Below are 144,179 nucleotides of genomic sequence, written 5' to 3' on the forward strand. Positions count from 1 at the left end.
ATGAGCGTCATGGGGTGTTGTGATGATAAGTGTTATGCAACATTGTTATCACCAGGATTTTGAGCATTGTGATGACAGAGGTCATGGAGCATTTTGATTTGATTTTGATGACAATAGCCTGAAGCATTATGATGATGGGCATTGTTCATTGTGATGACAGGGTTCATGGAGCATTGAGATGAAAAGGGGCATGGGGCATTGTGATTACAGGGGTCTTAGAGCATTGTGATGACAAGAGCAGGGAGCATTGTGATGAGAAGTCCATGGAACATTCTGATGACATGCGTCATGAAGCTTTGGATGGCAAGAGCATGGAGCATTGTGATTCCAGGGGTCTTGGAGCATTGTGATGAAAAGGGCATGCATCATTGTGATGAAGAAGGCATGGAGCCTTGTCATGACAGGTTTCATGGAGCATACTGACGACAAGTGTCAGGGAGCATTGTGATGACAAGTGTATTGAGAATTGTGATGACAAAGGTCATGGAGCATTGTGATGAAAAGTGTATGGATTATTGTGTAGACAGGCATCATGGAGCATTGTGAGGACATGTGTTATGGAACATTGTGATCACAAGGGTTGGAGCATTGTGATGACAGAGGTCATGGATCATTTTGATTTCAAGGAGCATGGAGCATTGTGATGACAAGGGCATGAAGCAATGTGATCCCAAGGTTCATGGAGGATTGTGATGACAATGGTAATCGAGTATTTTGATGACAAGTGCATAGAGCATTGTAATGACAAGGTCATGTAGCATTTTGCTGACAAAGGCATGGAGCATTATGAAGACAGGTGTCATGGAGCACTGTGATGACAAGCGTCATGGAGCACTGTGAATACAGGGGTCATGGAACATTGGGCTGAAAATGTTCCTGGATTATTGTGATGACAGGGGTCATGGAGCATTGTGATGACAAGAAAATGGAGCATGGTGATGACAAGGTCTTGGAGCATTGTGATGAGTTGACCATGGAGACTTGTGATGACAAATATCATGGAGCCTTCTGAAGAAAAGGGGCATGGAGCATTGTGATTACGAGTGTCTTGGAGCATTGTGATGACAAGGGCATGGAACATTGTGAGGAGAAAGCTATGGAACATTCTGATGACTTGCGTCATGGAGCTTTGTGATGACAAGAGCATGGAGCATTGTGATTACATGGGTCTTGGAGCATTGTGATGACAATTGTCATGGTGTCCTGTGATCACAAGGCCGTGGAACATTGTGATGGCAGGGGTCACGGAGCATTGTTGACAGTGGTAATGGAGCATTGTGATGAGAAGTGCATTGAGCATTTGTCTGAAATGTTTCATGGATTATTGTGATGACAGTGGGCATGGCGCATTGTGATGACAAGGGCTCGGTACACTGTGATACATGGGTGATGGAGGATTGTAATGACAAGGACATGGAGCATTGTGATGAGAAGGGCATCGAGCATTGTGATGACAAGTGTCATGGAGCTTTGTGATGACAAGTGAATGGAGCAATTTGATGAGAGGGTTCATGGAGCATTGTGATGTCCATGGCATGGAGCACTGTGATGCCAAGGGTCATGGAGCTTAGTGATGACCATGGTCATGGAGCATTTTGATGACAAGGGTGTGGTGCATTGTGATGAGAAGGGCAGGGAGCATTTTGATGACAGGGTCATGCAGCAATTTGATGAAAAGTGTAATGGAACATTTTGATGACTGGGGTTACAGAACATTGTGATGCCAGGGGTCATGGAGCTTTGGGATGAAAAGGGTCATGGAGCATTTTGATGACAGGGGTTATGGAACACTGTGATGTCAGGGGTCATGGAACATTGTGCTGATAAGTGGATGTAGCATTGTGATGACAGGGGTCATGGAACATTGTGATAACAGGGGTGAGGGTGGATTGTGATGACTAGTGATGGAACATTGTGATATCTCATGTGAGAGAGCATTTGGATGAGAAGTGCATGGAGCATTGTGATTACAAGGTTTATGGAGCATAGCGATGACAAGGTTGTGGATCATTGTGATGAAAAGCACATGGCACATTGTGATGACAAGGGTCATGGAGCATTGTTCTGAAAAAGGCATGGAGCATTGTGATGACAAGGGTCACGGAGCATTGTGATGAAAATTTCATGGAGCATTGTGGTTACAAATGTCACAGAGCCTTGCGATGACACAGCCATGGACCGTTGTGATGAGAAACATTATGAAGCATTGTGATGACTGGAGTCACGTAGCATTGTGATGACAAGGGCCATGGAGCATTGTGATGACAAGGGCATGGAACATTGTGATGACAGGGGCATGGAGCATTGGTCTGACAAGTTTAATAGATTATTGTGATGACATTGGACATGGTGCATTGTGATGACAAGGGCATGGAGCATTGTGATGACAAGGGCATGGAGTATTGTGAAGACAGGTGTAAGGGGGCATTGTGATAACATATGTCATGGTCAATTTCAAAGACAATGGCTTGGAGCATTGTAATGCCAAATGTCATGGTCCATTGCGATGACAGGGGCATGAAGCATTGTGATTACATGGGTCTTGGAGCATTGTGATGACAAAGGTCATGGAGCATTGTGAAGAGAAATCCATGGAGCCTTCTGATGACATGTCTCATGGAGCATTCTGATGAAAAGGGGCATGGAGCATTCTGATTACATGGGTCATGGAACATTGTGATAACAAGGGCAAGGAGCATTGGTCTAATAAGTTTCATGGATTATTGTGATGAGAGTTGTAAAGGCACATTGTGATGACAAGGGCATGGAGCATTGTGATGACCAGGTCATGCAGTATTGTGAAGATAGGTGTCAGGGAGCATTGTGATGACATATGTAATGGCCCATTGTGATGACAATGACATGGAGCATTGTGATGCCAAGTGTCATGGAGGATTCTGATGACAAAGGTAATGGAGCATTGTCATGACAATGGCTTGGAGCATTGTGATGATAAGGGTCAGGGAGCATTGTGCTGACAAGTGCATGGAGAATTGTGATGACAAGCGTCATGGAGCATTCTGATGACAAGCTTGTGGAGTATTTTGATGACAATGGCATGGAGCATTGTGATGAAAATGGCATGGGGCATTGTGATGAAAAAAGCATGGAGCCTTTTCGTGACAGGTTTCAAGGAGCATTCTGATGACAAGTGTCAGGGAGCATTGTGATCACAAGTGTATTGAGAATTTTGATGAAAATGGTCATGGAGCATTGTGATGAAAAGGGCATGGAGTATTGTGATGACAGGCATCATGGAGCGTTGTGAGGACAAGTTTTATGGAACACTGTGATCACAAGTGTTTGGAGCATTGTGATGACAGAGGTCACGGATCATTTTGATTTCAAGGAGCATGGAGCATTTTGATGACAAGGGCCTGAAGCAATGTGATCCCAAGGTTCCTGGAGGATTGTGATGACAATTGTAAGGGAGTATTGTGATGACAAGCGCATAGAGCATTGTAATGACCAGGTCATGTAACATTTTGCTGACAAAGGCATGGAGCATTGTGATGACAGATGTCATGGAGCACTGTGATTACAAGCGTCATGGAACATTGGGATGACAAGGGCATGGATCATTGTGATGACAAGGGTCATGAGCACTGGGCTGAAAATGTTCATGGAGTATTGTGATGACAGGGGTCTTGGAGCATTGTGATGACAAGAGTCCCGGATCATTGTGTTGTCAGGTGTTATGGAGTGTTGTGATGACAGTGGTCATGGAGCATTGTGATGTCAGGGGTCATGGAACATTGTGCTGATAAGGGGATGTAGCATTGTGATGACAGTTGTCATGGAACATTGGGATAACAATGGTGAGGGAGGATTGTGATGACTAGTGATGGAACATTGTGATATCTCATGTGAGAGAGCATTTGGATGAGAAGTGCATGGAACATTCTGATTACAAGGTTGATGGAGCAGAGTGATGACAAGGTTGTGGATCATTGTGATGAAAATCATATGGCACATTGTGATGACAAGGGTCATGGAGCATTGTTCTGACAAAGGCATGGAGCATTGTGATAACAAGGCTCACGGAGCATTGTGATGAAATGTTCATGGAGCATTGTGGTTAAAAAGGTCACAGAGCGTTGTGATGACGCGGGCATGGACCGTTTTATTGACAAACGTTATGAAGCATTGTGATGACTGGACTCACGGAGCATTGTGTTGACAGGGTTCATGGAGCATTGTGATGACAAGGGCATGGAGCATTGTGATGAGTAGGCCATCGAGCATTGTGATGACAAGTGTCCAGGAGCTGTGTGATGACAAGGGCATGGAGCAATGTGATTAGAGGGTTCATGGAGCATTGTGATGACAATGACATGGAGCATTGTGATGTCAACGGTCATGGAGCTTAGTGATGACAATGGTCATGGAGCATTTTGATGACAAGGGTGTGGTGCATTGTGATGAGAAGGGCAGGGAGCATTGTGATGACAAGGGCATGGAATATTGTGAAGACAGGTGTCAGGGGGCATTGTGATGAAATACGTCATGGTCCATTGCGATGACAATAGCATGGAGCATAGTGATGCCAAATGCAAGGGAGGATTGTGATGACAAATATAATGGAGCACTGTGATGACTAGGGCTTGGAGCATTATGAAGACAAGGGCCATTGAGAATTTTCATGACAATGTCATGAACCATTGTGATGACAAGGTCCTGGAGCATTGTGATGAGGAAACCATGGAGCCTTGCGATGACAAGTCTCATGGAGCATACTGATGAAAAGGGGCATGGGGCATTTTGATTACAGGGGTCTTGGAACATTGTGATAACAAGAGCATGGAGCAATGTGATGACAAGGGCATGGAGCATTGGTCTAATAAGTTTCATGGATTATTGTGATGACAGTTGGAATGGCGCATTGTGAAGACAAGAGCATGGAGCATTGTGATGACCCGGTCATGCAGTATTGTGAAGAGAGTTGTCAGGGAGCATTGTGATTACATATGTAATGGCCCATTGTGATGACAATGGCTTGGAGCATTGTGATGCCAAGTGTCATGGAGGATTCTAATGACAAAGGTAATGGAGCATTGTGATGACAATGGCTTGGATCATTGTGATGACAAGGGTCAGGGAGCATTGTTCTGACAAGTGCATGGAGAATAGTGATGACAAGGGTCATGGAGCATTCTGATGACAAGCTTGTGGAGTATTTTGATGACAATTGCATGGAGCATTGGGATGAAAACAGCATGGGGCTTTGTGATGAAAAAGGCATGGAGCCTTTTCATGACAGGGTTCAAGGAGCATTCTGACGACAAGTGTCAGGGAGCATTGTGAAGACAAGTGTATTGAGAATTGTGATGACAAAGTCATGGTGCATTTTGATGAGAAGACCATGGATAATTTTGATGAAGAGCGTCATGGGGTGTTGTGATGATAAGTGTTTTGCAACATTGTGATCACCAGGGTTTGGAGCATTGTGATGACAGAGGTAATGGAGCATTTTGATTTCACTGTGATGACAATAGACTGAAGCATTATGATGATGGACATGGTGCATTGTTATGACAGTGTTCATGGAGCATTGAGATGAAAAGGGGAATGGAGCATTGTGATTACAGGTGTCTTGGAGCATTGTGATGACAAGGGCATGGAGCATTGTGATGAGAAGTGCATGGAACATTCTGATGATATGCATCATGGAGCTTTGTGATGACAAGGGCAAGGAGCATTATGATTACAGGGGTCTTGGAGCACTGTGATGTAAAGCGCATGGATCAATGTGATGAAAATGGCATGGAGCCTTGTCATGAAAGAGTTCATGGAGCATACTGACGACAAGTGTCAGGGAGTATTGTGATGAAAAGAGTATTGAGAATTGTGATGACAAAGTCATGGAGCCTTGTGATGAGAAGACCATGGATAATAGTGATGATTAGCATCATGGGGTTCTGTGATGATAAGTGTTATGCAACACTGTGATCACCAGGGTTTGGAGCATTGTGATGACAGAGGTCATGGAGCACTTTGATTTCATTGTGATGACAATAGCCTGAAGCATTATGATGATGGGCATGGTTCATTGTGATGAGAGGGTTCATGGACCATTGTGATGAAAAGGGGCATGGAGCATTGTGAATACAGGAGTTTGGAGCATTGTGATGAGAAGTGTCATGGAGACTTGTGATGACAGGGGTTATGGAGCACTGTTCTGACAAAGGCATGGAGCATTGTGATAACAAGGCTCACGGAGCATTGTGATGAAATGTTCATGGATCATTGTGATGAAAAAGGCATGGAGCCTTGTCATGACAGGGTTCAAGGAGCATACTGACGACAAGTGTCAGGGAGCATTGTGATGACAAGTGTATTGAGCATTGTGATGACAAAGATCATGGAGCATTGTGATGAGAAGGCCATGGATAATTGTGATGATGTGCGTTATGGGGTGTTGTGATGATACGTGTTATGGAACATTGTGATCACAAGGATTTGGAGAATTATGATGACAGAGGTCATGGAGAATATTGATTTTATTGTGATGACAATAGCCTGAAGCATTATGATGATGGGCATGGTGCATTGTGATGACAGGGTTCATGGAGCATTGAGATGAAAAGGTGCATGGAGCATTGTGTTTACAGGGGTCTTAGAGCATTATGATGACTAAGGTATGGAGCATTGTGATGTGAAGGCCATGGAACATTCTGATCACATGCGTAATGGAGCTTTGTGATGACAAGGGCTTGGAGCATTGTGATGACAGGGTCATGGAGCATTCGTCTGAAAAGTTTCATAGATTATTGTGATGACAGTGGACATGGTGCATTGTGATGACAAGGGCATGGAGCATTGTGATTTCAGGGGTCTTGAGCATTGTGATGAGAAGTATCATGGAACCTTGTGATGACTAGGCCGTGGAACATTGTGGTGGCAGAGGTCATGGTGAATTGTTATGACAGGGGTAATGGAGCATTGTGATGAAAAGGGTATGGAACTTTGGGCTGAAATGTTTCATGGATTATTGTGATGAGAGTGGGCAGGGAAAATTGTGATGACCAAGGCACGGAACACTGTGATACATGGGTCATGCAGGACTGTAATAACAAGGGCATGGAGCATTGTGATGAGAAGGGCATCGAGCATTGTGATGACAAGTGTCATGGAGATTTGTGATGACAAAGGCATGGAGCAATGTGATGAGAGGGATCATGGAGCATTGTGATGACAATGACATGGAGCATTGTGATTCCAAGTGTCTTGGAGCTTTGTGATGACAAATGTCATGGAGCATTTTGATGACAAGGGCATGGTGCATTGTGATGAGAAGGCCAGGGAGCATTTTGATGACCGGGTCATGCAGCAATTTGATAAAAAGTGTAATGTAATATTTTGATGGCAGGGGTTATAGAACATTGTGATGTCAGGGGTCTTGGAGCTTTGGGATGGAATGGGTCATGGAGCATTTTGTTTACAGGGGTTATGGAACATTGTGATGGCAGGGGTCATGGAACATTGTGATTATAAGGGGATGTAGCATTGTGATGACAGCGTCATGGAATATTGTGATTACAAGGGTGAGGGAATATTGTGATGACTAGTGATGGAACATTGTGATATCTCTGGTGAGAGAGCATTTTGATGAGAAGTGCATGGACCATTGTGATTACAAGGTTTATGGAGCATTGCAATGACAAAGTTGTGGACCGTTGTGATGAAATGCACATGGCATATTGTGATGACAGTGGTCATGGAGCATTGTTCTGACAAAGACATGGAGCATTGTGATGACAAGTTTCACAGAGAATTGTGATGTAAAGTTCATGGAGTATTGTGGTTACAAAGGTCACAGATCCTTGTGATGATGCGGGATGGACCATTGTGATGAAAAACGTTATGAAGCATTGTGATGACAGGGGTCATGGAGCATTGTGATGACAAGGGCATGGAACATTGTGATGAGAGTGGCATGGAGCATTGGTCTGACAAGTTTCATAGATTATTGTGATGAGAGTGGAAATGGTGCATTGTAATGACAATGGCATGGAGCATTGTGATAATAAGGTCATGGAGTATTGTGAAGACAGGTGTCAGGGAGCATTCTGATGAAATATGTTATTGTCCATTGCGAAGACAATGGCATGGAGCATTGTGATACCAAATGTAATGGAGGATTGTGATGACAAATATAATGGAGCATGGTGATGATTAGGGCTTGGAGCATTATGATGACAAGGGCCATTGAAAATTTTGATGACAAGGCCGTGAAGCATTGTGATGACAAGGTCCTGGAGCATTGTGATGACAAAACCATGGAGCCTTGTGAGGACAAGTCTCATGGAGCATACTGATGAATAGGGGCATGGAGCATTGTGATTACAGGGGTCTTGGAACATTGTGATGACAAGGGCATGGAGCATTGTGAGGAGAAGACCAAGGAGCATTCTGATGGCATGCGTCATTGAGATTTGTGATGACAAGGGCATGGACCATTGTGATTACAGGGGTCTTGGAGCATTGTGATGAAAAGGGCATGGATCATTGTGATGAAAACGGCATGGAGCCTTGTCATGACAGGGTTCAAGGAGCATACAGACAACAAGTGTCAGGGAGCATTTTTTTTTTTTTTTTTGCGGTACACGGGCCTCTCACTGTTGTGGCCTCTCCCATTGAGGAGCACAGGCTCCGGACGCGCAGGCTCAGCGGCCATGGCTCACAGGCCCAGCCGCTCCAGGCCATGTGGGCTCCTCCCAGACCGGGGCACGAACCCGTATCCCCTGCATCGGCACGCGGACTCTCAACCACTGCGGCACAAAGGAAGCCCCTGTCATGGAGCATTCTGATGACATGTGTCATGGAGCTATGTGAAGACAAGGGCATGGAGCAATGTGATGAGAGCGTTCATGGAGCATTGTGATGACAATGACATGGAGCATTGTGATGCCAAGGGTCATGGATCTTTGTGATGACAAAGGTCATGGAGCATTGTGATGGCAATGGCTTTGTGCATTGTGATGAGAAGGGCAGGGCGCATTCTGATGACAGGGTCATGGAGCAATTTGATGAAAAGTGTCATGGAACATTTTGATGACAGGTGTTATGGAACATTGTGATTTCAGGGGTCATCGAACATTGTGATGATAAGTGCATGTAGCATTGTGATGACAGGAGCCATGGAACATTGTGATGACAGGGGTGAGGGAGTATTGTGACAAATAGTGATGTAGCATTGTGATATCAGTGGTGAGTGAGCATTTTGATGAGAAGTGCATGGAGCATTGTGATGACAAATTTTATGGAGCATTGTGATGAGAATGTTGTGGAGCACTGTGATGACAAGCGCATGGTGCATTGTGATGACATGTGTCATGGAGCATTGGGCTGACAAGCGCATGGAGCATTGTGATGACAAGGGTCATGGAGCATTGTGCTGAGAAAGGCATAGAGCATTGTGATGACAAGGGTCAAAGAGCATTGTGATAAAAAGTTCATGGAGAATTGTGGTTAAAAAGGTCACAGAGACTGTTGATGACAAGGGCATGGACCATTGTGATGACAAAGGTCATGAAGCATTGTGATGACTGGAGTCACGGAGCACTGTGATGACAGGGGTCATGGAGCATTGTGATAACAAGGGCATGGAGCATTGTGATGACAAGGGCATGGATCATTTGTCTAATAAGTTTCATGGATTATTGCAATGACATTTGGAATGGCGCATTGTGATGACAAGTTTCACAGAGAATTGTGCTGAAAAGTTCATGGAGCATTGTGGTTACAAACGTCACAGAGCCTTGTGATGACGTGGGCATGGACCATTGTGATGACAAACGTTATGAAGCATTGTGATGAGTGGATTCATGGAGCATTGTGATGACATGGGTCATGGAGCATTGTGATGACAAGGGCATGGAACATTGGGATGACAGTGGCATGGAGCATTGGTCTGACAATTTTCATAGATTATTGTGATGAGAGTGGGAATGGTGCATTGTAATGACAAGGGCATGGAGCATTTTGATAATAAGGTCATGGAGTATTGTGAAGACAGTTGTCAGGGAGCATTGTGATGAAATATGCCATGGTCCATTGCGAAGACAATGGCATGGAGCATTGTGATACCAAATGTAATGGAGGATTGTGATAACAAATATAATGGAGCATTGTGATGATTAGGGCTTGGAGCATTATGATGACAAGGGCCATTGAAAATTTTCAGGAAAAGGTAGGGAAGCATTGTGATGACAATGTCCTGGAGCATTGTGATGACAAAACAATGGAGCCTTGTGATGACAAGTCTCATGGAGCATACTGATGAACAGGGACATGGAGCATTGTGATTACTGGGGTCTTGGAACATTTTGATGACAAGGGCATGGAGCATTGTGAGGAGAAGACCAAGGAGCACTCTGATGTCATGCGTCATTGAGCTTTGTGATGACAAGGGCATGGAGCATTGTGATTACAGGGGTCTTGGGGCATTGTGATGAAAAGGGTATGGAGCATTGTGATGAAAATGGCATGGAGCCTTGTCATGACAGGGTTCAAGGAGCATACAGACATCAAGTGTCAGGGAGCAGATTGATGACAAGTGTATTGAGCATTGTGATGACGAAGGTCATGGAGCATTGTGATGAGAAGGCCATGGATAATTGTGATGACGAGCGTCATGGGGCATTTTGATGACAAGTGTTATGGAATATTGTGATCACAAGGGTTTGGAGCATTGTTATGACAGACGTCATGGAACATTTTGATTTCATTGTTATGACAATAGCATGAAGCATTATGATGATGGGCATGGTGCATTGTGATGACAGGGTTCATGGTTCATTGAGATGAAAAGGGGCATAGAGCATTATGATTACAGTGTTCTTGGAGCATTGTGATGAGCATGGTCATGGATCCTTGTGATGACAAGGCCATGGAACATCGTGATGGCAGGGGTCATGGAGCATTGTTATGACAGGTGTAATGGAGCATTGTGATGGCAAGGGCATGGAGCATTGTGATGAGAAGACAATGGAGCATTCTGATGACATGTGTCATGGAGCTATGTGAAGACAAGGGCATGGAGCAATGTGATGAGAGGGTTCATAGAGCATTGTGATGACAATGACATGGAGCATTGTGATGCCAAGGGTCATGTATCTTTGTGATGACAAGTCATGAAGCATTGTGATGACAAGGGCATTGAGCATTGTGATATCAGGGGTCTTGAGTATTGTGATGAGAAGTATCATGGAACCTTGTGATGACTAGGCCGTGGAATATTGTGATGGCAGGTGTCATGGTGCATTGTTATGACAGGGGTAATGGAGCATTGTGATGAGAAGGGTATGGAACTTTGGTCTGAAATGTTTCATGGATTATTGTGATGAGAGTGGGCATGGAGCATTGTGATGACAAGGGCACGGAACACTGTGAAACATGTGTCATGCAGGACTGTAATGACAAGGGCATGGAGCATTGTGATGAGAAGGGCATCGAGCATTGTGATGACAGGTGTCATGGAGCTTTGTGATGACAAGGGTATTGAGCAATGTTATGAGATGGTTCATGGAGCATTGTGATTACAATGACATTGAGCATTGTGATTCCAAGGGTCATGGAGCTTTGTGATGACAAGTCATGTAGCATTTTGATGACAAGGGCATGGTGCATTGTGTAGAGAAGGGCAGGGAGAATTTTGATGACGTGGTGATGCAGCAATTTGATAAAAAGTGTAAAGGAATATTTTGATGGCAGTGGTTATAGAACATTGTGATGTCAGGGGTCTTGGAGCTTTGGGATGGAAAGGGTCATGGAGCATTTTGATGACACGGGTTATGGAACACTGTGATGGCAGGGGTCATGGAATATTCTGATGATAAGGGGATGTAGCAGTGTGATGAGAGGGTCATGGAACATTGTGATTCCAGGGGTGAGGGAGTATTGTGATGACTAGTGATGGAACATTGTGCTATCTCTGGTGAGAGAGCATTTTGATGAGAAGTGCATGTACCATAGTGATTACAAGGTTTATGGAGCATAGCAATTAAATGGTTGTGGACAGTTGTGATGAAATACACGTGGCACATTGTGATGACAATGGTCATGGAGCATTGTTCTGACAAAGGCATGGAGCATTGTGATGACAAGGGTCACAGAGAATTGTGATGAAATGTTCATGGAGCATTGTTGTTACAAAGGTCACAGAGCCTTGTGATGACGCGGGCATGGACCATTGTGATGGCAAACGTTATGAAGCATTGTGATGACTGGAGTCACGGAGCATTGTGATTATGAATTTTATGGGGAATTGTGATGACAAGATTGTGGAGCACTGTGATGACAAGCGCATGGTGCACTGTAATGACATGTGTCAAGGATCATTGTGCTGACAAGCGCATGGAGCATTGTGATGACAAGGGTCATGGAGCATTGTGCTGAGAAAGGCATAGAGCATTGTGATGAAAAGGGTCAAAGAGCATTGTGATGAAAAGTTCATGGAGCATTGTGGTAAAAATGGTCACAGAGACTGTTGATGACGAGGGCATGGACCATTGTGATGACAAAGGTCATGAAGCACTGTGATGACTGGAGTCACGGAGCATTGTGATGACAGGGGTCATGGAGCATTGTGATAACAAGGGCATGGAGCATTGTGATGACAAGGGCATGGAACATTGGTCTAATAATTTTCATGGATTATTGCGATGACAGTTGTAATGTCGCATTGTGATGACAAGGGCATGGAGCATTCTGATGACTAGGTCATGCAGTATTGTGAAGTCAGGTGTAACGGATCATTGTGATGACATATGTAATGGCCCATTGTGATGACGACGGCATGGAGCATTGTGATGCCAATTGTCATGGAGGATTCTTATGACAAAGGTAATGGAGCATTGTAATGACAATGGCTTGGAGCATTGTGGTGACAAGTTTCAGGGAGCATTGTGCTCACAAGTGCATGGAGAATTGTGATGACAAGGGTCATGGAGCATTCTGATGACAAGCTTGTGGAGTATTTTGATGACAATGGCATGGAGTATTGTGATGAAAATGGAATGGGCATTGTGATGAAAAAGGCATGAAGCCTTTTTGTGACAGGGTTCAAGGAGCATTCTGATGACAATTGTCAGGGAGCATTGTGATGACAATTGTATTGAGAATTGTGATGACAAAGTTCATGGAGCTTTGTAATGAAAAGGGCATGGAGGATTGTGATGACAGGCATAATGTAGCGTTGTGATGACAAGTGTTATGGAACATTGTGATCACAAGTGTTTGGAGCATTGTGATGACAGAGGTTTGGATCATTTTGACTTCAAGGAGCATGGAGCATTGTGATGACAAGGGCATGAAGCAATGTGATCCCAAGGATCATGGAATATTGTGATGACAATGGAAATGGAGTATTGTGATGACAAGTGCATAGAGGACTGTAATGACAAGGTCTTGTAGCATTTTGCTGACAAATGCATGGAGCATTGTGATGACATGTGTCATGGAGCACTGTGATGACAAGCTTCACGGAGCATTGTAAATACAAGGGTCATGGAGCATTGGGATGACAAGGGCATGGATCATTTTGATGACAAGGGTCATGGAGCACTGGGCTGAAAATGTTCATGGAGTGTTGTGATGACAGGGGTCATGGAGCATTGTGATGAATAGGGAATGGAGCATTGTGATGAGAAGACTCCCGGATCATTGTGTTGTCAGGTGTCATGGAGTGTTGTGATGACAGTGGTCATGGAGCATTTTGATGATATTGGCCATGGGGCATTGTGATGAGAACGTCGTGGAGCATTGGGCTGAAAATGATCATGGATTATTGTGATGACAGGGCTCATGGAGCATTGTGATGACAAGGGAATGGAGCATGGTGATGACAAGGTCCTGGAGCATTGTGATGAGATGACCATGGAGACTTGTCATGACAAGTCTCATGGAGCATTCTGAAGAAAAGGGGCATAGAGCATTGTGATTACAGGAGTCTTGGAGCATTGTGATGACAAGGGCATGGGGCATTGTGATGAGAATGCCATGGAGCATTCTGATGACATGCGTCATGGAGTTTTGTGATGACAAGGGCATGGAGCATTGTGATTACAGGGATCTTGGAGGATTGCGATGAAAAGGTCATGGATCATTGTGATGAAAAAGGCATGGAGCCTTGTCATGACAGGGTTCAAGGAGCATACTGATGACAAGGGTCAGGGAGCATTGTGATGACAAGTGTATTGAGCATTGTGATGACAAAGTTCATGGAGCATTGTGATGAGAAGACCATGGATAATTGAGATGATGAGAGTCATGGGGTGTTGTGATGATAAGTGTTATGCAACATTGTGATCACAAGGGTTTGGAGCATTATGATCACAGAGGTCATGGAGAATATTGATTTAATTGTTGTGACAATAGACTGAAGCTTTATGATGATGGGCATGGTTCATTGTGATGACTAGGTTCATGAAGCATTGAGATGAAAAGGGGCATGGAGCATTGTGATTACAGGGGTCTTGGAGCATTGTGATGACAAGGGCATGGAGCATTGTGATGAGAAGGCCATGGAACATTCTGATGACATGCGTCATGGAGCTTTGTGATGACAAGGGAATGTAGCATTGTGATTTCAGGGGTCTTGAGCATTGTGATGAGAAGTGTCATGGAACCTTGTGATGACTAGGCCGTGGAACATTGTGATGGCAGGGGTCATGGTGCATTGTTATGACAGGGGTAATGGAGCATTGGGCTGAGAAGGGTAGGAACTTTGGTCTGAAATGTTTCTTGGATTATTGTGATGAGAGTGGGCATGGAGCATTGTGATGACAAGGGCTCGGAACACTGTGATACATGGGTCATGCAGGACTGTAATGACAAGGGCATGGAGCATTGTGATTAGAAGGGCATCGAGCATTGTGATGACAAGTGTCATGGAGCTTTGTGATGATAAGTGTTATGCAACATTGTGATCACAAGGGTTTGTAGCATTATGATCACAGAGGTCATGGAGAATATTGATTTAATTGTGATGTCAATAGCCTGAAGCATTATGATGATGGGCATGCTTCATTGTGATGACAGGTTTCATGAAGCATTGAGATGAAAAGGGGCATGGAGCATTGTGATTACAGGGGTCTTGGAGCATTGTGATGACAACGGTATGGAGCATTGTGATGAGAAGGCCATGGAACATTCTGATGACATGCGTCATGGAGCTTTGTGATGACAAGGGAATGTAGCATTGTGATTTCAGGGGTCTTGAGCATTGTGATGAGAAGTGTCATGGAACCTGGTGATGACTAGGCCGTGGAATATTGTGATGGCAGGGGTCATGGTGCATTGTTATGACCGGGGTAATCGAGAATTGTGATGAGAAGGGTATGGAACTTTGGTCTGAAATGTTTCATGGATTATTTTGATGAGAGTGGGTATGGAGCATTGTGATGACAAGGGCACAGAACACTGTGACACATGGGTCATGCAGGATTGTAATGACAAGGGCATGGAACATTGTGATTAGAAGGTCATGGAGCATTGTGATCACAAGTGTCATGGAGCTTTGTGATGACAAGGGCATGGAGCAATGTTATGAGAGGGTACATGGAGCATCGTGATGCCAATGACATGGAGCATTGTGATGCCAAGAGTCATGGAGCTTTGTGATGACAAGTCATGGAGCATTTTGATGAAAAGGGCATGGTGCATTGTGATGAGAAGGGCAGGGAGCATTTTGATGACCGGTTCATGCAGCAATTTGATAAAAATTGTAATGGAACATTTAGATGACAGGGGTTATAGAACATTCTGATGTCAGGGGTCTTGAAGCATTGGGATGGAAAGGGTCATGGAGCATTTTGATGACAGGGCTTATGGAACATTGTGATGGCAGGGGTCATGGAACATTGTGATGATAAGTGGATGTAACATTGTGATGACAGGGTCATGGATCATTGTGATTCCAGGGGTGAGGGAGTATTGTGATGACTAGTGATGGAACACTGTGATATCTCTGGTGAGAGAGCATTTTGATGAGAAGTGCATGGACCATTGTGATTACAAGGTTTATGGAGCATTGCAATTACAAGGTTGTGGACACTTGTGATGAAATGCGCATGGCACATTGTGATGACAATGGTCATGGAGCATTATTCTGACAAAGACATGGAGCATTGTGATGACAAGGGTCACTGAGAATTGTGATGAAAAGTTCATGGAGCATTTTGGTTACAAAGGTCACAGAGCCTTGTGATGATGCAGGCATGGACCATTGTGATGAAAAACGTTATGAAGAATTGTGATGACTGGAGTCAAGGAGCATTGTGATGACACGGGTCATGGAGCACTGTGATGACAAGGTCATGGTGCATTGTGATGACAGGGGCATGGAGCATTGGTCTGACAAGTTTCATAGATTATTGTGCTGAGAGTGGGCATGGTGCATTGTGATGACAATGACATGGAGAACTGTGATGCCAAGCGTCATGGATATTTGTGACGACAAATGTCATGGAGCATTTTGATCGCAAGGGCGTTGTTCATTGTGATGAGAAGGGCATGGAGCATTGTGATGACAGGGTCATGGAGAAAGTTGATGAAAAGTGTCATGGAACATTTTAATGACAGGTGTTATGGAACATTGTGATGTCATGGGTCATCGAACATTTTGATGATAAGTGCATGTAGCATTGTGATGACAGGAGTCATGGAACATTGTGATGACAGGGGTGACGGAGTATTGTGACAAAACTGATGTAGCATTGTGATATCAGTGGTGAGAGAGCATTTTGATGAGAAGTGCATGGAGCATTGTGATGACAAATTTTATGGGGAATTGTGATGACAAGATTGTGGAGCATTGTGATGACAAGCGCATGGTGCATTGTGATGACATGTGTCAAGGAGCATTGTGCTGAAAAGCGCATGGAGCATTGTGCTGACAAGGGTCATGGAGCATTGTGCTGAGAAAGGCATAGAGCATTGTGATGACATGTGTATTGAGAATTGTGATGACAAAGGTCATGGAGCTTTGTAATGAAAAGGGCATGGAGTATTGTGATGACAGGCATCATGGAGCGTTGTGATGACAAGTGTTATGGAACATTGTGATCACAAGTGTTTGGAGCATTGTGATGACAGAGGTTTGGATCATTTTGACTTCAAGGAGCATGGAGCATTGTGATGACAAGGGCATGAAGCAATGTGATCCCAAGGTTCATGGAGGATTGTGATGACAATGGAAATGGAGTATTGTGATGACAAGCGCATAGAGGACTGTAATGACAAGGTCTTGTAGCACTTTCCTGACAAAGGCATGGAGCACTGTGATGACATGTGTCATGGAGAACTGTGAGGACAAGCTTCACGGATTATTGTGAATACAGGGGTCATGGAGCATTGGGATGACAAGGGCATGGATCATTGTGATGACAAGGGTCATGGAGCACTGGGGTGAAAATGTTCATGGAGTGTTGTGATGACAGGGGTCATGGAGCATTTTGATGACTAGGGAATGGAGCATTGTGATGAGAAGAGTCCCGGATCATTGTGTTGTCAGGTGTCATGGAGTGTTGTGATGACAGTGGTCATGGAGCATTGTGATGATATTCGCCATGGAGCATTGTGATGAGAAGGTCGTGGATCATTGGGCTAAAAATGTTCATGGATTATTGTGATGACAGGGGTCATGGAGAATTGTGATGACAAGGGAATGGAGCATGGTGATGACAAGGTCCTGGAGCATTGTGATGAGAAGACCATGGAGACTTGTGAAGACAAGTCTCATGGAGCATTCTGATTAAAAGGGGCATGGAGTATTGTGATTACAGGGGTCTTGGAGCATTGTGATGACAGAGGTCATGGAGCATTTTAATTTTGTTGTGATGACAATAGCATGAAGCATTATGATGATGGGCATGGTGAATTGTGATGACAGGCTTCATGGATCATTGAGATGAAAAGCGGCATAGAGCATTGTGATTACAGGGTTCTTGGAGCATTGTGATGAGAAGGGTCATGGAGCTTTGTGATGACAAGGCCATGGAACATTGTGATGGCAGGGGTCATGGAGCATTGTTATTACTGTTGTAATGGAGCATTGTGATGGCAAGGACATGGAGCATTGTGATGAGAAGGCCATGGAGCATTCTGATGACATGTGTCATGGAGCTTTGTGAACACATAGGCATGGATCAATGTGATGAGAGCATTCTTGGAGCACTGTGATGACAATGACTTGGAGCAGTGTGATGCCAAGTGTCATTGATCTTTGTGATGACAAAGGCCAGGAGCATTTTGATGGCAAGGGCGTTGTGCATTGTGATGAGAAGGGCAGGGAGCATCCTGAGGACAGGGTCATGGAGCAATTTAATGAAAAGTTTTATGGAAAATTTTGATGACAGGTGTTATGAAACATTGTAATGTCAGGGGGCATGGAGCATTGTGATGACCAGGTCATGCCGTATTGTTAAGAGAGGTGTCAGGGAGCATTGTGATGACATTTGTAATGGCCCATTGTGATGAGGATGGCATGGAGCATTGTGAGGCCAAGTGTCATGGAGGATACTGATGACAAAGGTAATGGAGCATTGTGATGACAATGGCTTGGAGCATTGTTTTGACAAGGTTCAGGGAGCATTGTGCTGACAAGTGCATGGAGAATTGTGATGACAAGGGTCATGGAGCATTCTGATGACAAGCTTGTGGAGTATTTTGATGACAATGGCATGCAGCATTGTGATGAAAACGGCATGGGGCATTGTGATGTAAAAGGCATGGAGCCTTTTCGTGACAGGGTTCAAGGAGCATTCTGATGACAAGTGTCAGGGAGCATTGTGATGACAAGTGTATTGAGAATTGTGATCACAAAGGTAATGGACCATTATGATGAAAAGGGTATGGTGTATTGTGATGACAGGCATCATGGAGCGTTGTGATGACCAGTGTTATGGAACATTGTGATCACAAGGGTTTGGAGCATTGTGATGACAGAGGTCATGGATCATTTTGATTTCAAGGAGCATGGAACATTGTGATGACAAGGGCATGAAGCAATGTGAGCGCAATATTCATGGAGGATTGTGATGACAATGGAAATGGAGTATTGTGATGACAAGCGCATAGAGAATTGTAATGACAAGGTCATGTAGCATTTTGCTGACAAAGGCATGGAGCATTGTGATGACATGTGTCATGGAGCACTGTGATGACAAGCGTCACGGAGCATAGTGAATACAGGGGTCATGGAGCATTGGGATGAAAAGGGCATGCATCATTGTGATGAGAAGTGTCATGGCACATTTGGCTGAAAATGTTCATGGAGTATTGTGATGACTGGGGTCATGGAGCATTGTGATGAGAAGGGAATGGAGCACTGTGATGACAAGGTCCTGGAGCACTGTGATGTGAAGACCATGGTACTTTGTGATGACATGTGTCATGGAGCATTCTGATGAAAAGACGCAGGGATCATTGTGATTACAGGGGTCTTGGAGCATTGTGATGATAAGGGCATGGAACATTATGATGAGAATGTCATGGAGCATTCTGATGACATGCGTCATGGAGATTTGTGATGACAAGTACAAGGAACATTGTGATCAGAGCGGTCTTGGAGCATTGTGATGAAAAAGGCATGGAGCCTTGTCATGAAAGATTTCAATGTGCATACTGACGGCAATAGTCAGAGAGCATTGTGATGACAAGTGTATTGAGCATTGTGATGACAAAAGTCATGGTGCATTGTGATGAGAAGACCATGGATAATTGTGCTGACCAGCGTCATGGGGCATTGTGATGACAAGTGTTATGGAACATTCTGATCACAAGGGTTTGGAGCATTGTGTTGACAGAGGTCATGGAGCATTTTGATTTAATTGTGATGACAATAGCATGAAGCATTATGATGATGGGCATGGTGCATTGTGATGACAGCGTTCATGGAGCATTGAGATGAAAAGTGGCATGGAGCATTAGTCTGACAAGTTTCATGGATTATTGTGATAAGAGTGGACATGGCACATTGTGATGACAAGGGCATGGTGCACTGTGATAACAAGGTCGTAGATTATGGTGAAGAAAGTTGTCAGGGAGCATTGTGATGAAATATGTCATGTTCCAGTTTGATGACAATATCATGGAGCACTGTGATGCCAAGTGTCATGGAGGATTGTTGTGACAAAGTAAAGGAGCATTGTGATATCAAGGGCATGGAGAATTGTGATATCAAGGGCCATTGATAATTTTAATGTCCAGGTCATGAAACATTGTGATGACAATCGCTTGGAGCTTCCTATGACAGGGGTCATGGAGCAATGCTGTGACAAGTGCATGGAGTATTGTGATGACAAGAGCATATAACATTGTTATGTGAAGTGCCGTGGAGCATTGTAATGACAAGGACATGGAGAATTTTGAGGACAAGGGACATTGAGCTTTGAGATGACAAGGCATGGAGCATGGTGATGGCAAAACCTTGGAGCATTGTGATGAGAAGACCTTGGGTAATTGTGATGTCGAGCATCATGGAGCACTGTAATGACAAGGGGCATGAAGCATTGTGATGACAGGTTTCACGGAGCATTGTGATCACAGGGTTCATGGAGCATTGTGATGACAAGTGCATGGAGCATTGTGATGACAAGTGCATGGAGCATTGAAATGTCAAGTGCATGGAGAATTGTGATGACAAGAGCATGAAACGTTGTGATGAGAAGTGTCATGTAGCATTGTGATGTCAAGGACGTGGAGAATTGTGATGACAAGGGACATGGAGCATTGTGATAACCAGAGCGTGGAGCATTGTGATGACAGGGGTCATGGAGCATTATTATGACAAGAGCCATAGTGCATTCTGACATAAGATATCACTTATGAAGGGAATGTAAACATGGCTAAATATGAAATGAATTAGGGAAGAGAACAGAGTCTCAGATTTAGAAAACACTCTAACGCTTGCTTAAGGGGAAAGAGAGGTGGGGAGATGCACAAAACAGAAGTTTGATATTAGCTCAGGTAATGTTCCATAATCCAAAAACAGAAGAGACAAGCCCTACTCCTTCCTCAGTGAATGGAACTCAACATCCCTATTCCCCGCAGAGAAATATATCTGACTAGTAAGAATTTTAACACCTATGTATTGATATGTCTCCATAAGGGAACGAAGTGTGTCTAGAACGACATAAACATGGCAGTGAAAATCAACTCAAACCCACTATAAAAATAAATTTCAAAACAAAAGATAAAAACAGTAAAATTCTTACACAATACCTTCAGGGGTTCTGATGAAACCTGGAATGACCCTATCTACAATGACAGCTGGATGTGGCATAAGGCTGGTCACTTGGGACTGAGAGGATTGGTGAGATTGGGTGAAAAAATGCCGACCCTTTAAAGCAATAATGCCTGCCAGCCATTCCATGGTTCCCATCTCTCCAGGTAGAAGGGAATATCACTACAATTATAACATGTATGGGAACGTAGAGAATGGAAACTGACTTATGGTGAAAGGTTTTTAAAACTCTACTACTTTTTTTCTCTCCTTGTGCTCCAGTTTGACATTCCAACTGCTTTACTATCACTCTCACAACTTGGAGAGTCAGCCCCTATAACCTCATGGTTCACACAGTTGGCAAATTCTGCAGAGGATATAAGGGATGAGAGAGAACCAAAGAGAGAGTAGCTGTAGGCATTTGGATGGCCACATGTCACTCTAATTTCCCGTCACGAAGAGGAATTAACCAAAGTCTCAGCCTTCCCCCCCAGAACCAGGATAGTTCCAGAAGCAAAACTGTGGATCTGTGGTCAGCTAACAAAAACGCAAGTTGAAAAATGGAGCTCAGGGCCACAGCAATTCACTAACCTGCAGAGTTATAAAGGAGTACTCTCTTCCAAAAATCTGTTGACGGAAAGCCACGAGGCGGAAGCGAAAATGAGGCAGAATGGCATGTAACAGATTTCAAGAGGTACATTGGAATCGCCTTTAAACACAGGAAAAGCATCACAACTTCGAAAATTATGGAAATGGCCATAAAGGGCATATGGGATTTCACGTGAATATATTCAGGAGAAAACGCTTATGACCTTTTCAGACAAGCAAGCAAGCGGGCAATGCAAATCTGCACTACAATGAAGTATCACTTCCCACCGGTCAAACAGGACATCCACAAAATGTGTAAAAACCAGAAAGGCAAGACAGGCCCTGGAGAACAGGGTGCCCTGTTAGGCTGATGGGCGGGATGTAAATTGCCAACTGCCTCTCTGGAGGAGTGCATTGTGTTCCCTAAAACAAGTAAACAACAAAGCTATGGAGCCAAGAGCACTTCCAATCTAGGGAATATACCTTGGGAAAACTGAAATCAATAAGACAGATCCACACAAAAATTCAGGGCTGCACTGCTTACAAAAACCTCAACTTGGGTACACCTTAAATATCCCAGGAAAGACAAAAATGGTTCAGGAAATTGTGGTACTTACGTATGATGGATTATCCCTGAGCCATAAAATCAATGTCATAAGGCCAGTAGCAGCAAAATGAGTGGATTCAGGTACGATGATTCTAGGTGAAATAAGTCACACAGAAAAAGAAACTTATCATAAAATATCACTTATGAAGATCCTGTAAACATGGCTACACATGAACTGAGTTAGGAAAGAAAAGAGAGTCTCACATTTAGAAAACACCCTTTTGTCTTCTTAAGGGGGAAGGAGAGGTGGGGTGATGCATAAAACCAGAGTTTGATATTAGTACAGGTACCGTTCCAAAAACCAAATATGGAATAGACAAGACCTACTCCTTCCTCAGTGAAAGGGACTCAACACCTCATATTCACAGCAGAGTAATATATCTTACTAGTAAGAATCTTAATACCTATGTATTGATATGTCTCCATAAGGGAAACAAGTGTGTCTAGACTGGCATAAACATGGCAGTGAGAATCAGCTCAAACCCACTATATAAAGCAATTTCAAAAACAAAACAAAAAAACAGGGAAATTTCTTACAATTCCTTCAGGGTATCTGATGAAACTGGGAATGACCCTATCTACAATGACAGCTGGATGTGGCATAAGGCTGGACACTTGGGACTGAGAGGATTGGTGAGATTGGGTGAGCAAATGCAGACCCTTTAAATCAATAATGAGTGGCACCCATTCCATTTGTCCCAACTCTGCTGGTTGAAGGGAATATTACTACAGGTATAACATGTACGGGAAACCTAGGGAATGGACACACTGTGAATACGAAAGGTTTCTAAAACTCAACGAATAGTCCCTCTCCTAGTGCTCGGGTTTGAATTTCCAACTGCATTACTATCAATCTCCCAACTTAGAGAGACTGCCCCTTTAACCTCCTGCTTCTCACAGGTTGCCAAATTGGCAGAGGATGAAAGGGAAGAGGGAGAACCAATGAGAGAGTAGCTGTTAGGCATTTGGACGGGCACATGTCACTCTAATTTCCCGGCCGGAAGCAGAATTAACCAAAGTCTCAGCCACGCACTATGTACCAGCATAGGTCGTGAAGCAATATTTTGGACTTGCGTTCAGCTCACAAAAAACGAGTTGAAAACTGGACCACAGGGGCACAGCAATTCACAAACTGGCAGAGTATAAAGGACAACTATCGTCCACAAATCTGTTGAGGGAAGGCACCGAGGCGGACTTGAATGCAAGGCCGAATAGCAGGAAACAGATTTCAAGAGTTACGTAGGAATCACCTATAAAGCACAGGAAGAGGGGCAAAACTTCGACAATGATGCACATGGCCAAAAAGGGCGTATGCGTTTTCTCCTGAATATATTCAGGAGAAAACGCATACGCCCTTTTTGACAACAAAGCAAGTGGGCAATGCAAATCTGCACTACAAAGTAGTATCACTTCCCACCGGTCAAAAGGGATATCTGCAAAATGTGTAAAATCCAGAAAGGCAAGACAGGCCATGGAGAACAGGGAGTCTTGTTATGCTGATGGGCGGGATGTAAATTGCCAACTGCCTCACTGGAGGAGTGCATTGTGTGCCCTAAAACAAGTAAACAACAGAGCTACAGAGCCAAGGGCACTTCCACTCTAGGGAATATACCTTGGGAAAACTGAAAATCAATGAGACAGAGCCAGCCCCAAATTTAGGGCTGGACTGCTTACAAGAACCTCAACTTGTGTACACCTTAAATATCCCAAGAAATATAAAAATGGTTCAAAAAATTGTGGTACTTATGTACAATGCAATATCCCTCAGCCATGAAATCAATGTCATAAGACCAGTAGCAGCAAAGTGAGTGGTTCAGGTACGATGATTCTAAGTGAAATAAGTCACACATAAAAATAAACTTATCATAAGATATCACTTATGAAGTTCCTGTAAACATGGCTACACATGAACTGAGTTAGGAAAGAGAAGAGAGTCTCACATTGAGAAAACACTCTTATGCCTGCTTAAGGGCGAAAGAGAGGTGGGGTGATGCATAAAACCAGAGTTTGATATAAGCACAGGTACCTTTCCAAAAACCAACTATGAAATAGACAAGAACTACACCTTCCTCAGTGAAAGGGACTCAAAACCCCATATTTCCCACAGAAGAATAGATCTGACTAGTAAGAATCTTAAAACCTATGTATTGATATGTCTCCGTAAGGGAATCAAGTGTGTCTAGACTGGCATAAACATGGGAGCGAGAATCAGCTCAAACCCACTATAAAAAGGAATTTCAAAAACAAAACATAAAAACTGGATAATTCTTTACAAATCTTTCAGGGTCTCTGATGAAACCTGGAGTGACCCAATCTACAATGACAGCTGGGTGTGGCATAAGGCTTGACACTTGGGAATGAGAGGACTGGTGAGATTGGGTGAGAAATTGCAGACAGTATAAAGCCATAATGCATGGCCCCCATTCCATGTTTCCCAACTCTCCAGGTTAAAGGGAATATTACTACAACTATAACATGTACGGGAAACCTAGAGAATGGACACACTGTGAATATGAAAGTTTTTAAATACTCAATGAATAGTCCCTCTACTGGTGCTCCGGTTTGACATTCCAACTGCTTTACGATCAATCTCCTAACTTGGAGAGACAGCCCTTTTAACCTACTGGTTCACACAGGTTGCCTCTTGGCAGAGGATGGAAGGGAAGAGGGAGAACCAATGAGAGAGTAGCTGTTAGGCATTTGGACGGGCACATGTCACTCTAATTTCCCGACAGGAAGAAGAATTAACCAAAGTCTCAGCCACCCACAGCGAACCAGTATACGTCCTGAACCAAAATTTTGGACTTGCGTTCAGCTCACAAAAAACGAGTTGAAAAATGGAGCTCAGGGGCACAGCAATTCACAAACTGGCAGATTAATAAAGGACAACTATCGTCCTAAAATCTGTTGAGGGAAGGCAACGAGGCCGAATTGAAAGCTAGGCAGAATAGCAGGAAACAGATTTCAAGAGGTACCAAGGAATCACCTGTAAAGCACAGGAAGAGGGGCACAACTTCGACAATGATGCACTTGGCCAAAAAGGGCGTATGCTTTTTCTACTGAATATATTCAGGAGAAAACGCATACGCCCTTTTTGGCCAAGCAAGCAAGCAGGCAATGCAGATATGCACTACAATGAAGTATCACTTCCCACCAGTCCAAAGGGACATCCACAAAATGTGTAAAAACCAGAAAGGCAAGACAGGCCCTGGAGAACAGGTAGCCTTGTTATGATGATTGGCGGGATGTAAATTGCCAACTGCCTCACTGGAGGAATGCATTGTGTTCCCTAAAACAAGTAAACAACAGAGCTACAGGGCCAAGGGCACTTCCAGTCAAGGGAATATACCTTGGGAAAACTGAAAATCAATAAGACAGAGCCACCCCCAAATTTAGGGCTACACTGCTTACAAGAGCCTCAACTTGGGCACACCTTAAATATCCCAGGAAATATAAAAATGGTTCAAAACATTGTGGTACTTACGTAAGATGGAATATCCCTCAGCCATGAAATCAATGTCATACGACCAGTAGCAGCAAAGTGAGTGGATTCAGGTACGATGATTCTAAGTGAAATAAGTCACACAGAAAAAGAAACTTATCATAAGATATCACTTATGAAGATCCTGTAAACATGGCTACACATGAACTGAGTTAGGAAAGAGAACAGAGTCTTACATTTAGAAAACACTCTTATGCCTGCTTAAGGGGGAAGGAGAGATGGTGTGATACATAAAACCAGAGTTTGATATAAGCACAGGTACCGTTCCAAAAACCAACTATGGAATAGACAAGACCTACACCTTCCTCAGTGAAAGGGACTCAAAAACACATATTTCCCTCAGAGGAATAGATCTGACTAGTAAGAATCTTAAAACCTATGTATTGATATGTCTCCATAAGGGAATCAAGTGTGTCTAGACTGGCATAAACATGGCAGCAAGAATCAGCTCAAACCCACCATAAAAAGGAATTTCAAAAACAAAACAAAAAAACAGGGAAATTCTTTACAATTCCTTCAGGGTGCCTGTTGAAACCTGGAATGACCCTATCTGCAATGACAGCTGGATGTGGTATAAGGCTGGACACTTGGGACTGAGAAGATACGTGAGATTGGGTGAGCAAATGCAGACCCTTTAAAGCAATAATTCATGGCACCCATTCCATGGGTCACAATGCTCCAGGTTGAAGGGAATATTAATACAGCTATAACATGTACGGGAAACCTACAGAATGGATACGCTGTGAATATGAAACGTTTCTAAAACTCAACGAATAGTCCCTCTCGTGGTGCTCCGTTTTGACTTTACATCAGCTTTCCTATCAATCTCCCAACTTGGAGAGACAGCCCCTTTAACCTCCTGGTTCGCACAGGTTGCCAATTTGGCAGAGGATGGAAGGGAAGAGGGAGAACCAATTAGAGAGTAGCTGTTAGGCATTTGGACGGGCACCTGTCACTCTAATTTCCCGGCAGGAAGAAGAATTAACCAAAGACTCAGCCACCCATCGGGCACCAGTATAGGTCCAAAAACCAAAATTTTGGACTTGCATTCAGGTCACAAAAAATGAGTTGAAAAATGGAGCTCAGGGCCACAGTAATTCACAAACAGGCAGATTAATAAAGGACAACTATCGTCCAAAAATCTGTTGAGGGAAGGCAACGAGGCCTACTTGAAAGTGAGGCAGAAAGCAGGAAACAGATTTCAAGAGGTACGTAGGAATCGCCTGTAAAGCACAGGAAGAGGGGCACAACTTCGACAATGATTCACTTGGCTGAAATGGGCGTATGTGTTTTCTACTGAATATATTCAGGGGAAAACACATACGCCCTTTTTGGCCAAGCAAGCAAGCGGGCAATGCAAATCTGCACTACAAAGAAGTATCACTTCCCACCGGTCAAAAGAAACAACCACAAAATGTGTAAAAACAAGAAAGGTCAGAGAGGCCCTGGAGAACAGGGAGCCTTGTTATGCTGATGGGCGGGATGTAAATTGCCAACTGCCTCACTGGAGGAGTGCATTGTGTTCCCTAAAACAAGTAAACAACAGAGCTACAGAGCCAAGGGCACTTCCAGTCTAGGGAATATTCCTTGGGTAAAATGAAAATCAATAAGATAGAGCCACCCCCAAATTTAGGGATGCACTGCTTACAAGAACCTCAACTTGGGTACACCTTAAATATCCCAGGAAATATAAAAATGGTTTAAAAAATTTTAGTACTTACATACGATGGAATATCGCTCAGCCATGAAATCAATGTCATAAGACCAGTAGCAGCAAAGTGAGTGGTTCAGGTACGATGATTCTAAGTGAAATAAGTCACACAGAAAAAGAAACTTAGCATAAGATATCACTTATGAAGATCCTGTAAACATGGCTATACATGAACTGAGTTAGGAAAGAGAACAGAGTCTCACATTTAGAAAACACTCTTATGCCTGCTTAAGGGGGAAGGAGAGGTGGGGTGATGCATAAAATCAGAGTTTGATAGAAGCACAGGTACCGTTCCAAAAACCAACTATGGAATAGACAAGACCCACACCTTCCTCAGTGAAAGGGACTCAAAACCCCATATTTCCCGCAGAGGAATAGATCTGACTAGTATGAATCTTAAAACCTATGTATTGATATGTCTCCGTAAGGGAATCAAGGTGTCTAGACTGACATAAACATGGCAGCGAGAATCAGCTCAAACCCACTATAAAAAGGAATTTCAAAATCAAAACAAAAAAACAGGGAAATTCTTTAAAATTCCTTCAGGGTCTCTGATGAAACATGGAATGACCCTATCTACAATGACAGCTGGATGTGGCATAAGGCTGGACACTTGGGACTGAGAGGATTGGTGAGATTGGGTGAGCAAATGCAGACCCTTTAAAGCAATAATGCTTGGGCCCCATTCCATGGGTCCCAACTCTCCAGGTTGAAGGGAATATTACTACAGCTATAACATGTACGGGAGACCTAGAGAATGGGCACACTGTGAATATGAAAGGTTTCTAAAACTCAACGAATAGTCCCTCTCCTTTTGTTCCATTTTGACTTTCCAACTGCTTTACTATCAATCTCCCAACTTGGAGAGACAGCCCCTTTAACATCCTGGTTCGCACAGTTTGCCAATTTGGCAGAGGATGTAAGGGAAGAGGGAGAACCAATGAGAGAGTAGCTGTTAGGCATTTGGACGGGGACATGTCACTCTAATTTCCCGGCAGAAAGAAGAATTAACCAAAGTCTCAGACACCCGTCGGGAACGAGTATAGGTCCTGAACCAGAAATTTGGACTTGCGTTCAGCTCACAAAAAACGAGTTGAAAAATGTAGCTCAGGGGCACAGCAATTCACAAAGTGTCAGAGTAATAAAGGACAACTATCATCCAAAAATCTGTTGAGGAAAGGCAACGAGGCCACCTTGAATGCGAGGCAGAATTACAGGAAACAGATTTCAAGAGGTACGTAGGAATCGCCTGTAAAGAACAGGAAGAGGGGCACAACTGCGAAAATGGTGCACTTGGCCAAAAAGGGCGTATGCCTTTTCTCCTGAATATATTCAGGAGAAAACGCATACGCCCTTTTTGGCCAAGCAAGCAAGCGGGCAATGCAAATCTGCACTACAAATAAGTATCATTTCCCACCGGTCAAAAGGGACATCCACAAAATGTGTAAAAACCAGAAAGGCAAGACAGGCCCTGGAGAACTGGGAGCCTTGTTATGCTGATGGGCGGGATGTAAATTGCCAACTGCCTCACTGTAGGAGTGCATTGTGTTCCCTAAAACAAGTAAACAACAGAGCTACAGAGCCAATGGCACTTCCAGTCTAGGGAATATACCTTGGGAAAACTGAAAATCAATAAGAGAGAGCCACCCCCAAATTAAGGGCTACACTGCTTACAAGAACCTCAACTTGGGTACACCTTAAATATCCCAGGAAATATAAAAATGGTTCAAAAAATTGTGGTACTTACATACGATGGAATATCCCTCAGCCATGACATCAATATCATAAGACCAGTAGCAGCAAAGTGAGTGGATTCAGGTAGGATGATTCTAAGTGAAATAAGTCACACAGAAAAAGAAACTTATCATAAGATATCACTTATGAAGATCCTGTAAACATGGCTACACATGAACTGAGTTAGGAAAGAGAACAGAGTCTCACATTTAGAAAACACTCTTATGCCTGCTTAATGGGGAAGGAGAGGTGGGGTGATGCAGAAAACCAGAGTTTGATATAAGCACAGGTACCGTTCCAAAAACCAACTATGGAATAGGCAAGACCTACACCTTCCTCAGTGAAAGGGACTCAAAACGCCATATTTCCCAGAGAGGAATATATCTGACTAGTAAGAATCATAAAACCTATGTATTGATATGTCTCCCTAAGGGAATCAAGTGTGTCTAGACTGGCATAAACATGGCAGCGAGAATCAGCAAAAACCCACTATAAAAATGAATTTCAAAAACAAAACAAAAAACAGGGAAATTCTTTACAATTCCTTCAGGGTCTCTGATGAAACCTGGAATGACCCTATCTACAATGACAGCTGGATGTGGCATAAGGCTGGACACTTGGGACTGAGAGGATTGTTGAGATTGGGTGAGAAATTGCAGACACTATAAAGCAATAACGCATGGCCCCCATTCCATGTTTCCCAACTCTCCAGGTTAAAGGGAATATTACTACAGCTCTAACATGTACGGGAAACCTAGAGAATGGACACACTGTGAATACGAAAGGTTTCTAAAACTCAAAGAATATTCCCTCTCCTTTTTTTCCGGTTTGACTTTCCAACTGCTTTACTATCAATCTCCCAACTTGGAGAGACAGTCCCTTTAACCTCCTGGTTCGCACTGGTTGCCAATTTGGCAGAGGATGAAAGGGAAGAGGGAGAACCAATGAGAGAGTAGCTGTTAGGCATTTGGACGGGGACATGTCACTCTAATATCCCGGCAGAAAGAAGAATTAACCAAAGTCTCAGACACCCGTCGGGAACGAGTATAGGTCCTGAACCAGAAATTTGGACTTGCGTTCAGCTCACAAAAAACGAGTTGAAAAATGGAGCTCAGGGGCACAGCAATTCACAAAGTGTCAGAGTAATAAAGGACAACTATCATCCAAAAATCTGTTGAGGGAAGGCAATGAGGCCACCTTGAATGTGAGGCAGAATAGCAGGAAACAGATTTCAAGAGGTACGTATGAATCGCCTGTAAAGAACAGGAAGAGGGGCACAACTGCGACAATGGTGCACTTGGCCAAAAAGGGCGTATGCGTTTTCTCCTGAATATATTCAGGAGAAAACGCATACGAACTTTTTGGCCAAGCAAGCAAGCGGGCAATGCAAATCTGCACTACAAAGAAGTATCATTTCCCACCGGTCAAAAGGGACATCCACAAAATGTGTAAAAACCAGAAAGGCAAGACAGGCCCTGGAGAACTGGGAGCCTTGTTATGCTGATGGGCGGGATGTAAATTGCCAACTGCCTCACTGTAGGAGTGCATTGTGTTCCCTAAAACAAGTAAACAACAGAGCTACAGAGCCAATGGCACTTCCAGTCTAGGGAATATACCTTGGGAAAACTGAAAATCAATAAGAGAGAGCCACCCCCAAATTAAGGGCTACACTGCTTACAAGAACCTCAACTTGGGTACACCTTAAATATCCCAGGAAATATAAAAATGGTTCAAAAAATTGTGGTACTTACATACGATGGAATATCCCTCAGCCATGAAATCAATATCATAAGACCAGTAGCAGCAAAGTGAGTGGATTCAGGTAGGATTATTCTAAGTGAAATAAGTCACACAGAAAAAGAAACTTATCATAAGATATCACTTATGAAGATCCTGTAAACATGGCTACACATGAACTGAGTTAGGAAAGAGAACAGAGTCTCACATTTAGAAAACACTCTTATGCCTGCTTAAGGGGGAAGGAGAGGTGGGGTGATGCAGAAAACCAGAGTTTGATATAAGCACAGGTACCGTTCCAAAAACCAACTATGGAATAGGCAAGACCTACTCCTTCCTCAGTGAAAGGGACTCAAAACCCCATATTTCCCAGAGAGGAATATATCTGACTAGTAAGAATCATAAAACCTATATATTGATATGTCTCCCTAAGGGAATCAAGTGTGTCTAGACTGGCATAAACATGGCAGCGAGAATCAGCACAAACCCACTATAAAAATGAATTTCAAAAACAAAACAAAAAACAGGGAAATTCTTTACAAGTCCTTCAGGGTCTCTGATGAAACCTGGAATGACCCTATCTACAATGACAGCTGGATGTGGCATAACGCTGGACACTTGGGACTGAGAGCATTGGTGAGATTGGGTGAGCAAATGCAGACCCTTTAAAGCAATAATGCAAGACCCCTATGCCATGGGTCCCAACACTCCAAGTTGAAGGGAATATTACTACAGCTATAACATGTACGGGAAACCTAGAGAATGGACACACTGTGAATACAAAAGGTTTCTAAACTCAACGAATGGTCCCTCTCCTGGTGCTCCAGTTTGACTTTCCTACAGCTTTACTATCAATCTCCCAACTTGGAAATACAGCCCCTTTAACCTCCTGATTCGCACAGGTTGCCAATTTGGCAGAGGATGGAAGGGAAGAGACAGAACCAATGAGAGAGTAGCTGTTAGGCATTTGGACGGGCACATGTCACTCTAATATCCCGGCAGGAAGAAGAATTAACCAAATTCGTAGTCACCCATCGGGAACCAGTATAGGTCCTCAACCAAAATTTTGGAGTTGCGTTCAGCTCACAAATAATGAGTTGAAAAATGGAGCTCAGGGGCACAGCAATTCACAAACTGGCAGAGTAATAAAGGACAACTATCGTCCCAAAATCTGTTGAGGGAAGGCAACGAGGCCGACTTGAAAGCGAGGCAGAATAGCAGGAAACAGATTTCAAGAGGTACGCAGGAATCGCCTGTAAAGCACAGGAAGAGGGGCACAACTTCGACAATGATTCACTTGGCCAAAAATGGTGTATGCCTTTTCCCATGAATATATTCAGGAGAAAACACATACGCCCTTTTTGGCCAAGCAAGCAAGCTGGCAATGCAAATCTGCACTACAAAGAAGTATCACTTCCCACCGGTCCAAAGGGACATCCACAAAATGTGTACAAACCAGAAAGGCCAGAGAGGCCCTGGAGAACAGGGAGCCTTGTTATGCTGATGGGCGGGATATAAATTGCCAACTGCCTCACTGGAGGAGTGCATTGTGTTCCCTAAAACAAGTAAACAACAGAGCTACAGAGCCAAGGGCACTTCCAGTCTAGGGAATATACATTGGGAAAACTGAAAATCAATAAGACAGAGCCACCCCCAAATTTAGGGCTGCACTGCTTACAAGAACCTCAACTTGGGTACACCTTAAATATCCCAGGAAATATAAAAATGGTTCAAAAAATTGTGGTTCTTACGTACGATGGAATATCCCTCAGCCATGAAATCAATGTCATAAGACCAGTAGCAGCAAAGTGAGTGGATTCAGGTACGATGATTCTAAGTGAAATAAGTCACACAGAAAAAGAAACTTATCATAAGATATCACTTATGATGATCCTGTAAACATGGCTACACATGAACTGAGTTAGGAAATAGAACAGAGTCTCACATTTAGAAAACACTCTTATGCCTGCTTAAGGGGGAAGGAGAGGTGGGGTGATGCAGAAAACCAGAGTTTGATATAAGCACAGGAACCATTCCAAAAACCAATTATGGAATAGACAAGACCTACACCTTCCTCAGTGAAAGGGACGCAAAACCCCATATTTCCTGCAGAGGAATATATCTGACCAGTAAGAATCTTAATACCCATGTATTGATATGTCTCCATAAAGGAATGAAGGGTGTCTAGACTGGCATAAACATGGCAGCGTAAATCAGCTCAAACCCACTGTAAAAAGGAATTTCAAAAACAAAACAAAAAAACAGGGAAATTCTTTACAATTCCTTCAGGGTATCTGATGAAACCGGGAATGACCCTATCTACAATGGCAGCTGGATGTGGCATAAGGCTGGACACTTGGGACTGAGAGGATTGGTGAGATTTGGTGAGCAAATGCATACCCTTTAAAGCAATAATGCAAGGCCCCCATGCCATGGTTTCCAACTCTCCATTTTGAAGGGAATATTACTACAGCTATAACATGTACGGGAAACCTAGAGAATGGACACACTGTGAATACAAAAGGTTTCTAAAACTCAACGAATAGTCCCTCTCGTGGTGCTCCGGTTTTACTTTCCAACTGCTTTACTATCAATCTCCCAACTTTGAGATACAGCCCCTTTAACCTACTGGTTCGCACAGGTTGCCAATTTGGCAGAGTATGGAAGGGAAGAGGGAGCACCAATGAGAGAGTAGCTGTTAGGCATTTGGACGGACACATGTCACTCTAATTTCCAGGCAGGAAGAAGAATTAACCAAAGTCTCAGCCACCCACCGGGAACCAGTATACGTCCTGAACCAAAATTTTGGACTTGCATTCAGCTAACAAAAAACTAGTTGAAAAAAGGAGCTCAGCGGCACAGCAATACACAAACTGGCAGAGTAATAAAGGACAACTATCGTCCAAAAATCTGTTGCGGAAAGGCAAAGAGGCCGACTTGAAAGCGAGGCAGAATAGCAGGAAAGAGATTTCAAGAGGTACGTAGGGATGGCCTGTAAACCACAGGAAGAGGGGCACAACTTCGACAATGATGCACTTGGCCAAAAAGGGCGTATGCGTTTTCTCGTGAATATATTCAGGAGAAAACGCATACGCCCTTTTTGGCCAAACAAGCAAGCAGGCAATGCAAATCTGCACTACAAAGAAGTATCACTTCCCACCGGTCCAAAGGGACATCCACAAAATGTGTACAAACCAGAAAGGCCAGAGAGGCCCTGGAGAACAGGGAGCCTTGTTATGCTGATGGGCGGGATGTAAATTGCCAACTGCCTCACTGGAGGAGTGCATTGTGTTCCCTAAAACAAGTAAACAACAGAGCTACAGAGCCAAGGGCACTTCCAGTCTAGGGAATATACCTCGGTAAAACTGAAAATCAATAAGACAGAGCCACCCCAAATTTAGGGCTACACTGCTTACAAGAACCTCAACTTGGGTACACCTTAAATATCCCAGGAAATTAAAAAATGGTTCAAAAAATTGTGGTAATTACGTACGATGGAATATCCCTCAGCCATGAAATCAATGTCATAAGACCAGTAGCAGCAAAGTGAGTGGATTCAGGTACGATGATTCTAAGTGAAATAAGTCACACAGAAAAAGAAACTTAGCATAAGATATCATTTATGAAGTTCCTGTAAACATGGCTACACATGAACTGAGTTAGGAAAGAGAACAGAGTCTCATATTTAGAAAACACACTTATGCCTGCTTAATGGGGAAGGAGAGGTGGCGTGATGCATAAAACCACAGTTTGATATAAGCTCAGGTACCGTTCCAAAAACCAAATGTGGAATAGACAAAACCTACACCTTCCTCAGTGAAAGGGACGCAAAACCCCATATTTCCCGCAGAGGAATAGATCTGACTAGTAAGAATCTTAAAACCTATGTATTGATATGTCTCCGTAAGGGAATCAAGTGTGTCTAGACTGGCATAAACATGGCAACGAGAATCAGCTCAAACCCAGTATAAAAAGGAATTTCAAAAACAAACCAAAAAAAACAGGGAAATTCTTTACAATTCCTTCAGGGTCTCTGATGAAACCTGGAATGACCCTATCTACAATGACAGCTGGATGTGGCATAAGGCTGGAACCTTGGGACTGAGAGGATTGGTGAGATTGGTTGAGCAAATGCAGACCCTTTAAAGCAACAATGCATGGCACCCATTCCATGGGTCCTAACTCTCTAGGTTGAACGGAGTATTACTACAGCTATAACATGTACGGGAAACCTAGAGAATGTACACACTGTGAATACGAAAGGTTTCTAAAACTCAACAAATAGTCCCTCTCTTGGTACTCTGGTTTGACTTTCCAACTGCTTTACTATCCATCTCCCAACTTGGAGAGACAGCCCCTTTTACCTCCTGGTTCGCAAAGGTTGCCAATTTGGCAGAGGATGGAAGGGAATAGGGAGAACCAATGAGATAGTAGCTGTTAGGCATTTGGACGGGCATCTGTCACTCTAATTTCCCGGCAGGAAGAAGAATTAACCAAAGTCTCAGCCACCCATAGGGAACGAGTATAGGTCCTGAACCAAAATTTTGGACTTGTGTTCAGCTCACAGAAAACGAGTTGAAAAATGGAGCTCAGGGGCATAGCAATTCACAAACTGGCAGAGTAATAAAGGACAACTATCGTCCAAAAATCTGTTGATGGAAGGCAATGAGGCCGACGTGAAAGCGATGCAGAATAGCAGGAAACAGATTTCAAGAGGTACGTAGGAATCGCCTGTAAAGCACAGGAAGAGGGGCACAACTTCGACAATGATGCACTTGGCCAAAAAGGGCATATGCGTTTTCTCCTGAATATATTCAGGAGAAAACGCATACGCCCTTTTTGGCCAAGCAAGCAAGCAGGCAATGCAAATCTGCACTACAAAGAAGTATCACTTCCCACCGGTCCAAAGGGACATCCACAAAATGTGTAAAAACCAGAAAGGCAAGACAGGCCCTGGAGAACAAGTTGCGTTGTTATGCTGATGGGCGGGATGTAAATTGCCAACTGCCTCACTGGAGGAGTGCATTGTGTTCCATAAAACAAGTTAACAACAGACCTACAGAGCCAAGGGCACTTTCAGTCTCGGGAATATACCTTGGGAAAACTGAATATCAATAAGATAGAGCCACCCCCAAATTTAGGGCTGCACTGCTTACAAGAACCTCAACTTGGGTACACCTTAAATATCCCAGGAAATATAAAAATGGATCAAAACATTGTGGTAATTACGTACGATGGAATACCCCTCAGCCATGAAGTCAATGTCATAAGACCAGTAGCAGCAAAGAGAGTGGATTCAGGTACGAAGATTCTAAGTGAAATAAGTCACACACAAAAAGAAACTTATCATAAGATATAACTTATGAAGATCCTGTAAACATGGCTACACATGAACTGAGTTGGGAAAGAGAATACAGTCTCACATTTAGAAAACACTCTTATGCCTGCTTAAGGGGGAAGGAGTCGTGGGGTGATGCATAAAACCAGAGTTTGATATAAGCACAGTTACTGTTCCAAAAACCAACTATGGAATATACAAGACCTACACCTTCCTCAGTGAAAGGGACTCAATACCCATATTTCCCGCAGAGGAATAGATCTAACTAGTAAGAATCTTAAAACCTATGTATTGATATGTCTCCCTAAGGGAATAAAGTGTGCCTAGACTGGCATAAACATGGCAGCGAGAATCAGCTCAAACCCACTATAAAAAGGAATTTCAAAAACAAAACAAAAAAACAGGGAAATTCTTTACAATTCCTTCAGCGTATCTGATGAAACCTTGAATGACCCTATCTACAATGACAGCTGGATGTGCAATAAGGCTGGACACTTGGGACTGAGAGGATTGATGAGGTTGGGTGAGCAAATGCAGACCATTTAAAGAAATAATGCATGGCCCCCATTCCATGGGTCCCAACTCTGCAGGTTGAAGGGAATATTACTACAGCTATAACATGTACGGGAAACATAGAGAATGGACACACTGCGAATACGAAAGGTTTCTAAAACTCAACGAATAGTCCCTCTGCTGGTGCTCCGGTTTGACTTTCCAACTGCTTTACTATCAATCTCCCAACGTGGAGAGACAACCCCTTTAACCTCATGGTTCACACAGGTTGCCAATTTTGCAGAGGATGTAAGGGAATAGGGAGACCTAATGAGAGAGTAGCTGTTAGGCATTTGGACGGGCACATGTCACTCTAATTTCCCGGCAGGAAGAAGAATTAACCAAAGTCTCAGCCACCCATCGGGAACCAGTATAGGTCCTGAACCAAAATTTTGGACTTGTGTTCAGCTCACAGAAAACGAGTTGAAAAATGGAGCTCAGGGGCATAGCAATTCACAAACTGTCAGAGTAATAAAGGACAACTATCGTCCAAAAATCTGTTGATGGAAGGCAATGAGGCCGACGTGAAAGCGATGCAGAATAGCAGGAAACAGATTTCAAGAGGTACGTAGGAATCGCCTGTAAAGCACAGGAAGAGGGGCACAACTTCGACAATGATGCACTTGGCCAAAAAGGGCGTATGCGTTTTCTCCTGAATATATTCAGGAGAAAACGCATACGCCGTTTTTGGCCAAGCAAGCAAGCAGGCAATGCAAATCTGCACTACAAAGAAGTATCACTTCCCACCGGTCCAAAGGGACATCCACAAAATGTGTAAAAACCAGAAAGGCAAGACAGGCCCTGGAGAACAAGTTGCCTTGTTATGCTGATGGGCGGGATGTAAATTGCCAACTGCCTCACTGGATGAGTGCACTGTGTTCCATAAAACAAGTTAACAACAGAGCTACAGAGCCAAGGGCACTTCCAGTCTCGGGAATATACCTTGGGAAAACTGAATATCAATAAGACAGAGCCACCCCAAAGTTTAGGGCTGCACTGCTTACAAGAACCTCAACTTGGCTACACCTTTAATATACCAGGAAAGACAAAAATGGTTTTAAAATTTTGGTACTTATGTACGATGGAATACCCGTCAGCCATAAAATCAATGTCATAAGGCCAGTAGCAGCAAAATGAGTGGATTCAGGTATGATGATTCTAAGTGAAATAAGTCACAAAGTAAAAGAAACTTATACTAAGATATCATTATGAAGGTCCTGTAAACAAGGCTACACAGGAACTGAGTTAGGAAAAAGAACAGACTCTCACATTTAGAAAACACTCTTATGCCTTCTTAAGGGGGAAGCAGAGGTGGGTTGATGCGTAAAACCAGAGTTTGATAGTAGTACAGGTACTATTCCAAAAACCAAATATGGAATAGGCAAGACCTACACATTCATCAGTGAAAGGGACTCAACCTCCCATACTTCCCGCAGAGGTATATATCTGACTAGTAATAACCTTAAAACCTATGTATTGATATGTCTCCGTAAGGGAATCAAGTGTGTCTAGACTGGCTTAAACATGTCAGTGAGAATCAGCTACAACCCACTATAAAAAGGAATTTCAAACACAAAACAAAAAAACAAGGAATTTCTTTACAATTCATTCAGGGTCTCTGATGAAACCTGGAATGAACATATTTACAACGACAGCTGGATGTGGCATAAGGCTGGACATTTGGCTCTGAGAAGATTGGTGAGATTGGGTGAGCAAATGCAGACCTTTTAAAGCAAAAATGTGTGGCCACCATTCCATGGGTCCCAAATCTCCAAGTTGAAGTGAATATTACTACAGCTTTAACATATACGGGAAACGTAGAGAATAGAAACACTGTGAATACGAAAGGTTTCTAAAACCTAACTAATAATCCCTCTCCTTGTGCTGCAGTTTCACTTTCCAACTGCTATACTATCAATCTCCCAACTTGCAGAGACAGCCCCTTTAACCTCCTGGTTCCCACAGGTTGGCAATTTGGCAGAGGATTGAAGGGAAGAGGGAGAACCAATGAGAGATTAGCTGTTAGGCATTTGGACTGGCACATGTCACTCTAATTGCACGGGAGGAAGAATTAACCAAGACTCATCCCCCTGCCGGGAACTGGTATAGGTCCTGCAACGAAATTTTGGACTTGCGGTCAGCTTACAAATAACGAGTTGAAAAATGGAGCTCAGGGGCACAGCAATTCACAAACTGGCAGAGTAATAAAGGACAACTCTCGTCCAAAAATCTGTTGATGGAAGGCAACGAGGCCGACCTGAAAGCGAGACAGCATAGCAGGAAACAGATTTCAAGAGGTACTTTGGAATTGCCTGTAAAGCACAGGAAGAGGGACACAACTTTAACAATGATGCACTTGGCCAGAAAGGGCGTATGTGTTTTCTCCTGAATATATTTAGGAGAAAACGCATACACCCTTTTTGGCCAAGCAATGAAGCGGGCAATGCAAATCTGCACTACAACGAAGTATCACTTCCCACCGGTCAAAAGGGACATCCACAAAATGTGTGAAAACCAGAAAGGCAAGACAGGCCCTGGAGAACAGGGAGCATTGTTATGCTGATGGGCGGGATGTAAATTGCCAACTGCCTCTCTGGAATAGTGCATTGTGTTCCCTAAAACAAGTAAACAACAGAGCTACAGAGCCAAGGGCACTTCCAGTCTAGGGAATATACTTTGGGAAAAGTGAAAATCAATAAGCCTGAGCCACCACAATATTTACGGCTGCACTGCTTACAAGAACCTCATCTTGGGTACACCTTAAATATCCTAGGAAAGACAAAAATGGTTCAAGAAATTGTGGTACTTACATACGATGGAATATCCCACAGCCATGAAATCAATGTCATAAGGCCAGTAGCAGCAAAATGAGTGGATTCAGGTACGATGATTCTAATTGAAATAATTCACATAGAAAAAGAAACTTATCATAATATATCACTTATAAAGGTCCTGTAAACATGGCTACATATGAACTGAGTTAGGAAAGATAACAATGTAACTAATCTTATCATAACATATCACTCATATCGGGAATGTACACATGACTACACATGAACTGAATTACAAACACAACAGTGTCACACATTTAGAAAACATCTCCAGCCTCCTTAAGGTGAAACCCGAGGTGGGGTGATGCATAAAACCACAGTTTTAAATTAGCATAGATACCGTTATATAAACCATGTATGTAATACACAACACCTACTCCTGGCACAGTGAACTGGACCCAACACCCCCTATTCATTGCAGAGGAATATGTCTGACTCTAAGTATTTTAAAACATATGTATTCTCATGTCTCCATAAAGGAATCCTGTCTATGTATAACCGCATGAACACAGCACTGAAATTCAGTTAAACCCACTTATAAAAATAAATTTCAAAAGCAAATTGCAAAAACAGTGAAACAGTGAGAAAGTTTTAAAAATTACTTTCAGGGCCTGTGATGCAACCTGGATTGACCATCTTTACACCCACAGCTGGATGAGACGTAAGACTGGACACTTGGGGCTGACAAGATTGCTGAGGTTGTGTGAGCAAAAGAACACCACTTAGAGCAATACTGTGTGCTACCCGTTCTAGTGGTCCCAACTCTCCATTTTTAAGGGAATCTTCCTACAGTTAAAACATGCATGGGAAAACCAGTGGATGGTACACTGTGTAATTGGGAACGTTTTCTAAAAGGTACCTCATTTTTCCTTTTGTCGTGCTCGGCTTCACCATTCCATCTGAATTACTAAAAACATCCCCACTTGGAGTGTCAGCACCTTTACCCTCCTGTTATGCACAGTTTGCAAACTGTGCAGAGGATGAACAGGAAGAGGGGGAATAAATGAGAGATTAGCTGTAGGTGTTTGCATGGGCACATGTCACTCTAGTTTCCCATCAGGAAGAAGAATTAACCAAAGGCTCAGCCTGAAGCCCTGGAACCAGACTAGGGCCTAAAGCCATCCTGCGGTATTGCAGCCAGCTCACAAATAGGCGAGTTGAAAAATGGAAATCAGGGGCACAGCAATTCACAAACTTGCAGAGTTATAAAGGACAACTATCATCCAGATATATATTGAGGTAAGACAGTGAAGATGATTTGAATGCAAGGCAGAATTGAAGGAAACAGATTTCAAGAGGTAGATTGGAGTCGTCTTTAAAGCACATGAAAAGCGAAAGAACTTCGACAATGTTGCCCTTAGCTGAAAAGGGAGTATGTGTATTTTCTTGAATATATTCGGGAAAAATGCATATGCCCTTTTTGGCTAAGCAAGCCATCAGGCATTGCAATTCCACACTACAGAGAAGTATGCCTTACCTCCAATCAAAAGGGCCATCCGCAAATAGTGTAAAAACCACAAATGCAGGACAGGCCATGGAGAAAAGGGAGCCTGGTTACGCTGATGGACAGGATGTAAATTGCCAACAGCCCCTCTGGAGAACTGTATGTTGTTTTCCAAAACAGAGCTACAGAGCATAGCACACTTCCACTCATGGGCGTGTATTTTGGGAAAACTAAAAATCCACAACACACAGCCAGCCCAAAGTTTAGGGCTGCTCTGTTTACAAGAAATTCGACTTCGGTACACTTTAAATACCCCAGGAAAGGAAAAAAAATGGATTTAGATGTTGTGGTACTTATATACAATGGAATGTCACTCAGACATAAAATCAATGTCATAAGGCCAATAGCAGCTTAATGAGTGGCTTTAGGTATGATGATGCTAAGTGAAATGAGCCACAAAGAGAAAGAAACTTATTGTTATATATCACTTATAGAGGGAATGTAAACATGGCTACACATGAACTGAATTTCAAAAGAGAACAGAGTTATACATTTAGAAAACACACTTATGCCTCCTTAAGGGGAAAGGTGACGTGGGGTGATGTGTAAAAGCAGAGTTTGAAATTAGCACAGATCCCATTCCATATACCAAATATATAATAGATAAGACCTACTCCTTTCTCAATGAACTGGACACAAAACACCCTATTCACTGAAGAGGAATACATCTGACTGGTAATAACCTTGAAACCTATGTATTTATATGTCTCCATAATGGAATCAAGTGTATGTAGACTGGCATAAACACAGATCAATGGAACAGGACAGAAAGCCCAGAGATAAACCTACATACCTATGGCTATCTCATCTATGACAAAGGAGCTAAGGATATACAATGGAGAAAAGACAGTCTCTTCAGTAATTGGTGCTGGGAAAACTGGACCCCTACACATATAAGAATGAAATTAGAACACTCCATAACACCATACACAAAAATAAACTCTAAGTTGATTAGAGATCTAAATATAAGACCAGACATTATAAAACACTTAGAGGAAACCATAGGCAGAACACTCTATGACATAAATCACAGCAAGTTCCTTTTTGACCCACCTCCTAGAGAAATGGAAATAAAAACAGAAATCAACAAATGGGACCTAATGAAACTTAAAAGCTTTTACATAGTACAGGAAAACATAAACAAGATGCAAAAACAACCCTCAGAATGGGAGAAAATATTTTCAAATGAAGCAATTGACAAAGGATTAATCTCCAAACTTTACAAGCACCACATGTAGCTCAATATCACAAAAACAAACAACCCAATCCAAAAAAGGGCAGAAGACCTAAATAGACATTTCTCCAAAGAAGATATACAGATTACCAAGAAACACATGAAAGGATGCTGAACATCATTAATCATTAGAGAAATGCAAATCAAAACTACCATGAGGTATCACCTCACAGCAGTCAGAGTGGCAATCATCAAAAAAATCTACAAAACAATAAATGCTGGAGAGGCCTTTATTGGAGAAAAGGGAACAAATTTGCACTGTGGGTGGGAATTTAAATTGATATGGGCACTAGGGAGAACTGTATGGAGGTTCCTTTAAATAACTAACAATAGAAGTACCATACGACACAACAATCCAACTACTGGGCATTTGCCTTGCGAAAACCATAATTCAAAGAGTTATGTACAAAAATGTTCATTGCAGCTCTATTTGCATTAGCCAGGACATGGAAGCAACGTAAGTGTCCATCGACAGATGAATGGATAAAGAAGATCTGGCACATATATACAATGGAATATTACTCAGCCATAAAGAGAAGCAAAACTGAGTTATTTGTACTGAGTTGGATGGACTTAGAATCTGTCCTACACAGTGAAGTAAGTCAGAAAGGGAAAAACAAATACTGTATGTTAACAGAGATATACGGAATCTAATGAAGAAAAAAAAAAAGATTTTAAAGAACCTAGTGGCAGACAGGATTAAGGACACAGACATAGAGAAAGGACTTGAGGACACCGGAAGGGGGATGGGTAAGCTGGGACGAAGTGAGAGAGTGGCATGGACATAAATACATTACCAAATGTAACACCGATAGCTACTGGGAAGCAGCCACATAGAACAGGGAGATCAGCTCGGTGCTTTGTGACCACATAAAGGGGTGGGATATGGAGTGTGGGAGGGAGATGCAAGAGGGAGGGGATCTGGTGATATTTGTATATGTATAGCTGATTCACTTTGTTATAAAGCAGAAACGAACACTCCATTGTAAAGCAATTATACTCCAATAAACGTGTAAAAGGAAAAAAAAAAAAAAGAAAGCCCAAGGATAAACCTACACACCTATGGTCAACTAATCTATGACAAAGGAGGAAAGACTATACAATGGAGATAAGACAGTCTCTTCAATCATTGGTGCTGGGAAATATGGACAGCTACATGTAAAAGAAAGAAGTTAGAACACTCCCCAACACCATACATAAAAATATATTCAAAATGGATTAGAGACCTTAATGTAAGACCGGACAGTATAAAACTCTGAGAGGAAAACTTACGAAGGATACTCTGACATAAATCACAGCAAGATCTTTTTTGATCCACCTCCTATAGTAATGAAATAAAAAAGAAAACTAAACAGATGGGACCTAATGAAACGTAAAAGCTTTTGCAAAGCAAAGGAAACTTCAAACAAGACAAAAAGACAACCCTCAGAATGGCAGAAAATATTTGCAAACGAATCAATGGACAAATGATTAATCTCCAATATATATAAACAGCTCATGCAGCTCAATATTAATAAAACAAACAACCCGATACAAAAATGGAAGATCTAAATAGACATTTCTTCCAAGAAGACATAGAGATGGCCAGTACGCACATGAAAATCTGCTCAACATCACTAATTATTAGAGAAATGGAAATCGAAAGTACAATGAGGTATCACGTCACATCATCAGAAAATCTACAAACAACAAATGCTGGAGAGGGTGTGGAGAAAAGGAACTTTCTTCCACTATTGTTGGGAATGTAAATCGATACAGTCTCTATGGAGAACAGTATGGAGGTTCCTTAAAAAACTAAAAATAGAATTACCATATAATCCAGCAATCCCACTACTGGGCATATACCCAGAGAAAACCATAAATCAAAAAGACACATTCAACACAGTGTTCATTGCAGCACTATTTACAATAGCCAGGTAATGAAAGCAACCTAAGTGCCCACAGACAGACGAATGGATAAAGATGTGGTACTTATATACAATGGAATATTACACAGCCATACATAGGAATGAAATTGGGTCATTTGTAGAGACCTTGATGGATCTAGAGACTGTCATACGGAGTGAAGTAAGTCAGAAAGAGAAAAACAAATATTGTATATTAATGCATATATGTGGAACCTAGAAAAATGATACAGATGAACCGGTTTGCAGGGCAGAGAGAGAGACGCAGATGTAGAGAACAAACATATGGACACCAAGGGGGGAACACCATGTGAGGGTGGTGGTGGGATGAATTGGGAGACTGGGATTCACATGTGCACACTTATATGTATAAAATAGATATCCAATAAGAACCTGCTGTATAAAAGAAATACATAATTTTTTAAAAATTAAAAATATATAAATAACATTTAATAAAATAAAACAGAATAAAAGTTTTCCCGTCACATAGATGTCTTTATATTAATGCATTATTTCCATGTTTATATCTCCAAATTTAAAAAAAGAGGAATAAATAAAATCTACCTTGAACCAAAAAGAAAAAAAAGAAAAAAAAAAAAACAGAACCCACCAGTTATACAGAGGAAAATCGTATCAGGGCACTAGCTCCAGTGGTAAAAAATTCTTAAGTTGGTCAGAGGTGGGAAATCGTCTCCCATGCAGTCAGCAGCGCTCCCCCCCACAAGGAGCATCCTCATTGCAAAGCTGGGGAACTGTGTCGAGGCATCTGTGAGTAAATGTGAGCTGAGCCCGAGTCCTGCTGCAGCTGAACTCTTCCCACCCTTTCCAGGTAAAACACCTGAATATGTACAAGCACTTGCAAGCCTAGAGGAAGGGCTGTGGAGCCACACCAGCGACAGCACGTAGGCCGACTTGGTGCCTGCTGGCCAGTTAGGATGGTCCTGGCCCCAGATGCTCTTCTGGAAGCTTTCCATTTCCCTGCCTGAGATTCCTCTCCTGCCACGGCCCCCACTGTTTTTTACTTCCTCACCTCTGCCTGGGGAGAAAGTCCAGCGGCAGGTATGGGTGACACATCCTCTTCTTTAGCAGGTGGCAGCCTGGCAACTCCTGCTTAAAGTCCAGGAGAGCCCCACTCACACTGGGCCACCCACAAAGCCACGGCCCCTCACTCCCTCCCACCACCCCAGCCCCGACACTGCTGACGGGGCAGAGAATATGGCGTCAGGCACAGCTACAGGGGGTCTTAATGACTGGAGAGGTGTTTATATTGACCTCAACCCAGGCACACCTGGAGAGGGCTGGCAGGCAGTGTCAGGCTGCCAAATCAGCCAATCCTCACCCCTCAGGGGCTCACAGTTGCAGAAACTGAATTTTGCTAAACGGGCCAGGCCCAAGGAACAGGTGTGGGCCCTTGAGAGTCAGGCTAGACAAGGGGCTGCAGCTGCGGCTTGTTTTCTTATCATTTTATCTGGTCCATGAGTGGAAAACAACTTCAAGAAGACCCTATCCTAATGAGAGGAACCCAGGAGTCAGGGAGAGGAGTGATGGTGGGTGGAGACAGAGGCCTGGTGCCCTGGCTGCACTGGAAGTGTCTGGAAGACCAGGCAGAGAGAGGCTGCACAGAGTGATAACCAGGGTCACAGACCTGTCAGAGCTGCTGTTTGTTAGTTCAAGTCCTGCTCTGAGGTGTTCTGTGTCAGCTGTGAGCGACAGGTGAGCTGGGGATTCTCTGCAAGGTGGGCTATGTGCACATTTCCTGTGTGTCCAGCCCTGCTGGGGTACCTGCCCAGGGGAGCTCTGTATCCTGGTAAGGGCCTGACTATGAGAGCCCAATGGGCTGCTGGGTAGCTGCACAGGTGAGCTCCATACCCTGGGAGGGACTTGACCACGAGAGCCCCGTAGGCGGTGGGGTGGGGGGTGCAGCCCAGGTGAGCTCCATATCCTGGGATTGGCCTGACGACGAGAGCCCCATGGGCTGCTGGAGACCTGGTAAAGGATATCAGGACAGTCAGTGAAGCCACCGAGGATATACATCCAGTAGCTCCTATTTCCTACACCCTGCTGCTCATTCTACCATCCAGCAGGCCATGGCATTCTGTATTAGACTTCAATGATGCCTTCTTCTGTATTCCATTCATCTCAGAGTCACAAGAATTTTCGGCTTGTGAGTGGCAGGAAACAACATGCAACACAAGCAATAATGCTGGGCCGTCCTGCCCCAATGGTTCAAAAATCCCCAAACCATCATTGGGGAAATGTCCTCTAAAGACCTAAACGTTCTACCTCTGTAAAAGGGAACCCTCTTTCAATATGCAGATGACATTCTGATCCCCAGGCCTACTAAAGACGCCTCTGAACTACCTAGCCAAGAAAGGATAAAAGGTGTCCAAGAAAAAGGCTCAAATATCCCAGGCTAAGGTGACATGTCTGGGCTTCATTCTCACAGATATTCGGAGAAACGCATCCCAGGATAGGGAAGAAGCCATTTGCAGCCTTACCTCTTCTAAAACTAGAAGACAGCTTAGGGGTTCCTGCGGAGGCCAAGGTTTTCTGCATCTGGATCCCTAACTACAGTCTAATAGCTGGGCCTCTACATGAAACACTGACACAGAAAGATGATGATCCTTTTGTATAGAATCCAGAAGCAGCCTTTCAAGAATGGAAAGAGCAGTCAATTCAGACCCTTGCCAAGGAACTCCCTAATTTAGCTAAACCTTTTGACCTTTACATACCCGGTCAAAGGTTAATCGTCCTTGGAGCCTTAGTGCAAAAACTGGGACCACTTGAAATGGAGCAACACAAGAATGCCCTTCAGGTATGATAAACTATGGTCACCAAGGGCTTTGCCCACCGACTCATCAGGCCAGGATACTGGGGTATCTACAAAGCTGGAAATCAGCAGCCCGCAAGGCCAGCTCCCTCCTAAGGGAAAAGGACCCCACGTGGTGATCCTAACCACCCATCATGCCCTGAAGTTGCAGGGGTCACTCTTTGGGCACACTGACCTCGAGTGAGGAGGCCCTCCAACTCCAACCTCCAGAGAGACAAACGGGAGCAACGGGCCACCAAGATGACTCGTGTGACCATCACTTGACCTGGAGTTTCTCTCAGAAAACAACAAGGCTGTGCCCCGAAAGAGCAGACTACTGCTTGCAGGACTTCCTGCACCCAGAGGGGAGCTAATAAGCTTGGCGGGGGAAACGTATATCACGCTTTCACCATAGAAAACCCTACAGACACCGCGATGATGGTGGCCAATATGACCGGCTGGACTGCTGGCTACTTATAAAGGCCGTTGACTCAGTGGACGTCATGGTCCTGGATCACAACTGACCCTGGACTGTCTGGGAGTTGCGCGGCCAGCGTTCTGACACATGGTGCTGTTTGTACATTAATTCAGGGACCTAATTAAAGAAAGCACAGACTACTGGTCAGAGCATCTAGGCTGGCAAAAACCATCAGCCTAAGGTCGCCAAACAAATGTGGGGTGGGGTGAAACCTGCCACTGCTGCATCTCTGCTCATCTCTTTCCTGGACCATTAAAGGTCATTAGAATCTGTAACACTTCCAGTGCTGGTGCTCAGGCAGACGAGAAGTTGGGCAGGAGGCCTTGGGACAATCAACCTCACCTGGAGGCTGGTGGGGAGATGTTTTGCCCCTCCCCCCAGGTATCAGGGCTCCCACCACAGCATGAAGCACTTACAAAAGAGGGGTCTGCACAGTCAACACCCCAAGAATGAGGAACGGAACAAAAAGCAGAGGAGGTGTTTGTCTCCGGCAACATTCATTAAAAATTCCTGGGAGATAAAAAGAGAATCTGGGCAATAAAATAAAGTCTAACCTGTTTTTTCTTTGTGCTTTGTCTAATTTCACGTGCTCCTAGGGTTCCGCATGCAGAGGTCCCACACCCGGCACTTCAGACCCGATTTCCTAGTGCAGAATGGCTGGGTCGACACCTCAGCTAGCGGGTTCCCATGCAGACTCCATGGCTTAGAGCCTGAGCTGCAGCCAACCCAGCCCTCGAGAGCTCCATCCCCTCCCACCCAAGGATGCTGCCGGGATCCCTACACAGCATCCCATCCCACAGCCCTTGTGGGAGTGCACGCTCTCACCCCTCCATTCTGTTTTAAAAATAATGTTTCCTTTGCTTCTGAACCAAACTCAGTCTTGATCTGTTGGTTCCAATGACACTGGGCATGGGGACTCCTGTTGGGGTCCACTCTGGAGGATCAGTAACAGAAATTGAGAACATTGTAACTTCAATGAACAGATGTGTGAGCCAAACTGTAGTTTACATAGAGCAGTGTATAATGCTCGGGTAAAATAAGATGTTTCTAAGACTTACCTTTGATATTTCCATCACTTTACTATAAGCAAGTTCAGTGAAGACGTCTGTCGTATTTGTCAGGTCAACATTAGAGAAATGAAGTGATTGATTTCCATGGATGTACATCGAATACTCTTGGCTGAAGCTTCAATCTTGTTTTGAATGCTTTTCCATTGAAAAGGATACCTCTCTTTCAGCTCCCCCGTTTCTGAGAAGTATAAAATCTTATAATTTATTATTACCAAAGGGGAAAGGTAGGAGAAGGGATATATTAACAGTTTGGGATTAACACATACACACTGCTATGTATAAAATAGATCATCAACAAGGAACTACTGTATAGCACAGGGAACTACACTGAATATTTTGCAATAACCTATAAGGGGAAATAATCTGAAAAAGAATCGATATTTTTATTGACAGCATCTATCAATGACAGATAAAATGTAACCTAAGCAAGGCCGATGGTGAACACTTCTGACCCTGAAGATTTCAATCATCTAAAGTTTGGGCTCTGCCTATTTCCCAAGGCCCTTAATGGACATACGTGTAGCCGTAGCTTAAAAATTCCCCAATTTGGGGTTCGGGGAGACACTGATTTGGAAAAATCCCTGGTGTTCTCCTTACATGCACGGGACCCTTCCTACAGCTAAAACATGCCTGTCACACCTAGAGGATGGTACACCGTTTGATCGTAAAGAGTTTGGAAAAGGCACCTCATCTCCTCATCGCCTGGTGCTCGGGTTCACCCCTCCAGCATCTTTCCTGACAATCTCCTCACTTGGGGATATCAGCACCGTAAACATCCTGTTGCACACAGTTTGGAATTTGTCCAGAGGATGAAGCGGAAGGATGAGAAAAAATTAGAGGCAAGTCTTAGTTGTTCGGACAGGCACATGCCACTCTAATTTCCAATCCGGAAGACAAATTCATCAAAGGCTAGAATTGCCCACGGAAACAGAATAGGGCTAGAGGAAATCCTGCTGTTTTGTGTCCAGTTTCCAAAAACACAAGTTGAATAATGGAACTCAGGGGCACTAAAATTCATGAAACTGCAGAGTTGAAAATATCTATTGTCGAAAAATATATTGAGGTAAGTCACAGAAAAGGACTTGTAAGCAAGGGAGAGTGGCAGGAAACAGATTTGAAGAGGTAGAAAGGACTCCCCATTAAAGCACAAGAAAAGGGGCTGAACATCGCCAATGATGCAGTTTGCCCAAAAGGGCGTATGCATTTTTTTCTGAATATATTCAAGTAAAGGCCATACACACTTTTTATCCAACCAAACAGGTGGGCACTGGAAATCAATACTACAAAATGTATCACTTCACATCAGTCAGAAGGGCCATCCTCATAAAGTGTAAACACCAGAAATGCAGGACAGGGCGAGGAGAAAAGGGAGCACTGTGAGGTTGATAGTGGAAATGTAATTTGCCAACAGCCACTCTGGAGAAGTGTATTGTGTTTGCTAAAACATCTAAAAAATGAGCTACAGAGCATAGGGCACTTGCACTCATGGGCGTATACCTTGGGAAAAACAAAAATGGACAGAAAACAGGCACGCCAACGTTTACCACCTCTCTGTTAAAAAGGGCCTCCACTTGGATATAACCTAAATGTCCCTGGAAGGATAAAATGGATAAAAGAGATGGGGTACTTATGTAGAGTGGAATATTACTCATCCAGAAATCCATGAAATAAGGCCAGTTGTAACAACTCTGGAGGAGTTACATACGATCATTCTAAGTGACATATGTCAGAAAGAAAAAGACACATATCATAAGATGTCACTTAAAGGTGGAATCAAAAATGGCTACACATGAAATAAACTACAAAACAGAAACATAGTCAAATATGTAGAAAATAGACATAAGGCTGCTAAATGGGAAAGGTGGGGAATGGTGAGGTATTATCCAGGAGGTTGAAATAAGCAAAGATACCATTCCAAGTACCGAATTGAATAACTGACAAGGCCTACACAGTACCTCAAAGAACTGCACTCAGCCCACTCAAGTCAGTGGACAATAATACATATGACTCGTAAGCATCTGAAAAATAATTTATTGTTGTCTCTCAGTACATGAATCAAGTGGATGTACAGCAGCAAAAAACAGAGCTTTGAAAATCAGCTGTAACCAATATAAAAATAAATTTTAAAATATTTATAAAAACAGTGAGACAGACAAAAATTCTTACAACAGTTGTTGAAGGGCTACAATGTAACAGGGATTGAACACATGTAGACCCACAGCAGGATGATATATAAGGCTGGAAGCTATACAGGCTAAGAGATGTTAGAGAGGCTGTGTGAGGAAATGCAGACCTTTTAAATTAATACTGCCTGGTACCCATTCCATGGGTCCCAAATAGGCAGGTTCAAGGGAATCTTCTGACAGCAAAAACATGCCTGGGAAACCGAGATGAATGTACACCGTGTGCTCAGGAAAGGTGTCTAAAATGCACCTCATTTTTGATCTCCTGGTGCTGGGGTTCGCCATTCCAGCCACATTACTAACAATCTCCCCACTTGGAGAATAAGCACCTTTAACCTCCTGTTTCACACAGTTTGCAATTTGTGCAGAGGATAAATGGGAAGGGGGGAACCAATGAGAGATTAGCTGTAGGAGTTTTGACAGGCACATGTCACTCTAATTTCCCATTAGGAAGAAGAATTAACCAAAGGCTCAGCCTGCCTCCTCAGAACCAGAATAGGGCCAGAAGCAATCCAAAGGTTTGGCGGCCAGCTCACAAAAACAACGAGTTGCAAAATGGAGCTCAGGGGCAGACAATTCAAAGACGTGCAAAGATATAAATGATAACCAACGTCGAAAAATATATTCAGGTAAGGCAACGAAGAGGATCTGAATGAGAGGCAGAATTGCAGGAAACAGATTTCAAAAGGTAGATTGTACTCACATTTAAAGCATATGGAAAGCAGCAGAATTTCTCAAATGATGCAGTTGGGCAAAAGGGTGTATGCATTTTTTTCGTGAATATCTTTAGGAAAAAAACGCATACAGAGTTTTTGGCCAACCAAGCAAGCGGTAAATGCAAATCCGCACAACAAAGAAGTCTCAATGTCCACTGATCAGAAAGGCCATCCAAAAAATGTGTACAAACCAGAAATGCTGGAGAGGTCATGGAGAACAGGGAGCCTAGTCACGCTGATGGGTGGGGTATAAATATCCAAGAGCCACTCTGAAGAAGTGTATGCTGTTTCCTAAAACATTTAAATACAAAGCCCCGGAGGAAAGGGGACTTCAACTCATGGGCATATAACTTGGGAAGACTAAATATTGACAAGACACAGGCACCCCAAAATTTAGGGCTGCTCTGCATACAAGAACCTCAACTTCGGTACACCTTAAATATCCCAGGAAAAAGAGAAATGCATAAATAACTTGTGGTAATTTTGTACAATGGAATATCACTCAGACGTGAAATCAATGTCATAAGGCCAGTAGCAGCATAAAGAGTGGATTTAGGTATGATGATTCTAAGTGAAATTAGTCACACAGAAAAAGAATCTTATCATAAGATATCACTTACAGAGGGAATGTCAACATCAAAACACATGAACTGAATTAAGAAAGAGAACAGAGTCTCACATTTAGAAAACACTCTTATGCCTGTTCAATGGGAAAGGAGAGGTGGGGTGATGCATAAAACCAGAGTTTGATATTAGCACAGGTACCATTCCATAAACCAAATACAGAATAGACGAGACCTACCCCTTCCTCAGTGAACGGGACTCAAAACCCCTATTCCCTGCAGAGGAATATATCTGACTAGTAAGAATCTTAAAACCTATGTATTGATATGTCTCCGTAAGGGAATCAAGTGTGTCTAGACCGGCATAAATACGTCAGTGAAAATCAGCTCAACCCCATTATAAAAATGAATTTCAAAAACACACACACAAAAAAAGTGAAATTCTTACACAATTCCTTCAGGGGTTCTGATGAAACCGGGAATGACCCTCTCTGCAAAGACAGCTGGATGAGACATAAGGCTGGACACTTGGGACTGAGAGGACTGGAGATTGGGAGAGAAAATGCAGACCCTTTAAAGTAGTAATGCATGCCACCATTCCATGGATCCCAAATCTCCAGGTAGAAAGGAATATCACTACAGTTATAACGTGTATGGGAAACCTAGAGCATGGACACCCTGTGATGGCGAAAGGTTTCTAAAAGTCTCCTAATTTTTCCACTCCTTGTGCTCAAGTTTGGCATTGCAACTGCTTTACTATCAATCTCCCAACTTAGGAGAGCCAGCCCCTATAACCTCCTCGTTCGCACAGTTTGCTAATTGTGCAAAGGATGAAAGGGAAGAGGGAGAACAAATCAGAGAGTAGACGTAGGCATTTCGACGGGCACATGTCACTCTAATTTCCCGTCAGGAAGAAGAATTAACCAAAGCCTCAGCCACCCACAGGGAACAGTATAGCCAGCCTTGGTACAAGTATAGGTCCTGAAGCAAAATTGTGGATTTGCGGTCAGCTCCCAAAAATGGGATTTGAAAATTGGAGCTCACGGGCACAGCAATTCACAAAACTACAGAGTTATAAAGGACTACTCTCTTCCAAAAATCTGTTTAGGGAAGGCAACGAAGCTGACTTGAAAATGAGGCAGAATTGCACAAAACATATTTCAAGAGGTAAATTGGAATCACCTTTAAAGCACAGGAAAATAATCACAACTTTGACAATGATGCACTTGGCCAAAAAGGGCGTATGCCTTTTCTCCTGAATATATTCAGGAGAAAACGCATATGCCCTTTTTGGTCAATCTAGCAAGAGTGCAATGCAAATCCACACTACAAAGAATTGTCACTTCCCACGGGTCAAAAGGGACATCTGAAAATCTGTAAAAACCAGAACGGCAAGAGGGAGATGACAAGGGCATGAAGCAATGTGATCCCAAGGGTCATGAAGGATTGTGATGACAAGCGCATGGAGCATTTTGAAGAAAAGATTATTTAGCATATTGCTGACAAATGCATGGAGCATTGTGATGACAAGGTTCATGGAGCACTGTGATGACAAGTGTCATGGAGCATTGTGATTACAGGGGTCATGGAGCATTGGGATGACAAGGGCATGGAGGATTTTGATGACAAGAGTCCCGGATCATTTTGTTGTCAGGGTTCATGGATCGTTGTGATGACGGGGGTCATGGAGCATTGAGATCACAGGGGTCATGGAGCATTGTGATGAGAAGGTCAAGGAGCATTGGGCTGAAAATGTTCATGGAGTATTGTGATGACAGGGATCCTGGAGGATTGTGATGACAAGGTACTGAAGCATTGTGATGAGAAGACCATGGAAACTTGTGATGACAAGTCTCATGGAATATTCTGATGAAAAGGAGCATGGAGCATTGTGATTACAGGAGTCGTGGAGCATTCTGATGACAAGGGCATCGAGCATTGGGATGAGATGGCCATGGAGCGTTCTGATGACATGCATCATGGAGCTTTGTGATTACAAGGGCATGAAATATTGTGATGAAAAAGGCATGGAACCTTGTCATGACAGGGTTCATGGAGCATACTGACGACAAGTGTCAAGGAGCATTGTGATGACAAGTGTATTGAGCATTGTGATGACAAAGGTCATGGAGCATTGTGATGAGAAGACCATGGATAATTGTGATGACGAGCGTCATGGGGTGTTGTGATGATAAGTGTTATGGAACATCGTGATCACAATGGTTTGGAGCATTATGATGACAGAGGTCATGGAGAATTCTGATTTCATTGTGATGACAATAGCATGAAGCATTATGATGATGGGCATGGTGCATTGTGATGACAGGGTTCATGGATCATTGAAATGAAAAGGGGCATGGAGCATTGTGATTACAGGGGTCTTGGAGCATTGTGATGAGAATCGTCATGGAGCCTTGTGATGACAAGTCCATGGAACATCGTGATGGCAGGGGTCATGGAGCATTGTTATGATAGGGCTAATGGAGCTTTGTGATGGCAAGGGCATGGAACATTGTGATGAGAAGGCCATGGAGCATTCTGATGACATGCATCATGGAGCTTTGTGATGACAAGGTCATGGAGCAATGTGATGAGAGCGTTCATGGAGAATTGTGATGACAATGACATGGAGCATTGTGATGAAAAGTTCATGGAGCATTGTGGTGACAAATTTCACAGAGCCTTGTGATGATGAGGGCATTGACCATTGTGATGACACAGGTCATGAAGCCTTGTGATGATGGGACACACGGAGCATTTTGATGAATGGTGTCATGTAGCATTGTGATGACAGGGGCATGGAGCATTGGTCTGACAAGTTTCATGGATAATTGTGTTTACAGTGGGCATAGCACTTTGTGATGACAAGGGCATGGAGCATTGTGATGACAAGGTCATGGAGTATTGTGAAGACAGGTGTCAGGGAGCATTGTGATAGCATATTTCATGTTCCATTGTGATGACAATTGCATGGAGCATTGTGATGCCAAGTGTTATGGAGGATTGTGATGACAAAGGTAATGGTGCATTGTGATGATAAGGGCTTGGAGCATTGTGATGACAAGGGTCATGGAGCATTGTGATGACAAGGGCATGGAGCATTGTGATGGCAAGACCGTGGAGCATTGTGATGAGAAGACCATGGATAATTGTGATGACGAGCGTCATGGAGCGCTATAATGACAAGGGGTATGGAGCATTGTGATGAGAGTGGCCATGGAGCATTGAGATGACAAGTGTCATGGAGCATGTAGATGACAAGGGCGTGGAGCATTGTGATGAGAAGACCATGGATAATTGTGAATGACGAGCGTCATGGAGCACTGTAATGACAAGGGGTATGGAGCATTGTGATGACAGTGCATATAGAGCATTGTGATGACAAGTGTCACGGAGCATTCGGATGACAAGCTTATGGATTATTGTGATGACAATGGCATGGAGCATTGTGATGAAAAGGGCATGGAGCATTGTCATGACAGGGGTCATGGAACATTGTGATTTCAGGGGACATGGAACGTTTTGATGAATAGGGTCATGGAGCATTTTGATGACAGGGGTTATGGAACAATGTGATGTCAGGGGTCATCGAACATTGTGATGATAAGTGCATGTAGCATTGTGATGACAGGAGTCATAGAACATTGTGATGACAGGGCTGAGGGAGTATTGTGATGAATAGTGATGAAACATTGTGATATCAGTTGAGAGAGAGCATTTTGTTGAGAAGTGCATGGAGCATTGTGATGACAAGGTTTATGGAGCATTGTGATGACAAGATTGTGGAGCACTTGATGACAAGCGCATGGCAAATTGTGATGATATGTGTCATGGAGCATTGTGCTGACAAGCACATGGAGCATTGTAATAACAACGGTCTTGGAGCATTGTGCTGAGAAAGGCATAGAGTATTGTGATGACAAGGGTCAAAGAGCATTGTGATGAAAAGTTCATGGAGCATTATGGTTAAAAAGGTCACAGAGACTGTTGATGACGAGGGCATGGACCATTGTGATGGCAAAGGTCATGAAGCACTGTGATGACTGGAGTCACGGAGCATTGTGATGACAGAGGTCATGGAGCATTGTGATAACAAGGGCATGGAGCATTGTGATGACAAGGGCATGGATCATTGGTCTAATATGTTTCATGGATTATTGCAATGACAGTTGGAATGGCGCATTGTGATGACAAGGGGATGGAGCATTGTGAAGACCAGGTCATACAGTATTGGAAGACAGGTGTCAGGGAGCATTGTGAGGACATATGTAATGGCCCATTGTGATTACAATGGCATGGAGCATTGTGATGCAAGTGTCATGGAGGATTCTGATGACAAATGTAATGGAACATTGTGATGACAATGGCTTGGAGCATTGTGATGAAAAGAGTCAGGGAGCATAGTGCTGGTAAGTGCATGGAGAATTGTGATGACAAGGGTCATGGAGCATTCTGATGACAAGCTTGTGGAGTATTTGGATGACAATGGCATGGAGCATTGGGATGAAAACTGCATGTGGCATTGTGATGAAAAAGGCATGGAGCCTTTTTGTGACAGGGTTCATGGAGCATTCTGACGACAAGTGTCAGGGAGCATTGTGATGACAAGTGTATTGAGAATTGTTATGACAAAGGTCATGGAGCATTGTGATGAAAAGGGCATGGAGTATTTTGATGACAGGCATCATGGAGCGTTGTGATGACAAGTGTTATGGAACATTGTGATCACAAGTGTTTGGAGCATTGTGATGAAACCGGTCATGAATCATTTTGATTTCAAGGATCATGGAGCACTGTGATGACAAGGGCATGAAACAATGTTATCCCAAGGTTCATGGAGGATTTTGAAGACAATGGTAATGGAGTATTGTGATGACAAGCACATAGAACATTGTAATGACAATGTCATGTAGCATTTTGCTGACAAAGGCATGGAGCATTGTGATGACAGGTGTCATGGACCACTGTGATGACATGCGTCACATAGCATTGTGAATACAGGGGTCATGGAGCATTGGGATGACAAGGGCATGGATCATTGTGATGACAAGTGTCATGGAACATTGGGCTGAAAATGTTCATGGAGTATTGTGATGACAGGTGTCATGGAGCATTGTGATGACAAGAGTCCCCGAATACTGTGTTGTCAGGGGTAATGGAGTGTTGTGATGACAGTGGTCCTGGAGCATTGTGATGATATTGATCATGGAGCATTGTGATGAGAAGGTCATGGTGCATTAGGCTGAAAATGATCATGGAGTACTGTGATGACAGGGGTCATGGAACATTGTGATGACAAGGTAATGGAGCATGGTGATGACAAAGTCTTGGAGCATTGTGATGAGAAGACCATGGAGACTTGTGATGACAAGTCTCATGGAGTATTCTGATGAAAAGGGGCATGGAGCATTGTGATGACAGGCGTCTTTGAGCATTGTTATGACAAGGGCATGGAGCATTTTGAAGAGCAGGACATGGAGCATTCTGATGAATGTGTCATGGAGCACTGTGATGAGAAGTGTATGGAACAATGTGATTACAGGTGTCTTGGAGCATTTTGATGTAAAGGGCATGGATCATTGTGATGAAAAAGGCATGGACCCTTGTCATGACAGTGTTCAAGGAGTATACTGACGACAAGCGTCAGGGAGCATTGTGATGACAAGTGTATTGAGCATTGTGATGACAAATTTTATGGAGCATAGTGATGAGAAGACCATGGATAATTGTGATTATGAGCGTCATGGGGTGTTGTGATGATAAGTGTTATGGAATATTGTGATCACAACGATGTGGAGCATTGTGATGACAGAGGTTATGTAGCATTTTGATTTCATTGTGATGACAATTGCCTTAAGCATTATGATTATGGGCATGATGCATTGTGATGACAGGGTTCATGGAGCATTGAGATGAAAACGGGCATGTAGCATTGTGATTACAGCGGTCATTAAGCAATTTGAAAACAAGGGCATGGAGCATTTTGATGAGAAGGCCATGGAACATTCTGATGACATGTGTCATGGAGGTTTGTGATGACAAGGCCATGGAGCATTGTGATTACAGGGGTCTTCGAGCATTGTGATGACAAGTGTCATGGAGCATTGTGATGACAAGGCCGTGGAACATTGTGATGGCAGGGGTCACGGAGCATTGTTATGACAGGGGTAATGCAGCATTGTGATGAGAAGGACATGGAGCATTGTGATTACAAAGTTTATGGAGCATTGCCATGACAAATTTTTGGACCGTTGTTATGAAAAGCGCGTGGCACATTGAGATGACAAGTGTCATGGAGCATTTTTCTGACAAAGGCATGGAGCACTGTGATGACAGGAGTCACGGAGCATTGTGATGGAAAGTTCATGGAGCATTGTGGTTACAAAGGTCACAGAGCCTTCTGATGACGCAGGCATGGACCATGGTGATGACAAATATAATGAAGCATTGTGATGACTGGAGTTAAGGAGCATTGTGATGACAGGGGTAATGGAGCATTGTGAAGACAAGGGCATGGAGCATTGTGATGTCAGGGGCATGGAACATTGGTCTGACAAGTTTCATAGATTATTGTCATGAGAGTGGACATGGTGCATTGTGATGACAAGGGCATGGATCATGGTGATGAGAAGGTCATGGAGTATTGTGAAGACAGGTGTCAGGGAGCATTGTGATGACATATGTCATGGTCCATTGCGATGACAATGGCATAGAGCATTGTGATGCCAAATGTAATGGAGGATTGTGATGACAAATTTAAAGGAGCATTGTGATGACTAGGGCTTGGAGCATTATGATGAAACGGGCCATTGAGAATTTTCATGACAAGTCGTGAAGCAACGTGATGACAAGGTCCTGGAGCATTGTGATGAGAAACCATGGAGCCTTGTGATGACAAATCTCATCGAGCATACTGATGAAAAGGGGCATGGACCATTGTGATTACAGTGGTCTTTGCACATTGTGATGACAAAGGCATGAAGCAATGTGATCCCAAGGTTCATGGAGGATTGTGATGACAATGGTAATGGAGTATTGTGATGACAAGGCCATGGAGCATTGTGTTGTCAGGGGTATGGTGCATTTGTCTGACAAGCTTCATAGATTATTGTGATGAGAGTGGACATGGTGCATTGTGATGACAAGGGCATGGATCATGGTGATGAGAAGGTCAAGGAGTATTGTGAAGACAGGTGTCAAGGAGCATTGTGATGACATATGTCATGTTCCATTGCGATGACAATGGCAGGGAGCATTGTGATGCCAAATGTAATGGAGGATTGTGATGACAAATTTAAAGGAGCATTGTGATGGCTAGGGATTGGAGCATTATGATGACAAGGGCCATTGAGTATTTTCATGACAAGTCGTGAAACATTGTGATTATAAGGTCCTAGAGCACTGTGATGAGAAACCATGGCGGCTTGTGATGACAAATCTAATGAAGCATACTGATGAAAAGGGGCATGGAGCATTGTGATTACAGGGGTCTTGGAACATTGTGATGTCAAGTGTCATGGAGCCTTGTGATGACACGGCCGTGGAACATTGTGATGGCAGGGGTCATGGATCATTGTTATGACAGGTGTAATGGAGCATTGTGATGAGAAAGCCAAGGAGCATTGTGATTACAAGGTTTATGGAGCATTGCGATGACAAATTTGAGGACCGATGGGATGAAAAGCAGGTGGCACAATGTAATGACAAGGGTCATGGAGCATTTTTCTGACAAAGGCATGGAGCATTGTGATGATAAGGGTCACGGAGAATTGTGATGAAAAGTTCATGGAGCATTGTGGTTAAAAAGGACACAGAGCCTTGTGAGGATGCGGGCATGGACCATTGTGATGACAAATACTATGAAGCATTGTGATGACTGGAGTCACGGAGCATTGTGATGACAGGGGTCATGGAGCATTGTGATGACAAGGGCATGGAGCATTGTGATGACAGGGGCATGGAGCATTGTGATAAATAGTAAATGGAGTATTTTGAAGAAAGGTGTCAGGGAGCATTTTGATGAAATATGTCACGGTCCATTTCGATGACAATGGCATGGAGCATTGTGATGCCAAATGTAATGGAGGATTTTGATGACAAATATAATGGAGCATTGTGATGACTAGGGACTGGAGCATTATGATGACAAGGGCCATTGAGAATTTTCATGACAAGGTCGTGAAGCATTGTGATGACAATGTTCTTGAGCATTGTGATAAGAAAACCATGGAGCCTTGTGACGACATATCTCATGGAGCATACTGATGAAAAGGGGCATGTACCACTGAGATTATAGGGGTCTTGGAAGACTGTGCTGACAAGGGAATGGAGATTTGTGAGGAGAAGGCCAAGGAGCATTCTAATGACATGCGTCATTTAGCTTTGTGATGAAAAGGGCATGGAACATTGTGATTACAGGGGTCTTGGAGCACTGTGATGAAAAGGGCATGGATCATTGTGATGAAAAATCCATGGAGCCTTCTCATGACAGGATTCAAGGAGCATACAGATAACAAGTGTCAGGGAGCATTTTGATGACGAGGGTATTGAGCATTGTGATGACAAAGTTCATGGAGCATTGTGATGAGAAGACCACGGATAATTGTGATGACGAGTATCATGGGGCATTGTGATGACAAGTGTTATGGAATATTGTGATCACAAGGGTATGGAGCATTCTTATGACAGAGTTCATGGAGCATTTTTATTTCTTTGTGATGACAATAGCATGAATCATTATGATGATGGGCATGGTGCATTGTGATGACAGGGTTCATGGATCATTGAGATGAAAAGGGGCATAGAGCATTGTGATTACAGTGTTCTTGGAGCATTGTGATGAGAAGGGTCATGGAGCCTTGTGATAACAAGGCCATGGAACATCGTGATGGCAGGGGTCATGGAGCATTGTTATGACAGGGGTAATGGAGCATTGTGATGGCAAGGGCATAGAGCATTATGATGAGAAGCCATGGAGCATTCTGATGACATGTGTTATGGAGCTTTGTGATGACAAGGGCATGGAGCAACGTGATGAGAGCGTTCATGGAGCACTGTGATGACAATGACATGGAGCATTGTGATGGCAAGGGTAATGGATCTTTGTGATGACAAAGATCATGGAGCATTTTGATGACAAGGGCGTTGTGCATTGTGATGAGAAGGGCCGGGAGCAGTGTGATGACAGGGTCATTGAGCAATTTGATGAAAAGTGTCATGGAACATTTTGATGACATGTGTTATGGAACATTGTGATGTCAGGAGTCATAGAGCATTTTGATGAAAAGGGTCATGGAGCATTTTGATGACAGGGGTATTGGAATAATGTGATGTCAGAGGTCATCAAACATTGTGATGATAAGTGCATGTAGCATTGTGATGACAGGAGTCATGGAACATTGTGATGACAGGGGTGAGGGTGTATAGTGACGAATAGTGATGTAACTTTGTAATATCAGGGGTGAGAGATCATTTTGATGAGAAGTGCATGGAGCACTGTGATGAGAAGTTTTATGGAGAATTATGATGACGAGATTGTGGAGCACTGTGATGACAAGCGTATGGTGCATTGTGATGACATGTGTCATGGAGCATTGTCCTGACAAGCACATGGAGCATTGTGATGACAAGAGTCAGGGAGCATTGTGCTGACAAGTGCATGGAGAATTGTGATGACAAGCGTCATGGAGCATTCTGATGAAAAGCTTGTGGAGTATTTTGATGACAATGGCATGGAGCATTGTGATGAAAACGGCATAAAGAATAGTGATGAAAAAGGCATCATGGAGCGTTGTGATGACAAGTGTTATGGAACATTGTGATCACAAGGTTTTGGAGCACTGTGATGACAGAGGTCATGAATCATTTTGATTTCAAGGAGCATGGAGGATTGTGATGACAAAGGGAATGAAGCAAAGACATCCCAATGTTCATGGAGGATTTTGATGACAATGGTAATGGAGTACTGTGATGACAAGCGCATAGAGCATTGTAATGACAAGGTCATGTAGTATTTTGCTGACAAAAGCATGGAGCATTGTGATGACAGGTGACATGGAGCACTGTGATGACAAGCGTCACGGAGCATTGTGAATACAGGGGTCATGGAGCATTGTGATGACAAGGGCATGGATCATTGTGGTAACAAGTGTCATGGAGCATGGGGCTGAAAACGTTCATGGAGTATTGTGATGACAGGGGTCATGGAGCATTGTGATGATAGAGGTCATGGATAATTTTGATTTCATTGTGCTGACAATAGCCTGAAGCATTATGATGATGGGCATGGTGCATTGTGATGACAGGGTTCATGGAGCATTGAGATGAAAAGGGGCATGGAGCATTGTGATTACAAGGGTCTTGAAGCATTGTGATGACAAGGGCATGGAGCATTTTGATGAGAAGCCCATGGAACATTCTGATGACATGCGTCATGGAGCTTTGTGATGACAAGGGCATGGAGCATTGTGATTTCCGGGGTCTTGAGCATTGTGATGAGAAGTATCATGGAACCTTGTGATGACTAGGCCGTGGAATATTGTGATGGTAGGGGTCATGGTGCATTGTTATGACAGGGGTAAAGGAGCATTGTGATGAGAAGGGTATGGAACTTATGACTGAAATGTTTCATGGATTATTGTGATGAGAGTGGGCATGGAGCATTGTGATGACAAGGGCACGGAACACTGTGATACATGGGTCATGCAGAACTGTAATGACAAGGGCAGGGAGCATTGTGATGACAAGTGTCATGGAGCTTTGTGATGACAAGGGCAAGGTGCAATGTGATGAGAGGGTTCATGGAGCATTGTGATGACAATGACATGGAGAATTGTGATGCAAAGGGTCTTGGAACATTGTGATGACAAAAGTAATGGAGCATTTTAATGACAAGTGCATGGTGCATTTTGATGAGAAGGGCAGGGAGCATTTTGATGACCGGGTCATGCAGCAATTTGATAAAAAGTGTAATGGAACCTTTTGATGGCAGGGGTTATAGAACATTGTGATGGCAGGGGTCTTGGAGCTTTGGGATGGAAAGTGTCATGGAGCATTTTGATGACAGGGCTTATGGAACATTGTGATGGCAGGGGTCATGGAACATTGTGATGATAAGGGGATGTAGCATTGTGATGACAGTGTCATGGAACATTGTGATTACAAGGATGAGGGTGTATTGTGATGACTAGTGATGGAACATTGTGATATCTCTGGTGAGAGAGCATTTTGATGAGAAGTGCATGGACCATTGGGATTACAAGGTTTATGGAGCATTGCAATGACAAGGTTTGGAACGTTGTGATGAAATGTGCATGGCACATTGTGATGACAATGGTCATGGAGCATTGTTTTTACAAAGACATGGAGCATTGTGATGACAAGTTTCTCAGAGAATTGTGATGAAAAGTTCATTGAGCATTGTGGTTAAAAAGGTCACAGAGACTGTTGATGACGAGGGCATGGACAATTGTGATGACAAAGGTCATGAAGCATTGTGATGATTGGAGTCACGGAGCATTGTGATGAAAGGTGTCATGGAGCATTGGAGTCACGGAGCATTGTGATGAAAGGTGTCATGGAGCATTGTGATGACAAGGGCATGGAGCATTGTGATGACAGGGGCATGAAGAATTGGTCTGACAAGTTTCATAGATTATTGTGATGATAGTGGACATGGTGCATTGTGATGACAAGGGCATGGAGCATTGTGATGTCAAGGGCATGGAGTATTTTGAAGACAGGTGTCAGGGAGCATTGTGATGACATATGTCATAGTCCATTGCGATAAATATGGCATGGAGCATTGTGATGCCAAATGTAATGGAGGATTGTGATGACAAATATAATGGAGCATTGTGATGACTAGGGCTTGGAGCATTATGATGACAAGGGCCATTGAGAATTTTCAGGACAATGTCTTGAAGCATTGTGATGACAAGGTCCTGGAGCATTGTGATGAGAAAACCATGGAGCCTTGTGATGACAAATCTCATGGAGCATACTGATGAAAAGGGGCATGGAGCATTCTGATTACAGGGTTCTTGGAACATTGTGAAAACAAAGGCATGGAGCATTGTGATTACAAGGGCATTGATCTTTGTGATGACAAGGGCATGGAATATTGTGAAGACAGGTGTCAGGGAGCATTGTGATGACATATGTAATGGTCCATTGCGATGACAATGGCATAGAGCATTGTGATGCCAAATATAATGAAGGATTGTGATGACAAATATAATGGAGCATTGTGATGACTAGGGCTTGGAGCATTATGATGACAAGGGCCATTGGGAATTTTCATGACAATGTCGTGAAGCATTGTGATGACAAGGTCCTGGAGCATTGTGATGAGAAAACCATGGAGCCTTGTGATGACAAGTCTCATGGAGCATACTGATGTAAAGGGGCATGGAGCATTCTGATTACAGGGGTCTGGGATCATTGTGATAACAAGGGCATAGAGCATTGTGATGACAAGGGCACGGAACATTGGTCTAATAAGTTTCATGGATTATTGTCATGACATTTGGAAAGGCGCATTATGATGACAAGGGCATGGAGCATTATGATGACCAGGTCATGCAGTATTGTGAAGATAGGTGTCAGGGAGCATTGTGATGACATATGTAATGGCACATTGTGATGACAATGGCATGGAGCATTGTGATGCCAAGTATCATGGAGGATTCTGATGACAAAGGTAATGGAGCATTGTGAATGACAATGGCTTGGAGCATTGTGATGACAAGGGTCAGGGAGCATTGTGCTGACAAGTGCATGGAGCATTGTGATGACAAGGGTCATGGAGCTTTCTGATGACAAGCTTGTGGAGTATTTTGATGACAATGGCATGGAGCATTGTGATGAAAAGGGCATGGGGCTTTGTGATGAAAAAGGCATGGAGCCTTTTCGTGACAGGGTTCAAGGAGCATTCTGACGACAAGTGTCAGGGAGCATTGTGATGACAAGTGTATTGAGAATTGTGATGACAAAGGTCATGGAGCATTGTGATGAAAAGGGCATGGATTATTGTGATGACAGGCATCATGGATCGTTGTGAGGACAAGTGTTATGGAACATTGTGATCACAAGTGTTTGGAGCATTGTGATGACAGAGGTCATGGATCATTTTGATTTCAAGGAGCATGGAGCATTGTGATGACAAGGGCATGAAGCAATGTGATCCCAAAGTTCATGGAGGATTGTGATGACAATGGAAATGGAGTATTGTGATGACAAGTGCATAGAGCATTGTAATGACAAGGTGATGTAGCATTTTGCTGACAAAGGCATGGAGCATTGTGATGACAGGTGTCATGGAGCACTGTGATGACAAGCGTCATGGAGCATTGTGAATACATGGGTCATGGAACATTGGGATAACATGGGCATGGATCATTGTGATGACAAGTGTCATGGAGGTTTGGGCTGAAAATGTTCATGGAGTATTGTGATGACAGGGGTCATGGAGCATTGGGATTACAGGGGTCTTGGAGCATTGTGATGACAAGAGTCCCGGATCATTGTGTTGTCAGGTGTCATGGAGTGTTGTGATGACAGTGGTCATGGAGCATTGTGATGATATTGGTCATGGAGCATTGTGATGAGAAGGTCATAGAGAATTGGGCTGAAAATGTTCATGGAGTATTGTGATGACAGGGGTCTTGGAGCATTGTGATGACAAGGGAATGGAGCATGGTGATGACAAGGTCTTGGAGCATTGTGAGGAGATGACCATGGAGACTTGTGATGACAAGTCTAATGGAGCATTCTTATGAAAAGGGGCATGGAGCATTGTGATTACGGGGGTCTTGAAGCATTGTGATGACAAGGGCATGGAGCATTGTGAGGCGAAGGCCATGGAACATTGTGATGACATGCGTCATGGAGCTTTGTGATGACAAGGGCATGGAGCATTGTGATTACATGGGTCTTGGAGCATTGTGCTGACAAGGGTCCTAGAGCCTTGTGATGACAAGGCCGTGGAACATTGTGATGGCAGGGGTCATGGAGCTTGTTATGACAGAGGTAATGGAGCATTGTGATGAGAAGTGCATTGAGCATTGGTCTGAAATATTTCATGGATTATTGTGATGAGAGTGGGCATGGCGCATTGTGATGACAAGGGCACGGTACACTGTGATACATGGGTCATGGAGGATTGTAATGACAAGGGCATGGAGCATTGTGATGAGAAGGGCATCGAGCATTGTGATGACAAGTGCCATGGAGCTTTGTGATGACAAGGGCATGGAGCAATGCGATGAGAGGGTTCATGGAGCATTGTGATGACAATGACATGGAGCACTGTGATGCCAAGGGCCATGGAGCTTTGTGATGACAAAGGTCATGGAGCAGTTTGATGACAAGGGTGTGGTGCATTGTGATGAGAACGGCAGGGAGCATTGTGATGACCAGGTAATGCAGTATTGTAAAGAGAGGTGTCAGGGAGCATTGTGATGACATATGTAATGGCCCATTGTGATGACAATGGCATGGAGCACTGTGATGCAAACTTCCATTGAGGATTCTGATCCCAAAGGTAATGGAGCATTGTGATGACAATGGCTTGGAGCATTGTGATGACAAGTGCATGGAGAATTGTGATGACAAGGGTCATGGAGCATTCTGATGACAAGCTTGTGGAGTATTTGAATGACAATGGCATGGAGCATTGGGATGAAAAGGGCATGGGGCTTTGTGATGAAAAAGGCATGGAGCCTTTTCGTGACAGGGTTCAAGGAGCATTCTGACGACAAGTGTCAGGGAGCATTGTGATGACAAGTGTATTGAGAATTGTGATGACAAAGGTCATGGAGCATTGTGATGAAAGGGGCATGGATTATTGTGATGACAGGCATCATGGAGCGTTGTGAGGACAAGTGTTATGGAACATTGTGATCACAAGGGTTTGGAGCATTGTGATGACAGAGGTCATGGATCATTTTGATTTCAAGGAGCATGGAGCATTGTGATGACAAGGGCATGAAGCAATGTGATCCCAAAGTTCATGGAGGATTGTGATGACAATGGAAATGGAGTATTGTGATGACAAGTGCATAGAGCATTGTAATGACAAGGTCATGTAGCATTTTGCTGACAAAGGCATGGAGCATTGTGATGACAGGTGTCATGGAGCACTGTGATGACCAGCGTCATGGTGCATTGTGAATACATGTATCATGGAACATTTGGATAACATGGGCATGGATCATTGTGATGACAAGGGTCATGGAGCATTGGGCTGAAAATGTTCATGGAGTATTGTGATGACAGGGGTCATGGAGCATTGTGATTACAGGGGTCTTGGAGCATTGTGATGACAAGAGTCCCGGATCATTGTGTTGTCAGGTGTCATGGAGTGTTTTGATGACAGTCGTCATGGAGCATTGTGATGATATTGGTCATGGAGCATTGTGATGAGAAGGTCATAGAGAATTGGGCTGAAAATATTCATGGAGTATTGTGGTGACAGGGGTTATGGAGCATTGTGATGACAAGGGATTGGAGCATGGTGATGACAAGGTCTTGGAGCATTGTGAGGAGATGACCATGGAGACTTGTGATGACAAATCTAATGGAGCATTCTGATGAAAAAGGGAATGGAACATTGTGATTACTGGAGTCTTCGAGCATTGTGATGACAAGGGCATGGAGCATTGTGAGGAGAAGACCATGGAACATTCTGATGACATGCGTCATGGAGCTTTGTGATGACAAGCGCATGGAGCATTGTGATTACATGGATCTTGGAGCATTGTGATGACAAGGGTCATGGAGCCTTGTGATGACAAGGCCGTGGAATATTATGATGGCAGGTGTCATGGAGCATTGTTACGACAGAGGTAACGGAGCATTGTGATGAGAAGGGCATTGAGCATTGATCTGAAATGTTTCATGGATTACTGTGATGAGAGTGGGCATGGCGGTTTGTCATGACAAGGGCACGGTACACTGTGATACATGGGTCATGGATGATTGTAATGACAAGGTCATGGAGCATTGTGATGAGAATGGCATCAAGCATTGTGATGACAAGTGTCATGGAGCTTTGTGATGACAAGGACATGGAGCAATGTGATGAGAGGGTTCATGGAGCATTGTGATGACAATGACATGGAGCATTGTGATGCCAAGGGTCTTGGAGCTTTGTGATGACAAAGGTCATGGAGCATTTTGATGACAAGTGTGTGTTGCATTGTGATGAGAAGGGCAGGGAGCATTTTGATGACAGGGTCATGCAGCAATTTGATGAAAAGTGTAATGGAACATTTTGATGCCAGGGGTTATAGAACATTGTGATGCCAGCGGTCATGGAGCTTTGGGATGAAAAGGGTCATGGAGCATTTTGATGACAGGGGTTATGGAACATTGTGATGTCAGGGGTCATGGAACATTGTGCTGATAAGGGGATGTAGCATTGTGATGACAGGGGTCATGGAACATTGTGATAACAGGGATGAGGGAGGATTGTGATGACTAGTGAAGGAACATTGTGATATCTCATGTGAGAGAGTATTTGGATGAGAAGTGCATGGAGCATTGTGATTACAAGTTTTATGGAGCATAGCGATGACAAGGTTGTGGATCATTGTGGTGAAAAGCGCATGGCACAATTTGATGACAAGGGTCATGGAGCATTGTTCTGACAAAGGCATGGAGCATTGTGATGACAAGGGTCACGGAGCATTGTGGTTACAAAGGTCACAGAGCCTTGTGATGACGCGGGCATGGATTGTTGTGATGACAAACGTTATGAAGCATTGTGATGACTGTAGGCACGGAGCATTGTGATGACAGGGGTCATGGAGCATTGTGATGACAATGGCATGGAGCATTGTGATTCCAAATGTCATGGAGGATTCTGATGACAAAGGTAATGGAGCATTGTGGTGACAATGGTTTGGAGCATTGTGATGACAAGGATCAGGGAGCATTGTGCTGACAAGTGCATGGAGCATTGTGATGACAAGGGCATGGATCATTGTGATGACAAGGGTCATGGAGCATTGGGGTAAAAATGTGCATGGAGTATTGTGATGACAGGGGTCATGGAGCATTGTGATGACAAGGGAATGGAGCATGTTGATGACAAGGTCTTGGAGCATTGTGATGAGATGACCATGGAGACTTGTGATGACAAGTCTAATGGAGCATTCTTATGAAAAGGGGCATGGAGCATTGTGATTACGGGGGTCTTGAAGCATTGTGATGACAAGGGCATGGAGCATTGTGAGGCGAAGGCCATGGAACATTGTGATGACATGCGTCATGGAGCTTTGTGATGACAAGGGCATGGAGCATTGTGATTACATGGGTCTTGGAGCATTGTGCTGACAAGGGTCCTGGAGCCTTGTGATGACAAGGCCGTGGAACATTGTGATGGCAGGGGTCATGGAGCTTGTTATGACAGAGGTAATGGAGCATTTTGATGAGAAGTGCATTGAGCATTGGTATGAAATATTTCATGGATTATTGTGATGAGAATGGGCATGGCGCATTGTGATGACAAGGGCACGGTACACTGTGATACATTGGTCATGGAGGATTGTAATGACAAGGGCATCGAGCATTGTGATGACAAGTGCCATGGAGCTTTGTGATGACAAGGGCATGGAGCAATGTGATGAGAGGGTTCATGGAGCATTGTGATGACAATGACATGGAGCATTGTGATGCCAAGGGTCATGGAGCTTTGTGATGACAAAGGTCATGGAGCATTTTGATGACAAGTGTGTGGTGCATTGTGATGAGAAAGGCAGGGAGCATTGTGATGACTAGGTAATGCAGTATTGTAAAGAGAGGTGTCAGGGAACATTGTGATGACATATGTAATGGCCCATTGTGATGACAATGGCATGGAGCATTGTGATGCAAACTTCCATTGAGGATTCTGATCACAAAGGTAAAGGAGCATTGTGATGACAATGGCTTGGAGCATTGTGATGACAAGTGTCAGGGAGCATTGTGCTGACAAGTGCATGGAGAATTGTGATGACAAGGGTCATGGAGCATTCTGATGACAAGCTTGTGGAGTATTTTGATGACAATGGCATGGAGCATTGGGATGAAAAGGGCATGGGGCTTTGTGATGAAAAAGGCATGGAGCCTTTTCGTGACAGGGTTCAAGGAGCATTCTGACGACAAGTGTCAGGGAGCATTGTGATGACAAGTGTATTGAGAATTGTGATGACAAAGGTCATGGAGCATTGTGATGAAAAGGGCATGGATTATTGTGATGACAGGCATCATGGAGCGTTGTGAGGACAAGTGTTATGGAACATTGTGATCACAAGGGTTTGGAGCATTGTGATGACAGAGGTCATGGATCATTTTGATTTCAAGGAGCATGGAGCATTGTGATGACAAGGGCATGAAGCAATGTGATCCCAAAGTTCATGGAGGATTGTGATGACAATGGAAATGGAGTATTGTGATGACAAGTTCATAGAGCATTGTAATGAAAAGGTCATGTAGCATTTTGCTGACAAAGGCATGGAGCATTGTGATGACAGGTGTCATGGAGCTCTGTGATGACAAACGTCATGGAGCATTGTGAATACATGGGTCATGGAACATTGGGATAACATGGGCATGGATCATTGTGATGACAAGGGTCATGGAGCATTGGGCTGAAAATGTTCATGGAGTATTGTGATGACAGGGGTCATGGAGCACTGTGATTACAGGGGTCTTGGAGCATTGTGATGACAAGAGTCCCGGATCATTGTGTTGTCAGGTGTCATGGAGTGTTGTGATGACAGTGGTCATGGAGCATTGTGATGATATTGGTCATGGAGCATTGTGATGAGAAGGTCATAGAGAATTGGGCTGAAAATGTTCATGGAGTATTGTGATGACAGGGTTCATGGAGCATTGTGATGACAAGGGAATGGAGCATTGTGATGTCAAGGGTCATGGAGCTTTGTGATGACAAAGATCATGGAGCATTTTGATGACAAGTGTGGTGCATTGTGATGAGAAGGGCAGGGAGCATTTTGATGACAGGGTCATGCAGCAATTTGATGAAAAGTGTAATGGAACATTTTGATGCCAGGGGTTATAGAACATTGTGATGCCAGCGGTCATGGAGCTTTGGGATGAAAAGTGTCATGGAGCATTTTGATGACAGGGGTTATGGAACATTGTGATGTCAGGGGTCATGGAACATTGTGCTGATAAGGGGATGTAGCATTGTGATGACAGGGGTCATGGAACATTGTGATAACAGGGGTGAGGGAGGATTGTGATGACTAGTGATGGAACATTGTGATATCTCATGTGAGAGAGTATTTGGATGAGAAGTGCATGGAGCATTGTGATTACAAGGTTTATGGAGCATAGCGATGACAAGGTTGTGGATCATTGTGGTGAAAAGCGCATGGCACAATTTGATGACAAGGGTCATGGAGCATTGTTCTGACAAAGGCATGGAGCATTGTGATGACAAGGGTCACGGAGCATTGTGGTTACAAATGTCACAGAGCCTTGTGATGACGCGGGCATGGATTGTTGTGATGACAAACGTTATGAAGCATTGTGATGACTGTAGTCACGGAGCATTGTGATGACAGGGGTCATGGAGCATTGTGATGACAATGGCATGGAGCATTGTGATGCCAAGTGTCATGGAGGATTCTGATGACAATGGTAATGGAGCATTGTGGTGAAAATGGTTTGGAGCATTGTGATGACAAGGATCAGGGAGCATTGTGCTGACAAGTGCATGGAGCATTGTGATGACAAGTGCATGGATCATTGTGATGACAAGGGTCATGGAGCATTGGGGTAAAAATGTGCATGGAGTATTGTGATGACAGGGGTCATGGAGCATTGTGATGACAAGGGAATGGAGCATGTTGATGACAAGGTCTTGGAGCATTGTGATGAGATGACCATGGAGACTTGTGATGACAAGTCTAATGGAGCATTCTTTTGAAAAGGGGCATGGAGCATTGTGATTACGGGGGTCTTGAAGCATTGTGATGACAAGGTCATGGAGCATTGTGAGGCGAAGGCCATGGAACATTGTGATGACATGCGTCATGGAGCTTTGTGATGACAAGGGCATGGAGCATTGTGATTATATGGGTCTTGGAGCATTGTGCTGACAAGGGTCCTGGAGCCTTGTGATGACAAGGCCGTGGAACATTGTGATGGCAGGGGTCATGGAGCTTGTTATGACAGAGGTAATGGAGCATTGTGATGAGAAGTGCATTGAGCTTTGGTCTGAAATATTTCATGGATTATTGTGATGAGAGTGGGCATGGTGCATTGTGATGACAAGGGCACGGTACACTGTGATACATGGGTCATGGAGGATTGTAATGACAAGGGCATGGAGCATTGTGATGAGAAGGGCATCGAGCATTGTGATGACAAGTGCCATGGAGCTTTGTGATGACAAGGGCATGGAGCAATGTGATGAGAGGGTTCATGGAGCATTGTGATGACAATGACATGGAGCATTGTGATGCCAAGGGTCATGGAGCTTTGTGATGACAAAGGTCATGGAGCATTTTGATGACAAGTGTTTGGTGCATTGTGATGAGAACGGCAGGGAGCATTGTGATGACCAGGTAATGCAGTATTGTAAAGAGAGGTGTCAGGGAGCATTGTGATGACATAGTAATGGCCCATTGTGATGACAATGGCATGGAGCATTGTGATGCAAACTTCCATTGAGGATTCTGATCACAAAGGTAATGGAGCATTGTGATGACAATGGCTTGGAGCATTGTGATGACAAGTGTCAGGGAGCATTGTGCTGACAAGTGCATGGAGAATTGTGATGACAAGGGTCATGGAGCATTCTGATGACAAGCTTGTGGAGTATTTGGATGACAATGGCATGGAGCACTGGGATGAAAAGGACATGGGGCTTTGTGAAGAAAAATGCATGGAGCCTTTTCGTGACAGGTTTCAAGGAGCATTCTGACGACAAGTGTCAGGGAGCATTGTGATGACAAGTGTATTGAGAATTGTGATGACAAAGGTCATGGAGCATTGTGTTGAAAAGGGCATGGATTATTGTGATGACAGGCATCATGGAGCGTTGTGAGGACAAGTGTTATGGAACATTGTGATCACAAGGGTTTGGAGCATTGTGATGACAGAGGTCATGGATCATTTTGATTTCAAGGAGCATGGAGCATTTTGATGACAAGGGCATGAAGCAATGTGATCCCAAAGTTCATGGAGGATTGTGATGACAATGGAAATGGAGTATTGTAATGACAAGGTCATGTAGCATTTTGCTGACAAAGGCATGGAGCATTGTGATGCCAGGTGTCATGGAGCACTGTGATGACAAGCGTCATGGTGCATTGTGAATACATGGGTCATGGAACATTGTGATAACATGGGCATGGATCATTGTGATGACAAGGGTCATGGAACATTGGGCTGAAAATGTTCATGGAGTATTGTGATGACAGGGGTCATGGAGCATTGTGATTACAGGGGTCTTTGAGCATTGTGATGACAAGAGTCCCGGATCATTGTGTTGTCAGGTGTCATGGAGTGTTGTGATGACAGTGGTCATGGAGCATTGTGATGATATTGGTCATGGAGCATTGTGATGAGAAGGTCATAGAGAATTGGGCTGAAAATATTCATGGAGTATTGTGGTGACAGGGGTCATGGAGCATTGTGATGACAAGGGAATGGAGCATGGTGATGACAAGGTCTTGGAGCATTGTGAGGAGATGACCATGGAGTCTTGTGATGACAAATCTAATGGAGCATTCTGATGAAAAAGGGAATGGAACATTGTGATTACTGGAGTCTTCGAGCATTGTGATGACAAGGGCATGGAGCATTGTGAGGAGAAGACCATGGAACATTCTGATGACATGCGTCATGGAGCTTTGTGATGACAAGGGCATGGAGCATTGTGATTACATGGATCTTGGAGCATTGTGATGACAAGGGTCATGGAGCGTTGGAATGACAAGGCCGTGGAATATTATGATGGCAGGTGTCATGGAGCATTGTTACGACAGAGGTAACGGAGCACTGTGATGAGAAGGGCATTGAGCATTGATCTGAAATGTTTCATGGATTACTGTGATGAGAGTGGGCATGGCGGTTTGTCATGACAAGGGCACGGTACACTGTGATACATGGGTCATGGAGTATTGTAATGAAAAGGTCATGGAGCATTGTGATGAGAATGGCATCGAGCATTGTGATGACAAGTGTCATGGAGCTTTGTGATGACAAGGACATGGAGCAATGTGATCCCAAAGTTCATGGAGGATTGTGATGACAATGGAAATGGAGTATTGTGATGACAAGTGCATAGAGCATTGTAATGACAAGATCATGTAGCATTTTGCTGACAAAGGCATGGAGCATTGTGATGACAGGTGTCATGGAGCACTGTGATGACAAGCGTCATGGAGCATTGTGAATACATGGGTCATGGAACATTGGGATAACATGGGCATGGATCATTGTGATGACAAGGGTCATGGAGCATTGGGCTGAAAATGTTCATGGAGTATTGTGATGACAGGGGTCTTGGAGCATTGTGATGACGAGTCCCGGATCATTGTGTTGTCAGGTGTCATGGAGTGTTGTGATGACAGTGGTCATGGAGCATTGTGATGATATTGGTCATGGAGCATTGTGATGAGAAGGTCATAGAGAATTGGGCTGAAAATATTCATGGAGTATTGTGGTGACAGGGGTCATGGAGCATTGTGATGACAAGGGAATGGAGCATGGTGATGACAAGGTCTTGGAGCATTGTGAGGAGATGACCATGGAGACTTGTGATGACAAATCTAATGGAGCATTCTGATGAAAAAGGGAATGGAACATTGTGATTACTGGAGTCTTCGAGCATTGTGATGACAAGGGCATGGAGCATTGTGAGGAGAAGACCATGGAACATTCTGATGACATGCGTCATGGAGCTTTGTGATGACAAGGGCATGGAGCATTGTGATTACATGGATCTTGGAGCATTGTGATGACAAGGGTCATGGAGCCTTGTGATGACAAGGCCGTGGAATATTATGATGGCAGGTGTCATGGAGCATTGTTACGACAGAGGTAACGGAGCATTGTGATGAGAAGGGCATTGAGCATTGATCTGAAATGTTTCATGGATTACTGTGATGAGAGTGGGCATGGCGGTTTGTCATGACAAGGGCACGGTACACTGTGATACATGGGTCATGGAGGATTGTAATGACAAGGTCATGGAGCATTGTGATGAGAATGGCATCGAGCATTGTGATGACAAGTGTCATGGAGCTTTGTGATGACAAGGACATGGAGCAATGTGATGAGAGGGTTCATGGAGCATTGTGATGACAATGACATGGAGCATTGTGATGCCAAGGGTCATGGAGCTTTGTGATGACAAAGGTCACGGAGCACTTTGATGACAAGTGTGTGGTGCATTGTGAGGAGAAGGGCAGGGATCATTTTGATGACAGGGTCATGCAGCAATTTGATGAAAAGTGTAATGGAACATTTTGATGCCAGGGGTTATAGAACATTGTGATGCCAGGGGTCATGGAGCTTTGGGATGAAAAGGGTCATGGAGCATTTTGATGACAGGGGTTATGGAACATTGTGATGTCAGGGGTCATGGAACATTGTGCTGATAAGGGGATGTAGCATTGTGATGACAGGGGTCATGGAACATTGTGATAACAGGGGTGAGGGAGGATTGTGATGACTAGTGATGGAACATTGTGATATCTCATGTGAGAGAGTATTTGGATGAGAAGTGCATGGAGCATTGTGATTACAAGGTTTATGGAGCATAGCGATGACAAGGTTGTGGATCATTGTGGTGAAAAGCGCAGGGCACAATTTGATGACAAGGGTCATGGAGCATTGTTCTGACAAAGGCCTGGAGCATTGTGATGACAAGGGTCACGGAGCATTGTGATGAAAAGTTCATGGAGCATTGTGGTTACAAAGGTCACAGAGACTTGTGATGACGTGGGCATGGATTGTTGTGATGACAAACGTTATGAAGCATTGTGATGACTGTAGTCACGGAGCATTGTGATGACAGGGGTCATGGAGCATTGTGATGACAATGGCATGGAGCATTGTGATGCCAAGTGTCATGGAGGATTCTGATGACAAAGGTAATGGAGCATTGTGGTGACAATGGTTTGGAGCATTGTGATGACAAGGATCAGGGAGCATTGTGCTGACAAGTGCATGGAGCTTTGTGATGACAAGGGCATGGATCATTGTGATGACAAGGGTCATGGAGCATTGGGCTGAAAATGTGCATGGAGTATTGTGATGACAGGGGTCATGGAGCATTGTGATGACAAGGGAATGGAGCATGTTGATGACTAGGTCTTGGAGCATTGTGATGAGATGACCATGGAGACTTGTGATGACTAGTCTAATGGAGCATTCTTATGAAAAGGGGCATGGAGCATTGTGATTACGGGGGTCTTGAAGCATTGTGATGACAAGGGCATGGAGCATTGTGAGGCGAAGGCCATGGAACATAGTGATGACATGCGTCATGGAGCTTTGTGATGACAAGGGCATGGAGCATTGTGATTACATGGGTCTTGGAGCATTGTGCTGACAAGGGTCCTGGAGCCTTGTGATGACAAGGCCGTGGAACATTGTGATGGCAGGGGTCATGGAGCTTGTTATGACAGAGGTAATGGAGCATTGTGATGAGAAGTGCATTGAGCATTGGTCTGAAATATTTCATGGATTATTGTGATGAGAGTGGGCGTGGCGCATTGTGATGACAAGGGCACGGTACACTGTGATACATGGGTCATGGAGGATTGTAATGACAAGGGCATGGAGCATTGTGATGAGAAGGGCATCGAGCATTGTGATGACAAGTGCCATGGAGCTTTGTGATGACAAGGGCATGGAGCAATGTGATGAGAGGGCTCATGGAGCATTGTGATGACAATGACATGGAGCATTGTGATGCCAAGGGTCATGGAGCTTTGTGATGACAAAGGTCATGGAGCATTTTGATGACAAGGGTGTGGTGCATTGTGATGAGAATGGCAGGGAGCATTGTGATGACCAGGTAATGCAGTATTGTAAAGAGAGGTGTCAGGGAGCATTGTGATGACATATGTAATGGCCCATTGTGATGACAATGACATGGATCATTGTGATGCAAACTTCCATTGAGGATTCTGATCACAAAGGTAATGGAGCATTGTGATGACAATGGCTTGGAGCATTGTGATGACAAGTGTCAGGGAGCATTGTGCTGACAAGTGCATGGAGAATTGTGATGACAAGGGTCATGGAGCATTCTGATGACAAGCTTGTGGAGTATTTTGATGACAATGGCATGGAGCATTGGGATGAAAAGTGCATGGGGCTTTGTGATGAAAAAGGCATGGAACCTTTTCGTGACAGGGTTCAAGGAGCATTCTGACGACAAGTGTCAGGGAGCATTGTGATGACAAGTGTATTGAGAATTGTGATGACAAGGGTCATGGAGCATTGTGATGAAAAGCGCATGGATTATTGTGATGAAAGGCATCATGGAGCGTTGTGAGGACAAGTGTTATGGAACATTGTGATCACAAGTGTTTGGAGCATTGTGATGACAGAGGTCATGGATCATTTTGATTTCAAGGAGCATGGAGCATTGTGATGACAAGGGCATGAAGCAATGTGATCCCAAAGTTCATGGAGGATTGTGATGACCATGGAAATGGAGTATTGTGATGACAATTGCATAGAGCATTGTAATGACAAGGTCATGTAGCATTTTGCTGACAAAAGCATGGAGCATTGTGATGACAAGGGAATGGAGCATGTTGATGACAAAGTCTTGGAGCATTGTGATGAGATGACCATGGAGACTTGTGATGACAAGTCTAATGGAGCATTCTTATGAAAAGGGGCATGGAGCATTGTGATTACGGGGGTCTTGAAGCATTGTGATGACAAGGGCATGGAGCATTGTCAGGCGAAGGCCATGGAACATTGTGATGACATGCGTCATGGAGCTTTGGAATGACAAGGGCATGGAGCATTGTGAATACATGTGTCTTGGAGCATTGTGCTGACAAGGGTCCTGGAGCCTTGTGATGACAAGGCCGTGGAACATTGTGATGGCAGGGGTCATGGAGCTTCTTATGACAGAGGTAATGGAGCATTGTGATGAGAAGTGCATTGAGCATTGGTCTGAAATATTTCATGGATTATTGTGATGAGAGTGGGCATGGCGCATTGTGATGACAAGGGCATGGTACACTGTGATACATGGGTCATGGAGGATTGTAATGACAAGGGCATGGAGCATTGTGATGATAAGGGAATCGAGCATTGTGATGACAAGTGCCATGGAGCTTTGTGATGACAAGGGCATGGAGCAATGTGATGAGAGGGTTCATGGAGCATTGTGATGACAATGACATGGAGCATTGTGATGCCAAGGGTCATGGAGCTTTGTGATGACAAAGGTTATGGAGCATTTTGATGACAAGGGTGTGGTGCATTGTGATGAGAACGGCAGGGAGCATTGTGATGACCAGGTAATGCAGTATTGTAAAGAGAGGTGTCAGGGAGCATTGTGATGACATATGTAATGGCCCATTGTGATGACAATGGCATGGAGCACTGTGATGCAAACTTCCATTGAGGATTCTGATCACAAAGGTAATGGAGCATTGTGATGACAATGGCTTGGAGCATTGTGATGACAAGTGCATGGAGAATTGTGATGACAAGGGTCATGGAGCATTCTGATGACAAGCTTGTGGAGTATTTGAATGACAATGGCATGGAGCATTGGGATGAAAAGGGCATGGGGCTTTGTGATGAAAAAGGCATGGAGCCTTTTCGTGACAGGGTTCAAGGAGCATTCTGACGACAAGTGTCAGGGAGCATTGTGATGACAAGTGTATTGAGAATTGTGATGACAAGGGTCATGGAGCATTGTGATGAAAAGCGCATGGATTATTGTGATGAAAGGCATCATGGAGCGTTGTGAGGACAAGTGTTATGGAACATTGTGATCACAAGGGTTTGGAGCATTGTGATGACAGAGGTCATGGATCATTTTGATTTCAAGGAGCATGGAGCATTGTGATGACAAGGGCATGAAGCAATGTGATCCCAAAGTTCATGGAGGATTGTGATGACAATGGAAATGGAGTATTGTGATGACAAGTGCATAGAGCATTGTAATGACAAGGTCATGTAGCATTTTGCTGACAAAGGCATGGAGCATTGTGATGACAGGTGTCATGGAGCACTGTGATGACAAGCGTCATGGAGCATTGTGAATACATGGGTCATGGAACATTGGGATAACATGGGCATGGATCATTGTGATGACAAGGGTCATGGAGCATTGGGCTGAAAATGTTCATGGAGTATTGTGATGACAGGGGTCTTGGAGCATTGTGATGACGAGTCCCGGATCATTGTGTTGTCAGGTGTCATGGAGTGTTGTGATGACAGTGGTCATGGAGCATTGTGATGATATTGGTCATGGAGCATTGTGATGAGAAGTTCATAGAGAATTGGGCTGAAAATATTCATGGAGTATTGTGGTGACAGGGGTCATGGAGCATTGTGATGACAAGGGAATGGAGCATGGTGATGACAAGGTCTTGGAGCATTGTGAGGAGATGACCATGGAGACTTGTGATGACAAATCTAATGGAGCATTCTGATGAAAAAGGGAATGGAACATTGTGATTACTGGAGTCTTCGAGCATTGTGATGACAAGGGCATGGAGCATTGTGAGGAGAAGACCATGGAACATTCTGATGACATGCGTCATGGAGCTTTGTGATGACAAGGGCATGGAGCATTGTGATTACATGGATCTTGGAGCATTGTGATGACAAGGGTCATGGAGCCTTGTGATGACAAGGCCGTGGAATATTATGATGGCAGGTGTCATGGAGCATTGTTACGACAGAGGTAACGGAGCATTGTGATGAGAAGGGCATTGAGCATTGATCTGAAATGTTTCATGGATTACTGTGATGAGAGTGGGCATGGCGGTTTGTCATGACAAGGGCACGGTACACTGTGATACATGGGTCATGGAGGATTGTAATGACAAGGTCATGGAGCATTGTGATGAGAATGGCATCGAGCATTGTGATGACAAGTGTCATGGAGCTTTGTGATGACAAGGACATGGAGCAATGTGATGAGAGGGTTCATGGAGCATTGTGATGACAATGACATGGAGCATTGTGATGCCAAGGGTCATGGAGCTTTGTGTTTTCAAAGGTCACGGAGCATTTTGATGACAAGTGTGTGGTGCATTGTGAGGAGAAGGGCAGGGATCATTTTGATGACAGGGTCATGCAGCAATTTGATGAAAAGTGTAATGGAACATTTTGATGCCAGGGGTTATAGAACATTGTGATGCCAGGGGTCATGGAGCTTTGGGATGAAAAGGGTCATGGAGCATTTTGATGACAGGGGTTATGGAACATTGTGATGTCAGGGGTCATGGAACATTGTGCTGATAAGGGGATGTAGCATTGTGATGACAGGGGTCATGGAACATTGTGATAACAGGGGTGAGGGAGGATTGTGATGACTAGTGATGGAACATTGTGATATCTCATGTGAGAGAGTATTTGGATGAGAAGTGCATTGAGCTTGTGATTACAAGGTTTATGGAGCATAGCGATGACAAGGTTGTGGATCATTGTGGTGAAAAGCGCAGGGCACAATTTGATGACAAGGGTCATGGAGCATTGTTCTGACAAAGGCCTGGAGCATTGTGATGACAAGGGTCACGGAGCATTGTGATGAAAAGTTCATGGAGCATTGTGGTTACAAAGGTCACAGAGACTTGTGATGACGTGGGCATGGATTGTTGTGATGACAAACGTTATGAAGCATTGTGATGACTGTAGTCACGGAGCATTGTGATGACAGGGGTCATGGAGCATTGTGATGACAATGGCATGGAGCATTGTGATGCCAAGTGTCATGGAGGATTCTGATGACAAAGGTAATGGAGCATTGTGGTGACAATGGTTTGGAGCATTGTGATGACAAGGATCAGGGAGCATTGTGCTGACAAGTGCATGGAGCTTTGTGATGACAAGGGCATGGATCATTGTGATGACAAGGGTCATGGAGCATTGGGCTGAAAATGTGCATGGAGTATTGTGATGACAGAGGTCATGGAGCATTGTGATGACAAGGGAATGGAGCATGTTGATGACTAGGTCTTGGAGCATTGTGATGAGATGACCATGGAGACTTGTGATGACTAGTCTAATGGAGCATTCTTATGAAAAGGGGCATGGAGCATTGTGATTACGGGGGTCTTGAAGCATTGTGATGACAAGGGCATGGAGCATTGTGAGGCGAAGGCCATGGAACATTGTGATGACATGCGTCATGGAGCTTTGTGATGACAAGGGCATGGAGCATTGTGATTACATGGGTCTTGGAGCATTCTGATGACAAGCTTGTGGAGTATTTGAATGACAATGGCATGGAGCATTGGGATGAAAAGGGCATGGGGCTTTGTGATGAAAAAGGCATGGAGCCTTTTCGTGACAGGGTTCAAGGAGCATTCTGACGACAAGTGTCAGGGAGCATTGTGATGACAAGTGTATTGAGAATTGTGATGACAAGGGTCATGGAGCATTGTGATGAAAAGCGCATGGATTATTGTGATGAAAGGCATCATGGAGCGTTGTGAGGACAAGTGTTATGGAACATTGTGATCACAAGGGTTTGGAGCATTGTGATGACAGAGGTCATGGATCATTTTGATTTCAAGGAGCATGGAGCATTGTGATGACAAGGGCATGAAGCAATGTGATCCCAAAGTTCATGGAGGATTGTGATGACAATGGAAATGGAGTATTGTGATGACAAGTGCATAGAGCATTGTAATGACAAGGTCATGTAGCATTTTGCTGACAAAGGCATGGAGCATTGTGATGACAGGTGTCATGGAGCACTGTGATGACAAGCGTCATGGAGCATTGTGAATACATGGGTCATGGAACATTGGGATAACATGGGCATGGATCATTGTGATGACAAGGGTCATGGAGCATTGGGCTGAAAATGTTCATGGAGTATTGTGATGACAGGGGTCTTGGAGCATTGTGATGACGAGTCCCGGATCATTGTGTTGTCAGGTGTCATGGAGTGTTGTGATGACAGTGGTCATGGAGCATTGTGATGATATTGGTCATGGAGCATTGTGATGAGAAGTTCATAGAGAATTGGGCTGAAAATATTCATGGAGTATTGTGGTGACAGGGGTCATGGAGCATTGTGATGACAAGGGAATGGAGCATGGTGATGACAAGGTCTTGGAGCATTGTGAGGAGATGACCATGGAGACTTGTGATGACAAATCTAATGGAGCATTCTGATGAAAAAGGGAATGGAACATTGTGATTACTGGAGTCTTCGAGCATTGTGATGACAAGGGCATGGAGCATTGTGAGGAGAAGACCATGGAACATTCTGATGACATGCGTCATGGAGCTTTGTGATGACAAGGGCATGGAGCATTGTGATTACATGGATCTTGGAGCATTGTGATGACAAGGGTCATGGAGCCTTGTGATGACAAGGCCGTGGAATATTATGATGGCAGGTGTCATGGAGCATTGTTACGACAGAGGTAACGGAGCATTGTGATGAGAAGGGCATTGAGCATTGATCTGAAATGTTTCATGGATTACTGTGATGAGAGTGGGCATGGCGGTTTGTCATGACAAGGGCACGGTACACTGTGATACATGGGTCATGGAGGATTGTAATGACAAGGTCATGGAGCATTGTGATGAGAATGGCATCGAGCATTGTGATGACAAGTGTCATGGAGCTTTGTGATGACAAGGACATGGAGCAATGTGATGAGAGGGTTCATGGAGCATTGTGATGACAATGACATGGAGCATTGTGATGCCAAGGGTCATGGAGCTTTGTGTTTTCAAAGGTCACGGAGCATTTTGATGACAAGTGTGTGGTGCATTGTGAGGAGAAGGGCAGGGATCATTTTGATGACAGGGTCATGCAGCAATTTGATGAAAAGTGTAATGGAACATTTTGATGCCAGGGGTTATAGAACATTGTGATGCCAGGGGTCATGGAGCTTTGGGATGAAAAGGGTCATGGAGCATTTTGATGACAGGGGTTATGGAACATTGTGATGTCAGGGGTCATGGAACATTGTGCTGATAAGGGGATGTAGCATTGTGATGACAGGGGTCATGGAACATTGTGATAACAGGGGTGAGGGAGGATTGTGATGACTAGTGATGGAACATTGTGATATCTCATGTGAGAGAGTATTTGGATGAGAAGTGCATTGAGCTTGTGATTACAAGGTTTATGGAGCATAGCGATGACAAGGTTGTGGATCATTGTGGTGAAAAGCGCAGGGCACAATTTGATGACAAGGGTCATGGAGCATTGTTCTGACAAAGGCCTGGAGCATTGTGATGACAAGGGTCACGGAGCATTGTGATGAAAAGTTCATGGAGCATTGTGGTTACAAAGGTCACAGAGACTTGTGATGACGTGGGCATGGATTGTTGTGATGACAAACGTTATGAAGCATTGTGATGACTGTAGTCACGGAGCATTGTGATGACAGGGGTCATGGAGCATTGTGATGACAATGGCATGGAGCATTGTGATGCCAAGTGTCATGGAGGATTCTGATGACAAAGGTAATGGAGCATTGTGGTGACAATGGTTTGGAGCATTGTGATGACAAGGATCAGGGAGCATTGTGCTGACAAGTGCATGGAGCTTTGTGATGACAAGGGCATGGATCATTGTGATGACAAGGGTCATGGAGCATTGGGCTGAAAATGTGCATGGAGTATTGTGATGACAGAGGTCATGGAGCATTGTGATGACAAGGGAATGGAGCATGTTGATGACTAGGTCTTGGAGCATTGTGATGAGATGACCATGGAGACTTGTGATGACTAGTCTAATGGAGCATTCTTATGAAAAGGGGCATGGAGCATTGTGATTACGGGGGTCTTGAAGCATTGTGATGACAAGGGCATGGAGCATTGTGAGGCGAAGGCCATGGAACATTGTGATGACATGCGTCATGGAGCTTTGTGATGACAAGGGCATGGAGCATTGTGATTACATGGGTCTTGGAGCATTGTGCTGACAAGGGTCCTGGAGCCTTGTGATGACAAGGCCGTGGAACATTGTGATGGCAGAGGTCATGGAGCTTGTTATGACAGAGGTAATGGAGCATTGTGATGAGAAGTGCATTGAGCATTGGTCTGAAATATTTCATGGATTATTTTGATGAGAGTGGGCGTGGCTCATTGTGATGACAAGGGCACGGTACACTGTGATACATGGGTCATGGAGGATTGTAATGACAAGGGCATGGAGCATTGTGATGAGAAGGGCATCGAGCATTGTGATGACAAGTTCCATGGAGCTTTGTGATGACAAGGGCATGGAGCAATGTGATGAGAGGGCTCATGGAGCATTGTGATGACAATGATATGGAGCATTGTGATGCCAAGGGTCATGGAGCTTTGTGATGACAAAGGTCATGGAGCATTTTGATGACAAGGGTGTGGTGCATTGTGATGAGAATGGCAGGGAGCATTGTGATGACCAGGTAATGCAGTATTGTAAAGAGAGGTGTCAGGGAGCATTGTGATGACATATGTAATGGCCCATTGTGATGACAATGACATGGAGCATTGTGATGCAAACTTCCATTGAGGATTCTGATCACAAAGGTAATGGAGCATTGTGATGACAATGGCTTGGAGCATTGTGATGACAAGTGTCAGGGAGCATTGTGCTGACAAGTGCATGGAGAATTGTGATGACAAGGGTCATGGAGCATTCTGATGACAAGCTTGTGGAGTATTTTGATGACAATGGCATGGAGCATTGGGATGAAAAGGGCATGGGGCTTTGTGATGAAAAAGGCATGGAGCCTTTTCGTGACAGGGTTCAAGGAGCATTCTGACGACAAGTGTCAGGGAGCATTGTGATGACAAGTGTATTGAGAATTGTGATGACAAAGGTCATGGAGCATTGTGATGAAAAGGGCATGGAGTATTGTGATGACAGGCATCATGGAGCGTTGTGAGGACAAGTGTTATGGAACATTGTGATCACAAGGGTTTGGAGCATTGTGATGACAGAGGTCATGGATCATTTTGATTTCAAGGAGCATGGAGCATTGTGATGACAAGGGCATGAAGCAATGTGATCCCAAAGTTCATGGAGGATTGTGATGACAATGGAAATGGAGTATTGTGATGACAAGTGCATAGAGCATTGTAATGACAAGGTCATGTAGCATTTTGCTGACAAAGGCATGGAGCATTGTGATGACAAGGGAATGGAGGATGTTGATGACAAGGTCTTGGAGCATTGTGATGAGATGACCATGGAGACTTGTGATGACAAGTCTAATGGAGCATTCTTATGAAAAGGGGCATGGAGCTTTGTGATTACGGGGGTCTTGAAGCATTGTGATGACAAGGGCATGGAGCATTGTCAGGCGAAGGCCATGGAACATTGTGATGACATGCGTGATGGAGCTTTGGAATGACAAGGGCATGGAGCATTGTGAATACATGTGTCTTGGAGCATTGTGCTGACAAGGGTCCTGGAGCCTTGTGATGACAAGGCCGTGGAACATTGTGATGGCAGGGGTCATGGTGCTTCTTATGACAGAGGTAATGGAGCATTGTGATGAGAAGTGCATTGAGCATTGGTCTGAAATATTTCATGGATTATTGTGATGAGAGTGGGCATGGCGCATTGTGATGACAAGGGCATGGTACACTGTGATACATGGGTCATGGAGGATTGTAATGACAAGGGCATGGAGCATTGTGATGATAAGGGAATCGAGCATTGTGATGACAAGTGCCATGGAGCTTTGTGATGACAAGGGCATGGAGCAATGTGATGAGAGGGTTCATGGAGCATTGTGATGACAATGACATGGAGCATTGTGATGCCAAGGGTCATGGAGCTTTGTGATGACAAAGGTTATGGAGCATTTTGATGACAAGGGTGTGGTGCATTGTGATGAGAACGGCAGGGAGCATTGTGATGACCAGGTAATGGAGTATTGTAAAGAGAGGTGTCAGGGAGCATTGTGATGACATATGTAATGGCCCATTGTGATAACAATGGCATGGAGCACTGTGATGCAAACTTCCATTGAGGATTCTGATCACAAAGGTAATGGAGCATTGTGATGACAATGGCTTGGAGCATTGTGATGACAAGTGCATGGAGAATTGTGATGACAAGGGTCATGGAGCATTCTGATGACAAGCTTGTGGAGTATTTGAATGACAATGGCATGGAGCATTGGGATGAAAAGGGCATGGGGCTTTGTGATGAAAAAGGCATGGAGCCTTTTCGTGACAGGGTTCAAGGAGCATTCTGACGACAAGTGTCAGGGAGCATTGTGATGACAAGTGTATTGAGAATTGTGATGACAAGGGTCATGGAGCATTGTGATGAAAAGCGCATGGATTATTGTGATGAAAGGCATCATGGAGCGTTGTGGGGACAAGTGTTATGGAACATTGTGATCACAAGGGTTTGGAGCATTGTGATGACAGAGGTCATGGATCATTTTGATTTCAAGGAGCATGGAGCATTGTGATGACAAGGGCATGAAGCAATGTGATCCCAAAGTTCATGGAGGATTGTGATGACAATGGAAATGGAGTATTGTGATGACAAGTGCATAGAGCATTGTAATGACAAGGTCATGTAGCATTTTGCTGACAAAGGCATGGAGCATTGTGATGACAGGTGTCATGGAGCACTCTGATGACAAGCGTCATGGAGCATTGTGAATACATGGGTCATGGAACATTGGGATAACATGGGCATGGATCATTGTGATGAAAAGGGTCATGGAGCATTGGGCTGAAAATGTTCATGGAGTATTGTGATGACAGGGTTCATGGAGCATTGTGATTACAGGGGTCTTGGAGCATTGTGATGACAAGAGTCCTGGATCATTGTGTTGTCAGGTGTCATGGAGTGTTGTGATGACAGTGGTCATGGAGCATTGTGATGATATTGGTCATGGAGCATTGTGATGAGAAGGTCATAGAGAATTGTGCTGAAAATGTTCATGGAGTATTGTGGTGACAGGGGTCATGGAGCATTGTGATGACAAGGGAATGGAGCATGGTGATGACAAGGTCTTGGAGCATTGTGAGGAGATGACCATGGAGACTTGTGATGACAAATCTATTGGAGCATTCTGATGAAAATGGGAATGGAAAATTGTGATTACTGGAGTCTTCGAGCATTGTGATGACAAGGGCATGGAGCATTGTGAGGAGAAGACCATGGAACATTCTGATGACATGCGTCATGGAGCTTTGTGATGACAAGGGCATGGAGCATTGTGATTACATGGATATTGGAGCATTGTGATGACAAGGGTCATGGAGCCTTGTGATGACAAGGCCGTGGAATATTATGATGGCAGGTGTCATGGTGCATTGTTACGACAGAGGTAACGGAGCATTGTGATGAGAAGGGCATTGAGCATTGATCTGAAATGTTTCATGGATTACTGTGATGAGAGTGGGCATGGCGGTTTGTCATGACAAGGGCACGGTACACTGTGATACATGGGTCATGGAGGATTGTAATGACAAGGTCATGGAGCATTGTGATGAGAATGGCATCGAGCATTGTGATGACAAGTGTCATGGAGCTTTGTGATGACAAGGACTTGGAGCAATGTGATGAGAGGGTTCATGGAGCATTGTGATGAAAATGACATGGAGCATTGTGATGCCAAGGGTCATGGAGCTTTGTGATGACAAATGTCATGGAGCATTTTGATGACAAGTGTGTGGTGCATTGTGATGGGAAGGGCAGGGAGCATTTTGATGACAGGGTCATGCAGCAATTTGATGAAAAGTGTAATGGAACATTTTGATGCCAGGGGTTATAGAACATTGTGATGCCAGGGGTCATGGAGCTTTGGGATGAAAAGGGTCATGGAGCATTTTGATGACAGGGGTTATGGAACATTGTGATGTCAGGGGTCATGGAACATTGTGCTGGTAAGGGGATGTAGCATTGTGATGACAGGGGTCATGGAACATTGTGATAACAGGGGTGAGGGAGGATTGTGATGACTAGTGAAGGAACATTGTGATATCTCATGTGAGAGAGTATTTGGATGAGAAGTGCATGGAGCATTGTGATTACAAGGTTTATGGAGCATAGCGATGACAAGGTTGTGGATCATTGTGGTGAAAAGCGCATGGCACAATTTGATGACAAGGGTCATGGAGCATTGTTCTGACAAAGGCATGGAGCATTGTGATGACAAGGGTCACGGAGCATTGTGATGAAAAGTTCATGGAGCATTGTGGTTACACAGGTCACAGAGCCTTGTGATGACGCGGGCATGGATTGTTGTGATGACAAACGTTATGAAGCATTGTGATGATTGTAGTCACGGAGCATTGTGATGACAGGGGTCATGGAGCATTGTGATGACAATGGCATGGAGCACTGTGATGCCAAGTTTCATGGAAGATACTGATGACAAAGGTAATGGAGCATTGTGGTGACAATGGTTTGGAGCATTGTGGTGACAATGTTTTGGAGCATTGTGATGACAAGGATCAGGGAGCATTGTGCTGGCAAGTGCATGGAGCATTGTGATGACAAGGGCATGGATCATTGTCATGACAAGGGTCATGGAGCATTGGGCTAAAAATGTGCATGGAGTATTGTGATGACAGGGGTCATGGAGAATTGTGATGACAATGGCATGGAGCATTGTGATGCCAAGTGTCATGGAGGATTCTGATGACAAAGGTAATGGAGCATTGTGGTGACAATGGTTTGGAGCATTGTGATGACAAGGATCAGGGAGCATTGTGCTGACAAGTGCATGGAGCATTGTGATGACAAGACATGGATCATTGTGATGACAAGGGTCATGGAGCATTGGGCTAAAAATGTGCATGGAGTATTGTGATGACAGGGGTCATGGAGCATTGTGATGACAAGGGAATGGAGCATGTTGATGACAAGGTCTTGGAGCATTGTGATGAGATGACCATGGAGACTTGTGATGACAAGTCTAATGGAGCATTCTTATGAAAAGGGGCATGGAGCATTGTGATTACGGGGGTCTTGAAGCATTGTGATGACAAGGGCATGGAGCATTGTCAGGCGAAGGCCATGGAACATTGTGATGACATGCGTCATGGAGCTTTGTGATGACAAGGGCATGGAGCATTGTGATTACATGGGTCTTGGAGCATTGTGCTGACAAGGGTCCTGGAGCCTTGTTATGACAAGGCCGTGGAACATTGTGATGGCAGGGGTCATGGAGCTTCTTATGACAGAGGTAATGGAGCATTGTGATGAGAAGTGCATTGAGCATTGGTCTGAAATATTTCATGGATTATTGTGATGAGAGTGGGCATGGCGCATTGTGATGACAAGGGCATGGTACACTGTGATACATGGGTCATGGAGGATTGTAATGACAAGGGCATGGAGCATTGTGATGAGAAGGGAATCGAGCATTGTGATGACAAGTGCCATGGAGCTTTGTGATGACAAGGGCATGGAGCAATGTGATGAGAGTGTTCATGGAGCATTGTGATGACAATGACATGGAGCATTGTGATGCCAAGGGTCATGGAGCTTTGTGATGACAAAGGTCATGGAGCATTTTGATGACAAGTGTGTGGTGCATTGTGATGAGAAAGGCAGGGAGCATTGTGATGACCAGGTAATGCAGTATTGTAAAGAGAGGTGTCAGGGAGCATTGTGATGACATATGTAATGGCCCATTGTGATGACAATGGCTTGGAGCATTGTGATGACAAGTGCATGGAGAATTGTGATGACAAGGGTCATGGAGCATTCTGATGACAAGCTTGTGGAGTATTTGAATGACAATGGCATGGAGCATTGGGATGAAAAGGGCATGGGGCTTTGTGATGAAAAAGGCATGGAGCCTTTTCGTGACAGGGTTCAAGGAGCATTCTGACGACAAGTGTCAGGGAGCATTGTGATGACAAGTGTATTGAGAATTGTTATGACAAGGGTCATGGAGCATTGTGATGAAAAGGGCATGGATTATTGTGATGAAAGGCATCATGGAGCGTTGTGAGGACAAGTGTTATGGAACATTGTGATCACAAGGGTTTGGAGCATTGTGATGACAGAGGTCATGGATCATTTTGATTTCAAGGAGCATGGAGCATTGTGATGACAAGGTCATGAAGCAATGTGATCCCAAAGTTCATGGAGGATTGTGATGACAATGGAAATGGAGTATTGTGATGACAAGTGCATAGAGCATTGTAATGACAAGGTCATGTAGCATTTTGCTGACAAAGGCATGGAGCATTGTGATGACAGGTGTCATGGAGCACTGTGATGACAAGCGTCATGGAGCATTGTGAATACATGGGTCATGGAACATTTGGATAACATGGGCATGGATCATTGTGATGAAAAGGGTCATGGAGCATTGGGCTGAAAATGTTCATGGAGTATTGTGATGACAGGGGTCATGGAGCATTGTGATTACAGGGGTCTTGGAGCATTGTGATGACAAGAGTCCCGGATCATTGTGTTGTCAGGTGTCATGGAGTGTTGTGATGACAGTGGTCATGGAGCATTGTGATGATATTGGTCATGGAGCATTGTGATGAGAAGGTCATAGAGAATTGTGCTGAAAATGTTCATGGAGTATTGTGGTGACAGGGGTCATGGAGCATTGTGATGACAAGGGAATGGAGCATGGTGATGACAATGTCTTGGAGCATTGTGAGGAGATGACCATGGAGACTTGTGATGATAAATCTAATGGAGCATTCTGATGAAAAAGGGAATGGAACATTGTGATTACTGGAGTCTTCAAGCATTGTGATGACAAGGGCATGGAGCATTGTGAGGAGAAGACCATGGAACATTCTGATGACATGCGTCATGGAGCTTTGTGATGACAAGGGCATGGAGCTTTGTGATTACATGGATCTTGGAGCATTGTGATGACAAGGGTCATGGAGCCTTGTGATGACAAGGCCATGGAATATTATGATGGCAGGTGTCATGGAGCATTGTTACGACAGAGGTAACGGAGCATTGTGATGAGAAGGGCATTGAGCATTGATCTGAAATATTTCATGAATTACTGTGATGAGAGTGGGCATGGCGGTTTGTCATGACAAGGGCACGGTACACTGTGATACATGGGTCATGGAGGATTGTAATGACAAGGTCATGGAGCATTGTGATGAGAATGGCATCGAGCATTGTGATGACAAGTGTCATGGAGCTTTGTGATGACAAGGACATGGAGCAATGTGATGAGAGGGTTCATGGAGCATTGTGATGACAATGACATGGAGCATTGTGATGCCAAGGGTCACGGAGCTTTGTGATGACCAAGATCATGGAGCATTTTGATGACAAGTGTGTGGTGCATTGTGATGAGAAGGGCAGGGAGCATTTTGATGACAGGGTCATGCAGCAATTTGATGAAAAGTGTAATGGAACATTTTGATGCCAGGGGTTATAGAACATTGTGATGCCAGGGGTCATGGAGCTTTGGGATGAAAAGGGTCATGGAGCATTTTGATGACAGGGGTTATGGAACATTGTGATGTCAGGGGTCATGGAACATTGTGCTGATAAAGGGATGTAGCATTGTGATGACAGGGGTCATGGAACATTGTGATAACAGGGGTGAGGGAGGATTGTGATGACTAGTGATGGAACATTGTGATATCTCATGTGAGAGAGTATTTGGATGAGAAGTGCATGGAGCATTGTGATTACAAGGTTTATGGAGCATAGCGATGACAAGGTTGTGGATGATTGTGGTGAAAAGCGCATGGCACAATTTGATGGCAAGGGTCATGGAGCATTGTTCTGACAAAGGCATGGAGCATTGTGATGAGAAGGGTCACGGAGCATTGTGATGAAAAGTTCATGGAGGATTGTGGTTACAAAGGTCACAGAGACTTGTGATGATGCGGGCATGGATTGTTGTGATGACAAACGTTATGAAGCATTGTGATGACTGTAGTCACGGAGCATTGTGATGACAGGGGTCATGGAGCATTGTGATGAAAATGGCATGGAGCATTGTGATGCCAAGTGTCATGGAGGATTCTGATGACAAAGGTAATGGAGCATTGTGGTGACAATGGTTTGGAGCATTGTGATGACAAGGATCAGGGAGCATTGTGCTGACAAGTGCATGGAGCTTTGTGATGACAAGGGCATGGATCATTGTGATGACAAGGGTCATGGAGCATTGGGCTGAAAATGTGCATGGAGTATTGTGATGACAGGGGTCATGGAGCATTGTGATGACAAGGGAATGGAGCATGTTGATGACTAGGTCTTGGAGCATTGTGATGAGATGACCATGGAGACTTGTGATGACTAGTCTAATGGAGCATTCTTATGAAAAGGGGCATGGAGCATTGTGATTACGGGAGTTTGAAGCATTGTGATGACAAGGGCATGGAGCATTGAGAGACGAAGGCCATGGAACATTGTGATGACATGCGTCATGGAGCTTTGTGATGACAAGGGCATGGAGCATTGTGATTACATGGGTCTTGGAGCATTGTGCTGACAAGGGTCCTGGAGCCTTGTGATGACAAGGCCGTGGAACATTGTGATGGCAGGGGTCATGGAGCTTGTTATAACAGAGGTAATGGAGCATTGTGATGAGAAGTGCATTGAGCATTGGTCTGAAATATTTCATGGATTATTGTGATGAGAGTGGGAATGGCGCATTGTGATGACAAGGGCACGGTACACTGTGATACATGGGTCATGGAGGATTGTAATGACAAGGGCATGGAGCATTGTGATGAGAAGGGCATCGAGCATTGTGATGACAAGTGCCATGGAGCTTTGTGATGACAAGGGCATGGAGCAATGTGATGAGAGGGTTCATGGAGCATTGTGATGACAATGACATGGAGCACTGTGATGCCAAGGGTCATGGAGCTTTGTGATGACAAAGGTCATGGAGCATTTTGATGACAAGGGTGTGGTGCATTGTGATGAGAACGGCAGGGAGAATTGTGATGACCAGGTAATGCAGTATTGTAAAGAGAGGTGTCAGGGAGCATTGTGATGACATATGTAATGGCCCATTGTGATGACAATGGCATGGAGCATTGTGATGCAAACTTCCAGTGAGGATTCTGATCACAAAGGTAATGAAGCATTGTGATGACAATGGCTTGGAGCATTGTGATGACAAGTGTCAGGGAGCATTGTGCTGACAAGTGCATGGAGAATTGTGATGACAAGGGTCATGGAGCATTCTGATGACAAGCTTGTGGAGTATTTTGATGACAATGGCATGGAGCATTGGGATGAAAAGGGCATGGGGCTTTGTGATGAAAAGGCATGGAGCATTGTGAGGAGAAGACCAGGGAACATTCTGATGACATGCATCATGGAGCTTTGTGATGACAAGGGAATGGAGCATTGTGATTACATGGATCTTGGAGCATTGTGATGACAAGGGTCATGGAGCCTTGTGATGACAAGGCCTTGGAATATTATGATGGCAGGTGTCATGGAGCATTGTTACGACAGAGGTAACGGAGCATTGTGATGAGAAGGGCATTGAGCATTGATCTGAAATATTTCATGAATTACTGTGATGAGAGTGTGCATGGCGGTTTGTCATGACAAGGGCACGGTACACTGTGATACATGGGTCATGGAGGATTGTAATGACAAGGTCATGGAGCATTGTGATGAGAATGGAATCGAACATTGTGATGACAAGTGTCATGGAGCTTTGTGATGACAAGGACATGGAGCAATGTGATGAGAGGGTTCATGGAGCATTGTGATGACAATGACATGGAGCATTGTGATACCAAGGGTCATGGAGCTTTGTGATGACAAAGGTCATGGAGCATTTTGATGACAAGTGTGTGGTGCATTGTGATGAGAAGGGCAGGGAGCATTTTGATGGCAGGATCATGCAGCAATTTGATGAAAAGTGTAATGGATCATTTTGATGCCAGGGGTTATAGAACATTGTGATGCCAGGGGTCATGGAGCTTTGGGATGAAAAGGGTCATGGAGCATTTTGATGACAGGGGTTATGGAACATTGTGATGTCAGGGGTCATGGAACATTGTCTTGATAAGGGGATGTAGCATTGTGATGACAGGGGTCATGGAACATTGTGATAACAGGGGTGAGGGAGGATTGTGATGACTAGTGATGGAACATTGTGATATCTCATGTGAGAGAGTATTTGGATGAGAAGTGCATGGAGCATTGTGATTACAAGGTTTATGGAGCATAGCGATGACAAGGTTGTGGATCATTGTGGTGAAAAGCGCATGGCACAATTTGATGGCAAGGGTCATGGAGCATTGTTCTGACAAAGGCCTGGAGCATTGTGATGACAAGGGTCACGGAGCATTGTGATGAAAAGTTCATGGAGGATTGTGGTTACAAAGGTCACAGAGCCTTGTGAAGATGCGGGCATGGATTGTTGTGATGACAAACGTTATGAAGCATTGTGATGACTGTAGTCACGGAGCATTGTGATGACAGGGGTCATGGAGCATTGTGATGACAATGGCATGGAGCATTGTGATGCCAAGTGTCATGGAGGATTCTGATGACAAAGGTAATGGAGCATTGTGGTGACAATGGTTTGGAGCATTGTGATGACAAGGATCAGGGAGCATTGTGCTGACAAGTGCTTGGAGCTTTGTGATGACAAGGTCATGGATCATTGTGATGACAAGGGTCATGGAGCATTGGGCTGAAAATGTTCATGGAGTATTGTGATGACAGGGGTCATGGAGCATTGTGATGACAAGGGAAGGGAGCATGTTGATGACTAGGTCTTGGAGCATTGTGATTAGATGACCATGGAGACTTGTGATGACAAGTCTAATGGAGCATTCTTATGAAAAGGGGCATGGAGCATTGTGATTACGGGGGTCTTGAAGCATTGTGATGACAAGGGCATGGAGCATTGTGAGGCGAAGGCCATGGAACATTGTGATGACATGCGTCATGGAGCTTTGTGATGACAAGGGCATGGAGCATTGTGATTACATGGGTCTTGGAGCATTGTGCTGACAAGGGTCCTCGAGCCTTGTGATGACAAGGCCGTGGAACATTGTGATGGCAGGGGTCATGGAGCTTCTTATGACAGAGGTAATGGAGCATTGTGATGAGAAGTGCATTGAGCATTGGTCTGAAATATTTCATGGATTATTGTGATGAGAGTGGGCATGGCGCATTGTGATGACAACGGCATGGTACACTGTGATACATGGGTCATGGAGGATTGTAATGACAAGGGCATGGAGCATTGTGATGAGAACGGCATCGAGCATTGTGATGACAAGTGCCATGGAGCTTTGTGATGACAAGGGCATGGAGCAATGTGATGAGAGGGTTCATGGAGCATTGTGATGACAATGACATGGAGCACTGTGATGCCAAGGGTCATGGAGCTTTGTGATGACAAAGTTCATGGAGCATTTTGATGACAAGGGTGTGGTGCATTGTGATGAGAACGGCAGGGAGCATTGTGATGACCAGGTAATGCAGTATTGTAAAGAGAGGTGTCAGGGAGCTTTGTGATGACATATGTAATGGCCCATTGTGATCACAATGGCATGGAGCATTGTGATGCAAACTTCCATTGAGGATTCTGATCACAAAGGTAATGGAGCATTGTGATGACAATGGCTTGGAGCATTGTGATGACAAGTGTCAGGGAGCATTGTGCTGACAAGTGCATGGAGAATTGTGATGACAAGGGTCATGGAGCATTCTGATGACAAGCTTGTGGAGTATTTTGATGACTATGGCATGGAGCATTGGGATGAAAAGGGCATGGGGCTTTGTGATGAAAAAGGCATGGAGCCTTTTCGTGACAGAGTTCAAGGAGCATTCTGACGACAAGTGTCAGGGAGCATTGTGATGACAAGTGTATTGAGAATTGTGATGACAAAGTTCATGGAGCATTGTGATGAAAGGGCATGGATTATTGTGATGACAGGCATCATGGAGCGTTGTGAGGACAAGTGTTATGGAACATTGTGATCACAAGGGTTTGGAGCATTGTGATGACAGAGGTCATGGATAATTTTGATTTCAAGGAGCATGGAGCATTGTGATGACAAGGGCATGAAGCAATGTGATCCCAAAGTTCATGGAGGATTGTGATGACAATGGAAATGGAATATTGTGATGACAAGTGCATAGAGCATTGTAATGACAAGGTCATGTAGCATTTTGCTGACAAAGGCATGGAGCATTGTGATGACAGGTGTCATGGAGCACTGTGATGACAAGCGTCATGGAGCATTGTGAATACATGGGTCATGGAACATTGGGATAACATGGGCATGGATCATTGTGATGACAAGGGTCATGGAGCATTGGGCTGAAAATGTTCATGGAGTATTGTGATGACAGGGGTCTTGGAGCATTGTGATGACAAGAGTCACGGATCATTGTGTTGTCAGGTGTCATGGAGTGTTGTGATGACAGTGGTCATGGAGCATTGTGATGATATTGGTCATGGAGCATTGTGATGAGAAGGTCATAGAGAATTGGGCTGAAAATGTTCATGGAGTATTGTGATGACAGGGGTCATGGAGCATTGTGATGACAAGGGAATGGAGCATGGTGATGACAAGGTCTTGGAGCATTGTGAGGAGATGACCATGGAGACTTGTGATGACAAATCTAATGGAGCATTCTGATGAAAAAGGGAATGGAACATTGTGATTACTGGAGTCTTCGAGCATTGTGATGACAAGGGCATGGAGCATTGTGAGGAGAAGACCATGGAACATTCTGATGACATGCGTCATGGAGCTTTGTGATGACAAGGGCATGGAGCATTGTGATTACATGGATCTTGGAGCATTGTGATGACATGGGTCAAGGAGCATTGTGATGAAAAGTTCATGGAGCATTGTGGTTACAAACGTCACAGAGCCTTCTGATGAGGCGGGAATGGACCGTTGTGATGACAAATGTTATGAAGCATTTTGATGACTGGAGTCAAGGAGCATTGTGATGTAAGGGTTCTTGGAGCATTGTGATGAAAAGGGCATGGAGCATTGTGAAGACAGGGGCATGGAGCACTGGTCTGACAAGTTTCATAGATTATTGTGATGACAGTGGACATGGTGCATTGTGATGACAAGGGCATGGAGCATTGTGATGACAAGGGCATGGAGTATTGTGAAGACAGGTGTCAGGGAGCATTGTGATGACATATGTCCTGTTCCATTGCGATGACAATGGCAGGGAGCATTGTGATGCCAAATGTAATGGAGGATTGTGATGACAAATATAATGGAGCATTGTGATGACTAGGGCTTGGAGCATTATGATGACTAGGGCCATTGAGAATTTTCATGACAATGTCGTGAAGCATTGTGATGACAAGGTCCTGGAGCACTGTGATGACAAAACCATGGAGCCTTGTGATGACAAGTCTCATGGAGCATACTGATGAAAAGGGGCATGGAGCATTCTGATTACAGTGGTCTTGGAACATTGTGATAACAAGGGCATGGAGCATTGTGATGACAAGCGCATGGAGCATTGGTCTAATAAGTTTCATGGATTATTGTGATGACAGTTGGAATGGCGCATTGTGATGACAAGGGCATGGAGCATTTTGATGACCAGGTCATGCAGTATTGTGAAGAGAGGTGTCAGGAAGCATTGTGATGACATATGTAATGGCCCATTGTGATGACAATGACATGGAGCATTGTGATGCCAAGTGTCATGGAGGATTCTGATGACAAAGGTAATGGAGCATTGTGATGACAATGGCTTGGAGCATTGTGATGACAAGTGTCAGGGAGCATTGTGCTGACAAGTGCATGGAGAATTGTGATGACAAGGGTCAGGGAGGATTCTGATGACAAACTTGTGGAGTATTTTGATGACAATGGCATGGAGCATTGGGATGAAAACGGCATTGGGCTTTGTGATGAAAAAGGCATGGAGACATTTTGTGACAGGGTTCAAGGAGCATTCTGACGACAAGTGTCAGGGAGCATTGTGACAACAAGTGTGTTGAGAATTGTGATGACAAAGGTCATGGAGCATTGTGATGAAAAGGGCATGGAGTATTGTGATGACAGGCATCATGGAGAGTTGTGATGACAAGTGTTATGGAACATTGTGATCACAAGGGTTTGGAGCATTGTGATGACAGAGGTCATTGATCATTTTGATTTCAAGGAGCATGGAACAATGTGATGACAAGGACATGAAGCAATGTGATCCCAAGGTTCATGGAGGATTGTGATGACAATGGTAATGGAGTATTGTGATGACAAGCTCATAGAGCATTGTAATGACAAGGTCATGTAGCATTTTGCTGACAAAGGCATGGAGCATTGTGATGACAGGTGACATGGAGCACTGTGATGACAAGCGGCACGGAGCTTTGTGAATACATGGGTCATGGAACATTGGGATGACAATGGCATGGATCATTGTGATGACAAGGGTCATGGAGCATTTGGCTGAAAATATTCATGGAGTATTGTGATTACATGGGTCATGGAGCATTGTGATGACAAGGGAATGGAGCATGTTGATGACAAGGTCTTGGAGCATTGTGATGAGATGATCATGGAGACTTGTGATGACAAGTCTAATGGAGCATGCTTATGAAAAGGGGCATGGAGCATTGTGATTACGGGGGTCTTGAAGCATTGTGATGACAAGGGCATGGAGCATTGTGAGGCGAAGGCCATGGAATATTCTGATGACATGCGTCATGGAGTTTTGTGATGACAAGGGCATGGAGCATTGTGATTAAATGTGTCTTGGATCATTGTGATGACAAGGGTCCTGGAACATGGGGCTGAAAATGTTCATGGAGTATTGTGATGACAGGGGTCATGGAGCACTGTGATTACAGGGGTCTTGGAGCTTTGTGATGACAAGAGTACCAGATCATTGTGTTGTCAGGTTTCATGGAGTGTTGTGATGACAGTGGTCATGGAGAATTGTGATGATATTGCTCATGGAGCATTGTGATGAGAAGGTCATGGAGCATTGGGCTGACAATATTCATGGAGCATTGTGTTGACTTGGGTCATGGAGCATTGTGATGACAAGGGAATGGAGTATGGTGATGACAAGGTCCTGGAGCATTGTGATGAGAAGACCATGGAGACTTGTGATGACAAGTCTTATGGAGCATTTTGATGAAAACGGTCATGGAGCACCGTGATTACAGGGGTCTTGGAGCATTGTGATGACTAGGGGATGGAGCATTTTGATCAGAAGGCCATGGAGCTTTCTGATGACATGCATCATGGAGTTTTGTGATGACAAGGGCATGGAGCATTGTGATTACAGGGATCTTGGAGCATTGTGAGGAAAAGGGCATGGAGCATTGTGATGAGAAGGCCATGGAACATTATGATGACATGCGTCATGGAGCTTTGTGATGACCAGGGCATGGAGCATTGTGATATCAGGGGTCTTGAGCATTGTGATGAGAATTATCATGGAAGCTTGTGATGACTAGGCCGTGGATCATTGTGATGGCAGGTGTCATGGTGCATTGTTATGACAGGGGTAATGGAGCATTGTGATGAGAAGGGTATGGAACTTTGGTCTGAAATGTTTCATGGATTATTGTGATGAGAGTGGACATGGAGCATTGTGATGACAAGGGCACGGAACACTGTGATACATGGGTCATGCAGGATCGTAATGACAAGGGCATGGGGCATTGTGATGAGAAGGGCATCGAGCATTGTGATGACAAGTGTCATGGAGCTGTGTGATGACAAGGGCATGGAGCAATGTGATGAGAGGGTTCATGGAGCATTGTGATGACAATGACATGGCGCATTGTGATGCCACGGGTCTTGGAGCTTTGTGATGACAAGTCATGGAGCATTTTTATGAGAAGGGCAGGGAGCATTTTGATGATGGGGTCATGCAGCAATTTGATAAAAAGTGTAATGGAACATTTTGATGGCAGTGCTTATAGAACATTGTGATGGCAGGGGTCTTGGAGCTTTGGAATGGAAAGGGTCATGGATCATTTTGATGACAGGGCTGATGGAATATTGTGATGGCAGTGGTCATGGAACATTGTGATGATAAGGCGATGTAGCATTGTGATGACAGTGTCATGGAACATTGTGATTACAAGGATGAGGGTGTATTGTGATGACTAGTGATGGAACATTGTGATATCTCTAGTGAGAGAGCATTTTGATGAGAAGTGCATGGACCATTGTGATTACAAGGTTTATGGAGCATTGCAATGACAAGGTTTGGAACGTTGTGATGAAATGCGCGTGGCACATTGTGATGACAATGGTCATGGAGCATTGTTCTGACAAAGACATGGAGCATTGTGATGACAAGTTTCTCAGAGAATTGTGATGAAAAGTTCATGGAGCATTGTGGTTACAAAGGTCAAAGAGCCTTGTGATGACGCGGGCATGGACCACTGTGATGACAAACTTTATGAAGCATTGTGATGACTGGAGTCACGGAGCATTGTGATGACAGGGGTCATGGAGCATTGTGATGACAAGGGCATGGAGCATTGTGATGACAGTGGCATGGAACTTTGGTCTGACAAGTTTCATAGATTATTGTGATGAGAGTTTGCATGGTGCATTGTGATGACAAGGGCATGGAGCATTGTGATGATAGGGTCATGGAGCATTGTGAAGACAGGTGTCAGGGAGCATTGTGATCACATATGTAATGGCCCATTGTGATGAGGATGGCATGGAGCATTGTGATGCCAAGTGTCAGGGAGGATTCTGATGACAAAGGTAATGGAGCATTGTGATGACAATGCCTTGGAGCATTGTGATGACAACGGTCAGGGAGCATTGTGCTGACAAGTGCATGGAGAATTGTGATGACAATGGTCATGGAGCATTCTGATGACAAGCTTGTGGAATATTTTGATGACAATGGCCTGGAGCATTTTGATGAAAATGGCATGGGGCATTGTGATGAAAAAAGCATGGAGCCTTTTCGTGACAGGTTTCAAGGGGCATTCTGATGACAAGTGTCAGGGAGCATTGTGATGACATGTGTATTGAGAATTGTGGTGACAAAGGTCATGGAGCATTGTGATGAAAAGGGCATGGAGTATTGTGATGACAGGGGTCATGGAGCATTGCGATGACAAGGGAATGGATCATGGTGATGTCAAAGTCCTGGAACATTGTGATGTGAAGATCATGGAGACTTGTGATGGAAAGTCTCATGGAGCATTCTGATGAAAAGGGGCATGGTGCATTGTGATTACATGGGTCTTGGAGCATTGTTATGACTAGGGCATAGAGCATTGTGAAGAGAAGGCCATGGAGCATTCTGATGACATGCGTCATGGAGGTTTGTGATGACAAGTGCATGGAGCATTGTTATTACAGGGACCTTGGAGCATTGTGATGAAATCGTCATGGATCATTGTGATGAAAAATGCATGGAAACTTGTCATGACAGGGTTCAAGGAGCATACTGACGACAAGGGTCAGGGAGCATTGTGATGACAAGTGTATTGAGCATTGTGATGACAAAGATCATGGAACATTGTGATGAGAAGACCATGGATAATAGTGATGATGAGCGTCATGGGGTGTTGTGATGATACGTGTTATGCAACATTGTAATCACAAGGCTTTGGAGCATTATGATGACACAGGTCATGCAGAATATTGATATCATTGTGATGACAATAGACTGAAGCATTATGATGATAGGCATGGAGCAGTGTGATGACAGGGTTCATGGAGCATTGAGATGAAAAGGGGCATGGAGCATTGTGATTACAAGGGTCTTGGAGCATTGTGATGACAAGGGCATGGAGCATTGTGATGAGAAGGCCATGGAACATTCTGTTGACATGCGTCATGGAGCTTTGTGATGACAAGGGCATGGAGCATTGTGATGGCAGGGGTCATGTGGCATTGTTATGACAGGGGTAGTGGAGCATTGTCATGGCAAGGGCTTGGAGCATTGTGATGAGAAGGCCATGGAGCATTCTGGTGACATGTGTCATGGAGCTATGTGAAGACAAGGGCATGGAGCAATGTGATGAGAGCGTTCATGGAGCATTGTGATGACAATGACATGGAGCATTGTGATGCCAAGGGTCATGGATCTTTTTGATGATAAAGGTCATGGAGCATTTTGATGGCAAGGGCGTTGTGCATTGTGATGAGAAGGGCAGGGAGCATTCTGATGACAGGGTCATGGAGCAATTTGATGAAAAGTGTCATGGAACATTTTGATGACAGGTGTTATGGAACATTGTGATTTTAGGGATCATCGAACATTGTGATGATAAGTGCATGAAGCATTGTGATGACAGGAGGCATGGAACATGTGATGACAGGGGTGAGGGAGTATTGTGACAAATAGTGATGTAGCATTGTGATATCAGTGGTGAGAGAGCATTTTGAGAAATGCATGGAGCATTGTGAAGACAAATTTTATGGAGCATTGTGATGACAATGTTGTGGAGCACTGTGATGACAAGCGCATGGTGCACTGTGATGACATGTGTCATGGAGCATTATGATGACAAGCGCATGGAGCATTGTGATGACAAGGGTCATGGAGCATTGTGCTGAGAAAGGCATAGAGCATTGTGATGACAAGGGTCAAAGAACATTGTGATGAAAATTTCATGGAGCATTGTGGTTAAAAAGGTCACAGAGACTGTTGATGACGAGGGCATGGACCATTGTGATGACAAAGGTCATGAAGCATTGGGATGACTGGAGTCATGGAGCATTGTGATGACAGGGGTCATGGAGCATTGTGATGACAAGGGCATGGAGCATTGTGATGACAGTGGCATGGAGCATTGGTCTGAGAAGTTTCATAGATTATTGTGATGAGAGTGGGCATGGTGCATTGTGATGAAAAGGGCATGGAGCATTGTGATCATAAGGTCATGGAGTATTGTGAAGACAGGTGTCAGGGAGCATTGTGATGACATATGTCATGGTCCATGGCGATGACAATGGCATGGAGCTTTGTGATACCAAATGTGATGGAGGATTGTGATGACAAATATAATGGAGCATTGTGATGATTAGGGTTTGGAGCATTATGATGACAAGGGCCATTGAAAATTTTGGTGACAATGTCGTGAAGCATTGTGATGACAAGGTCCTGGAGCATTGTGATGACAAAACCATGGAGCCTTTTGATGACAATTCTCATGGAGCATACTGATTAAAAGGGGAAAGGAGCATTGTGATTACAGGGGTCTTGGAACATTGTGAAGACAAGGGCATGGAGCATTGTGAGGAGAAGACCAAGGAGCATTCTGATGTCATGCGTCATTGAGCTTTGTGATGACAATGGCATGGACCATTGTGATTACATGGGACTTGGAGCATTGTGATGAAAAGGGCATGGATCATTATGATGAAAAAGGCATGGAGCCTTGTCATGACAGGGTTCAAGGAGCATACAGACAACAAGTGTCAGGGAGCATGTTGATGACAAGTGTATTGAGCATTGTGATGACGAAGGTCATGGAGCATTGTGATGAGAAGACCATGGATAATTGTGAGGACGAGCATACTGGGGCATTGTGATGACAAGTGTTATGGAATATTGTGATCACAAGGGTTTGGAGCATTGTTATGACAGAGGTCATGGAACATTTTGATTTCGTTGTTATGACAATAGCATGACGCATTATGATGATGGGCATAGTGCATTGTGATGACAGGGTTCAAGGATCATTGAGATGAAAAGGGGCATAGAGCATTGTGATTACAGTGTTCTTGGAGCATTGTGATGAGAAGGGTCATGGAGCCTTGTGATGACAAGGTCATGGAACATCGTGATGGCAGGGGTCATGGAGCATTGTTATGACCGGGGTAATGGAGCATTGTGATGGCCAGGGCTTGGAGCATTGTGATGAGAAGGCCATGGAGCATTCTGATGACATGTGTCATGGAGCTATGTGAAGACAAGGGCATGGAGCAATGTGATGAGAGCGTTCATGGAGCACTGTGATGACAATGACATGGAGCATTGTGATGCCAAGGGTCATGGATCTTTGTGATGACAAAGGTCATGGAGCATTTTGATGGCAAGGGCATTGTGAATTGTGATGAGAAGGGCAGGGAGCATTGTGATGACAGGGTCATGGAGCAATTTGATGAAAAGTGTCATGGAACATTTTGATGACAGGTGTTATGGAACATTGTGATTTCAGGGGTCATCGAACATTGTGATGATAAGTGCATGTAGCATTGTGATGACAGGAGTCATGGAACATTGTGATGACAGGTGTGAGGGAGTATTGTGACAAATAGTGATGTAGCATTGTGATGTCAGTGGTGAGAGAGCATTTTGATTAGAAGTGCATGGAGCATTGTGATGACAAATTTTATGGAGCATTGTGATGACAATGTTGTGGAGCACTGTGATGACAAGCGCATGGTGCATTGTGATGACATGTGTCATGGAGCATTGGGCTGACAAGCGCATGGAGCATTGTGATGACAAGGGTCATGGAGCATTGTGCTGAGAAAGGCATAGAGCATTGTGATGACAAGGGTCAAAGAGCATTGTGACGAAAAGATCATGGAGCACTGTGGTTAAAAAGGTCACAGAGACTGTTGATGACGAGGGCATGGACCATTGTGATGACAAAGGTCATGAAGCATTGTGATGACTGGAGTCACGGAGCACTGTGATGACAGGGGTCATTGAGCATTGTGATAGCAAGGGCATGGAGCATTGTGATGACAAGGGCATGGAACATTGGTCTAATAACTTTCATGGAGTATTGCGATGAGAGTTGGAATGGCACACTGTGATGACAAGGGCATGGAGCATTGTGATGAACAGGTCATGCCGTATTGTGAAGACAGGTGTCAGGGAGCATTGTGATCACATATGTAATGGCCCATTGTGATGAGGAAGGTATGGAGCATTGTGATGCCAAGTGTCAGGGAGGATTCTGATGACAAAGGTAAGGGAGCATTGTGATGACAATGGCTTGGAGCATTGTGATGACAAGGGTCAGGGAGCATTGTGCTGACAAGTGCATGGAGAATTGTGATGACAAGGGTCATGGAGCATTCTGATGACAAGCTTGTGGAGTATCTTGATGACAATGGCATGGATCATTGTGATGAAAATGGCATGGGGCATTGTGATGAAAAAGGCATGGAGCCTTTTTGTGACAGGGTTCAAGGAGCATTCTGATGACAAGTGTCAGGGAGCATTGTGATGACAAGTGTATTGAGAATTCTGGTGACAAAGGTCATGGAGCATTGCGATGAAAAGGGCATGGAGTATTGTGATGAGAGGCATCATGGAGCGTTGTGATGACAAGTGTTATGGAACATTGTGATCACAAGGGTTTGGAGCATTGTGATGACAGAGGTCATGGATCATTTTGATTTCAAGGAGCATGGAGCATTGTGATGACAAGAGCATGAAGCAATGTGATCCCAAAGTTCATGGAGGATTTTGATGACAATGGAAATGGAGTATTGTGATGACTAGCGCATAGAGCATTGTAATGACAAGGTCATGTAGCATTTTGCTGACAAAGGCATGGAGCATTGTGATGACATGTGTCATGGAGCCCTGTGAGGACAAGCGTCAAGGAGCATTGTGAATACAGGGGTCATGGAGCATTGGGCTGACAAGGGCATGGATCATTGTGATGACAAGGTCATGGAGCACTGGGCTGAAAATGTTCATGGAGAGTTGTGATGACAGGTGTCATGTAGCATTGTGACGACAAGTTAATGGAGCATTGTGATGACAAGAGTGCCGGATCATTGTGTTGTCAGGTGTCATGGAGTGTTGTGATGACAGTGGTCATGGAGCATTGTGATGATATTGGCAATGGAGCATTGTGATGAGAAGGTCGTGGAGCATTGGGCTGAAAATGTTCATGGATTATTGTGATGACAGGGGTTATGGAGCATTGTGATGACAAGGGAATGGATCATGGTGATGTCAAGGTCCTGGAACATTGTGATGAGAAGACCATGGAGACTTGTGATGACAAGTCTCATGGAGCATTCTGATAAAAAGGGGCATGGAGCATTGTGATTACAGGGGTCTTGGAGCATTGTTATGACTAGGGCATAGAGCATTGTGATAAGAAGGCCATGGAGCATTCTGATGACATGCGTCATGGAGTTTTGTGATGACAAGGGCATGGAGCATTGTGATTACAGGGAACTTGGAGCATTGTGATGAAATGGTCATGGATCATTGTGATGAAAAATGCATGGAAACTTGTCATGACAGGGTTCAAGGAGCATACAGACGACAAGGGTCAGGGAGCATTGTGATGCCAAGTGTATTGAGCATTGTGATGACAAAGATCATGGAGCATTGTGATGAGAAGACCATGGATAATTGTGATGATGAGCGTCATGGGGTGTTGTGATGATACGTGTTATGCAACATTGTGATCACAAGGGTTTGGAGCATTATGATGACAGAGGTCATGCAGAATATTGATTTCATTGTGAAGACAATAGCCTGAAGCATTATGATGATGGGAATGGTGCATTGTGATGACAGGGTTCATGGAGCATTGAGATGAAAAGGGGCATGGAGCATTGTGACTACAAGGGTCTTGGAGCATTGTGATGACAGATTTCAGGGAGCATTGAGATGAAATGGGGCATGGAGCATTGTGATGACAAGGGTCTTGGAGCATTGTGATGACAAGGGCATGGAGCATTGTGATATCAGGGGTCTTGAGCATTGTGATGAGAATTATCATGGAACCTTGTGATGATTAGGCCGTGGATCATTGTGATGGCAGGTGTCATGGTGCATTGTGATGGCAGGTGTCATGGTGCATTGTTATGACAGGGGTAATGGAGCATTGTGATGAGAAGGGTATAGAAATTTGGTCTGAAATGTTTCATGGATTATTGTGATGAGAGTGGGCATGGAGCATTGTGATGACAAGGGCACGGAACACTGTGATACATGGGTCATGCAGGACTGTAATGACAAGGGCATGGAGCATTGTGATGAGAAGGGCATCAAGCATTTTGATGACAAGTGTCACGGAGCTGTGTGATGACAAGGGCATGGAGCAATGTGATGAGAGGGTTCATGGAGCATTGTGATGACAATGACATGGAGCATTGTGATGCCAAGGGTCTTGGAGCTTTGTGATGACAATTCATGGAGCATTTTGATGAGAAGGGAAGGGAGCATTTTGATGACCGGGTCATGCAGCAATTTGATAAAAAGTGTAATGGAATATTTTGATGGCAGGGGTTATAGAACATTGTGATGTCAGGGGTCTTGGAGATTTGGGATGGAAAGGGTCATGGAGCATTTTGATGACAGGGCTTATGGAACATTGTGATGGCAGGGGTCATGGAACATTGTGATGATAAGGGGATGTAGCATTGTGATGACAGTGTCATGGAACATTGTGATTACAAGGACGAGGGTGTATTGTGATGACTAGTGATGGAACATTGTGATATCTCTGGTGAGAGAGCATTTTGATGAGAAGTGCATGGACCATTGTGATTACAAGGTTTATGGAGCATTGCAATGACAAGGTTTGGAACGTTGTGATGAAATGCGCGTGGCACATTGTGATGACAATGGTCATGGAGCATTGTTCTGACAAAGACATGGAGCATTGTTATGACAAGTTTCTCAGAGAATTGTGATGAAAAGTTCATGGAGCATTGTGGTTACAAAGGTCACAGAGCCTTGTGATGACGAGGGCATGGACCATTGTGATGACAAACGTTATGAATCATTGTGATGACTGGAGTCACGGAGCATTGTGATGACAGGGGTCATGGAGCATTGTGATGACAAGGGCATGGAGCATTGTGATGACAGTGGCATGGAGCATTGGTCTGACAAGTTTCATAGATTATTGTGATGAGAGTAGGCATGGTGCATTGTGATGACAAGGGCATGGAGCATTGTGATGATAAGGTCATGGAGCATTGTGAAGACAGGTGTCAGGGAGCATTGTGATGACATATGTCATGGTCCATGGCGATGACAATGGCATGGAGCTTTGTGATACCAAATGTAATGGAGGATTGTGATGACAAATATAATGGAGCATTGTGATGATTAGGGTTTGGAGCATTATGATGACAAGGGCCATTGAAAATTTTGATGACAAGGTCGTGAAGCATTGTGATGACAAGGTCCTGGAGCATTGTGATGACAAAACCATGGAGCCTTGTGATGACAAGTCTCATGGCGCATACTGATTAAAAGGGGAAAGGAGCATTGTGATTACAGGGGTCTTGGAACATTGTGAAGACAAGGGCATGGAGCATTGTGAGGGGAAGACCAAGGAGCATTCTGATGGCATGCATCATTGAGTTTTGTGATGACAAAGGCATGGACCATTGTGATTACATGGGACTTGGAGCATTGTGATGAAAAGGGCATGGATCATTGTGATGAAAAAGGCATGGAGCCTTGTCATGACAGGGTTCAAGGAGCATACAGACAACAAGTGTCAGGGAGCATGTTGATGACAAGTGTATTGAGCATTGTGATGATGAAGGTCAAGGAGCATTGTGATGAGAAGACCATGGATAATTGTGATGGCGAGCATTCTGGGGCATTGTGATGACAAGTGTTATGGAATATTGTGATCACAAGGGTTTGGAGCATTGTTATGACAGAGGTCATGGTACATTTTGATTTCGTTGTTATGACAATAGCATGAAGCATTATGATGATGGGCATAGTGCATTGTGATGACAGGGTTTATGGATCATTGAGATGAAAAGGGGCATAGAGCATTGTGATTACAGTGTTCTTGGAGCATTGGGATGAGAAGGGTCATGGAGCCTTGTGATGACAAGGCCATGGAACATCGTGATGGCAAGGGTCATGGAGCATTGTTATGACAGGGGTAATGGAGCATTGTGATGGCAAGGGCTTGGAGCATTGTGATGAGAAGGCCATGGAGCATTCTGATGACATGTGTCATGGAGCTATGTGAAGACAAGGGCATGGAGAAATGTGATGAGAGCGTTCATGGAGCATTGTGATGACAATGACATGGAGCATTGTGATGCCAAGGGTCATGGATCTTTGTGATGACAAAGGTCATGGAGCATTGTGATGGCAAGGGCGTTGTGCATTGTGATGAGAAGGTCAGGGAGCATTCTGATGACAGGGTCATGGAGCAATTTGATGAAAAGTGTCATGGAACATTTTGATGACAGGTGTTATGGAACATTGTGATTTCAGGGATCATCGAACATTGTGATGATAAGTGCATGTAGCATTGTGATGACAGGAGTCATGGAACATTGTGATGACAGGGGTGAGGGAGTATTGTGACAAATAGTGATGTAGCATTGTGATATCAGTGGTGAGAGAGCATTTTGATGAGAAGTGCATGGAGCATTGTGATGACAAATTTTATGGAGCATTGTGATGACAATGTTGTGGAGCACTGTGGTGACAAGCGCATGGTGCATTGTGATGACATGTGTCATGGAGCATTGTGCTGACAAGCGCATGGAGCATTGTGATGACAAGGGTCATGGAGCATTGTGCTGAGAAAGGCATAGAGCATTGTGATGACAAGGGTCAAAGAGCATTGTGATGAAAATTTCATGGAGCATTGTGGTTAAAAAGGTCACAGAGACTGTTGATGACGAGGGCATGGACCATTGTGATGACAAAGGTCATGAAGCATTGTGATGACTGGAGTCATGGAGCATTGTGATGACAGGGGTCATGGAGCATTGTGATAGCAAGGGCATGGAGCATTGTGATGACAAGTGCATGGAACATTGGTCTAATAACTTTCATGGAGTATTGCGATGAGAGTTGGAATGGCACACTGTGATGACAAGGGCATGGAGCATTGTGATGACCAGGTCATGCCGTATTGTGAAGACAGGTGTCAGGGAGCATTGTGATCACATATGTAATGGCCCATTGTGATGAGGATGGCATGGAGCATTGTGATGCCAAGTGTCAGGGAGGATTCTGATGACAAAGGTATTGGAGCATTGTGATGACAATGGCTTGCAGCATTGTGATGACAAGGGTCAGGGAGCATTGTGCTGACAAGTGCATGGAGAATTGTGATGACAAGGGTCATGGAGCATTCTGATGACAAGCTTGTGGAGTATTTTGATGACAATGGCATGGAGCATTGTGATGAAAATGGCATGGGGCATTGTGATGAAAAAGGCATGGAGCCTTTTCTTGACAGGGTTCAAGGAGCATTCTGATGACAAGTGTCAGGGAGCATTGTGATGACAAGTGTATTGAGAATTGTGGTGACAAAGGTCATGGAGCATTGTGATGAAAAGGGCATGGAGTATTGTGATGACAGGCATCATGGAGCGTTGTGATGACAAGTGTTATGGAACATTGTGATCACAAGTGTTTGGAGCATTGTGATGACAGTGGTCATGGATCATTTTGATTTCAAGGAGCATGGAGCATTGTGATGACAAGGGCATGAAGCAATGTGATCCCAAAGTTCATGGAGGATTGTGATGACAATGGAAATGGAGTATTGTGATGACAAGTGCATAGAGCATTGTAATGACAAGGTCATGTAGCATTTTGCTGACAAAGGCATGGAGCATTGTGATGACATGTGTCATGGAGCACTGTGATGACAAGTGTCAAGGAGCATTGTGAATACAGGGGTCATGGAGCATTGGGATGACAAGGGCATGGATCATTGTGATGACAAGGGTCATGGAGCACTGGGCTGAAAATGTTCATCGAGAGTTGTGATGACAGGTGTCATGTAGCATTGTGACGACAAGTTAATGGAGCATTGTGATGACAAGAGTCCTGGATCATTGTGTTGTCAGGTGTCATGGATTGTTGTGATGACAGTGGTCATGGAGCATTGTGATGATATTGGCAATGGAGCATTGTGATGAGAAGGTCGTGGAGCATTGGGCTGAAAATGTTCATGGATTATTGTGATGACAGGGGTCATGGAGCATTGTGATGACAAGGGAATGGATCATGGTGATGTCAAGGTCCTGGAACATTGTGATGAGAAGACCATGGAGACTTGTGATGGCAAGTCTCATGGAGCATTCTGATGAAAAGGGGCATGGAGCATTGTGATTACAAGGGTCTTGGAGCATTGTTATGCCTAGGGCATATAGCACTGTGATGAGAAGTCCATGGAGCATTCTGATGACAAGCGTCATGGAGTTTTGTGATGACAACGGCATGGAGCATTGTGATTACAGGGACCTTGGAGCATTGTGATGAAATGGTCATGGATCATTGTGATGAAAAATGCATGGAAACTTGTCATGCCAGGGTTCAAGGAGCATACAGACGACAAGGGTCAGAGAGCATAGTGATGCCAAGTGTATTGAGCATTGTGATGACAAAGATCATGGAGCATTGTGATGAGAAGACCATGGATATTTGTGATGATGAGCGTCATGGGGTGTTTTGATGATACGTGTTATGCAACATTGTGATCACAAGGGTTTGGAGCATTATGATGACAGAGGTCATGCAGAATATTGATTTCATTGTGAAGACAATAGCCTGAAGCATTATGATGATGGGCATGGTGCATTGTGATGACAGGGTTCATGGAGCATTGAGATGAAAAGGGGCATGGAGCATTGTGACTACAAGGGTCTTGGAGCATTGTGATGACAGATTTCAGGGAGCATTGAGATGAAATGGGGCATGGAGCATTGTGATGACAAGGGTCTTGGAGCATTGTGATGAAAAGGTCATGGAGCATTGTGATATCAGGGGTCTTGAGCATTGTGATGAGAATTATCATGGAACCTTGTGATGATTAGGCCGTGGATCATTGTGATGGCAGGTGTCATGGTGCATTGTGATGGCAGGTGTCATGGTGCATTGTTATGACAGGGGTAATGGAGCATTGTGATGAGAAGGGTATAGAAATTTGGTCTGAAATGTTTCATGGATTATTGTGATGAGAGTGGGCATGGAGCATTGTGATGACAAGGGCACGGAACACTGTGATACATGGGTCATGCAGGACTGTAATGACAAGGGCATGGAGCATAGTGATGAGAAGGGCATCAAGCATTTTGATGACAAGTGTCACGGAGCTGTGTGATGACAAGGGCATGGAGCAATGCGATGAGAGGGTTCATGGAGCATTGTGATGACAATGACATGGAGCATTGTGATGCCAAGGGTCTTGGAGCTTTGTGATGACAATTCATGGAGCATTTTGATGAGAAGGGAAGGGAGCATTTTGATGACCGGGTCATGCAGCAATTTGATAAAAAGTGTAATGGAATATTTTGATGGCAGGGGTTATAGAACATTGTGATGTCAGGGGTCTTGGAGATTTGGGATGGAAAGGGTCATGGAGCATTTTGATGACAGGGCTTATGGAACATTGTGATGGCAGGGGTCATGGAACATTGTGATGATAAGGGGATGTAGCATTGTGATGACAGTGTCATGGAACATTGTGATTACAAGGACGAGGGTGTATTGTGATGACTAGTGATGGAACATTGTGATATCTCTGGTGAGAGAGCATTTTGATGAGAAGTGCATGGACCATTGTGATTACAAGGTTTATGGAGCATTGCAATGACAAGGTTTGGAACGTTGTGATGAAATGCACGTGGCACATTGTGATGACAATGGTCATGGAGCATTGTTCTGACAAAGACATGGAGCATTGTGATGACAAATTTCTCAGAGAATTGTGATGAAAAGTTCATGGAGCATTGTGGTTAAAAAGGTCACAGAGCCTTGTGATGACGCGGGCATGGACCATTGTGATGACAAACGTTATGAAACATTGTGATGACTGGAGTCACGGAGCATTGTGATGACAGCGGTCATGGAGCATTGTGATGACAAGGGCATGGAGCATTGTGATGACAGTGGCATGGAGCATTGTGATGCCAAGGGTCATGGATCTTTGTGATGACAAAGGTCATGGAGCATTGTGATGGCAAGGGCGTTGTGCATTGTGATGAGAAGGTCAGGGAGCATTCTGATGACAGGGTCATGGAGCAATTTGATGAAAAGTGTCATGGAACATTTTGATGACAGGTGTTATGGAACATTGTGATTTCACGGATCATCGAACATTGTGATGATAAGTGCATGTAGCATTGTGATGACAGGAGTCATGGAGCATTGTGCTGACAAGCGCATGGAGCATTGTGATGACAAGGGTCATGGAGCATTGTTATGACAGGGGTAATGGAGCATTGTGATGGCAAGGGCTTGGAGCATTGTGATGAGAAGGCCATGGAGCATTCTGATGACATGTGTCATGGAGCTATGTGAAGACAAGGGCATGGAGAAATGTGATGAGAGCGTTCATGGAGCATTGTGATGACAATGACATGGAGCATTGTGATGCCAAGGGTCATGGATCTTTGTGATGACAAAGGTCATGGAGCATTGTGATGGCAAGGGCGTTGTGCATTGTGATGAGAAGGTCAGGGAGCATTCTGATGACAGGGTCATGGAGCAATTTGATGAAAAGTGTCATGGAACATTTTGATGACAGGTGTTATGGAACATTGTGATTTCACGGATCATCGAACATTGTGATGATAAGTGCATGTAGCATTGTGATGACAGGAGTCATGGAGCATTGTGCTGACAAGCGCATGGAGCATTGTGATGACAAGGGTCATGGAGCATTGTGCTGAGAAAGGCATAGAGCACTGTGATGACAAGGGTCAAAGAGCATTGTGATGAAAAGTTCATGGAGCATTGTGGTTAAAATGGTCACAGAGACTGTTGATGACGAGGGCATGGACCATTGTGATGACAAAGGTCATGAAGCATTGTGATGACTGGAGTCATGGAGCATTGTGATGACAGGGGTCATGGAGCATTGTGATAGCAAGGGCATGGAGCATTGTGATGACAAGTGCATGGAACATTGGTCTAATAACTTTCATGGAGTATTGCGATGAGAGTTGGAATGGCACACTGTGATGACAAGGGCATGGAGCATTGTGATGACCAGGTCATGCCGTATTGTGAAGACAGGTGTCAGGGAGCATTGTGATCACATATGTAATGGCCCATTGTGATGAGGATGGCATGGAGCATTGTGATGCCAAGTGTCAGGGAGGATTCTGATGACAAAGGTATTGGAGCATTGTGATGACAATGGCTTGCAGCATTGTGATGACAAGGGTCAGGGAGCATTGTGCTGACAAGTGCATGGAGAATTGTGATGACAAGGGTCATGGAGCATTCTGATGACAAGCTTGTGGAGTATTTTGATGACAATGGCATGGAGCATTGTGATGAAAATGGCATGGGGCATTGTGATGAAAAAGGCATGGAGCCTTTTCTTGACAGGGTTCAAGGAGCATTCTGATGACAAGTGTCAGGGAGCATTGTGATGACAAGTGTATTGAGAATTGTGGTGACAAAGGTCATGGAGCATTGTGATGAAAAGGGCATGGAGTATTGTGATGACAGGCATCATGGAGCGTTGTGATGACAAGTGTTATGGAACATTGTGATCACAAGTGTTTGGAGCATTGTGATGACAGTGGTCATGGATCATTTTGATTTCAAGGAGCATGGAGCATTGTGATGACAAGGGCATGAAGCAATGTGATCCCAAAGTTCATGGAGGATTGTGATGACAATGGAAATGGAGTATTGTGATGACAAGTGCATAGAGCATTGTAATGACAAGGTCATGTAGCATTTTGCTGACAAAGGCATGGAGCATTGTGATGACATGTGTCATGGAGCACTGTGATGACAAGTGTCAAGGAGCATTGTGAATACAGGGGTCATGGAGCATTGGGATGACAAGGGCATGGATCATTGTGATGACAAGGGTCATGGAGCACTGGGCTGAAAATGTTCATCGAGAGTTGTGATGACAGGTGTCATGTAGCATTGTGACGACAAGTTAATGGAGCATTGTGATGACAAGAGTCCTGGATCATTGTGTTGTCAGGTGTCATGGATTGTTGTGATGACAGTGGTCATGGAGCATTGTGATGATATTGGCAATGGAGCATTGTGATGAGAAGGTCGTGGAGCATTGGGCTGAAAATGTTCATGGATTATTGTGATGACAGGGGTCATGGAGCATTGTGATGACAAGGGAATGGATCATGGTGATGTCAAGGTCCTGGAACATTGTGATGAGAAGACCATGGAGACTTGTGATGGCAAGTCTCATGGAGCATTCTGATGAAAAGGGGCATGGAGCATTGTGATTACAAGGGTCTTGGAGCATTGTTATGCCTAGGGCATATAGCACTGTGATGAGAAGTCCATGGAGCATTCTGATGACAAGCGTCATGGAGTTTTGTGATGACAACGGCATGGAGCATTGTGATTACAGGGACCTTGGAGCATTGTGATGAAATGGTCATGGATCATTGTGATGAAAAATGCATGGAAACTTGTCATGCCAGGGTTCAAGGAGCATACAGACGACAAGGGTCAGAGAGCATAGTGATGCCAAGTGTATTGAGCATTGTGATGACAAAGATCATGGAGCATTGTGATGAGAAGACCATGGATATTTGTGATGATGAGCGTCATGGGGTGTTTTGATGATACGTGTTATGCAACATTGTGATCACAAGGGTTTGGAGCATTATGATGACAGAGGTCATGCAGAATATTGATTTCATTGTGAAGACAATAGCCTGAAGCATTATGATGATGGGCATGGTGCATTGTGATGACAGGGTTCATGGAGCATTGAGATGAAAAGGGGCATGGAGCATTGTGACTACAAGGGTCTTGGAGCATTGTGATGACAGATTTCAGGGAGCATTGAGATGAAATGGGGCATGGAGCATTGTGATGACAAGGGTCTTGGAGCATTGTGATGAAAAGGTCATGGAGCATTGTGATATCAGGGGTCTTGAGCATTGTGATGAGAATTATCATGGAACCTTGTGATGATTAGGCCGTGGATCATTGTGATGGCAGGTGTCATGGTGCATTGTGATGGCAGGTGTCATGGTGCATTGTTATGACAGGGGTAATGGAGCATTGTGATGAGAAGGGTATAGAAATTTGGTCTGAAATGTTTCATGGATTATTGTGATGAGAGTGGGCATGGAGCATTGTGATGACAAGGGCACGGAACACTGTGATACATGGGTCATGCAGGACTGTAATGACAAGGGCATGGAGCATAGTGATGAGAAGGGCATCAAGCATTTTGATGACAAGTGTCACGGAGCTGTGTGATGACAAGGGCATGGAGCAATGCGATGAGAGGGTTCATGGAGCATTGTGATGACAATGACATGGAGCATTGTGATGCCAAGGGTCTTGGAGCTTTGTGATGACAATTCATGGAGCATTTTGATGAGAAGGGAAGGGAGCATTTTGATGACCGGGTCATGCAGCAATTTGATAAAAAGTGTAATGGAATATTTTGATGGCAGGGGTTATAGAACATTGTGATGTCAGGGGTCTTGGAGATTTGGGATGGAAAGGGTCATGGAGCATTTTGATGACAGGGCTTATGGAACATTGTGATGGCAGGGGTCATGGAACATTGTGATGATAAGGGGATGTAGCATTGTGATGACAGTGTCATGGAACATTGTGATTACAAGGACGAGGGTGTATTGTGATGACTAGTGATGGAACATTGTGATATCTCTGGTGAGAGAGCATTTTGATGAGAAGTGCATGGACCATTGTGATTACAAGGTTTATGGAGCATTGCAATGACAAGGTTTGGAACGTTGTGATGAAATGCACGTGGCACATTGTGATGACAATGGTCATGGAGCATTGTTCTGACAAAGACATGGAGCATTGTGATGACAAATTTCTCAGAGAATTGTGATGAAAAGTTCATGGAGCATTGTGGTTAAAAAGGTCACAGAGCCTTGTGATGACGCGGGCATGGACCATTGTGATGACAAACGTTATGAAACATTGTGATGACTGGAGTCACGGAGCATTGTGATGACAGCGGTCATGGAGCATTGTGATGACAAGGGCATGGAGCATTGTGATGACAGTGGCATGGAGCATTGGTCTGACAAGTTTCATAGATTATTGTGATGAGAGTAGGCATGGTGCATTGTGATGACAAGGGCATGGAGCATTGCGATGATAAGGTCATGGAGCATTGTGAAGACAGGTGTCAGGGAGCATTGTGATGACATATGTCATGGTCCATGGCGATGACAATGGCATGGAGCTTTGTGATACCAAATGTAATGGAGGATTGTGATGACAAATATAATGGAGCATTGTGATGATTAGGGTTTGGAGCATTATGATGACAAGGGCCATTGAAAATTTTGATGACCAGGTCGTGAAGCATTGTGATGACAAGGTCCTGGAGCATTGTGATGACAAAACCATGGAGCCTTGTGATGATAAGTCTCATGGCGCATACTGATTAAAAGGGGAATGGAGCATTGTGATTACAGGGGTCTTGGAACATTGTGAAGACAAGGGCATGGAGCATTGTGAGGGGAAGACCAAGGAGCATTCTGATGGCAGGCATCATTGAGTTTTGTGATGACAAAGGCATGGACCATTGTGATTACATGGGACTTGGAGCATTGTGATGAAAAGGGCATGGATCATTGTGATGAAAAAAGCATGGAGCCTTGTCATGACAGGGTTCAAGGAGCATACAGACAACAAGTGTCAGGGAGCATGTTGATGACAAGTGTATTGAGCATTGTGATGACGAAGGTCAAGGAGCATTGTGATGAGAAGACCATGGATAATTGTGATGGCGAGCATTCTGGGGCATTGTGATGACAAGCGTTATGGAATATTGAGATCACAAGGGTTTGGAGCATTGTTATGACAGAGGTCATGGAACATTTTGATTTCGTTGTTATGACAATAGCATGAAGCATTATGATGATGGGCATAGTGCATTGTGATGACAGGGTTCATGGATCATTGAGATTAAAAGGGGCATAGAGCATTGTGATTACAGTGTTCTTGGAGCATTGGGATGAGAAGGGTCATGGAGCCTTGTGATGACAAGGCCATGGAACATCGTGATGGCAAGGGTCATGGAGCATTGTTATGACAGGGGTAATGGAGCATTGTGATGGCAAGGGCTTGGAGCATTGTGATGAGAAGGCCATGGAGCATTCTGATGACATGTGTCATGGAGCTATGTGAAGACAAGGGCATGGAGAAATGTGATGAGAGCGTTCATGGAGCATTGTGATGACAATGACATGGAGCATTGTGATGCCAAGGGTCATGGATCTTTGTGATGACAAAGGTCATGGAGCATTGTGATGGCAAGGGCGTTGTGCATTGTGATGAGAAGGTCAGGGAGCATTCTGATGACAGGGTCATGGAGCAATTTGATGAAAAGTGTCATGGAACATTTTGATGACAGGTGTTATGGAACATTGTGATTTCACGGATCATCGAACATTGTGATGATAAGTGCATGTAGCATTGTGATGACAGGAGTCATGGAGCATTGTGCTGACAAGCGCATGGAGCATTGTGATGACAAGGGTCATGGAGCATTGTGCTGAGAAAGGCATAGAGCACTGTGATGACAAGGGTCAAAGAGCATTGTGATGAAAAGTTCATGGAGCATTGTGGTTAAAATGGTCACAGAGACTGTTGATGACGAGGGCATGGACCATTGTGATGACAAAGGTCATGAAGCATTGTGATGACTGGAGTCATGGAGCATTTTGATGACAGGGGTCATGGAGCATTGTGATAAGAAGGGCATGGAGCATTGTGATGACAAGTGCATGGAACATTGGTCTAATAACTTTCATGGAGTATTGCGATGAGAGTTGGAATGGCACACTGTGATGACAAGGGCATGGAGCATTGTGATGACCAGGTCATGCCGTATTGTGAAGACAGGTGTCAGGGAGCATTGTGATCACATATGTAATGGCCCATTGTGATGAGGATGGCATGGATCATTGTGATGCCAAGTGTCAGGGAGGATTCTGATGACAAAGGTATTGGAGCATTGTGATGACAATGGCTTGCAGCATTGTGATGACAAGGGTCAGGGAGCATTGTGCTGACAAGTGCATGGAGAATTGTGATGACAAGGGTCATGGAGCATTCTGATGACAAGCTTGTGGAGTATTTTGATGACAATGGCATGGAGCATTGTGATGAAAATGGCATGGGGCATTGTGATGAAAAAGGCATGGAGCCTTTTCTTGACAGGGTTCAAGGAGCATTCTGATGACAAGTGTCAGGGAGCATTGTGATGACAAGTGTATTGAGAATTGTGGTGACAAAGGTCATGGAGCATTGTGATGAAAAGGGCATGGAGTATTGTGATGACAGGCATCATGGAGCGTTGTGATGACAAGTGTTATGGAACATTGTGATCACAAGTGTTTGGAGCATTGTGATGACAGTGGTCATGGATCATTTTGATTTCAAGGAGCATGGAGCATTGTGATGACAAGGGCATGAAGCAATGTGATCCCAAAGTTCATGGAGGATTGTGATGACAATGGAAATGGAGTATTGTGATGACAAGTGCATAGAGCATTGTAATGACAAGGTCATGTAGCATTTTGCTGACAAAGGCATGGAGCATTGTGATGACATGTGTCATGGAGCACTGTGATGACAAGTGTCAAGGAGCATTGTGAATACAGGGGTCATGGAGCATTGGGATGACAAGGGCATGGATCATTGTGATGACAAGGGTCATGGAGCACTGGGCTGAAAATGTTCATCGAGAGTTGTGATGACAGGTGTCATGTAGCATTGTGACGACAAGTTAATGGAGCATTGTGATGACAAGAGTCCTGGATCATTGTGTTGTCAGGTGTCATGGATTGTTGTGATGACAGTGGTCATGGAGCATTGTGATGATATTGGCAATGGAGCATTGTGATGAGAAGGTCGTGGAGCATTGGGCTGAAAATGTTCATGGATTATTGTGATGACAGGGGTCATGGAGCATTGTGATGACAAGGGAATGGATCATGGTGATGTCAAGGTCCTGGAACATTGTGATGAGAAGACCATGGAGACTTGTGATGGCAAGTCTCATGGAGCATTCTGATGAAAAGGGGCATGGAGCATTGTGATTACAAGGGTCTTGGAGCATTGTTATGCCTAGGGCATATAGCACTGTGATGAGAAGTCCATGGAGCATTCTGATGACAAGCGTCATGGAGTTTTGTGATGACAACGGCATGGAGCATTGTGATTACAGGGACCTTGGAGCATTGTGATGAAATGGTCATGGATCATTGTGATGAAAAATGCATGGAAACTTGTCATGCCAGGGTTCAAGGAGCATACAGACGACAAGGGTCAGAGAGCATAGTGATGCCAAGTGTATTGAGCATTGTGATGACAAAGATCATGGAGCATTGTGATGAGAAGACCATGGATATTTGTGATGATGAGCGTCATGGGGTGTTTTGATGATACGTGTTATGCAACATTGTGATCACAAGGGTTTGGAGCATTATGATGACAGAGGTCATGCAGAATATTGATTTCATTGTGAAGACAATAGCCTGAAGCATTATGATGATGGGCATGGTGCATTGTGATGACAGGGTTCATGGAGCATTGAGATGAAAAGGGGCATGGAGCATTGTGACTACAAGGGTCTTGGAGCATTGTGATGACAGATTTCAGGGAGCATTGAGATGAAATGGGGCATGGAGCATTGTGATGACAAGGGTCTTGGAGCATTGTGATGAAAAGGTCATGGAGCATTGTGATATCAGGGGTCTTGAGCATTGTGATGAGAATTATCATGGAACCTTGTGATGATTAGGCCGTGGATCATTGTGATGGCAGGTGTCATGGTGCATTGTGATGGCAGGTGTCATGGTGCATTGTTATGACAGGGGTAATGGAGCATTGTGATGAGAAGGGTATAGAAATTTGGTCTGAAATGTTTCATGGATTATTGTGATGAGAGTGGGCATGGAGCATTGTGATGACAAGGGCACGGAACACTGTGATACATGGGTCATGCAGGACTGTAATGACAAGGGCATGGAGCATAGTGATGAGAAGGGCATCAAGCATTTTGATGACAAGTGTCACGGAGCTGTGTGATGACAAGGGCATGGAGCAATGCGATGAGAGGGTTCATGGAGCATTGTGATGACAATGACATGGAGCATTGTGATGCCAAGGGTCTTGGAGCTTTGTGATGACAATTCATGGAGCATTTTGATGAGAAGGGAAGGGAGCATTTTGATGACCGGGTCATGCAGCAATTTGATAAAAAGTGTAATGGAATATTTTGATGGCAGGGGTTATAGAACATTGTGATGTCAGGGGTCTTGGAGATTTGGGATGGAAAGGGTCATGGAGCATTTTGATGACAGGGCTTATGGAACATTGTGATGGCAGGGGTCATGGAACATTGTGATGATAAGGGGATGTAGCATTGTGATGACAGTGTCATGGAACATTGTGATTACAAGGACGAGGGTGTATTGTGATGACTAGTGATGGAACATTGTGATATCTCTGGTGAGAGAGCATTTTGATGAGAAGTGCATGGACCATTGTGATTACAAGGTTTATGGAGCATTGCAATGACAAGGTTTGGAACGTTGTGATGAAATGCACGTGGCACATTGTGATGACAATGGTCATGGAGCATTGTTCTGACAAAGACATGGAGCATTGTGATGACAAATTTCTCAGAGAATTGTGATGAAAAGTTCATGGAGCATTGTGGTTAAAAAGGTCACAGAGCCTTGTGATGACGCGGGCATGGACCATTGTGATGACAAACGTTATGAAACATTGTGATGACTGGAGTCACGGAGCATTGTGATGACAGCGGTCATGGAGCATTGTGATGACAAGGGCATGGAGCATTGTGATGACAGTGGCATGGAGCATTGTGATGCCAAGGGTCATGGATCTTTGTGATGACAAAGGTCATGGAGCATTGTGATGGCAAGGGCGTTGTGCATTGTGATGAGAAGGTCAGGGAGCATTCTGATGACAGGGTCATGGAGCAATTTGATGAAAAGTGTCATGGAACATTTTGATGACAGGTGTTATGGAACATTGTGATTTCACGGATCATCGAACATTGTGATGATAAGTGCATGTAGCATTGTGATGACAGGAGTCATGGAGCATTGTGCTGACAAGCGCATGGAGCATTGTGATGACAAGGGTCATGGAGCATTGTTATGACAGGGGTAATGGAGCATTGTGATGGCAAGGGCTTGGAGCATTGTGATGAGAAGGCCATGGAGCATTCTGATGACATGTGTCATGGAGCTATGTGAAGACAAGGGCATGGAGAAATGTGATGAGAGCGTTCATGGAGCATTGTGATGACAATGACATGGAGCATTGTGATGCCAAGGGTCATGGATCTTTGTGATGACAAAGGTCATGGAGCATTGTGATGGCAAGGGCGTTGTGCATTGTGATGAGAAGGTCAGGGAGCATTCTGATGACAGGGTCATGGAGCAATTTGATGAAAAGTGTCATGGAACATTTTGATGACAGGTGTTATGGAACATTGTGATTTCACGGATCATCGAACATTGTGATGATAAGTGCATGTAGCATTGTGATGACAGGAGTCATGGAGCATTGTGCTGACAAGCGCATGGAGCATTGTGATGACAAGGGTCATGGAGCATTGTGCTGAGAAAGGCATAGAGCATTGTGATGACAAGGGTCAAAGAGCATTGTGATGAAAAGTTCATGGAGCATTGTGGTTAAAATGGTCACAGAGACTGTTGATGACGAGGGCATGGACCATTGTGATGACAAAGGTCATGAAGCATTGTGATGACTGGAGTCATGGAGCATTTTGATGACAGGGGTCATGGAGCATTGTGATAAGAAGGGCATGGAGCATTGTGATGACAAGTGCATGGAACATTGGTCTAATAACTTTCATGGAGTATTGCGATGAGAGTTGGAATGGCACACTGTGATGACAAGGGCATGGAGCATTGTGATGACCAGGTCATGCCGTATTGTGAAGACAGGTGTCAGGGAGCATTGTGATCACATATGTAATGGCCCATTGTGATGAGGATGGCATGGAGCATTGTGATGCCAAGTGTCAGGGAGGATTCTGATGACAAAGGTATTGGAGCATTGTGATGACAATGGCTTGCAGCATTGTGATGACAAGGTTCAGGGAGCATTGTGCTGACAAGTGCATGGAGAATTGTGATGACAAGGGTCATGGAGCATTCTGATGACAAGCTTGTGGAGTATTTTGATGACAATGGCATGGAGCATTGTGATGAAAATGGCATGGGGCATTGTGATGAAAAAGGCATGGAGCCTTTTCTTGACAGGGTTCAAGGAGCATTCTGATGACAAGTGTCCGGGAGCATTGTGATGACAAGTGTATTGAGAATTGTGGTGACAAAGGTCATGGAGCATTGTGATGAAAAGGGCATGGAGTATTGTGATGACAGGCATCATGGAGCGTTGTGATGACAAGTGTTATGGAACATTGTGATCACAAGGTTTTGGAGCATTGTGATGACAGAGGTCATGGATCATTTGTATTTCAAGGAGCATGGAGAATTGTGATGACAAGGGCATGAAGCAATGTGATCCCAAAGTTCATGGAGGATTGTGATGACAATGGAAATGGAGTATTGTGATGACAAGCGCATAGAGCATTGTAATGACAAGGTCATGTAGCATTTTGCTGACAAAGGCATGGAGCATTGTGATGACATGTGTCATGGAGCACTGTGATGACAAGTGTCAAGGAGCATTGTGAATACAGGGGTCATGGAGCATTGGGATGACAAGGGCTTTGATCATTGTGATGACAAGGGTCATGGAGCACTGGGCTGAAAATGTTCATGGAGAGTTGTGATGACAGGTGTCATGTAGCATTGTGACGACAAGTTAATGGAGCATTGTGATGACAAGAGTCCTGGATCATTGTGTTGTCAGGTGTCATGGATTGTTGTGGTGACAGTGGTCATGGAGCATTGTGATGATATTGGCAATGGAGCATTGTGATGAGAAAGTCGTGGAGCATTGGGCTGAAAATGTTCATGGATTATTGTGATGACAGGGGTCATGGAGCATTGTGATGACAAGGGAATGGATCATGGTGATGTCAAGGTCCTGGAATATTGTGATGAGAAGACCATGGAGACTTGTGATGGCAAGTCTCATGGAGCATTCTGATGAAAAGGGGCATGGAGCATTGTGATTACAGGGGTCTTGGAGCATTGTTATGCCTAGGGCATATAGCACTGTGATGAGAAGTCCAGTGAGCATTCTGATGACAAGCGTCATGGAGTTTTGTGATGACAACGGCATGGAGCATTGTGATTACAGGGACCTTGGAGCATTGTGATGAAATGGTCATGGATCATTGTGATGAAAAATGCATGGAAACTTGTCATGACAGGGTTCAAGGAGCATACAGACGACAAGGGTCAGGGAGCATTGTGATGCCATGTGTATTGAGCATTGTGATGACAAAGATCATGGAGCATTGTGATGAGAAGACCATGGATATTTGTGATGATGAGCGTCATGGGGTGTTTTGATGATACGTGTTATGCAGCATTGTGATCACAAGGGTTTGGAGCATTATGATGACAGAGGTCATGCAGAATATTGATTTCATTGTGATGACAATAGTCTGAAGCATTATGATGATGGGCATGGTGCATTGTGATGACAGGGTTCATGGAGCATTGAGATGAAAAGAGGCATGGAGCATTGTGATTACAAGGGTCTTGGAGCATTGTGATGACAGATTTCATGGAGCATTGAGATGAAATGGGGCATGGAGCATTGTGATGGCAAGGGTCTTGGAGCATTGTGATGACAAGGGCATGGAGCATTGTGATGAGAAGGCCATGGAACATTCTGATGACATGCGTCATGGAGTTTTGTGATGACAAGGGCATGGAGCATTGTGATATCAGGGGTCTTGAGCATTGTGATGAGAATTATCATGGAACCTTGTGATGACTAGGCCGTGGATCATTGTGATGTGAGGTGTCATGGTGCATTGTTATGACAGGGGTAATGGAGCATTGTGATGAGAAGGGTATGGAACTATGGTCTGAAATGTTTCATGGATTATTGTGATGAGAGTGGGCATGGAACATTGTGATGACAAGGGCACGGAACACTGTGATACATGTGTCATGCAGGACTGTAATGACAAGGGCATGGAGCATTGTGATGAGAAGGGCATCGAGCATTGTGATGACAAGTGTCATGGAGCTTTGTGATGACAAGGGCATGGAGCAATGTGATGAGAGGGTTCATGGAGCATTGTGATGACAATGACATGGAGCATTGTGATGCCAAGGGTCTTGGAGCTTTGTGATGACAAGTCATGGAGCATTTTGATGAGAAGGGCATGGAGCATTTTGATGACTGGGTCATGCAGCAATTTGATAAAAAGTGTAATGGAACATTTTGATGGCAGGGGTTACAGAACATTGTGATGTCAGGGGTCTTGGGGCTTTGGGATGGAAAGGGTCATGGAGCATTTTGATGACAGGGCTTATGGAACATTGTGATGGCAGGGGTCATGGAACATTGTGATGATAAGGGGATGTAGCATTGTGATGACAGGGTCATGGAACATTGTGATTACATGGATGAGGGTGTATTGTGATGACTAGTGATGAAACATTGTGATATCTCTGGTGAGAGAGCATTTTGATGAGAAGTGCATGGACAATTGTGATTACAAGGTTTATGGAGCATTGCAATGACAAGGTTTGGAACGTTGTGATGAAATGCGCGTGGCACATTGTGATGACAATGGTCATGGAGCATTGTTCTGACAAAGACATGGAGCATTGTGATGACAAGTTTCTCAGAGAATTGTGATGAAAAGTTCATGGAGCATTGTGGTTACAAAGGTCACAGAGCCTTGTGATGACGCGGGCATGGACCATTGTGATGACAAACGTTATGAAGCATTGTGATGACTGGAGTCACGGAGAATTGTGATGACAGGGTTCATGGAGCATTGTGATGACAAGGGCATGGAGCATTGTGATGACAGTGGCATGGAGCATTGGTCTGACAAGTTTCATAGATTATTGTGATGAGAATGGGCATGGTGCATTGTGATGACAAGGGCATGGAGCATTGTGATGATAAGGTCATGGAGTATTGTGAAGACATGTGTCAGGGAGCATTGTGATGACATATGTCATGGTCCATGGCGATGACAATGGCATGGAGCTTTGTGATACCAAATGTAATGGAGGATTGTGATGACAAATATAATGGAGCATTGTGATGATTAGGGTTTGGAGCATTATGATGACAAGGGCCATTGAAAATTTTGATGACAAGGTCGTGAAGCATTGTGATGACAAGGTCCTGGAGCATTGTGATGACAAAACCATGGAGCCTTGAGATGACAAGTCTCATGGAGCATACTGATTAAAAGGGGAATGGAGCATTGTGATTACAAGGGTCTTGGAACATTGTGAAGACAAGAGCAGGGAGCATTGTGAGGAGAAGACCAAGGAGCATTCTGATGGCATGCGTCATTGAGCATTGTGATGACAATGGCATGGACCATTGTGATTACATGGGACTTGGAGCATTGTGATGAAAAGGGCATGGATCATTGTGATGAAAATGGCATGGAGACTTGTCATGACAGGGTTCAAGGAGCATACAGACAACAAGTGTCAGGGAGCATGTTGATGACAAGTGTATTGAGCATTGTGATGACGAAGGTCATGGAGCATTGTGATGAGAAGACCATGGATAATTGTGATGACGAGCATCCGGGGCATTGTGATGACAAGTGTTATGGAATATTGTGATCACAAGGGTTTGGAGCATTGTTATGACAGAGGTCATGGAACATTTTGATTTCGTTGTTATGACAATAGCATGAAGCATTATGATGATGGGCATAGTGCATTGTGATGACAGGGTTCATGGATCATTCAGATGAAAAGGGGCAAGGATCATTGTGATGACAAGGGTCAAGGAGCTTTGTGATGACAAGGCCATGGAACATCGTGATGGCAGGGGTCATGGAGCATTGTTATGACAGGGGTAATGGAGCATTGTGATGGCAAGGGCTTGGAGCATTGTGATGAGAAGGCCATGGAGCATTCTGATGACATGTGTCATGGAGCTATGTGAAGACAAGGGCATGGAGCAATGTGATGAGAGCGTTCAAGGAGCATTGTGATGACAATGACATGGAGCATTGTGATGCCAAGGGTCATGGAGCTTTGTGATGACAAAGGTCATGGAGCATTTGATGGCAAGGGCGTTGTGCATTGTGATGAGAAGGGCAGGGAGCATTCTGATGACAGGGTCATGGAGCAATTTGATGAAAAGTGTCATGGAACATTTTGATGACAGGTGTTATGGAACATTGTGATTTCAGGGATCATCGAACATTGTGATCATAAGTGCATGTAGCATTGTGATGACAGGAGTCATGGAACATTTTGATGACAGGGATGAGGGAGTATTGTGACAAATAGTGATGTAGCATTGAGATATCAGTGGTGAGAGAGCATTTTGATGAGAAGTGCATGGAGCATTGTGATGACAAATTTTATGGAGCATTGTGATGACAATGTTGTGGAGCACTGTGATGACAAGCGCATGGTGCATTGTGATGACATGTGTCATGGAGCATTGTGCTGACAAGCGCATGGAGCATTGTGATGACAAGGGTCATGGAGCATTGTGCTGCGAAAGGCATAGAGCATTGTGATGACAAGGGTCAAAGAGCATTGTAATGAAAATTTCATGGAGCATTGTGGTTAAAAAGGTCACAGAGACTGTTGATGACGAGGGCATGGACCATTGTGATGACAAAGGTCATGAAGCATTGTGATGACTGGAGTCACGGATCATTGTGATGATAGGGGTCATGGAGCATTGTTATAAGAAGGGCATGGAGCATTGTGATGACAAGTGCATGGAACATTGGTCTAATAACTTTCATGGAGTATTGCGATGAGAGTTGGAATGGCACACTGTGATGACAAGGGCATGGAGCATTGTGATGACCAGGTCATGCCGTATTGTGAAGACAGGTGTCAGGGAGCATTGTGATCACATATGTAATGGCCCATTGTGATGAGGATGGCATGGAGCATTGTGATGCCAAGTGTCAGGGAGGATTCTGATGACAAAGGTATTGGAGCATTGTGATGACAATGGCTTGCATCATTGTGATGAAAAGGGTCAGGGAGCATTGTGCTGACAAGTGCATGGAGAATTGTGATGACAAGGGTCATGGAGCATTCTGATGACAAGCTTGTGGAGTATTTTGATGACAATGGCATTGAGCATTGGGATGAAAATGGCATGGGGCATTGTGATGAAAAAGGCATGGAGCCTTTTCGTGACAAGGTTCAAGGAGCATTTTGATGACAAGTGTCAGGGAGCATTGTGATGACATGTGTATTGAGAATTGTGGTGACAAAGGTCATGGAGCATTGTGATGAAAAGGGCATGGAGTATTGTGATGACAGGCATCATGGAGCGTTGTGATGACAAGTGTTATGGAACATTGTGATCACAAGGGTTTGGAGCATTGTGATGACAGAGGTCATGGATCATTTGGATTTCAAGGAGAATGGATCACTGTGATGACAAGGGCATGAAGCAATGTGATCCCAAAGTTCATGGAGGATTGTGATGACAATGGAAATGGAGTATTGTGATGACAAGTGCATAGAGCATTGTAATGACAAGGTCATGTAGCATTTTGCTGACAAAGGCATGGAGCATTGTGATGACATGTGTCATGGAGCACTGTGATGACAAGCGTCAAGGAGCATTGTGAATACAGGGGTCATGGAGCATTGGGATGACAAGGGCATTGATCATTGTGATGACAAGGGTCATGGAGCACTGGGCTGAAAATGTTCATGGAGAGTTGTGATGACAGGTGTCATGTAGCATTGTGACGACAAGTTAATGGAGCATTGTGATGACAAGAGTCCTGGATCATTGTGTGGTCAGGTGTCATGGATTGTTGTGATGACAGTGGTCATGGAGCATTGTGATGATATTGGCAATGGAGCATTGTGATGAGAAGGTCGTGGAGCATTGGGCTGAAAATGTTCATAGATTATTGTGATGACAGGGGTCATGGAGCATTGTGATGACAAGGGAATGGATCATGGTGATGTCAAGGTCCTGGAACATTGTGATGAAAAGACCATGGAGACTTGTGATGGCAAGTCTCATGGAGCATTCTGATGAAAAGGGGCATGGAGCATTGTGATTACAGGGGTCTTGGAGCATTGTTATGACTAGGGCATAGAGCATTGTGATGAGAAGGCCATGGAGCATTCTGATGACATGCGTCATGGAGTTTTGTTATGAAAAGGGCATGCAGCATTGTGATTACAGGGACCTTGGAGCATTGTGATGAAATGGTCATGGATCATTGTGATGAAAAATGCATGGAAACTTGTCATGACAGGGTTCAAGGAGCATACTGACGACAAGGGTCAGGGAGCATTGTGATGACAAGTGTATTGAGCATTATGATGACAAAGATCATGGAACATTGTGATGAGAAGACCATGGATAATTGTGATGATGAGTGTCATGGGGTGTTGTGATGATACGTGTTATGCAGCATTGTGATCACAAGGGTTTGGAATATTATGATGACAGAGGTCATGCAGAATATTGATTTCATTGTGATGACAATAGCCTGAAGCATTATGATGATGGGCATGGTGCATTGTGATGACAGGGTTCATGGAGCATTGAGATGAAAAGGGGCATGGAGCATTGTAATGACAAGGGTCTTGGAGCATTGTGATGACAAGAGCATGGAGCATTGTGATGAGAAGGCCATGGAACATTATGATGACATGCGTCATGGAGCTTTGTGATGACAAGGGCATGGAGCATTGTGATGCCAAGTGTCTTGGAGCTTTGTGATGACAAGTCACGGAGCATTTTGATGAGAAGGGCAGGGAGCATTTTGATGACCGATTCATGCAGCAATTTGATAAAAAGTGTAATGGAACATTTAGATGGCAGGGGTTATAGAACATTGTGATGGCAGGGGTCTTGGAGTTTTGGGATGGAAAGGGTCATGGAGCATTTTGATAACAGGGCTTATGGAACATTGTGATGGCAGGGGTCATAGAACATTGTGATGATAAGTGGATGTAGCATTGTGATGACAGGGTCATGGATCATTGTGATTCCAGTGGTGAGGGAGTATTGTGATGACTAGTGATGGAACATTGTGATATCTCTGGTGAGAGAGCATTTTGATGAGAAGTGCATGGACCATTGTGATTACAAGGTTTATGGAGCATTGCAATGACAAGGTTGTGGACAGTTGTGATGAAATGCATGTGGCATACTGTGATGACAATGGTCATGGAGCATTGTTCTGACAAAGACATGGAGAATTGTGATGACAAGGGTCACAGAGAATTGTGATGAAAAATTCATGGAGCATTGTGGTTACAAAGGTCACAGAGCCTTGTGATGACGCGGGCATTGACCATTGTGATGACAATCTTTATGAAGCATTGTGATGACTGGAGTCACAGAGCATTGTGATGACAGGGGTCATGGAGCACTGTGATGAAAAGGGCATGGTGCATTGTGATGAGAAGGGTATGGAACTTTGGTCTGAAATGTTTCATGGATTATTGTGATGAGAGTCGGCATGGAGCACTGTGATGACAAGGGCACGGTACACTGTGATACATGTGTCATGCAGGACTGTAATGACAAGGGCATGGAGCATTGTGATGAGAAGGGCATCGAGCATTGTGATGACAAGTGTCATGGAGCTGTGTGATGACAAGGGCATGGAGCAATGTGATGAGAGGGTTCATGGAGCATTGTGATGACAATGACATGGAGCATTGTGATGCCAAGCGTCTTGGAGCTTTGTGATGACAAGTCATGCAGCATTTTGATGAGAAGGGCAGGGAGCATTTTGATGACCGCGTCATGCAGCAATTTGATAAAAAGTGTAATGGAACATTTTGATGGCAGGGGTTATAGAACATTGTGATGTCAGGGGTCTTGGAGCTTTGGGATGGAAAGGGTCATGGAGCATTTTGATGACAGGGCTTATGGAACATTGTGCTGGCAGGGTTCATGGAACATTGTGATGATAAGGGGATGTAGCATTGTGATGACAGGGTCATGGAACATTGTGATTACAAGGATGAGGGTGTATTGTGATGACTAGTAATGGAACATTGTGACATCTCTGGTGAGAGAGCATTTTGATGAGAAGTGCATGGACCATTGTGATTACAAGGTTTATGGAGCATTGCAATGACAAGGTTTGGAACGTTGTGATGAAATGTGCGTGGCACATTGTGATGACAATGGTCATGGAGCATTGTTCTGACAAAGACATGGAGCATTGTGATGACAAGTTTCTCAGAGAATTGTGATGAAAAGTTCATGGAGCATTGTGGTTACAAAGGTCACAGAGCCTTGTGATGACGCCGGCATGGACCATTGTGATGACAAACGTTATGAAGCATTGTGATGACTGGAGTCACGGAGCATTGTGATGACAGGGTTCATGGAGCATTGTGATGACAAGGGCATGGAACATTGTGATGTCAGTGGCATGGAGCATTGGTCTGACAAGTTTCATAGGTTATTGTGATGAGAGTGGGCATGGTGCATTGTGATGACAAGGGCATGGAGCATTGTGATCATAAGGTCATGGAGTATTGTGAAGACAGGTGTCAGGGAGCATTGTGATGACTTATGTCATGGTCCATGGCGATGACAATGGCATGGAGCTTTGTGATACCAAATGTAATGGAGGATTGTGATGACAAATATAATGGAGCATTGTGATGATTAAGGTTTGGAGCATTATGATGACAAGGGCCATTGAAAATTTTGATGACAATGTCGTGAAGCATTGTGATGACAAAGTCCTGGAGCATTGTGATGACAAAACCATGGAGCCTTGAGATGACAAGTCTCATGGAGCATACTGATTAAAAGGGGAATGGAACATTGTGATTACAGGGGTCTTGGAACATTGTGAAGACAAGGGCATGGAGCATTGTGAGGAGAAGAACAAGGAGCATTCTGATGGCATGCGTCATTGAGCTTTGTGATGACAATGGCATGGACCACTGTGATTACATGGGACTTGGAGCACTGTGATGAAAAGGGCATGGATCACTGTGATGAAAAAGGCATGCAGCCTTGTCATGACAGGGTTCAAGGAGCATACAGACAACAAATGTCAGGGAGCATGTTGATGACATGTGTATTGAGCATTGTGATGACGAAGGTCATGGAGCATTGTGATGAGAAGACCGTGGATAATTGTGGTGACGAGCCTCATGGGGCATTGTGATGACAAGTGTTATGGAATATTGTGATCACAAGGGTTTGGAGCATTGTTATGACAGAGGTCATGGAACAATTTGATTTCGTTGTTATGACAATAGCATGAAGCATTATGATGATGGGCATGGTGCATTTTGATGACAGGGTTCATGGATCATTGAGAGGAAAAGGGGCATAGAGCATTGTGATTACAGTGTTACTGGAGCATTGTGATGAGAAGGGTCATAGAGCCTTGTGATGACAAGGCCATGGAACATCGTGATGGCATGGGTCATGGTGCATTGTTATGACAGGGGTAATGGAGCATTGTGATGGCAAGGGCATGGAGCATTGTGATGAGAAGGCCATGGAGCATTCTGATGACCTGTGTCATGGAGCTATGTGAAGACAAGGGCATGGAGCATTGTGATGAGAGTGTTCATGGAGCATTGTGATGACAATGACATGGAGCATTGTGATGCCAAGGGTCATGGATCTTTGTGATGACAAAGGTCATGGAGCATTTTGATGGCAAGGACGTTGTGCATTGTGATGAGAAGGGCAGGGAGCATTCTGATGACAGGGTCATGGAGCAATTTGATGAAAAGTGTCATGGAACATTTTGATGACAGGTGTTATGGAACATTGTGATTTCAGGGGTCATCGAACATTGTGATGATAAGTGCATGTAGCATTGTGATGACAGGAGCCATGGAACATTGTGATGACAGGGGTGAGGGAGTATTGTGACAAAGAGTGATGTAGCATTGTGATATCAGTAGTGAGAGAGCATTTTGATGAGAAGTGCATGGAGCATTGTGATGACAAATTTTATGGAGCATTGTGATGACAATGTTGTGGAGCACTGTGATGACAAGCGCATGGTGCATTGTGATGACATGTGTCATGGAGCATTGGGCTGACAAGCGCATGGAGCATTGTGGTGACAAGCGTCATGGAGCACTGTGCTGAGTAAGGCATAAAGCATTGTGATGACAATGGTCAAAGAGCATTGTGATGAAAAGTTCATGGAGCATTGTGGTTAAAAACGTCACAGAGACTGTTGATGACAAGGGCATGGACCATTGGGATGACAAAGGTCATGAAGCATTGTGATGACTGGAGTCACGGAGCATTGTGATGACAGGGGTCATGGAGCATTGTGATAACAAGGGCATGGAGCATTGTGATGACAAGGGCATGGAACATTGGACTAATAACTTTCATGGAGTATTGCGATGACAGTTGGAATAGCACACTGTGATGACAAGTGCATGGAGCATTGTGATGACCAGGTCATGCCATATTGTGAAGACAGGTGTCAGGGAGCATTGTGATCACATATGTAATGGCCCATTGTGATGAGGATGGCATGGAGCATTGTGATGCCAAGTGTCAGGGAGGATTCTGATGACAAAGGTAATGGAGCATTGTGATGACAATGGCTTGGAGCATTGTGAGAACAAGGGTCAGGGAGCATTGTGCTGACAAGTGCATGGAGAATTGTGATGACAAGGGTCATGGAGCATTCTGATGACAAGCTTGTGGAGTATTTTGATGACAATGGCATGGAGCATTGTGATGAAAATGGCATGGGACATTGTGATGAAAATGGCACGGAGCCTTTTCGTGACAGGGTTCAAGGAGCATTCTGATGACAAGTGTCAGGGAGCATTGTGATGACAAGTGTATTGAGAATTGTGGTGACTAAGGTCATGGAGCATTGTGATGAAAAGGGCATGGAGTATTGTGATGACAGGCATCATGGAGCGTTGTGATGACAAGTGTTATGGAACATTGTGATCACAAGGGTATGGAGCATTGTGATGACAGAGGTCATGGATCATTTTGATTTCAAGGAGCATGGAGCTTTGTGATGACAAGGGCATGGAGCAATGTGATGAGAGCGTTCATGGAGCATTGTGATGACAATGACATGGAGCATTGTGATGCCAAGTGTCTTGGAGCTTTGTGATGACAAGTCACGGAGCATTTTGATGAGAAGGGCAGGGAGCATTTTGATGACCGAGTCATGCAGCAATTTGATAAAAAGTGTAATGGAACATTTAGATGGCAGGGGTTATAGAACATTGTGATGGCAGGGGTCTTGGAGTTTTGGGATGGAAAGGGTCATGGAGCATTTTGATGACAGGGCTTATGGAACATTGTTATGGCAGGGGTCATAGAACATTGTGATGATAAGTGGATGTAGCATTGTGATGACAGGGTCATGGATCATTGTGATTCCAGGGGTGAGGGAGTATTGTGATGACTAGTGATGGAACATTGTGATATCTCTGGTGAGAGAGCATTTTGATGAGAAGTGCATGGACCATTGTGATTACAAGTTTTATGGAGCATTGCAATGACAAGGTTGTGGACAGTTGTGATGAAATGCATGTGGCATACTGTGATGACAATGGTCATGGAGCATTGTTCAGACAAAGACATGGAGCATTGTGATGACAAGGGTCACAGAGAATTGTGATGAAAAATTCATGGAGCCTTGTGGTTACAAAGGTCACAGAGCCTTGTGATGACGCGGGCATTGACCATTGTGATGACAATCTTTATGAAGCATTGTGATGACTGGAGTCACAGAGCATTGTGATGACAGGGGTCATGGAGCACTGTGATGAAAAGGGCATGGTGCATTGTGATGACAGGCGCATGGTGCATTGGTCTGACAAGTTTCATAGATTATTGTGATGAGAGTGGGCATGGTGCATTGTGATGACAAGGGCATGGAGCATTGTGATGATAAGGTCATGGAGTATTGTGAAGACAGGTGTCAGGGAGCATTGTGATGACATATGTCATGGTCCATTGCGATAACAATGGCATGGAGCATTGTGATGCCAAATTTAATGGAGGATTGTGATGACAAATATAATGGAGCATTGTGATGATTATGGCTTGGAGCATTATGATGACAAGGGCCATTGAAAATTTTCATGACAAGGTCATGAAGCATTGTGATGACAAGGTCCTGGAGCATTGTGATGACAAAACCATGGAGCCTTTTGATGACAAGTCTCATGGAGCATACTGAAGAAAAGGGGCATGGAGCATTGTGATTACAGGGGTCTTGGAACATTGTGATGACAAGGGCATGGAGCATGGTGAGGAGAAGACCAAGGAGCATTCTGATGGCATGCGTCATTGAGCTTTGTGATGACAAGTGCATGGAGCTTTGTGATTACATTGGTCTTGGAGCACTGTGATGAAAAGTGCATGGATCATTGTGATGAAAAAGGCATGGAGCCTTGTCATGACAGAGTTCAAGGAGCATACAGACAACAAGTGTCAGGGAGCAATTTGATGACAAATGTATTGAGCATTGTGATGACGAAGGTCATGGAGCATTGTGATGAGAAGACCATGGATAATTGTGATGAAGAGCGTCATGGGGCTTTGTGATGACAAGTGTTATGGAATATTGTGATCACAAGGATTTGGAGCATTTTTATGACAGAGGTCATGGAGCATTTTTATTTCTTTGTGATGACAATAGCATGAAGCATTATAATGATGGGCATGGTGCATTGTGATGACAGGGTTCATGGATCACTGAGATGAAAAGGGGCATAGAGCATTGTGATTACAGTGTTCTTGGAGCATTGTGATCATAGGGGTCATGGAGCATTGTGATAACAAGGGCATGGAGCATTGTGATGACAAGGGCATGGAACATTGGTCTAATAACTTTCATGGAGTATTGCGATGAGAGTTGGAATGGCACACTGTGATGACAAGGGCATGGAGCATTGTGATGACCAGGTCATGCCGTATTGTGAAGACAGGTGTCAGGGAGCATTGTGATCACATATGTAATGGCCCATTGTGATGAGGATGGCATGGAGCATTGTGATGCCAAGTGTCAGGGAGGATTCTGATGACAAAGGTATTGGAGCATTGTGATGACAATGGCTTGCATCATTGTGATGAAAAGGGTCAGGGAGCATTGTGCTGACAAGTGCATGGAGAATTGTGATGACAAGGGTCATGGAGCATTCTGATAACAAGCTTGTGGAGTATTTTGATGACAATGGCATGGAGCATTGTGATGAAAATGGCATGGGGCATTGTGATGAAAATGGCATGGAGCCTTTTCGTGACAGGGTTCAAGGAGCATTCTGATGACAAGTGTCAGGGAGCATTGTGATGACAAGTGTATTGAGAATTGTGGTGACAAAGGTCATGGAGCATTGTGATGAAAAAGGCATGGAGTATTGTGATGACAGGCATCATGGAGCGTTGTGAGGACAAGTGTTATGGAACATTGTGATCACAAGGGTTTGGAGCACTGTGATGACAGAGGTCATGGATCATTGTGTGTTCAGGTGTCATGGATTGTTGTGATGACAGTGGTCATGGAGCATTGTGATGATATTGGCAATGGAGCATTGTGATGAGAAGGTCGTGGAGCATTGGGCTGAAAATGTTCATGGATTATTGTGATGACAGTGGTCATGGAGCATTGTGGCGACAAGTTAATGGAGCATTGTGATGACAAGAGTCCTGGATCATTGTGTGTTCAGGTGTCATGGATTGTTGTGATGACAGTGGTCATGGAGCATTGTGATGATATTGGCAATGGAGCATTGTGATGAGAAGGTCGTGGAGCATTGGGCTGAAAATGTTCATGGATTATTGTGATGACAGTGGTCATGGAGCATTGTGATGACAAGGGAATGGATCATGGTGATGTCAAGGTCCTGGAACATTGTGATGAGAAGATCATGGAGACTTGTGATGGCAAGTCTCATGGAGCATTCTGATGAAAAGGGGCATGGAGCATTGTGATTACAGGGGTCTTGGAGCATTGTTATGACTAGGGCATAGAGCATTTTGATGAGAAGGCCATGGAGCATTCTGATGACATGCGTCATGGAGTTTTGTGATGAAAAGTGCATGCAGCATTGTGATTACAGGGACCTTGGAGCATTGTGATGAAATGGTCATGGATCATTGTGATGAAAAATGCATGGAAACTTGTCATGACAGGGTTCAAGGAGCATACTGACGACAAGGGTCAGGGAGCATTGTGATGACAAGTGTATTGAGCATTATGATGACAAAGATCATGGAGCATTGTGATGAGAAGACCATGGATAATTGTGATGATGAGCGTCATGGGGTGTTGTGATGATACGTGTTATGCAGCATTGTGATCACAAGGGTTTGTAGCATTATGATGACAGAGGTCATGCAGAATATTGATTTCATTGTGATGACAATAGCCTGAAGCATTATGATGATGGGCATGGTGCATTGTGATGACTGGGTTCATGGAGCATTGAGATGAAAAGGGGCATGGAGCATTGTGATGACAAGGGTCTTGGAGCATTGTGATGACAAGGGCATGGAGCATTGTGATGAGAAGGCCATGGAACATTATGATGACATGCGTCATGGAACTTTGTGATGACAAGGGCATGGAGCATTGTGATATCAGGGGTCTTGAGCATTGTGATGAGAATTATCATGGAACCTTGTGATGACTAGTCCATGGATCATTGTGATAGCAGGTGTCATGGTGCATTGTTATGACAGGGGTAATGGAGCATTGTGATGAGAAGGGTATGGAACTTTGGTCTGAAATGTTTCATGGATTATTGTGATGAGAGTGGGCATGGAGCATTGTGATGACAAGGGCACGGAACACTGTGATACATGTGTCAAGCAGGACTGTAATGACCACGGCATGGAGCATTGTGATGAGAAGGGCATTGAGCATTGTGATGACAAGTGTCATGGAGCTGTGTGATGACAAGGGCATGGAGCAATGTGATGAGAGGGTTCATGGAGCATTGTGATGACAATGACATGGAGCATTGTGGTGCCAAGGGTCTTGGAGCTTTGTGATGACAAGTCATGCAGCATTTTGATGAGAAGGGCAGGGGGCATTTTGATGACCGGGTCATGCAGCAATTTGATAAAAAGTGTAATGGAACATTTTCATGGCAGGGGTTATAGAACATTGTGATGTCAGGGGTCTTGGAGCTTTGGGATGGAAAGGGTCATGGAGCATTTTGATGACAGGGCTTATGGAACATTGTGCTGGCAGGGGTCATGGAACATTGTGATGATAAGGGGATGTAGCATTGTGATGACAGGGTCATGGAACATTCTGATTACAAGGATGAGGGTGTATTGTGATGACTAGTGATGGAACATTGTGACATCTCTGGTGAGAGAGCATTTTGATGAGAAGTGCATGGACCATTGTGATTACAAGGTTTATGGAGCATTGCAATGACAAGGTTTGGAACGTTGTGATGAAATGTGCATGGCACATTGTGATGACAATGATCATGGAGCATTGTTCTGACAAAGACATGGAGCATTGTGATGACAAGTTTCTCAGAGAATTGTGATGAAAAGTTCATGGAGCATTGTGGTTACAAAGGTCACAGAGCCTTGTGATGACGCGGGCATGGACCATTGTGATGACAAACGTTATGAAGCATTGTGATGACTGGAGTCACGGAGCATTGTGATGACAGGGGTCATGGAGCCTTGTGATGACAAGGGCATGGAGCATTGTGATGACAGTGGCATGGAGCATTGGTCTGACAAGTTTCATAGATTATTGTGATGAGAGTGGGCATGGTGCATTGTGATGACAAGGGCATGGAGCATTGTGATGATAAGGTCATGGAGTATTGTGAAGACAGGTGTCAGGGAGCATTGTGATGATTTTTGTCATGATCCATGGCCATGACAATGGCATGGATCTTTGTGATACCAAATGTAATGGAGGATTGTGATGACAAATATAATGGAGCATTGTGATGATTAAGGTTTGGAGCATTATGATGACAAGGGCCATTGAAAATTTTGATGACAATGTCGTGAATCATTGTGATGACAAGGTCCTGGAGCATTGTGATGACAAAACCATGGAGCCTTGAGATGACAAGTCTCATGGAGCATACTGATTAAAAGGGGAATGGAGCATTGTGATTACAGGGGTCTTGGAACATTGTGAAGACAAGGGCCTGGAGCATTGTGAGGAGAAGACGAAGTAGCATTCTGATGGCATGCGTCATTGAGCTTTGTGATGACAATGGCATGGACCACTGTGATTACATGGGACTTGGAGCACTGTGATGAAAAGGGCATGGATCACTGTGATGAAAAAGGCATGCAGCCTTGTCATGACAGGGTTCAAAGAGCTTACAGACAACAAGTGTCAGGGAGCATGTTGATGACATGTGTATTGAGCATTGTGATGACGAAGGTCATGGAGTATTGTGATGAGAAGACCATGGATAATTGTGATGACGAGCCTCATGGGGCATTGTGATGACAAGTGTTATGGAATATTGTGATCACAAGGGTTTGGAGCATTGTTATGACAGAGGTCATGGAACAATTTGATTTCGTTGTTATGACAATAGCATGAAGCATTATGATGATTGGCATGGTGCATTTTGATGACAAGGTTCATGGATCATTGAGAGGAAAAGAGGCATAGAGCATTGTGATTACAGTGTTACTGGAGCATTGTGATGAGAAGGGTCATAGAGCCTTGTGATGACAAGGCCATGGAACATCGTGATGGCATGGGTCATGGTGCATTGTTATGACAGGGGTAATGGAGCATTGTGATGGCAAGCGCATGGAGCATTGTGATGAGAAGGCCATGGAGCATTTTGATGACATGTGTCATGGAGCTATGTGAAGACAAGGGCATGGAGCAATGTGATGAGAGCGTTCATGGAGCATTGTGATGACAATGACATGGAGCATTGTGATGCCAAGGGTCATGGATCTTTGTGATGACAAAGGTCATGGAGCATTTTGATGGCAAGGGCGTTGTGCATTGTGATGAGTAGGTCAGGGAGCATTCCGATGACAGGGTCATGGAGCAATTTGATGAAAAGTGTCATGGAATATTTTGATGACAGTTGTTATGGAACATTGTGATGTCAGGCGTCATCGAACATTGTGATGATAAGTGCATGTAGCATTGTGATGACAGGAGTCATGGAACATTGTGATGACAGGGGTGAGGGAGTATTTTGACAAATAGTGATGTAGCATTGTGATATCAGTGGTGAGAGAGCATTTTGATGAGAAGTGCATGGAGCACTGTGATGACAAATTTTATGGAGCATTGTGATGACAATGTTGTGTAGCACTGTGATGACAAGCGCATGGTGCATTGTGATGACATGTGTCATGGAGCATTGGGCTGACAAGCGCATGGAGCATTGTGGTGACAAGCGTCATGGAGCACTGTGCTGAGTAAGGCATAGAGCATTGTGATGACAAGGGTCAAAGAGCATTGTGATGAAAAGTTCATGCAGCATTGTGGTTAAAAACGTCACAGAGACTGTTGATGACAAGGGCATGGACCATTGGGATGACAAAGGTCATGAAGCATTGTGATGACTGGAGTCACGGAGCATTGTGATGACAGGGGTCATGGAGCATTGTGATAACAAGGGCATGGAGCATTGTGATGACAAGTGCATGGAACATTGGAGTAATAACTTTCATGGAGTATTGCGATGAGAGTTGGAATGGCACACTGTGATGACAAGGGCATGGAGCATTGTGATGACCATGTCATGCCCTATTGTTAAGAAAGGTGTCAGGGAGCATTGTGATCACATATGTAATGGCCCATTGTGATGAGGATGGCATGGAGCATTGTGATGCCAAGTGTCAGGGAGGATTTTGATGACAAAGGTAATGGAGCATTGTGATGACAATGGCTTGGAGTATTGTGATGACAAGGGTCAGGGAGCATTGTGCTGACAAGTGCATGGAGAATTGTGATGACAAGGGTCATGGAGCATTCTGATGACAAGCTTGTGGAGTATTTTTATGACAATGGCATGGAGCATTGTGATGAAAATGGCATGGGGCATTGTTATGAAAAAGGCATGGAGCCTTTTTGTGACAGGGTTCAAGGAGCATTCTGATGACAAGTGTCAGGGAGCATTGTGATGACAAGTGTATTGAGAATTGTGGTGACAAAGGTCATGGAGCATTGTGATGAAAAGTGCATGGAGTATTGTGATGACAGGCATCATGGAGCGTTGTGATGACAAGTGTTATGGAATATTGTGATCACAAGGGTTTGGAGCATTGTGATGACAGAGGTCATGGATCATTTTGATTTCAAGGAGCATGGAGCATTGTGATGACATGCGCATGAAGCAATGTGATCCTAAGGTACATGGAGGATTGTGATGACAATGGAAATGGAGTATTGTGATGACAAGTGCATAGAGCATTGTAATGAAAAGGTCATGTAGCATTTTGCTGACAAAGGCATGGAGCATTGTGATGACATGTGTCATGGAGCACTGTGATGACAAGCGTCAAGGAGCATTGTGAATACAGGGGTCATGGAGCATTGGGATGGCAAGGGCATGGATCATTGTGATGACAAGGGTCATGGAGCACTGGGCTGAAAATGTTCATGGAGAGTTTTGATGACAGGTGTCATGTAGCAATGTGACGACAAGGGAATGGAGCATTGTGATGACCAGAGTCCTGGATCATTGTGTGGTCAGGTGTCATGGAGTGTTGTGATGACAGTGGTCATGGGGCATTGTGATGATATTGGCAATGGAGCATTGTGAGGAGAAGGTCGTGGAGCATTGGGCTGAAAATGTTCATGGATTATTGTGATGACAGGGGTCATGGAGCATTGTGATGACAAGGGAATGGATCATGGTGATGTCAAGGTCCTGGAACATTGTGATGAGAAGACCATGGAGACTTGTGATGGCAAGTCTCATGGAGCATTGTGATGAATAGGAGCATGGAGCATTGTGATTACAGGGGTCTTGGAGCATTGTGATGAAATGGTCATGGATCATTGTGATGAAAAATGCATGGAAACTTGTTATGACAGTGTTGAAGGAGCATACTGATGACAAGGGTCAGGGAGCATTGTGATGACAAGTTTATTGAGCATTGTGATGACAAATGTAATGGAGCTGTGTGATGACAAGGACATGGAGCAATGTGATGAGAGGGTACATGGAGCATTGTGATGACAATGACATGGAGCATTGTGATGCCAAGAGTCTTCGGGCTTTGTGATGACAAGTCATGGAGCATTTTGATGAGAAGGGCAGGGAGCATTTTGATAACCGGGTCCTGCAGCAATTTGATAAAAAGTGTAATGGAACATTTAGATGGCAGGGGTTATAGAACATTGTGATGGCAGGGGACTTGGATCTTTGGGATGGAAAGGGTCATGGAGCATTTTGATGACAGGGCTTATGGAACATTGTGATGGAAGGGGTCATGGAACATTGTGATGACAAGTGGATGTAGCATTGTGATGACAGGGTCATGGATCACTGTGATTCCAGGGGTGAGGGAGTATTGTGATGACTAGTGATGGAACATTGTGATATCTCTGGTGAGAGAGCATTTTGATGAGAAGTGCATGGACCATTGTGATTACAAGGATTATGGAGCATTGCAATGACAAACTTGTGGACAGTTGTGATGAAATGCACGTGGCACACTGTGATGACAATGGTCATGGAGCATTGTTCAGACAAAGACATGGAGCATTGTGATGACAAGGGTCACAGAGAATTGTGATGAAAAATACATGGAGCATTGTGGATACAAAGGTCACAGAGCCTTGTGATGACGCGGGCATGGACCATAGTGATGACAATCTTTATGAAGCATTGTGATGACTGGAGGCACAGAGCCTTGTGATGACAGGGGTCATGGAGCACTGTGATGACAAGGGCATGGTGCATTGTGATGACAGGGGCATGGTGCATTGGTCTGACAAGTTTCATAGATTATTGTGATGAGAGTGGGCATGGTGCATTGTGATGACAAGGGCATGGAGCATTGTGATGATAAGGTCATGGAGTATTGTGAAGACAGGTGTCAGGGAGCATTGTGATGACATATGTCATGGTCCATTGCAATGACAATGGCATGGAGCATTGTGATGCCAAAGATAATGGAGGTTTCTGATGACAAATATAATGGAGCATTGTGATGATTAGGGCTTGGAGCATTATGATGACAAGGGCCATTGAAAATTTTCATGACAAGGTCATGAAGCATTGTGATGACAAGGTCCTGGAGCATTGTGATGACAAAACCATGGAGCCTTTTGATGACAAGTCTCATGGAGCATACTGATGAAAACGGGCATGGAGCATTGTGATTACAGGGGTCTTGGAACATTTTGATGACAAGGGCATGGAGCATGGTGAGGAGAAGACCAAGGAGCATTCTGATGGCATGCGTCATTGAGCTTTGTGATGACAATGGCATGCAGCATTGTGATAACATTTGTCTTGGAGCACCGTGATGAAAAGTGCATGGATCATTTTGATGAAAAAGGCATGGAGCCTTGTCTTGACAGAGTTCAAGGAGCATACAGACAACAAGTGTCAGGGAGCATTTTGATGACAAGTGTATTGAGCATTGTGATGACGAAGGTCATGGAGCATTGTGATGAGAAGACCATGGATAATTGTGATGAAGAGCGTCATGGGGCTTTGTGATGACAAGTGTTATGGAATATTGTGATCACAAGGGTTTGGAGCATTTTTATGACAGAGGTCATGGAGCATTTTTATTTCTTTGTGATGACAATAGCATGAAT

Source organism: Mesoplodon densirostris, unplaced genomic scaffold, assembly GCF_025265405.1.
Source record: "Mesoplodon densirostris isolate mMesDen1 unplaced genomic scaffold, mMesDen1 primary haplotype scaffold_41, whole genome shotgun sequence".
Lineage (NCBI taxonomy): Eukaryota > Metazoa > Chordata > Mammalia > Artiodactyla > Ziphiidae > Mesoplodon > Mesoplodon densirostris.